The sequence below is a fragment of the Mirounga leonina genome, unplaced genomic scaffold (assembly GCF_011800145.1).
Source record: "Mirounga leonina isolate KUSES-001 unplaced genomic scaffold, KU_Mleo_1.0 Mir_204, whole genome shotgun sequence".
Classification (NCBI taxonomy): Eukaryota; Metazoa; Chordata; class Mammalia; order Carnivora; family Phocidae; genus Mirounga; species Mirounga leonina.
Window position 1 is genome coordinate 19,486,153 of NW_023270513.1, and position 144,179 is coordinate 19,630,331.

At 37.0% G+C, this 144,179-nt stretch overlaps 2 protein-coding genes and 1 long non-coding RNA gene across 3 annotated transcripts; 1 reads left to right on the top strand and 2 right to left on the bottom strand.

Moving 5' to 3' along the window:
* Positions 1–24,268: 24,268 nt before the first annotated feature.
* On the bottom strand, positions 24,269–31,831 carry LOC118026088. The gene is made up of 3 exons (XR_004683460.1): positions 31,542–31,831; positions 24,849–24,934; positions 24,269–24,305 (listed from the first exon to the last, which is right to left on the bottom strand). It is a non-coding gene; the product is annotated as an uncharacterized LOC118026088 (long non-coding RNA).
* NAP1L3 (nucleosome assembly protein 1 like 3) lies at positions 29,563–31,548 on the bottom strand. Its single transcript, XM_035028837.1, has one exon. The coding sequence runs from the start codon at positions 31,460–31,462 to the stop codon at positions 30,044–30,046; it is 1,419 nt and encodes a 472-aa protein (XP_034884728.1). The 5' UTR covers positions 31,463–31,548; the 3' UTR covers positions 29,563–30,043.
* Positions 31,832–31,961: 130 nt separating the features above from the next.
* Positions 31,962–80,488, top strand: FAM133A (family with sequence similarity 133 member A). Its single transcript, XM_035028671.1, has 3 exons — positions 31,962–32,039; positions 32,815–32,883; positions 77,582–80,488. The coding sequence occupies exon 3, from the start codon at positions 77,682–77,684 to the stop codon at positions 78,414–78,416; it is 735 nt and encodes a 244-aa protein (XP_034884562.1). The 5' UTR covers positions 31,962–32,039; positions 32,815–32,883; positions 77,582–77,681; the 3' UTR covers positions 78,417–80,488.
* The last annotated feature ends 63,691 nt before the right edge of the window (positions 80,489–144,179 follow it).

Here is a 144,179-nt window from a genome sequence, read left to right on the forward strand (position 1 = left end):
CAGGTCATGATCCCTGGGTCCTGGGATCAAGCCCCGCATCGGGCTCCCTGCTCAGTGGAGAGCCTGCTTCTCCCTCTTTCTCTGCCTGCCTCTCTGCCTACTTGTGCTTTCTCTCTCTGTGTCAAATAAATAAAATCATTAAAAAAAAAAAAGAAGAAACTGTATCTCAAAATTTTAAAGAGAGAACAACATTTTTTATGCCAAAAATAAGGGTAACTACTATGAAGGGATAGAATATGACTCTAAAAATGAAAAATAAAAATGTTTTTTCAAAAAAGGGATTGATAAGATGTTGGCTGAAAAAGGGTAAAAGAAAAATTCAAAAAAAAAAAAAAGACGGTTAAAAAAAATTAACTTTGAAAGACTAAAGAATCATGGTAAAAAAGCCATGAATTCTATGTGCAGTATTCCCCTAGCACTGGAGTTCTGCCATTCTCATTGATTGGCAAACTTGGTCTTGGCTGGCTGTTCTTGCTGATCTTCTGGGGAAGGGGCCTGTTGCCATGGTTCCCAAATGTCTTTGCCAGAGGCGGAATTGCTCCACCCTTGCCGGTCCGGGCTAAGTAATCTGCTCGGGTTTGCTCTCGGGAGCTTTTGTTCCCTGCAAGCTCTCCATACAGCTTTGGAGGACGAGAGTGAAAATGGCGGCCTCCCAATCTCTGCCCAGAGGAGCCGAGAACTGGGGTCCCCACTCCTCTGTGCACTCCCAGAGAAAAGCAGTCAATCACTCCTGTCTCCCCGGTCTCCGGCCACACTCTGTGCTCACCCGGCCTGTGACCGAGTGTTCCTATCTCTGGCACACGACCCCGTGTGGACTCTCCAAACCCAGCAGATCCCTGCGGTGTGCTCCTGCGCCGCTCCTCCCAAGGGAGGAAGGGGAATCTCTCCGGATCTGCCGCTTGTTGGGTCCCTGCTGGAAGAGCAGTGGCCTGACTGTGCCATGGATCACGGTTTATGGCAACCCCAAGCTGAGAGCCCACTCCTCTGCAACGTTTCTGCAGCCGGCTTCCCCACTCTGATACCTGGGAGCTCTGCCGCATCAGGCACCCCTGGTCTTTCTGTGACCCCGAGGGTTCTGAGACCACACTGTCCCGCAAGGGTTCCACCCCCCACTTAGCCACTGGAGCAACGTCCCTCAGCGGAGTCGACTTATAAACGTTCTGATTTTGTGCTTCGCTGCTCTATCACTTGCCAGAAGCGGTGGTTGGAAGCCCCCTCCCCTGCTGTCTATCCTCCCGAATATCACCTCAGATTCACTTCTCCACACATCCTACCTTCCAGAAAGTGGTCGCTTTTCTGTTCAGAGTTATTGCTATTCTTTTCTTCGATCTCCTGTTGAGTTCATAGCTGTTCAGGATGGTTTGTTCCCTATCCAGCTGAATTCCTGAGAGGAGACGAAATCCAGGTCTCCTACTCCTCTGCCATCTTGCTCCGCCTCCCCTCCGTTTTCAGTTTATAAGTAAATGTACATATAGCTGAAACAATCTTAAAAAAGAACAAACTAGAGGACTCATACTTCACAATTCCAAAACCTACTACAAAGCTAGAGTAACCAAGACATTGTGGTAGTAGCATAGCACAGATATATAGATCAATGAAATAGAGTCTAGAAATAAACCTATACGTCTATGATCAATTGATTTTCAATGCCAAAACAATTCAAAAAGGGAAAGAATAGTCTTTTTCACAAATGGTTCTTGGACAACTGAATATCTCATGCAAAAGAATGACTTTAGACCCCTATCTCATACCACACACAAAAATTAACTCAAAATGCCCCTTAAATCTACATGTACGAGGTAAAACTATAAAATTCCTAAAAGAAAACAAAAGAGTAAATCTTCATGACCTTGGGTTATGTAATGGTTTGGGTATAGAACACCACAAATTTTAAGTGACAAAAGAGAAATTAGAGGGGCACCTGGGTGGCTCAGTAGGTTAAGCATCTGACTTCAGTTCAGGTCATGAGCCTAGGGTCCTGGGATATAGTCCCACATTGGGCTCTCTGCTCAGTGGGAGCCTGTTTCTCTCTCTCCCTGCAACTCCCCCTGCTTGTACTCTTTCTCTCTGTCTAATAAGTAAATAAAATCTTAAAAAAAACCTTTAAAAAAAGAAAAATTAGATAAATTGGACTTCACCAAAACTAAAACCTTTTGTGCTTCAAAAGACATCATCAAGAATATGAAAAGACAACCAACAAAATGGGAGATAGTATTTCCAAATCATATTTCTAACAAGGGACTTTATTCAGAATATATAGAGAATTCTTACTACTCAACAATTAAAAGACAAATAACCCAAGTAAAAATGATCAAGATATCTGAATAGGCATGTCTCCAAAAAGACATAAAAATGGCCAATAAGTATGTGAAAAGATGCTCAACATCATTAGTCATCAGGGAATTTCAAATCAAAACTATACTGAGACACCACTTCATACCCTGTAGAATGGCTGAAATCAAGAAGACAGAAAAATAACAACTATTGGCAAAGATATGAAGAAATGGATCCTTAATATATTGCTAATGGGAATGTAAAATAGTACTCTCATTTTGGAAAAATGTTTGATACTTCCTCAAAATAACATCACTTACCATATGACCCAGCAATCTGTCTCCTAGGTATATACCCAAGAGAAGTGAAAACATATATGAACTCAAAAACTTGTACAAAAATGTTCATAGCAGCATTAATAATGGCCAAAATGTGGAAATAATACAAATGTCCATCAACCGATGAATGAATATATAAAAAGTGGTATATCCATACAAAGGACTATTATTCATCAGTAAGAAGAAATGAAGTACTGATACATGCTACAGCATGGATTAACTTTGAAAAGATGTTAAATGAAAGAAGCCAGTGACAAAGGATGGCATATGACAACATTTATATAAAATGCGCAGAGTAGGTAAATTCACAGAGGATGAGGGTTGGTAGGTGATGGTTAAGGAGTATGAAAATGTTCTAGGATTAAATTGTGGTGATGGTTGCAGTTCTGTGAATATACTAAAAGCCACTGAAATGCTCACTGTAGAAGGGGGAATTTTATGGTACGTTAAATACATCTCAAAGCTGTGAAAAAGAAAAGAATAAAAGTGTAAACATCTTAAAGTTTACTTCTCACTTTTGTTGGTCACTTAATCTTTAAATAAATGAGAACTGAGCTTAATTTTTTAAAAAAATCTCATATTATTCATCATATTTAATTGGCTTGTCTGTTATCACAATAAAGCATAGTATAAATATTAAGTGTCATGCTAATTTTTAGAGAAAAGAAAAACTGCATGGCAAGATCTCATTTTTTTTTATGGCTGAGTAAGAAACAAACAAACAAAAAACAGACTTTTAAATACAGAACAAACTGGTGGTTGCCAGAAGGGAGGTAGGTGGAGGGATGGGTGAAATTAAGAGGTACAATCTTCTAGTTATAAAATAATAAGTCACTGAGATGAAGAGTACAGTATAGGGAATACAGTCAATAATATTGTAATAACATTGGTGACAGATGGTGACTACACTTATTGTGGTGAGCACTGAATAATGTATAGAATTGTTGAATCAATATGCTGTACACCTGAAGCTAATAAGACATTTTATGTTAATTATGCTTCAATTAAAAAAAAAAAACTGCATGGTTACAAAGATGATAATGCTTTATAGATGGTAAAAAATTAAATGGGATGCAACTTCAACTGAAGGAAATGTATTTCAATTTATATAATTGACTGAAAATGAAAAATATTTGGAAGTTATCTTATATTGCAAAGAGTATATGTATACTCACTGGAAAGTACAGCCTTTAAAATTCTTAAAGCATTTTTTTTAGGAAGAGTTAATTATCTATAGCCACGTCACTCCACAACCTAGATTAAGATAATTTTAATATTGGAAGTCCTCCTCCTCTTCATCTTTCATTTCTTCCTCTTTTTTTGTATTCACAATAACTGCCATTTATCAAGTGCTTGCTTGATCTATAAAAACATATGACCTTATTCTACAACTTCCCATTATAGGTACTATTATTATCATCATTTTACTGAGGAGGTATAATTCACTTCATTGCCTAAATTCACACATCTAATAAGTTATGAAATATAGAGTAAATCCCAAGCTAACCGATTTCAAAAATGAATGTTTTTAGCCACCGCCTTTCCTGTATTAGGAAACAATGCATTTTAGCAAAGTAACTGGTTCTATTTTCATTATAAAGATGTGCTTTACACAGATCCAAAAAGCCTTCTTATTGTCTCTTGTATTTAACTCTTTTGCTTCTCTTCTACTGATTTTGACAAATATTTTCACATGAATGGAAAATCCCTCCTTCCCTGGCCCAGCAAACCACATCCTTTTTTCCCCCTCCATGCTGTATCTTAAAGAAACCTCCAAATCTCCGAGAAGATTTTGTTAAAATAGATCATTCCATTATGCCGGCACTACCCTAAACCCAAGCATTCACCCAGATTTTAAATTTATTAAATAATATAGTGGTGGTGAAGATGAGCTCTGGAGCTCAACCATCAGGATTTGAATCTTGATTCTCACAATCAAAACCCTTTGTAACCTTTGGTTGAGTTACTTAAAACTATCTGTTGATTCACTGTCTGTAAAATGAGTTTAACAGTAGCACCTACATCACTGGATTGGGTGTTGCAATTAAATGAGATATTCATGTAAAACATGGAACACAGTGCCTGGCATTTTGTAACAGCTCATTAAATTTTAGCTAATATTAACTTATTCAAAAGAGGTTCTTTGTCTTCCTACATTGTGGATCTTTCCATCCCCTGGGGCTTCTGTTCTTTAACCTTCTCATGAACCATGCAGTCCCATGTGAATGCAGTAGCAACTAAAGGAGAATGAAGGATCAGCTTTGCCTTCTGTGTTGAGGGAAATACACTAGGAACATTTATTCATACTTGATGAAAAGGACATGACCATAACCACAGAGATTTCCATTAAGCAACTATGTTGTCCTGCAACTGTTGCTTTCAAGATAAAGAATGGTGGATTCTTCAGTAAGTACAGGGCATTAACTAGATAATAAATAAAGTGATAGAGATGACTCCCCAACATTAAGACCATAAGACAATTGCTTCTCAAGTTTTTTCCTGACCCTTACAATTTTCCTGTGGTTGAGGTGATTGAACTTCACTAGAGTCATATATTTCAAAGTACCATCTTCTCTTCCACACCCAGAATGCATGATCTAGTGTACACTGATTATCCTTTCTGTACTTTTGATAAATTCTCAGCCTAAGTAATGTTAATGAAACATTAAGAGTCAACATTAATTAGAGTTCATAAAAAATTAAAACTCTCTTCTAATTACTATGCATGTCTGACATCTTGCCTAAACTGAAATATAATTAATTAATAAATTTAATGCTGCAATTTTATTTTACTAATGTCTTGAAATGGACTTAGCAAAGACTGTCAGCAAGTCCAAATCAAACATTCTCTTGAAGGCAGTTTTCAGCATGGAATTCTTATCTTGGAGGCATCCATTCCCACCTGAGTAATACCAACTGAGGGGTGGGGACACATGTATAATAGGATAGTTACAGCCTAGAAAGTCATTCTGTCTATATACTATAGAAAAGTCTTTCTATCTTCTGCATTAGTGTCATCTTTTCCTCCATTCCACTTACAAGCTATAAGATAGCAAACTGGACATATTATACAAAAATGTGGGCTTGTTGAAAAAAATTTTGTCTAAAGAACTCAAGATATTTTTTTTCTGAATGAAGCAGAAGAGTAAAAGAATTTTCTCTAGTTTTTTTCCTATTTTAAGCATAAAATAGAAAAAAACTTTATTTCTGTCATGATAATTAAGAGAATTACACTTTAATTCCACTGAAGATACTAAAATTAAGGTACCCACCAAAAGGTTAACAATCCCATTATGATATGTTTCTATTATAAAGAGAGTTATGAATACATTCAGTTAATAATCTCAAAAACAAATTACCTAAGTATAATCTAAACACATATTCCCTTTGGGCCAGTCCCCACTGGACATATATCATGCTTATTTAGGGGACAAAAAAAGCACACCTTAGCAACCAAGAAACAAGTATTTTAATTTCTTTATCTTAGTGGTTTTCAGCTTTGTATCTATTCTCTTCTTCTTGGGTATATACTAAATTAATTTGTGTTCACATCTTCAATTATTTTTTCTGACCTTTTGTTGTTGGTGTTGTTCAATTGCATTTATCCCTAATTTCTCCTAAATATGTTTATATTTTTATATTCTAATCTTCCCATTCTTTTTGAATAATTTCTTGTGTTAAATAAAAACAAATCCAGACTCGGGTAAGGATTTTTCTTTTTTCAAAAAGACTACTGCAAAAGGGAGAACACCTCAACCTCAAGATCCATAAGTGTCTCAAAATCAAAAAGAAGAAAGCTTTATTTTTAATAAGAAGGTGTAATAAGGTTAATGGGAAATTTTGAGGGGAAATTAGTCAAAGGAGTAAGACTGAACAGATGGCCAGTTCAGGGGAGTCTGACAGAAAATGTTTCTCACTGTAGTCAGCCCATTTCAATTCTATGGATGTTCTGTGCATCAGTCATGGCTCTCCAGAGAAACAAAACTAAAAGGGCATGTGTATAGGGAGAGACATTTATTTTATGGAATTGCCTCACATGATTGCAGAGGTTTGGTAAGTCTAAAATCTTCAAGGTGAGCCCAGCAGGATGGAGACCCAGGGATGAGTTGCAGTTCAAGTCCAAAGGCAGTTTTCTGGCAAAATTCCTTCTTGCCTTGGGGAGGTCAGTCTTTGTTCTATTATGGCTTCAACTGATTGGATGAGGCCCACCCACATTATGAAGGATATCTGCTTTATTCAGTCTACCAATTTAAATGTTACTCTCATCCAAAAAAACACTTTCACAGAAATACCCAGAATAATGTTTAACCAATTACTTGGGTATCACTGCCCAGCCAAGTTAATACATAGATTTATGCATCACATGTTTTAAAAGGGGGCATGTTTTATATTTTAGTGCTTATTCAGACCTGGGGGAAGCCATAGTCTAGGAGTCCATTGAGAGGAAAGAAGCCTGATTAAAATTTAGTCAAGATAAAGTGGAGGATAAGAAATGCACAACTGTGGGGGCGCCTGGGTGGCTCAGTCTGTTAAGCGGCTGCTTTCGGCTCAGGTCATGATCCTGGAGTCCCGGGATCGAGTCCCACATCAGGCTCCCTGCTCAGCGGAGAGCCCGTTTCTCCCTGTCACTGTGCCTACTTGTGCTCTCTCTCTGTCTCTCTCTCTGTGTCAAATAAATAAAATCTTTAAAAAAAAAAAAAAGAAATGCACAATTGTGAGCACTTGGTCACTTGTTTTCTTTCAAACTTTAGTTTCCTGTACATATTTGTCAGATCCAACACAAACTAAGTAAGTAATTGAAAATACCCCATGTTGGGGTGCCTAGGTGGCTCAGTTGGTTAAGCATCTGCTGGGATCCTGGGATCGAGTCCTGGGATCGAGTCCCGCATTGGGCTCCCTGCTCAGCAAGGAGACGAGACTGCTTCTCCCTTTCCCTCTGCCCTTGCCACCCCCCCACCCCGCCCACTGCTCATGCTCTCTCTTGTGCATGCTCTCTCAAATAAATAAAATCTTAAAAAAAAAGAAAAAGTGTCCTATGTTTACTATCAGAATTAACACTTTTAGCTTCATCCCCTGATATATTAAATAAGATAAGAGCATTGGAAGGGTTCATTGAGGAACTACTTTGAAAAGAAGATATTTCAGTAGGTTAGGTAAAGAAATTAAAAGAGTAGAAACTATTAAAAGTATTCAAAGTAGATATTTCAAAAATTCAATCAAAAGTAAAAGGCTTGGGGGGCGCCTGGGTGGCTCAGTCGGTTAAGTGTCTGCCTTCAGCTCAGGTCATGATCCCAGGGTCCTGGGATCCTGCCCCATATCGGGCTCCCTGCTCTGCGGGAAGCCTGCTTCTCCCTCTCCCACTCCCTCTGCTTGTGTTCCCTCTCTCGCTGTCTCTCTCTGTCAAATAAATAAATAAAATCTTAAAAAAAAAAAAAGTAAAAGGCTTGGGGCACCTGGGTGGCTCACTCAGTTAAGCATTGGACTCTTGGTTTTGGCTCAGGTCGTGATCTCAGGGTCTTGAGATGGAGCCCCACATGGGGCTCCATGCTCCCCCCCCCGAGTCTGCTTGACCCTCTCTGTCTCCCTTTGCCCCTCCCCCGACTCATGCTCTCTCTCTCTCTCTCTCTCTCTCTCTCTCTCAAATAAATATTTTTTTTAAAGTAAAATACTCAAAGGCTTTCAAAGATCCCATAAACTAGTAGTAACATCAGATGATCTATTTCATTAAGGATCAGGAATGCGTATACATTCTATAGTTATTGTGTGTTTAATATGGGCTGATACTCTGCAAAACAATAGCAATTCATATAAGGTTGAACAAAATGGATACTCTTCCCTGATATTATAGAGGTAACTGTAATAGCAGGGAGAGAGACATGAGTGTATCACACAACTCCACATCATTTGAGTGCCACAAAAAATTAAACAGCCTACCTTCATGTATATGTGTGTAAGTTTGTACATAGAGAGCTATATATAATATGCATGTAAAATGTATGCCCCCAAGTGTTTTACCTTGCAAGTCAGTCAAGGTATCAATATAAACTCTAGCCTTGCATTATAATACTGTTCATAAGATTGGAAGGGAAAAGAAACTTTCTTTTAATTATGTGATCTTTTGTATCTTTCACATAGAATATTCTCTTTGTCTAGAATACTTTTTTTTTTCCATTTATGTTCGCTGGGAAAAATTCTACTCATCTTTCAAGACACAATTCACATTCACAATGTCACATTCTCTGGAAAGACTTCTTTTATCCCTCTCAGGCAGTTAATTGATCCTTAATCTGTGTTCCCATAGCACTTTGCATACACAGGTTTTTATTTCTTTTCATGTTAGATTTAAGGACTTGTTTACTCATAAGTCTCCCCCACCAAACTATGAGCTGCTTGAGAATAGCAACAATGTCTTTTTGAACTTTGCAAATTAAAGTCCATCATAGAATCTGTTGATACATAAGTAGGGTATTGAATAAATAAATAATTGCATCAATAAACAAATTAGCATGTCCTGTAATTGAACAGCATGTTGCTTGGATGTTTGCAATGTTTATCAGTCAGAATCAACTGGGTTATGTTTTAGGAACATAGGTATAAAACAACAAAGGTTTATTTATATCGTACACTACACGATCTATCATGGATCCACAGAGAGGATCATTTCATCACAATCAGAGTTTACAGGCATCCATTGTCTTGAATTTTGCTAGTCACCAGGCCAAAAGGAAAAGAAACATTTAAAGGATCTTACACAGAAGTTAAATGTTGGGATCAGAAGGGAGTCTGGTTACATTTACTCACAATCCATTGGCGAAGCTAGTCTTCAGGTTACACCCAATTATGAAGGAGCCAAGAAAAAGCAATCCTACTACTTGCCTGTGAGAAAAGAGCCAGTAAGCAGCACTAATTTCTGCTACACTTTCTTTAATTAAGAAAGTCATCTTTTGTATCACTAGAAGACATATACTTAAAAGTCATAAGAGAATCTGTAGACCAAAAATTAACCATGGGACACTATATTTAAATTCAATATAAAAGCCCTGTTTTTACTATAGCACTATAAAGTAATATTTTAATATTCTCTAATTTTCATCATTACCTTTTTAAAAAGTCTCATGCTTTCTATTCCAGTTTATGTCAATTTTTTGGCCACTAATATTGCTAGAATTTTCAGCTGTAGCTAAATGGTGCAAAAATGTTGTAGTGGGAGTATCACAAAGTAAGGGCAAAACACTAATATTATAATTTGACACTGCTCTAACAAGTAGTTAAGCTAGACCCCTTTTCATCAGACACTCATTTTAATTGTTCTAAATTAATTGTTTGGGGGCTGATTTTCATAAAGCTGTGTTAGAGTCCTAATGTACTTATATAGGTTTTGTATATAAAACTGTTAACCTGGGTAAATAAAGATTAGTAGATAAGATCATAGAAAGCAAATCCCAAAGAGCATAATTTCTACATCTTCCTTGAACTAGTAGCATCATATCCAATAATGGAGAAAGGAGAGGGAAAACACTACTTTTTTTTTTAAGATTTTATTTATTTATTTGACAGAGACAGAGACAGTGAGAAAGGGAACACAAGCAGGGGGAGTGGGAGAGGGAGAAGCAGGCTTCCCGCTGAGCAGAGAGCCTGATGTGGGGCTCGATCCCAAGACCCCGGGATCATGACCTGAGCCAAAGGCAGATGCTTAACGACTGAGCCACCCAGGCGTCTCTGAGGGAAAACACTTCTTAAAAGTAATTTTACAAATATGATAAAGCAATATGTGGTGTGACACAGTGGGAAGAGCCCTATTGTTAGATCTAGAAGACCTGATTTTAGTCTCAGCACCTCTGATTATCAGCTGTATGATTCTGAAACTTCTTCAAACTTTCTTTTTTGTTGTTTTATTTTTTTAATTTTATTTTATTATGTTATGTTAATCACCGTACAATACATCAGTAGTTTTTGATGTGGTGATCCACGATTCATTGTTTTCATATAACACCCAGTGCTCCATGCAGTATGTGCCTTCCTTAATACCCATCACCGGGCTAACCCATCCCCCCACCCCACTCCCCTCTAAAACCCTCAGTTTGTTTCTCAGAGTCCATAGTCTCTCATGGTTCATCTCTCCCTCCAATTTCCCTCCCTTCATTTTTCCCTTCCTTCTCCTAATGGCCTCCATGCTATTCCTTCTGTTCCACAAATAAGTGAAACCATATGATAATTGACTTTCTCTGCTTGACTTATTTCACTTAGCATAATCTCCTCCAGTCCCATCCATGTTGATGTAAAAGTTGGGTATTCATCCTTTTGATGGCTGAGTCATATTCCATTGTATATATGGACCACATCTTCTTTATCCATTCATCTGTTGAAGGGCATCTCGGCTCTTTCCACAAACTTTCTTTCTTTTTAAAGATTTTATTTATTTATCTGTCAGAGAGAGAGAGCACAGGCAGGCAGAGGGAGAAGCAGGCTCCCTGCTGATCAAGGAGCCTGATGAGGGACTCCATCCCAGGACCCTGGGATCATGACCTGAGCCAAAGGCAGACACTTAACCAACTAAGCCACCCAGGTGTCCCAACTTTCTTGAAACTTCCAAGGCCTGTTTTCTCTTTTGTGAAATGGGGAAATTAATACTTGCCCTATCTTATTCCTAGGATTCTTTAAAGACTCATTTCAGACTATGTATGAAGGCTGTTTTGAAACTGTAAAATATAAACGTCATATTATTATTAGTTATATAAGAGTATCCCTCAAAAAACATTTGAGACACTAGGTATTAGATTCCATAATGATCCTCAATATTTTAAGAAATAATAATAATAATAAAGAGGTAAGAAGGGAAAGCAGCTTTGCGTGATACTTTTAAAATTGTTTAAATTCGATAAAAATTTATTAAAACCCTAAAAAAAAAAGAATGACACTAGTTTATAACTTATTTAAAATCAGAAACCAAAGAACGAAACTATTTTGTATGATATTGTAGTGGTAGATACATAACACTATGCATTTGTCAAAATCCATAGAAATTTGCAATACAAAGAGTGAATGTTAATGTATGCATATATTAAAATACCATTTAAAAAGTCATTGGAGAACATATCTCTTGTGAAATATTCATGCAAGTGTTTTGTTCAACGGGTATGTTACTTGCCTGAGGAAGATCTCTTATCACATTTCTGTATTTTCACATAAGTGGATAAAATCGTGGTTTGGGGCTGTTACAGTCAAACTTGATTTTTTTTTCCCAAATAACAATTGGAAACATGTTTGAACCCAAAAGTCTAGAGATAGGTGAGCTGCTAATTCCTAATTCTCTGGTCTTTTTGCTAAAGTGCAAATTCCCTGCCCTCTAACAAGTGGACCATAGTAGACTCAATTTAAAGATATGACTTATTTTACTCTATGTATATATGCACAATTTAACTGCAAACATGAATAAATAATATAAAGAATATGGACACACAGACGTGATCCATAACTCTATATAAACCCTCATTTTAGAAAAGTGATTCCCTTGCTCAAGATGACATAACTGATAACTGGAGAAGCAGTATTTGAATCCTTCTTCAGGTCTGGGTCACTTTAGAGTGAAGAATGTAAAAAAGGTATGAACTATGATCAACAGGGGCACGTGGGTGGCTCAGTCATTAAGCATCTGCCTTCAACTCAGGTCATGATCCCAGGGTCCTGGGATCTAGGCCCGCACTACATCTTGCTCCCTGCTCAGAGGGAAGCCTGCTTCTCCCTCTCCCGCTCCACCCCGCTCGTGCTCTCACTCTCTCTCTCTCAAATAAATAAATAAAAATAAATAAAATCTGAACTATGACCAACATCAAAATTTGTTCTATTTTGATTTCCATTCAATACTATGAACATATGTGTGTATGTATAGAAAAAAATGTAAAACTTATCTATGCACAAGTGTTGTTTTTTGTCAAAATGCAAGCAATGATCTACTTGAACAACTGGAATGTAACTTATTAATAACTTTCTCTTTTGTTTAGAAATTTTCAAGGATAGGGGTTGTTTTATGATAGGTAATAATACAGTTGTCAATTTGGGGAAAAATTCATTTGCAATTTCTTCATATTTTATCCAAATTTTCATGTAGAAAATCTTAGGCGTGCACTTCAAATATTGCTTCTTCTAGCACCATAAATAATTCTTCCTGTTTTTTAATGAGATTCATCACAGGTTCTAAGAGATTAACTTCGTTTACTGAAAACCTACTCCAAATCTTGTCAATCAGTGTATGTATTCTCTGTAGAGTGGGAAAAATGAGCTAGATTTTCCAGAGAATCATCTCATATATAGGACTAAAAATATATATCTTAGAGATAAAGAAACAAGCTAGAAAGAATAGGGATATAATTTCATTGATCTCCTTAGTCTATTGAATAATAATACTATTACTACTGATTATAGTTAGAATTTACTTATTATTTACCATGTGGCAGAGATCCTGTGCTAAGAGTTATACACAATATCTTATTTATTCAGTAAAAATTTATGAGGTAGATGCTATTACTATCCCCATTTACTGATGAATAAACTGACTTTGAAGAAATTAAACGGCCTCACATATCTTGGTCTTAAATTTAGTTCTGTTGAACTCCAAAACCAGTTTTCTCACATATATGTGTAGCAGAGGCACTGCCAGAGAAGAAACAGGGCAATGATGAAACTTGTGCTTTATGTATCCTTTTTCAGTGAGAAAAATTGCCAACTAAATCAGAGTTGACTTCCAGTTATGATGCCAGGAAATATAAAAGAGGGCCAATTATTGCTTTAACAATTGGAATTGCCTGGAAAATACAAAATAATTTGTGAGTGGAGGGCTACAACTTATGGAGTGGTAGAGAGACTAGAACTTAAAATATATATAAAGTAAAACCTTCCTTAGAAGGGTGGGGGATATTAGACCTCCACAACTCACTGAAATTAGCCTCTATCAGAAGGGTGGTTATAGATTGCATAAGAGTTATGAGAGGAAAAAGAAAGTTTTCCCAAGGTGGAGGTGGGGAGAGGAGTTACTGTAGAGAAAAATGAGTATAAAAATGAGTATACTGGCAGTAGTAGTCAGGGTTCTCCAGAGAAATAGAACCAATAGATTTTATATTTGTGTATGTATGTATATGTGTGTGTATGTATTATATACACTTACATATATACAAAGAAATTTATTATAAGGAATTATCTTACACAATTTAGAGGCTGACAAGTCCCAAGGTCTGCAGTCATCAGGCTGAAGACCCAGAAGAGCCAATGGCATTATTTCAGTCCAAGTCCAAAGGCCTGAGAACTGGGAGAACTGATGGTATAATTCCAGTCCAAAGGCCAGCAGGCTTAAGACCCAGGTAGAGCCGATATTTTGGTTTGAAGTCCAAAGGCAAAAGAAAAACGATTTCCTAGGTTCAAGGCAGTGAGACAGAAGGAGTTCCCTCTTGTGAGACAGTTGGCCTTTTTGTTCTATTCTCATTCTTTAACTTTTTGGGTGAGGCCCACCCACATTAGAGAGGGCATTCTACTTTGCTCAGTCTACCAATTCAAATGTGAATCTCATCCCAAAACACCCTCACTGGCACACCCAGAAGAATGTTTGACCAAATATCTGGGCACCCCATAACCCAGTAAAATTGACACATAAAATTAACCATCACACTGGTTATAAGTCATTAAAGTGGTAGTTGCTACAACCAATCCTCCTCACATAACACTCCTAGGGCAGGCAGGAAATGGTTATATGGAAAAATTGCAACAACTAATTGATAGAACAGTAATATAATGGGCTCATGGCTACAAGGCCATTAAAGCTCTGACATTGAATATTTCCCCATAAAGAATTGCTGAAGCAGAGCTCCTTATAGTAACCAACTGAGCAGTAGACCCAGTAGAGTTTTATGGGTAAATACTCCTTAAATATTGCTTCTAAGAATGAGTCTTGCCCTCACACTGTATATTAGAAAGATACTAACCAACAAAATAGTAGATCTCTGACCTCCCTCTCCTATAGCCCAGAACTACTTAAGTGACTGACAGGGGGAAAATCACCTAAAGTAGCATGGAAGTCAGGAATTTCTGTGATGGATCTAAATTAAAGGCCTATATGGAAATGGGAACTCCTCATTGAAAGTATTATCACTAACCACAGTGCAAGTGCTTAGCCCATTCTCCTCTCTACCACTCTCCAAGAGGAAGTAAGCATGCAACAAATAACTTTTAAGGGAGAAATACAGATCCTTACACAATACATAAAATAAACAAAGCCTATGGGATACTAGAAGGTAGATAGAGAAACAAAAGATAGATTTAGGGCGCCTGAGTGGCTCAGTCGTTAAGCGTCTGCCTTCGGCTCAGGTCATGATCCCAGGGTCCTGGGATCGAGTCCCACATCGGGCTCCTTGCTCGGCAGGAAGCCTGCTTCTCCCTCTCCCACTCCCCCTGCTTGTGTTCCTGCTCTCACTATCTCTCTCTCTGTCAAATAAATAAATAAAATCTTTAAAAAAAAAAAGATAGATTTAAATAGGGGACCTATACAAAAAGAGAAAAAAACAATTTCAAGAAAAATAAAAAGTGTTGATTACACTGTACTATAGAATTGAAATTTGCTAAGAGGGTAGAGAACCTAAATGTTTTCACCAAACAATAAGCAAATAACTATGTTAGGTGAACAGATATATTAATTACTAGAAAGTGGGAATCATTTCACAATATATACATATATCAAATTGCCACGATGTACACTACAAACATTTTAAAATTTTGTCAATTATACTTCAATAAAGCTAAAAAAATAATTAAAAGTGGAAAAGGAAGGCCGAGGAGTTGCTGGCTTTGAAGAAGGAAGGGGTTCATGAACCAAGACATGTGAGTAGCTCTAGAAGATGGGGCAAGCTGACAGCCAGCCAGCCAAGGAAATGGAGACATCATCCTACAAACATGAGTAATCGCATTCTGCCAACAACTTAAATGGGCAAGGAAACAATGTTCTCATAGCACTTCCAGAAGGGAACCCAGCTCTGCTGACACCTTGATTTTAGCCTAACAAGACCCATACTGGACTTCTGACCTACAGAAATGTAAGATAATAAATTTGTGTTATTTTAAGCTGCTAAACGTGTAGTGATTTGTTACAGCAGCAAGAAAAAACTAATGCACACTAGTGATGTGTAGAAAGTAGAGGAAGAAAGAGGAGGGACATGTTACTCAGCTCCCTTCTGTCTAAAGAGATTTCCAAGCAGAACATCCTTCAACTTAAGGAAAAAGTGCAAATGGTGCTGAGGCAAAGAAAGTAAATGTAATTTGACTTGTCCTGAGTGCAGACTGTCAGTTATGCCTAACTTTTAATTAGCCATGTAAACAGTAGTGAGGCAGTATTTTTAAAAGTGGGGAGGGTATTCAAACCATTTATATTTGGCTTTGTAATTGTAAGAAGATCTTTCTAGTCTTTCCTTTTCTTTACCCTGAAAAGCTAATCAATAATCAATAATCCTATGTCTTCTTTTGGATCTGGCACAATATCATTGAAAATCAAAATCAAGGGAATTCAAATCAAAACCATACTGAGGTATCTTTTCACACCCTCTAGAATGGCTAGAATCAGGAAGAGAGATAATAAGTACTGGGAAATATATAGAGAAATGGAGCCCTCCTATTTTGCTGGTGAGAATATAAAATTGTTCAGCCACTTTGGAAAACAAAAGGTTAAACACAGTTATCACATGACCCTGCAATTCTACTCCTGGGTATTTGCCCCAAAGAAATGAAAACATAGCCACATGAATGTTCATAGTAGCATTATTCATAATAGCCAAAAAGTGGAAACAACCTAAATATCATCAGTGGGCGAATATATAAACAAAATGGTATATCCATACAATGGAATATTATTTGACCATGTAAAGGAGTGAAGTATTGATACATACTACAATATGGATGAACATTGGAAATATTATGCTAAGTAAAATGAGTCAATCATAAAAGGCCACATTTTATATGATTCCATTTATATAAAACCTATAGAATAGGCAAATCTATAGAGATGGATAGTAGTAGATTAGTGGTTGCCTAGGACCGGAGGAAGGGGGAGCTGTGGGAAATAAGGAGTGATTGCTAGTGGGTATAGAATTTCTTTATGTAGTGATAAAAATGTTGATTGTAGTGGTAGTTGTACAACTCTAAATATACCAAAACCCATTGAATTGTATACCCTAAAAGTAAATTATAATGTTTGTGAATTGTATTTCAATAAACCTGCTATTTTCAAAAGAATAGAAAAGCAGATAATTTGTTTTGAGGGTTGGAGAAGGGAGAAATGAGAAATGTTCTTGATTTTTTTCTCTGTGATCTTGTAGAGGGGAATGAGGGACAGTAGACAGGAGAAATGCTGGGTTCCTTTTACTTCAGTATTACTTAAAATAGAATGTTATAGACTTGTTTGAAGGATTTAGCAACAACAGAAAACATATCTTGTCAATTACTAACAAGAGAACTTGAAATCTTAAAGTGAAGAATGTTAAAAAGGTAAAAACAATATTCAACATTAAAATTTACTCTATTCTGATGTCTATACTGGGGATGTTTGAAATTTTTCACGCATTGTCTTTCACTGTGGATGCTATTTTTTTTTTAGGATTTTATTTATTTATTTGGCAGAGAGACAGCAAGAGAGGGAGCACAAGCAAGGGGAATGGGAGAGGGAGAAGCAGGCTTCCCGCGGAGCAGGGAGCCCGATATGGGGCTTCATCCCAGGACCCCGGGATCATGACTTGAACTGAAGGCAGACGCTCAATGACCGAGCCACCCAGGCATCCTGAAGGTGCTGCTATCAATGTATTTTGTATCTTTATGAAAATAGTAATCTCTGTTGGATATCATTTTCTCAGCTGTGATTTTTAGAACTAGGTTAATTGGCAAATTTATCTTACCCAATTTAAAATTAAAAATAATCCTCCTGAGGGCGCCTGGGTGGCTCAGATGGTTAAGCGTCTGCCTTCGGCTCAGGTCATGATCCCAGGGTCCTGGGATCGAGTCCCGCATCGGGCTCCCTGCTCCTTGGGAGCCTGCTTCTCCCTCTGCCTCTCTCTCTCTCTCTCTGTCTCTCATGAATAAATAAATAAAATCTTTAAAAAAAAATAATAATAATCCTCCTGAGACTTCCAATTCATCTTTACAGATTACAGTACACTTAACTATGCAACAACAACAACAACAAAAAGTAATAGAAAAGAAGTAGCAAAGCCAAAATGGACTTAATCATCTGTCCAGGAAGTCAAAAGCAAGCAAATATGTGAAAAGAGAAGGGGGAGTCAAGTAGACACAGCTAGAGAGAAAGTAGAACACCAGAAAAAAGTCAAAGACAAGCTGAAGCAAAGAGAAAGAGAGGAGAGGCAGTTGAAAAGATGGTTCAGGACCTGCAGTTAAAAATTATTTTGTTGGTTCACAGAAGGAAATTCACATATTCTACACATATATGAATAATCTGGACTGAGAAATGTGCAATTCTAATTGTTTTATCCAGAACATAATGACTAGACCAGTTGTGGCAACTGTGGAATATCTCTTGAAGGAACTGAGTTTTTCAACTTTCTCATTGGGAAAATAACAGGCCTTTGACAAGAAGAGAGGTAGATACTCCTTTTTTTTTAATACCCCCCCCAAAAATAGGAACTCTAGTCACCTGTAAAGAAAGGGGTCAAGGGGACTCTCCACGTGGGAAATAAGTTGACACAACATATATGGCATCAGGAAGGACTGTCATTAAGGGATCCCTGTGCAGAGGCATAGATGATGGATCTCTGATAGCTAGTTTTAAAATTTCCTTTTTCTATCTGATAATTTTCTTCTCCTATTCCCAAGTCATCAGTAAAATTTTGTTAAGCATAAGAGTCAGATATTAGCTGTGTTTTAGGGGTTTACTTTTTGGTGTGATGTGTTAATTTTTAGTGTAATGTGTATTTGGGTAAGTAGCAGCAACATAGAGAAGTGGTTGTGAGACAGCACAGTATGACCAGTGGAAGAGTCTGAAGCATTGCCCTAAGAAAGCACTAATAAGTGACAAGCAGACACACTTTTGGAACATATAACCAAGCATTCTTTAGTTTTCTCAGAAATACTTGGAAAAGGAAACTAGGCAGAGTCTACTGAAGTTACTTGAGGGAATGAAGGCTGAGGTTAGGTTATTTGGGTATTAAAGGGAAAAGTAAACATTGAAGGTCAAAGAGGTTAGAATAACCTCGGTTTTATAGCAATTGTTAATTATCCAAAAAATTGAAAAGGAAAGCAGCACGGTTTTGTGAACTTTCCATTACTACCTGTTGTGTGACCTTGGATAGTACTTAGATACAATGAGCCCAAGATTTCTTATCTAAGAAATGAGAAAGTAGATCATCTTTAACATTCTGCTGGTGTCAACATTATTGGATTTCATGTTTGGTCTTAAGGAGACCACTGTGAAGGGTCATACACTGTGTGAATGATTTTAATACATTATTTGAAAAATTAGTCTCCAATACTGTGTAGCTCAAATATGTGCCTATATAGCACCTTCATAATTCTTTATGTTCCCTGACTCTACAGTTCCACATAATTGCCTATAATTCTAACATATTCCTGTTTCTCCCACTTTTTCTGATCACAACAGTTAAGTTCTGGTCATTATATAAAATTTAGAATCCCAAAAATCATGACTATAAATTACCTAAAACCCTATTACATATAGATAACTAGTATCAACATTTTTGTGTACTATATATAATTTACATATATATGCATACCTTTCCATATTTTTGAGACCATTTTCATTAAACAATTTATCTTAGATATCTTTCAAGATCAGTATAGATCTACATTATTACCTTAAATACCTTTATATTATTCAACTATAGGAATAAACAATAACTTATAAATTGAATCCCCTCTTTTTGGATATTTAACTTGTTTCTGACATTTCAGTATTATAAGCAACACTGAAATGAACATTGTTATACTTGGTTTTGCGATTATTTTCAAATTAAGATAAATTCCTTGAAGATTTGCTGGGTCAAGGAGTAGGCACATTTTTCAGGTTTTTATTAAGTACTGCCAAATAATATTCCAGAAAATTTGTACTAACCTTTTCGCTTGAGCATGCGACATGGGAATTTTCCTCACATTATGGAATAATGGTGGGAACTTTTAAATTTAAATTTTATCAACAAAACAGGTAAACAGCAGTATCTCCTTGTTATTTTAACTGTCATCTTTTTTATTAGTAGTGCACTGAGATTTTTCATATTCATTAGCCAAAAGGCTGATATATATATAAAAATATTTTCTGAATTGCCTATTTATCTTTTTTGTTTTTAAAGATTTTATTTATTTATTTGACAGAGAGAGAGAGGGAACACAAGCAGGGGGAGTGGGAGAGGGAGAAGCAGGCTCTCGGCTGAGCAGGGAGCCCGATGCATGGCTAGATCCCAGCGTCCTGGGATCATGACCTGAGCCAAAGGCAGATGCTTAACGACTGAGCCACCCAGGCGCCCCGCCTATTTCTCTCTTTTACAAGTTGTTTTCTCCTCAGTTTGTTCATTTATCTTATATATATTGTTTTATAAGTGGTGTTAGTATGGTTTTAAATTGAGAATATCAAGATAGATCCTAAAATTAGATGAGGAATGTCACCCAGTATTTTCTCTTCTACCTTTCCTTAGACACAAGGTGTCACAAAGCAGGTTGCTGGATAGAGAAGACAGGCCAACTAAAGGATCTTAAACATCAACAAACTCTGGTATTTTTTTAAAATATCACATAATACATTTTTGGTGGATGGAGATTTGTTAATCTACCCTGAGTAACAAAACTTTGACTCAACTGCACTTTACTATACACAAACACTTTTTATTTACTAAAAATATTAAGAAAATATAGAGGTTTAAGCCATATTTAATATCAAATAAGTTTCTGCATAACATAAAACAACTAAATATTCTCTTTTCACATATAAATATTACCATTTGTGATCTCTTGCTTCCTCATATCTTAAAATGAAAATCAAACTACTGAGATAATACTTCTTCGAACATGTAGTTTAAGACATAGCATTTGCTTTGTTGGGTCTTGTAAAGTTTTTTTTTCACTATTATACTTGTGAGAATATTTAATAACACAAGCTAAACAAATCTAAATACATTTGAAAAGACCTAACTTATTTCTAAAACCGTTGTCTAGAAAATCAACCATGGATTTTGCCACTTAGGGATTCTTGTTTTAATATAGATTCAATTGCAAAAAGTCAGGATTCATTTTCCTAAAGCCTCATCATCTATACAGATTTTTAAAAATAGCTAGGTTCTTTTTCTAACCCATCAGCCTAATTAAATACAGCTGCAGCCTTGGCATAAAAGAATTTCAAACAACTAATTGGCAACCTGCTGACATGGTAAATAGACTGTGAAAATCCAATTCTTCCAATATTTAAAAGTATATTACATTTGTTGAAATGTTTTCCTTGCACCCTGAACCCAACCGAAAATAACAACAAAAAAATTTAAGTGACTTATTTGTCCTGGTGCTTTTCCTTGTTTTGTTTTTCAATCCAAAAACTGAAGAACTCTATTAAAACTTTAATTCTACTTTAATAATTGTAAGTAATGCATCTTATTCCCATAATCCTTTTTTACAGGGATTTAAAGAGACTTTTTTCCTTAAAGCAAGACAGGCTGGTGTGAGTTAATATCAATTTCAGCGGATCTAACATCATGATATTTTACCTGAATTTGTAATTAGTGGTTATAATTAAAGGAAAATATTACATGAAATATTTTTACTTTCCTCAAATTTCATTTTTATGGGGTGTGGTGCAAATTTCTTAAGTAAATGCCATCCAATATACTGTTCACTGCCTTTCACTTCTCACCTCTTGTATTCTCTTAAACTTTTGCAAGCAATTCTTAAAAATAAACTTCCTGACCAAAGGAACATTTTTAGAAACCAAGGCAAAACTGGAAGAGGTTGTATAGAAAGGATTTCACCTGGAAATAGTTTGTAAATCCCTATTTTACATAGAAATGGGCAACTGGGATCTGGAAATGATCCAGTTGTATTCAACATTACTAAAGAAAGAGTTTATGTCATAGACTTGTGAGGAAACACATTGGGTAGAGTACTGGCTCTAAAGAAATGGATAAAAATTCCAAATAATCTTGAAAGACTGAAGATACAGTAATGATGCAGGCAGGTACATGTTTACCAGGAACTGACTTAGGGAGGAAAAAATCCAAGAAAGAACAGGAACAGTTACATGAAATCCATGAAAGATGATTTTTTTCCTTGAAGATGGACACACCTGGATGAGTGAATACCGATTGTAAAATATATATATATATATATATATATATATATATATATATATATATACACATATATATATGCATGTATATATATGCATGTATATATGCTTATTTTTTATTTATTTACCTGAGAGAGAGAGAGGGAGAGAGAGCAGGAACAGGGGGAGGGGCAGAGGGAGAAGCAGGCTCTGGCTGAGCAGAGAGTCTGATTGCAGGACTCAATCCCAGGACCCCGGGATCTTGACCTGAGCTGAAGGCAGACAAGACACTCAACAGACTGAGCCACCCAGGCATCCCCGATTGTAAAATATTTAATATCATGATATTTTACCTGGAATTCCAACTAAAACTCACTTATCCTAATTACAGCAATAACAATAATAATTATCATTTGAATGGTTACTGCATGCCAATCAGTATGCTAAGTATTTGATAAAGAATATCTCATGTAAGCCTTATAATAGTTCTATGAAGTAGGAAGATAAGAGTCCCATTTTATAGATATGAAAAACAAAGAGTAGAGGGGTTAAGCAACTCACATAAGGTCACAGAACCAATAAGTGACGGAAGTGGGAGTCAAAACCAGGCCTATTACTGACTTCAAATCCCTGCTTTCATCCTCTACAATGCCCAAATCCTATAAATGTCCCTTCAGGTTCTGCTCAAGGATGCTGAGGAATAAATCACTTTTCAGCTTCTTTTGCTTCTTACATCTACTGACTTAAAAGGCTCTTTATTGCTGCTGACTACAGGAAAACAGACAGGGAATAAGTATATAAGAAGTTGGAAAGGTAAAAGAAATCTTTAATAGTAATAAATCATCCTGCATTTATTAAAATATAAATTTACTAAGCCAGCTCTCATCATACCCCTGAATATGATGGATACTACCCAGGGCCTAAACCCCACCCAGTGGTCTAATTAAGCTATAAACCTTGGCAAAGTTACTAAGACATGAGCTATAAATGGATTCAGGGGGCACTACTGTTAGATAAGACAAAATTATTAGTTTTCTTCTATAGATGGACAACACCTTTGCCTCCAGGTTGTACTTATTTTTTTCTCTGCTGCTTCCCTTGAACCCTTGTCTAGTCCTGAGAATGGACAAGGAAGGTGCATTTCTAGGTGGTATAGCACGGTAGAGAGTGGTATAGTAGAGCAGTTAAGAACATGGACTCAAGCCTGACAGCCAAGTTGGAAGCTTGCCTTTGTCACTTACCATTTGTGTGAGCTTGGACAAGTTACTTAACCTTTCTGTACCTTAGTTTCTCCATTTGTTAAATAGAGATAATAATTATACTTATTTAAGACTATAGCAAGAGTTACATAAATAATAATTTATATATTTCTGGGGCATAGTAAGCATCACAAGCATTTTCTATTGATACTATTAAACTTTCAAATTTTATAAAGAAAGACCTTGTAATTCCTTCTTTTATCCCTATGGGAGGTTCTGGGCACTGGCAGTCCTGTTTGCTTTTCACCCGGTTTTATTCTCCTATAGCATAGTCACAGATCAGTTATTAACACACTGGAATACTATTCAGCAATAAAAAGAACAACCTATTGATACAGGTACAACTTGGATGGATGTTAAAGTTATTTTGCTTAGTGAAAACAGGTCAATCTCAAAAAGTTACATACTGTATAATTCCATTTACATAACCATCTGTATAATTTTTTCATTTCAATACTGAAAACAAATTATTGGTTGCCAGACATTAGGGACAAGAGGGAAGACATTAGTATGAGGGAGTTAATTTGTGATAATGGAACAGGTCTGAATCTTGATTGCAGTGGTAGTTCCATGAATCTGTATATGTGGTAAAACTACACAGAACCACACACACACACACACACGTGCACACACGCACGTGCATGTGCATGCACACACACACATCCATGCACACACATACAGGAATGCATGTAAAATGTGACAAAATCTGAATGAGGTCTGTAGATTGTACGTGTTAATTTGCTGATTTGGGTATTGTACTATAGATAGTCATGTAAGGTGTTACCATTTGGAACAGCTGGGTATAGGGTGCACAGGACCTTTCTGTACTATATTTGCATCTTTCTATGAGTTCTTTGTCTCAAAAAAATTTTTTTAACAGAATATTTTTTTTGAATGTCAAGGGATGTTTTTACCAATAAATGAAGAGGGGCTAATTTACATTTTTAGCCAAAGCCAAATTCACCAAACTGGTATTTCAGGAACACTAGTCAATTAGGAGAGTTAATAGCTTTGCTGTAGAAAAGGTTTTCTGAGGTCAATACATTTAGAGAACATTATATAACACTCCTCTTGGAGATTCTTCTCTACATTGTTCTGTGGTTCTCAATCCTGCATGTGCAACAGAATCATCTGAATAAAAAATAAAGGCAGAAATAATTTTCAAATAAAAAAAAAAAACAGCCACAATCACAAGTGACACACACTGGAAAGAATATCTTTCAGTTTCAATGAAATTTTAACCAAAAAAAAAAAAAAAGCAGGACTATGAGCCTTGCTTTCACAGGTCTCCGAAAATGTGCAGATTCCTTTAAGTGTTCAAGCCCTGAATTTAGGCCTGTGGCAGATAGTGAAAGCAGCAAAAAATGACCCTTTTTGGAAACAGCTCCATAACACAGAATAAACGGGGAGCTGAAGTAAAGAAGAAAAGTATACCAGAGTATCTTTATTTTCTGGAGATTGCTTCAATATAAGAAAGGCAAGCAACAAGTAACTACAGATGCCGGCCAGTCAGTTGAGCAGAAATTACTACATCACCACAGAACACCATTTCACTGAGTCATGCTGACCTACTGTTCATCTCAAAGCTGTCAATGGAGAGAACAACATAAATTGAGAGAAAAGGCCTCAGGCAGAAGATATAGCAATTTAGAGAGAGAATGATATGAGACAAACCTGAATTGAAGCTACTGAGATGCTCAAGCTCCTTTCTTCCTACCTCTTCACACATCACACTTTGGGACAGTTGCCCCCATTCAAAGCTGAAAGAAAGGGACAATACCAAAGCATAGGTGATTTAAAAATAAGAAGCAAAACAGCATCAGCAAAAGGCAGACTAAGGAAGAAGAAACTAAAGAACGGGTTCTGACTATTTTTGAAAAGCCTATTTTAACAGGTAAACTTTAAAATTCTACTGAAGGATATAAGAAAGACTTGATTAAATGGAAAGAATTGTCACTGGATAAAAAGACTGAATAATATGCAATTCTTGATTCTCTGTAAATTTATCTATAAATTCAAACAAACTCCAATCAAAATATCCATAGGCTTTGGGGAGGGAATCTGAAAAAAAAGCAACACTGCAGCTCATCTGGAAAAATAAATAGGTGAAAATATCCAAAAAAATCTTAAAAACAAGTTTTTTAAGGAACTTTTCTTAACAGCTAATAAAATGTATATAGAGATTTGTTTGAAAAGATTTATACTGGCACAAGAATAACTATTTTGAGCAGAACAGACCAGGAGTAGGCCCAAACACATGAGGTAATGGATTATATAATAAAGGTGGCAATTCATTACATTGGATAATTAATATTCAATAAATGGTACTGAAACAACTGGTGAATTGTGTTGAGAGAAAAAAAAGTGGTACAGCTACCTTAATCTTTAAATCAAAATTATTCCAGAAGGATTAGAGCATTAAATGAAATTATAAGAGTACTGTAAGAAACATGAGCAATTAAAAAAAATCATCTTGATGTGGGAAGGTCTTTCTAAGCCAAATACCCAAAATCTATAATGGGGGGGAAAGGATAAATGTGACTGTATTAACATTAAAACTCTTCTGCAGGGAAAACAATGAACAAAATCAAGAGAAAATGTTTTAACATATGCAACATCTTTCCTTAATTCAAAGACAGCGTTTACAATTACTAATCAATTAGAAAAAGATGCTCCTAACCTAAATGCCCTTGATAGGAAGCTGATGCAATAAATTATGGCATATTCATTTCATATATGTTAAAACAAAATATATTAAATGAAAAGTGATCGTGATAGTACTTATATTGATAAAGCTATAGACATTTTCATGTAAAGTGTGGTAATCTTATGAACCCAGGGTCCTGGGATCTAGCCCCACATCGGGCTCTCTGCTCCGCGGGAAGCCTGCATCTCCCTCTCCCACTCCCCTTGCTTGTGTTCCCTCTCTTGGTGTCTTTCTCTCTGTCAAATAAATAAATAAAATCTTTTTAAAAAGTGTGGTTATATTTGAAGGCAGAGTTGTTTAAAATAATTTTTATGCTTTTCAGTATATTTTCCAAAATTTCTTTAATGAACATTTTTCATAATCAGAAGATGTAATAAAACAGTGATAAAGTGACAACTTTCAGTGAAGCATAGTAGAAAGAAAATATACTCCATCACCTTAGCTTACATAACTCATGAGTACAGGTGAATAAAACAGTTGAAAACACTAACTTTTATCAGCACTACAACAGAAAAACAACTTCATTATGTTTATTTTTTTCTTTATAAATCTATGTGTCATACAAAAATTTAAAAAAAAAAGGTAATCCAGGAGACTTGATATTAATGTGTTCTTGAAAATTCTTAACTCTATGCTACTTTATTCAAGTGATAAAATTTTGCAAGGTACCATATCACAACAAATCACATTTTTACAGCACAATAATGAAGGCACACCTGGCGCAAAGTTGACTTAAACTCTTCTGAGCTGGAGGCAAACACACACTTGGATTGGCTCTCTAAGTATGTTTTTTTTTTTTTTTCCCTCCAAGTAAATATTAACTTCAGCGAAGAGTTCTAATAATTTTTCCACTCTCTAAAAGCTGTATCACAAAATAAAAATAAGGACTAAACTACATAGCAATGAGCAAAGATGCTCTAGAGAATTTGTTATGTTCTGCATATTCTGAAGAAAAGTATACTTCTAAATGCTATGCATTTAAATACTTAAATATTTCATTTTAATTTAAAAAAATGTACTCTGCAAAAACCACAAAACAACATTTGAAGTAATCCATAAGTGTGTTGAAATTATTACACTGCCCTAATTAATACATGTGCTGGTGGGTACAAACACCTACCTACCTCATCAAGTGAGTTTATACTTTTTTTTTCAAGGGCCTGCAATTCCTTTTTAAATTTGGCTTCTATCTTATCACATGGTCCTTGAAGTTTTTTGACGGCAGGAGCACCAGTTTCGCTAGATTCAGACATAATGGGTAATTTGCATTATTTGACTATCTGTACTGTCACTTTGTCCACTTGGATAGAGAGTTTCTTCCATTACCTCTTCGGCAGTCCCTACTGCAGCTTAGTCAGGAGGAGAAGGAGGGGAGGGGCGGGGGAGGAGGAGTCCTCCTTGGTCCGGTTGGGAGCAGGAAAGGAGGTAGCTTGCCTCAGCCTTGAATCACAGCAAAAGGAAAACAGCGCACCAAAAAGAAGTCGAAGACTGAATAAAAGCTCTTCTGCCTCTGCCCCCTGCTCATGAGTTTCAAGCCCAGTCAGCTCCTCCTTCTGGCATTAGTCATTGGCTGGGTAAGTATGATAGACAAACCTGCAGCCCAGCGAAGGTGCAAGCCCAAAGGTTTCTCTGCTCTAGCCACTTTCACTAGCCACTTTCTGTGTGGTAGAATCACCCACCACAGAGAGCTTGCATTTCCGGAATTCTAGCCTTACTGATGTAAAAATCTTTGGCACCTACCCTGCCCCTCCCTTTCCCCTACCCTCCCACCAGTGCCCTAAACAAAAAAGGTAAAAATACCAATAAGCTGCCTTTCCACTTCCCTTTACACCCACCCAGCTTGAATTAACCTTTAGATTTGAGCCAAGAAGTTGTGATAAAATCTAATCAAGAGACAGACTGGGAGGAAATACACCAATCTACCAACAGGATATCTTCCTGTAGCGTGCTTCTGAATGATTTTTATATTCTGCGTTTCTGCTTTTTTGCAAATATTCTGAGATGCATTCCTTTAATATTGGAAAATACAGAGTGGGAAGGGGCTAAATACTTCAGTAAGTGTTCTAAGACGCGATAAGGGTTTTGCATTCCATGTAGAAGTTTTAAGGGCTCTGCTGTGTTGTCTGGCAAGCACAGTATATGTCCAATTTGGGAACCTCTGCAGCAGTGATCCAGGTACACCATATTTATTATAGTCTTCATTTTGGCCCTGGTATATAAGTAAATCTGCTCCCATACCCTTTCTTGATGGATGCAAATATCTCAGAAATAAAACAAAGGCACTCTAAAAATTGCAGTGGTGTTGCTAAAAGCATAATTTGCTTCCTGATTTTGTATAAATCCTAACAACTTAAATATCTAAACATACATGATTGGTTAAATAGTGTCATGGATTGTAATATTTTTACATTTATAGATATGGGGCTGGGCTATTGTTAAACAGGGATAAAAGCAAGATATTAAACTATATGATGGGATTTGGAAAGATTATTAGGTAATTTTATGCCTAGAGACCCAGAAATCCCCAAATCCTCCTGCCACAGCTCTTTCCTTCAGGTTTTGAAGGAAAATATATGTGGATGGGGAAACGGCAAATGTGAAATAAAATACTACTTTATTATTTGTTGTGCTTGTGCCTTTGTGCCCTGCGCAAAACTCTCTGGGTAAGCTGAGTTTTAGGGGGCCTCCTCTTCACGCCAATTTCAACCCCAAAATCTCAGGATCTCATTACCCTGTAACTAGCTGCATAATGCTGAAGTGAAAGTTGTTGCCACCTATTAAAAAAAAAAAAAAAAGCCACATCTAGGAGTGTGATCTCCTCCCAAATCAGGTGGAGGGTGGGTCTGGGTCACTTACTCTTCCTAGGTCATTTACCCATCCTACTCTTGGAAGTGAAAGCAACAGCTTATATAGATGTCCTTTCTGGGTGAGGCACTCCTTCCCTCTACCCCCTTCTGCCCCATCCCCACTCCCTCCCATCCCTTCCACTCCCCACCCTTCTCCCTTTCCCTCCCTTCCCTATTCTCCTTTCCCTTCCCCGCTCCCTCCCACCCACTCTCCTTCCACCCTCCTTCTCACCCTCCTCTTCTCCCTCTTCCTTCTCCTTTTCCCTCCCTCTCTCTCCTCCCCTTCTCCTCTCCCTTAGCCTTGCTCCCCTGTTCCATTTCTCTCCAATCACTTGAATGTGTATCCTCCAAAGAGCTAAGATCTGGGAAACATATCAGAACGTTAATAATAGTTAAGTATTCTTTTTTTAAAATTTTCCTTTTCCTCAGTGTTTTCTACTTTTTCTAGAAGACCCACATTTTTTATAATTAGGAAAAATGTTAGATTTTTATAGCATGATACACTTTATTGGACATTTATTTTAGGATGCAATAGAACATGAAAAGAATATCAAGTGATAAAAAGTGATCATCTCAGTGAAAGACAAAATAGAACATATTACAAAGAAAATGTGGTTAGTAACTTTAGTTCACAATTACACAGTATAAGATGAGGAAACTTTTAAAAAATACTGTCATAGTAACACTTCAGTGGTAAACGATAACTCCATTTTTCTTATAGACCACTATGTCACATAAATAAGCTCAGTCATATCGTATATGGTCTTGATGGACATTCTTAAATTTATGCTAATCTTTTTTCAAGCAATCAAATTTCACTGTTTAGCTGTTCTAGTTAATGTAAGTACTGTATTTCTATAGCAAAGTAATGAAGGCACAGTTAGTGCAAGCAGATTTAAACGTTTAGTTTTCTGGGCTGGAAAAGAAAAACCACTTGCATTGGCATTTCAGGAACTCTTTTTTTCAAGCAAACATTTGTCTCAATTGACAATTATGCCAGTTTTCACAGCTACATTTTAATAGGAACATGACAAAGGACTTCACAAAAATCAAAACTCTGTAGCACCAAACGGGCATGCTTTAGATAACTGACAACATTTACATATTTTGAAGAATATTACACTACAACAGGCTACTTAGACACTGTAAGACAATTTTTTAGACTACCAAGAAAATATGAAAACACAAGACTAAGGAATGCTAGTGTTGAGGTTATAGAGCAGCTCCCCCCCCATCCCATCTGAGGCTATATAAACCTGCTTCACTCCTGCTTGAAGTTTTGAGATGCTTGAAAATTCCTTCAGGCAGCCTCTTTTTTATTTTCGATATTTCCTGTTTCCATAATCTTTACCATCATCATAGGTACCTTTGACTTCTCCTGTATAGTAATAGATTGATTTCAGGATGACATTATCATGTAAAATTTGACCAATTTCAAAGTCCTCATCCAGGATAGCATCTTCTCGTGGTTCCAGCTTTCCAATCTTAGGAATCTCAGGAGGGCTAAAGAAATTGAAGAATGATGCATTAGGAACCACTCTTGGCTGAATTTCAATTTCTCCCGTAGCAGTTGTGCGACTCTGGGTGGTTGTCAGAGTAACATCCTTTCCTCTTCTCCAATCTATCTTACAGCCTTTGCAATCTTGGATTTCCCATCCCCAAGAGAAGAAGGGATCATTGTGATCTGGTTTTGACTTTATTATATATGTCTTGGTCAGCATCTCATTTCTGAAGTATGGATTGGGTAGAAAATAAAATTCAAACGTGTAGCTTATAGGCTGACCAGGTTTTGAGAACTTTAGGCTAATATCTGACAAGAACTTCAAAATGGGGGCATCATACTTCTGAATCATGGGCCCGAGCTTGTCAACATTCTTTAAAACAGTCAGCCAGTAGTCAGGAATGCCTTTAGGATCTTCTTTTTTAGGCTTTCCCTTCCGAGCTCTTTTAAGATTCGCTCTTTCTTTAGGCCTGACCTCAGGAATTCTTTTAGGAGCCTCTATTACAGCAGCCTTTGCCTTAGGCTCTGCTGCTTTAGGCTGTTCTTTATCTTCTGCCTTTGCCTGGGGGACTACTTTAGGCTCTTCTTTCATTTCAGGCTTTACCCCCAGAAAAGCTTTAGACTCTGCGTTTTCTTCAGCCTTTGCCTCAGGAGTTTCTTTTCGAACCTCGTTTTCTTCAGCCTTTACCTCAGGTTTTTCTTTAGGGTCATCGTCTTCTCCCTCACCCTCTAAGGCAGGCATTTCACTAGGACTGTCTTCCTGCACCTCCTCATCACTACTGAACACCTCATCCTCTGAATTCCATTCATATTCTTCTTCTGCAGGTTCATATTCTGCATTGATTATTTGAAATCGCCGATCGTACAGAGGCTTATTGAGTTCGGCATATTTTCTTTCGAGATCGTGAATTGCCTTTAAAAACAGGATGTCTACCTTGTCACATTCATCTTGAATATTTCTAAGCGCCTGCACACGATTTCTAACTGCTTGAGGCAGCCGATCCACGAAACTTTTACCCAACGGAGCCCGCCGTGCTCTTCGCGAAGGCCCAGATACCCTCTTCTTTCTATATAAGCGGCTGCGGCTACTGCTGCTGCTGCTGCAACTAGTGCTGCTGCTAGAGCTACTGCTGTCAGAGTCTTCCCCAGAATCACTAGACGAGCTAGCCATCTTCTCTTCAGCAACCCCTTGGGCGGCAGGTTCCGAGACCATGTTAAGATCCGCTTCTGCCATTTTGCAACCCTGCAAACCTCTTAATGTGGTGACTACCACTGAGACCGCGCGCTCGGGAGATGGGCAGAAAATGACTCACGGATGCTTGGGTAGCGGCGGAGGCCCGGGCTGAGGAGGTTGCAGCAGCGGCGAAGGTAGCAGTAGCGTAGGGCGGGGCGGGGCTGGGCTGCCGTGACCGCGTAGAGGTGGAAGCCGCAATAGAGGCCTGGGCGAGAGCGGCGGTGGCAAGGCCTCTCACTGTAGCCGCGGCGGGCCGAGGCGTGCCGCAGCCTAATGGCGCAGTGTAAGACCCCAAGATCTCTTCACGGTTTAGATCGCAAGCCCCCACCCCTTGCAGTCAGAACCGCCGTTAATTTAGTTCCCAGTGTGCCCTTAGCTCGCGCCTCATTTGCTGGGCAAGCTTGATTGACAAGCTCTAAGCCTAATGAAATACCAAACGCACCCGCCGCCCTCCAGGCTCCGCCCACCTTCCCAGATGCTCCTTGGTAGCTGAGGCACACACCCATGGAAGACGTTTATTTCCCCTCAAAATTCTATCTTTATAGTTATATAACTCAAAAACAAGCTTAGATATGAGGTAAAAATACTAGCCGTGGTTCCTAACAAGGGAAGAGGGGTATCTTTCTCCCATCATCTCATCCTGAATTCCCGTTTGGTTTGTCAGGAGCCTCTTGACAAAAATCTGTTTTTAAAAAATTGGATGAAAATGCTCCAAATGGCATCATTGGGTAGTGTGATTATGGATGATTTTTTTTTTAATCTCTTTATCTAAATATCCTTGGGAGTGTATTTTTACACTGGAGGAAAAAGGGGAGTCGTTTATCGGCAAAGGGGGAAGGGGCTAGAAAGCAGGCATAATGCGTCCACGTATCAGTTTTAATAAGTACTATCTGTGGTGTTTGGCAAGCCTGGTTTATATCCATCTACAGGGTTGTGAACCCATGTTGCCGTGAGTCAGTTACACCATTTTTACTATATTTCTCTTTTTAAACTGGCATATAATATACCCCGACCTTGCTGCTGACTTGCCATTAGCTGTTCTCAATGCTTGCAACAATCTTGTAGATGAAATACAAGGGCATTCAAACGTTAGGTAGTATTATTTAAAAGCAGACGGTTTGCTCCATACTTTTGTGCAGCAGTTTTCAATTCCATGAACAGCAGGGGGGGGGGGGGATTTGTGCTGACGAAAAGTGCATCCTCGGTCAGGGTATACTTTACAATGTCATCTGCCACCAATTTCCTTCTAATATTCCAGCCACACTGAAGTATGATTTACAAATCCAGTAATATGTGAATAAACTTTTGTAAAATGAAGTTTTAAAACAGATATCTGTTATTTTTATTTACAGGATTCATTTCTGCTACAGAACACCTCCCTTGGTACAACCCAAAAGACCAGTGTTTACTTTTCATTAAAGGTAAGAAACATATTTAGCCCATTTTTATGAATGACAAGAATTACCTATCTGTATTTGTATAAAAATTCACAGGATATATTACAGTCTTTTAAAGACTTAGCTGGAAGATACCTTGATATTTCTGTGGAAGCAAAAAAACCCATAGAGGTGATTTGATATACTAATGTAGAAAATAACCTACTTAATCACATTCAGTGTCTAAACCTGCTCATGGAATACAAGTAGTAAATTAAAATATAAAACATGATGAATTATCACTTCAAATGAGGAGAAATATTAAAGTTAGATTAATCTTTGCATTACCTTTTTATTATAGATTTTATGCTTTGTCATTTAGTCATATTTTTTTAAAAAGTTAGGGAACACTTTTCTATTTTGTAAATAAATTTACTTTCATTGTTTATTTCTGAGTTTCAAGGTATATAAGCATTGTAAGGAAAAAGTATAGAAAATTCCAATGATGGTAAAAATACATAATCTTAACAACCAAATGATAACCACTGTTAGGATTTTGATGCATTTCCTTCCAGAAATTTCTTTGTACATCTACACACCTGCTTATTTATATAAACTGTTCTCAATGTAAAACATATTATATTTTGTAATCTGCTCATTTAACTTATCAGTTGTGGCTATATTTGCATGGTAAATGATCAACATCTTAATTTAAAATAGGTGCATATTCCATGGAAATATTTGACTTAACTTATTTAACCAGATTCCTGTTGTAGAGCAGCTCCTTTCCACACCATCTCTCCATGAACATACACTTTTTTTTCCTGTTATAAAAAAAAATTAGCCCTGGATACCTACTATATGGATTTGTGAAAATTAGTCATAAAATGAATTCCTAGAAATGGGAGTGCTGGAAAAAATTGTGTTTTCATTTTATTCTTTGACACACATTGCCAAACTTCTCCCCAGAAAAGTTATCATGATTTACAGTTCCACCAATAATGCATGAGTTCATTTATTTAATCATTCAACTAATATGTTTTTGTGCCTGCCATATGCCAGCCACATGTGGTAGAGGATGGTAATATAATGATGAATAAAACTTAACTGAGTGTATATTCTTTCATTTCATAATTTTAATCAAAACGTATACTATGGAAAAATAAATATTGTTCTGTAACTTATTATTTTCATTTGAAATAATAGATATCCTTTTTGAAATGAATGCTCTTATATTTTGATAGTACTGTAATGGTTTCATTTACATGTTAAATTTTGTACTATCAGGAATTAGTATTTTGAAGTAAGCAATGAGTTAGGGATTCAGATATTTTTTAAAATATATTTTTATTAGCTAGCTAATTTTTTTGTACTGTTTATTTGATAATCTCTCTCACACTTACTTGAAATACGACATTTACCATATTAACTAAACTGCTTGGTTCTGTTTCTGAATTCTGTTTTCTGATCCGTTGGCCTTAATTTTTCTGCAAACAACTAATGAGGTAGTGGCTGTTTTTTAATAACATTATATTTGGTGAAAATGATATGCATTGAACAAAGGTTGGATAATATATTGAAATCCAAACAAGAAAAGTAACTAAAAACAAACTGAGAGGTAATCACTATTCACATCTTTAATGAACATCCCCAAATTAATTTCTTATCATTATGTATTTGTATTTCTTAGGCTAGCAGTAAGATTGAATGTCTTTTCATATTTTTATTGTCCATTTGAGAATTGCCTATTTATACCCTTTGCTTCTTTTCCACTGAATTAAGAAAGAAATTAATTGGTGGTGAAATCCTACAGGTAAAATAATTTTGGCCTTGATTTAAGACAACTGTGACTCCTTTAGAAAATACATCTGTTCTGACTTATAACATTGGACAAATGCATCTTAACTACAGCTTTCATTTTAAATTACCTAATTTCAATTTAATTGTCATCTAAACAATGCTTTTCAAGGATTAGTACTTAATCACACTGAAACAAAAAAGTTGGAATGAAACAAGGAGAATAAAAAGAGAAAGACTTGTAAAAAAAAAAAAAAAACTCATACAGAGCTATTAATGAACTATTTTGATTTTTTTGTTCTTCCTTTTTCCCAAGCCAAAGACTATATAGGTGACTTCTAACTACAGTGCTCTACTTTTGATGCATATATACTACCTTAGGTATCTTGTAACGTATTTTCATTTTTGAGGCTTTTCTTGATCTATTAGTTAACTTAATTTTATTATTGCAGTTTCCTGAAAGAAAATAAGTATTTTCTTTATATAATGCACTTAATTTATGCATTATATCATATATTTTCTACTGTGAATATTTTTGTAAGTATTAGTTCTAGCATATGATATGCTTATTTTTCTTCATAAGGCCATCTTTAAATTACTTGCATAGTGATATGTTCTCTGTTTCATTATTTTATGATATTCTTTTTTGGGGTCAAATGTTCATACTTCTACATGAGATGATGCTTAACACAGAATCTATTGTTATATTTAGGCTGAACATGGCTCTTTGACATCCGTTTATACCTTCTCTGTTTTGAACATATACACAATCCCGACTACCACCCCTTTCACAAAAACACATATACGTAATATGCAGTAAGTGCTAATAGCATTATCTTTGTTGTAGATATTTAAGAAGCAAAGCATTGCAATTTCATTTATTTGTGGACTTATGTTTTTCTTTTTTTGTTGTTGTTATTCATTTAGACAGGTTTTATCTGAGTACACAAGTTAATTCTTTTTAAAAACAATTTTATTAAAGTACAATAATACAACTGTACATAAAGTACACACTGTGATATTTTAATAAATCTTTATACCTGTGAAGTCATCACCCACAGTCAAGATAATGAAAGTTTTTTATCATCCCCAAAAGCCTCTCCTTGTGCCTGCCTAGGCAACTACTGATCTGCTCTCTGTTTCTATAGACTAGTTTGCGTTTTCTGGAATGTTATATAAATAAACTGATGAGTCACATGCTATGTGTATGTTTAACTTTTTAAGAATTAACTGTTTTCCAAAGTGGTTGTACAATTTTGCATTCCTACTAGGAGCACCAACACTTGGTATGGTCATTCTTTTTAAATTATCCATTTTGGTAGGTATGCAGTAGTATCTCATTGTGGCTTTACTTTGCATTTCCCTAATGACTAAGGATGTTAAACATCTTTTTTTTTTGTAGTGATTTACCATCCACATATCTTCTTTGGTGAACTGTCTATTCATATTTTGCCCATTTTCCTATTGGGTTCTGGTCTTACTATTGAGTTTTAAGAATTTGTTATATACTGTGGATACAAGTCCTTAGCAGATATAGGTTCTGCAAGTATTTTCTCCCAATCCATGGATTTTCGTTTTATCCTCTTAACAGTGCCTTTCATAGTTTTTCAGAGAACAGAAGTTTGTAATTTTGATTCAGTCCAATTTATCATCTTTGTTTCTTTTATGAACCACGTTTTTGGTGTCATCTCCAAGAAATCTTTGCCTAGCCCAAGATCATGAAGATATTCTTCTATGCTTTTTTAGAAGTTTTATACTCTGAGATTTCACATTTAGATCTGACCTATTTTTGTATGTGGTACAAAATATAGATTGAAATTAGGTATCTAATTGTCCCAGCATCATTTGTTGAAAAATTTTCCTTTCTCTACTGAATTACCTTGGACTTTCATCAAAAATTAGTTGTCCATATATGTGTTGGCCTCTCTATTCTGTTCCATTGTGTACTTATTTTACTTGCCTAATTTGTAAACATTTCTTAGGTATTTTTGGGAGGGAATGAGAAACAAATTGTGGGATAACAGAATTTAATTATAGTGGAGACAGTTACAGTAGCTGGATCTTCATCCTTGGCCTTTCATTTCTGCTCTCAAATATCTGAGAGAAAAGGAAAATAACAGCACTGGTAACCTAGAAAATAAATCAAAATAAGAAACACAAATGCTTTTCTATTTTTGTGGAGTTGCCAGTGTATGGCTGTCTACAGCCCAGCCACAGGAATGGTAGCTAGCATTATTCAGGAACACAAATAACACCTGTTTTTCTCACCTTTGATAAGAGAGACCAGTTTGCTAAAATGTAAATAGAAAGTATTTTCAAGTTGTTAATAAATTATGATTAAAAGACAGAATTGTTATAAATAATTGGTTGTTATTTCATACTATGGATTTCAAAGCAACATTATCTCATTCCATACTCATTCCTAAAATAAGGGTACACATAATAGAATATGGTATGTAGCTATAACATTTAATTTTTTTTATAACATTTAATTTTTAAAGGAAATATTTGTGATTTACACTTATGGCATTATAGCCTTTACTTCATGGTATTTAAAAGGGAAGTTATAATTAATGCAATGGCAGAGAAGGAAAATCAGTTACTTATTTGGATATTTGTTCTAATGCTAGTTTTCAACTTAAAAATAGCATACATGTTCAAAAATGTAAATCCACATTGCAGAGGAACACATTTACAAGGGCATTCAAAAATATTTTGCCCATGGTACTCATTTGAAGAATTCTTACATTAAAACTCAAATAAAGTAAACATTTTTTATTGCAAGTGTGGAAGCATTTTATTTAACTCTTCTAAAAGGGGAGGAAAATTGTGAAGGACTTAAAATGGTGATCAGTGTCCATGCATGTGTATATGACTACAATAACTATTTCTAAATTTTACATTACATTTGGACAATGTAGAAAAAGCCCAAATGGACATTCTCTGCCAAATTTTATCCAGAATGCCAATATATATTTAACTAATTTGATTTAGTGCATCCTCTGGGGGAAAACAAATCTTATGGTACTGCAAATATTCTTCCTGGTGGGAACAAATGCATGTTCCACAGCTCTTCAGAGGTGATGGCCATTTTTATATCAAACAATATACATACAATTCACAAAACCCTTTCTTAGAGTATAAAAGAGGAGAATCCCAATAATTATCAAGTCTTAGCATTTGATTTCCTTACTGAGACATTATGACCTGATTTTTAGTATAGGTTCTAGAGTCAGAATTGCTGGGCTTGAATCCTGTTTTTTTTTTTTTTTTTTTTTTTTCTTTTGCTAGTTGCATTAGATATTGGGCAAGCTGCCTCACTTTTCTTACTTCTGTTCTCCCTTTCTAAAATGGGGCTAAGAATGGCACATAGAACTAAAATTCAATATTGTTTGCTACTTTTCATATTACTAATAGTACTAGATCTTGATAGTTCTAAGGTCAAATAGCCACTTATCCTGGTTGGCATTATCTGCCTACAGAATGTCTCCTGTTATTTCAAAGGAAAAAAAAATCAGCACAACACAAATAAAACTCCAAACCAAGTATTGTTTTAATTTTTACACCACACACAGCCTCCTTTCTTTCTTGAGAGCTTTTAAACTTCCTGACAGTCCTAAATTATATAATCTTCTTTATCTCAACCTCAAATTTATATCTCATGTTTATTTTTGATGCCATTTATTTTTTATTCTATTATAAAGGTTAAGAGTGTAAAATTTGCATACAATTAACTACATATATTTAAAAATATAATAAAATAATTCCCAATGTATTAAATAGTGACTTCTGTTCTTGATATTAATAACTTTTTTTTTAACTTTTAATGTGTTGGTTAAATTTAGAGTACTGTGCATTGTAACTTAATTTTAAATACCCACCAAATGCCTTAGATTTTCCTTTTTTTCCCTTTTGCTTAGAGTAGTGGTCTCAAGCCTACCTAATAGCTGTGTGAAAGTATTGTCCTTGTTGGAGGTGGAAGGGATTTTAGAGATCCTTTAGTCCAATATCCTTATACAGACTGGGAAACTGAGGCCTTCTCTATTGGATGGACATTCTGTGTGTTTTCAAGTATTTGTCACTACAAGCAACACTTTTACAAACATTATTATGTATTCAAAAAGTCATTTTCACCAATGTTAATGATTTTGGTTTAGGGGCAGATTAAGTAGTAAAGAAAGGTCCTCTAATGATAATTACCCTAAGCATTAAGTAGTATGTACTTATAGTTGTCACTGAATAATAACTTTATCATTTTCAATGTATCAGACAATGAACCAAGTACTATACTTTTACTGTTTCATTTTAATGAGCCCATTGAGGGGTTCATTATCATCCTCATACTATCCTCATATAATATTACCTTCATATCATCCTTAGTGTCCTCAGTGAGAACACGAAGACTTTAAGTGAATAACTTGCCCAAGGTCACATAGTTTATAATCAGAAGAGCCCAGATGTAAAACCAGATGGTTTGATTCCAGGTGTTAAATTCTTACTCTACCATCTCTAGTGAACACAAATGAATCAACTCTTGAACTGAGGTGCTCGATCTGGATTTATTTAAGTGACAGCTATGGCCACTCTTCCATTCCTCTGGTTGTAGTTATGTTTTTATGATGTGAGTACCTTTGGGAGCACTAGTCCTCAAGTTCCTCTGATTTATACATGAGTGTTGGCTTGAACTGACGAAGTATACTAGAACAAGCTGATTTAACAAACAAGATGTTTTTCAGTAATTCTAACATGCCTAACAGCTTTATTTGGTTAACAACCAAACACTGGGAAGTCAGAGCTTAAAATAAATGCCAATGTGTCCAATCCATAATTAAATGAAAAACACCCTAGGAATTTTTCCATTTAAGTATTCCTTATGGCAGAGGAACCTGTACTTTGAGGAGCCTGAAGGTATGACCTCAAGCTACCCTTTGAAAGCAGGAAACTCTCTTGAAATCTATACATTTTAACTATAAATTTATTTTCAATATTTAATGTGTATTCTATGAATTATTGACATTAGTTTTTATGTAAGACAAGATTTCCTGTCCTTGAGTAAAACTGACACCCAGGAAGATGTGCTATGATGATCCAATCCACTTTCCTGTGAGTTTCAGGCAACACCACAGGCTCTGGGGCCTGACTGTCTGGGTTTAAATTCTTTCACTTACTGACTGTATGACTCTGGACAAGTCACACATCTCTAATTCTCAGTTTCTTTATCTATACAAAGAGGATAATGTTAGGAACTGCCCCATTTGTTGTTATATAAGAATTAAGGGGATTATCTATATAAATTGTTTAGCAGATGCATAAAGGCTCAGTAAGTTTTATCTATTATTATTACACAATTCACAGAGCCATGTAGGGATTTCCATCCCAGTTAAATAAGTATGATCCACAGGCAAGGCTAATGAATTTAATCAGCTTAAATTGGTGTGTTTTATATGTACACCATTCCCTTCAACTTAGAAAATAAGTTGAATTTGCCTTGTGACCCAAAGTTACATTTTATTGTCAAGGTGAGAACTAATATCCTTGGTTTAGTTATTTTCCACTGTGGCAGGGTTTTCAATTAAAGTCTATGATGAGCATGTAGTAAAGCCTAATGTTTCACTTTCAAGGCAGTGATAACTAACACTTCACTGTTCTTTAACTCAGCAATGAAAGAGAAGCAAGAAAATTGCATTTTTGACTAACTACAAAGGAATAAATAAACAGGGTATCTAATGAAATCATTGTTGCTTTTAGTAATCCTCAAAAAATCTGCTTAATACAGAGAAAGGAGCAAGAAATGGAGCCATAAATTCTCCAGATTCATTACTTTGTTTTAGTGACTCTTTTAAACCAGATGCAACCAATAATTCAAAATCATAATATTGAGCAGGTTTGTCTGTTTTCTTCTATAACCACTGTTTATCTATCTAAAAAACTAAGCATTCTCTGTTTAGAGGTAGCCAAATGTTCTAATACAATTTCCTTATCTGACATCATTAAAATTTGTCTAGCCTTCTCTGGAAGAAAGGTTAGAGATGACATAAAGACAGAATTATATAAATTATTAGACTACATGCTCAGTCTACTTACAGCAACCTCCAAGCTGTTCCCAGCTTCTAATATAGGGTATACATAATTCTTTGAAAAATCTTCCTGAAAACACTTATCATATCCATTCTATAATCCAAATTTTAGTAATACTCCAGTATTTGGAATCAGACCTGTGTATATAATTATAAGCTGTATCTTTTACCTTCTGGTGACCTTGGACAAATTTCTCAACTCCCTTTGCCTGAGGTTCCTCATCTGTAAAATAAAGATAATAGTACCTACCTCCTAGAGCCATGGTGAGGTTTAAATAACATAATACAGCTTAGACCATGGTGAGTCTCAGCAAATTCTAACTTTCTTACTAAACTTATCTTCTCCAGGAGCACGTACACAATGGAATATAGTTCTTTAACTCTTCATTTCCTTTAGGGCTACTCAGCCTACCTTACATTTTGTATGTTTTTTGAACTAATGAACTGGCTTCCTGATAGTAGAACTGTTCTCACTTGCTGCTGAAGTAGAAATAATTTTTAACCTTTAATTACATTCTACTTTTATATAACAATTGTCCCCTAAATGTGCCTAATATACTGATACAACTGCCATGTAGCAAATCACATTAGTTTGACTAAATTTTCAGGATTTAAAGAATTAGTGTTTTTGTAATCAACTTCTAAATAGGAGTATGTCACATACTTTATTAATAGCTAGGAGACCATGCAGAATCTTCAGAAGAAAAATTCTAGAAGCTAATGAAGATCTATATTTAATATTAAAGTGTTTATTTAACCCCTTCTTTAATTAGCATTTTATTTCATAAGACAAGATTTCTAGAAAATAATTATCTGAAAATTGCTTTACAAATAATAGGCATTTGAAGGTAAATATATATCAAAGTATCAGGGCATTGCCTTTCAATAAATTGTATAGTGAATATCATAAAAATGGCTACTCAGAAATTTCAGTTAAGTAAGATGAATAAGCTCTAAGGATCCATTGTACATTGTACCTATAGTCAACAATAATGTATTGTACACTTAAAATTTAAGAGGCTAGATCTCATGTTGAGTTTTTACCACAGTAAAATAGGGTATTATAGGCAACTGATGAATTATTGAACAATACATCTGAAACTAATGATGTACTATATGTTGGCTAATTGAATTTAAATAAAAAAAATAAAAAGGCTACTGAGAGAACCAGATTAATTTTTGTTTTGTTATCAGAGCCTTGTTATCTGAATTGAGCATCATCTACATGTCACATTGAATTTTCCTTTCTTCTAGTATATTAAAAAAACCAAATTCCTTAATTTATTTATTATTTGAAGGATACTTTTCCTTGGGAAGTACAGTTTTGTATTTATTTTGTTTTATTTTGGGTTTCTTTTTATTTTGTTTTTTGTTTGTTTTATTTGTTTGTTTTAAAAGCAGTTATTGAGGCATTTAAGTGGTTGGAAAAGTGCCAGAAACCAGAGCTTGAGAACAGATCTGCCAAAAGAGCTGGTTCTCAGTATGTACAAAAGATGTCCACAGTAGAGTGAGAAATAAAAAAGACAAACTGCAAAACAGTATCTTCAGTAGGATCTCATGTATATAAAAAAGTACATATAAAAGATGTATATATGGGGTGTACATGTCTATGATTTCATATTCATAGAAAGATGTGTGAAAATATATGCAACAAATTAATGCAATTAGGTGGAAGGGAAAGTTAACTTTTTATTTTCTATTCTTAACCACTTTTTGAATTTTTAAACAATGGGAATATATTATTTTTGTAACTAAAAATGGAAAAATTTAAAGCAACAAGGCTTAACATATTTTTAAAAAATTATTTATTTTAGAGGAGTGGAAGGACAGAGGGGGAGGGAGAGAGAATTTCAAGCAGACTCCCTGCTGAGCACAGAGCCCGACCTGGGGCTCGATCTCATGACCCGGAAATCATGACTTGAGCTGAAATCAAGAGTCAGACACGTAACTGACTGAGCCACCCAGGCACCCCAAGGCTTAACATATTTTGAACAAAATTTGGGTTGTTATTTACTCAAGTGAGGTTTATGTAGAGAGCTAGAGTACTGTCTTAATAACCACTTTTGCAAAGTAGGAACTATCTCTTGCTTGAGCAGCACTTGCACTTGTACAGCCTGATCTGAGATATTGTCATAAATGGGTACCTTACAAAATGCACTATTTTTCAGCTAGTTCATGCTTCATTCTGATTGGCATTTGAGCCCTTAGACATAATTGTTTTTTTTTTTTCCCCAAACGTTATTTTGTTAGGACAACTATAACGATATCAGGCAGCATTGCCGTCCTCTCCATTATGCTCACAATCTAAATATTTTATTTTATTTTACTGTATTTTATTTTATTTTTATTTGAGTATGGTTGACACACAGTATTACATTAGTTTTAGGTGTGTAACAGTGATTCAACAAGTTTATATATTTTATGCTCACCACAAGTATAGCTACCATTAGTCACCATAAAATGCTATTACAATATCATTGACTATATTCCTTACAATATGCCTTTTATTGCCATGACTAATTCATTACATAACTAGAATGGAATCTGGAACTAGAATGGAATGGAACTGGAAGAAAGGTTAGAAATTACATTAAAAAAATGTATGTATCTCCCACTTCCTTTCATCCATTCTGCCCATGCTCCCACGCCCCTCTATTCTGGCAAACATCAGTTCTCTGATTCTGCATTTTGTTTATTTGTTTGTTTCTTTAGATTTCACAAATGAGTAAATCATATGCTATTTGTCTTTCTCAGTCTTACAAATTTTACTTAGCATACTACCCTCTAGGTCTGTCCATGTTGTCACAGATGGCAGGATTTTGTACTTTTATGACTGTGTAATATTCCTTTGTGTATGTGTATATACATATAACATCTTCCTTATCCATGTGTCTATTGCTGGACATATAGGTTGCTTCTATATCTTGGCTATTATAAATAATGCTGCGGGGCGCCTCGGTGGCTCAGTTGGTTGAGCGACTGCCTTCAGCTCAGGTCATGATCCTGGAGTCGCAGGATCGAGTCCCGCATCAGGCTCCCTGCTCGGCGGGGAGTCTGCTTCTCCCTCTGATCCTCCCCCTCTCATGCTCTCTGTCTCCCATTCTCTCTCAGATAAATAAATAAAATCTTTAAAAAAATGCTGCAATAAACATAGGGGTGTGTATATCTTTTCAATTTAGTGTTTTTGTTTCCTTTGGGTAAATACCCAGTAGTGGAATTACTGGATCGTATGGTATTTCTCTTTTTAGTTTTTTGAGAAACCTCCATACTGTTTTCTACAACGACTGTACCAATTTTCATTCCTGCCAAGAGTGTATGTGGATTCCTTTTGCTCCACAGCCTCGTCAACACTTGTTATTTCTTGTCTTTCTTATTTTAGCCATTCTGACAGGTGTGAGGTGATCTCTCATTTAGGCTTTGATTTTCATTTCCCTGATAATTAGTTAGGTTGAGCATCTTTTCATGTGTCTGTTGGCCATCCGTATGTCTTCTTTGGAAAAAATGTCTATTCAGGTTTTCGGCCCATTGTTTTAATGGAATTGTTCAATATTTTTGGTTTTAAGTTGTGTAAGTTCTTTATATATTTTGGATATCACATATATTATTTGAAAATATGTTCTCCCATTCAGTAGATACTTTTTGTTTTGTTGATGATTTCCTTTGCTGTGCAAAAGCATTTTTTAAATTTTTTATTATTTTATTTGAGAGAGAAAGTGTGTATGAGAGAGAGCATGAGCCGTGGGAGGGGCAGAGGGAGAGGGAGAAGCAGACTCCCCACTGAGCAGAGAGCCCAACATGGGGCTCAATCCCAGGACCCCGAGATCATGACCTAAGCCAAAGGCAGATGCTTAACCGCCTAAGCCACCCAGGCACCCCTGTGCAAAAGCATTTACTTTTGCTTTTGTTTCCCTTGCTTGAGGAAACATATCCATAAATATGTTGCTAAGGCTGACATCCAAGAGATTACTGTCAATATTTTCTCTTCAGAGTTTTATGGTTTCAGGTCTCACATTTAGGTCTTTAATCCCTTTTGAGTTTATTTTTGTGTATGGTGTAAGAAAGTGATCCAGTTTTGTTCTTTTACATGTAACTGTCCAGTTTTCCCAACACAATTTATTGAAGAGACTGTCTTTTCTTCATTGTATATTCTTGCCTCCTTTGTCAAGCATTAATTGGCCATATAAGTGTGGGTTTATTTCTGGGCTCTCTATCCTGTTCCATTGCTCTATGTGTCTAGTTTTGTACTGATGCCATATTGTTTTGATTATTACAACTTTGTAGTTTAACTTGAAATCTGAAATTGCGATGCCTCCAACTTTGTTTTTCTTTCTCAAGATTGCTTTGGCAATTTAGGGTCCTTTGTGGTTTCATACAAATTTAATATTATTGTTTTGTGAAAGATGCTGTTGGTATTTCGATAGGGATTGCATTGAGACAATAGGTTTCTTTTGGTAGTAGGGACATTTTAACAATATTAATGCTTCCAAACCATGAGCATGGAATATCTTTCCACTTGTTTGTATTGTCCTTAATTTCTTTCATTGGTGCTTTATATTTTTCAGAGTACAGGTCTTTTACCTCCTTTATTCCTAGGGATTTTGTTTTTGATGCAATTGAAAATGGAGTTGTTTCCTTAATTTCTCTTTCTGCTACTTCATTATTAGTGTATAAAAACCTACTGATTTCTGGGCATTAACTTTGTATCCTACAACTTTACTGAATTCATTTATCACTTTTAGTAGTTTTTTGGTGGAGTCTGTAGGATGTTCTATGTATAGTATCATGTCATGCACAAATAGTGACACTTCATCTTCTTTTTTTTCCCGATATGAATGTCTCTAATTTCTTTTTCTTGTATGATTGCTGTGACTAAGATTTCTGATACTAAGATGAATAAAGTGGCAAAAGTGGACATCCTTGTTTAGTTCCTGATCTTAAAGGAAAAGCTCTCAGTTTCACCAGTGATATTAGTGGTGAGTTTTTTATATACAGCTTTATTATGTTGAGGTATGTTCCCTCTGAACACACTTTGATAAGAGTTTTTATCATGAATGGGTGGGGTATTTTGTCCAATGCTTTTTCTGCATCTACTTAGCTGAGCATATGATTTTATCCTTTGTTTTGTTGATGTTTGTGATTGATTTGTGAATATTGAACCATCCTTGCATACCCAGAATAAATCTCCCTTGATCATGGTGAATAATCCTTTTAATGTATTGTTGGATTTGATTTGCCAATATTTTTTTGAGGATTTTGGCATGTATGTTTATCAGGCATATTGGCCTTAATTTTCTTTTTTTGTGGTATATGCCTGGTTTTGATATCAAGGTAATGCTGGCCTCATAGAATGTATTTGGAAGCTTTCCTTCCTCTTCCATTTTTTGGAATAGTTTAAGGAGGATAGGTATTAACTCTTCTTCTTTAAATGTTTGGTAGAATTCCCCTGTGAAGCCATCTGGCCCTGGACTTTTGATTGTTGGGAGATTTTTGATTACTGATTCAATTTCTTTGCTGGTTATCAGTCTGTTCAAGTTTTCTATTCCTGTTTCAGTTTTAGTAATTTATATGTTACAAAGAATTTATCCATTTCTTCCAGGTTGTCCAATTTGTTGGCATACTAGTACTCTCTTATAATCCTTTGTACTTTTGTGATGTCAGTTGTTACTTCTTTATCTTGATAGGGATTGCATTGAATGTGTAGATTGCCTTGGGCAACATAGACATTTTAACAATATTTGTTCTTCCAATCCAATGAGCATAGAACATTTTTCCATTTCTTTGATTCCTCAGTTTCTTTCATGAATGTTCTACCGTTTTCAGAGTACAGATCTTTTACCTCTTTGGTTATGTTTATTCTTAGGTATCTTATGGTTTTCAGTGCAATTATAAATGGGATTGATTCCTTGATTTTTCTTTCTGCTGCTTCACTATTGGTGTATATAAATGTAATAGATTTCTTTTCTTTTTTTTTTAAGATTTTATTTATTTATTTGAGAGAGAGAATGAGAGAGAGAGAGAGAGAGCATGGGGGGGGTCAGAGGGAGAAGCAGACTCCCTGCTGAGCAGGGAGCCCGATGCGGGACTCGATCCTGGGACTCCAGGATCATGACCTGAGCTGAAGGCAGTCACTTAACCAACTGAGCCACCCAGGCACCCCAAATGTAATAGATTTCTGTAAATTGATTTTATATCTTACAACTCTTTTGTCCTGCTGCTTTTAAGATTTTTTCTTTATCATTGTATTTTGCCAATTTAACTAAAATATGTCTTGGCATTGGCCTCTTTTTGTTGATTTTGATGGGAGTTCTCTGTGCCTCCTGGATTTGGATATCTGTTTCCTTCCCCAGATTAGGGAAGTTTTTAGCTAGTATATCCTCAAAAAACCTTCTGCCCCCTTTTCTCTCTCTTCTTCTGGGACTCCTATGATAGAAATGTTACGTTTGATGGAGTCACTGAGTTCCCTACATCTATTATCATGTTGCCTAATTCTTCTTTCTCTCTTTTGTTCAGCATCAATATTTTTCATTATTCTAGCTTCTGTATCACTAATTTGTTCCTCTGTTCCTCCCATCCTTGTGGTCACTCTGCTGCTGTGTTTTGGCTACTCTGTTTCCTCAAGTCATTTGTCTGCAGCATTTCTCCTTGCCTGCAGTGTGCAGTGTTTGGATCTTGGCCAGAGTATGGCCAGTTTTTTTGGTTTTTGTTTTGTTTTGTTTTGTTTTGTTTTGTTTTAAAGATTTTATTTATTTATTCATGAGAGATAGAGAGAGAGAGGCAGAGGCAGAGGGAGAAGCAGGCTCCCCGCGGAGTGGGGAGCCCGATGCGGGACTCGATCCCAGGACCCTGGGATCATAACCTAAGCTGAAGGCAGACGCTTAACTGACACTGAGCCACCCAGGCGTCCCCAGAGTATGGCCAGTTTTAACCAGGTGTATTCTGATCTGTTTGTTAAGTGAGACCTGATGCTACTTCCACTAGAACTGATGTCCTGCAGAGCTCTCTGTCTGGGAGACATGGTGCATCCTATGGTTTCTGCTGTTCTTCTGGTGAAGGGGCCCACTGGGACTTAGGCACACTTGCCTGAAAAAAGCAATACCAGCAAAGTGCAGGGGGGCCAGACTTGGTGTAAGCAGATTAGGCAGCCAGTGTTAAGTTCTGTGCCACTTACTGAACCTGGTTTATGCTGAGGGGTGGGGGGTGGAAATGGTGCCATCCAGCTCCTTTGTCCCCAGAGACTGGTGTCTGTGGCTACTGCTCTCAGGTAAGCACTCCCAGAGGAGCGAATAATCTCCCCTTATATGACTCAAGCATTTTTCAGATCTCTGTTTTTAAGCTGTCTGTCTCCAGGTTGCTTGCCTGCCTGGAGCAGTGCGGTGCACTTTGGCCTCTATCCCAGCCAAGCCTGCTGCCTTTTAAAACTCCAAGCCTGCTGCCTTTTAAAACTCCAAACCTTAGGGACGTCCTGTGGCAGAGGCCTGCACTGGTCTTCTAGGGGAGGGTCTTGCTGCACTGGGACACTTGCAGGTTTGACAGAGATAGGCAGTTGTGCCAGAATGCAGGGGTGTGGGATTTGAAGCAAGCAGGCTAAACAGCCAGTGTCAGTGTGAGAAGCCCTCAGCAGGTGTCTCTGTTGCTTAAGCTGAGTGGCAGGGAGCAAAATGGCTTCCCCTGGCTCTTTTGTCCCTGGAGAAGCATCCCTGTGAATACCACCTTTCACACAAGTGCTCCAAGAAGAGGGAACAGTCTTTCCCCAGTGCACCATATGATCCTCCTATCCCGCTGTGTGCCACGGGGTTGTTTGCCTGCCTTCTCTTCAGTTCTCTATCCCAGCCAAGTCCACAGACCTTTAAAACTCCAGTCTTTGAGCCCTGCTGGTTGCAAAAACTCACAAAAATCAGACCCTCTCATTTTCCCAACCAATGGCTTTAGTGAAGTGTTCTCCTTCTGTGTTTCCCTGTGTGCTTCTCTCTCTCTTGCCTTTCTCTGCAACAAGGGCTCCCTCCCCTCCACAGCACCTGCAATCCCGTTTCTCCTCCAAACCATGTCACTGCACTTCCTACCTTCCTTGATGCAGCCTCCTCTCTCCCTCTAGTTGTGGAGTTTGTTCTGTCAGTCCTCAGGTTGATTTCTTAGGTATTCAGATGATTTGATAGTTATCTAGTTGTGTTCGAGGTCCAGATCAGCCTAGGGTCCTCCTACTATTGCTACCATCTTAGTTAGCTCTTTTGTATATGTTTAATCCCACAGGAAATAATAGATGAATAAATAATTATTGCTACCCTACTGAAATTCTCCATGAGTATCAGAGTCTAAACTAATTGAAGTATAAAGTAGACAGTGAAATGTGCATCTCTTTTGAGCCCCAGGTGCATATAATCAACTGTCTATTCAAAATCTCTACTTGGATATTTAGCAGGCATCTCAAAATTAACATGTACAAAAGCGAATTTGCTCACCCACCCTTTGCCACTTATTTTCTTTAGTGAGCCCCATCTCAATAAATGGTACCTCTCTCTACCAAGTTCTAGATATTTGGTAGTCATCTTTGATTCCTTTTTCTCCCTTACCTCATATCTAAGCAGTCCCCGAGTCCTCTTAGTTCTACCTCCAAAATAGTATCTCTTAACTTCCCATTTGTCTCCTACTCTAGTTCCAACATCCTAGTCCAGACCATCATCATCTACTACCACTACTGCATTCTAAACTATCATACCTGGACTACTGCCTAACTCATTACCCTGCATTCCTTCTTAGCCCACTAATATTTCTTTACACAATGGGCAAAATGATCTTTTAAAGATGAAAGTATAATCATATCACTTTCCTATTTAAAATTTTCAGTGGCAGGATGCCTGGGTGGCTCAGTGGTTAAGCGTCTGCCTTTGGCTCAGGTCGTGATCCCAGGATGGGGCTCCTTGCTCATCAGGGAGCCTACTCTCCCTCTGCCTGATGCTCCCCCTGCTTGTGCACTTGCTCTCTGTCTCTCTCTCTCTGACAAATAAAATCTAAAAGAAAAAAAGAAAATTTTCAGTAACTCCCCACTTGGCATACAATATGCTCAATTAAGGGTATAATTTAAGAGCCATGACATTCTAGCCCCAACCTAGCCCAAGTAAACATCTTTCTTACCTAGGTTAACACTTCTTTTGCATCCAATCTTACTTTCCTCCTATCTATTATTCATATGATAGAATGATTTTTCTAAAAGACAAATTTGAATATGTCTCTCTTTCTCTTTTATTCTAAACTCTTCCCATGATCTTTTAGAAAAAGTTCAATCTTTAATATTACCCACAAGGTCCTTTATGATTATGTTCCTGCCCATTTCTCCAGCATCATCCCATGCCACCATAATCATTGATCATTACCTTCCTGTCATATTGTCCTGATGTTTCTTGAAGGAGCCAAGCTAATTCCTATTTCAGTACCTTCATATATGTTTTTCTTTCTACATTGGACAGAACCCTATCCACTCTACCTGGCTAAAGACTGTTCATCTTTCAGGTCTTATTATTTATTTATTTATTTATTTTACAGATTTTATTTATTTATTTGACAGAGAGAGACACAGCAAGAGAGCGAGAGAGGGAACACAAGCAGGGGGAGTGGGAGAGGGAGAAGCAGGCTTCCTGCGGAGCAGGGAGAACAATGCGGGGCTTGATCGTAGGACCCTGGGCTCATGACCTGAGCCGAAGGCAGACCCTTAACGACTGAGCCACCCAGGTGCCCCTCAGGTCTTCTTTTAAATCCTACTTTCAAAGAGAGATCTTCCCTGTTCCTGTAGACTAAGTATTAATTATGTGCCTCAAACTCTATACATTTTCTTTATAGAACTATTACAGTTTTAATTATGTAGTTATTTGTGGATTATTTATTTACTATGAGCATTTCTAAAATCTATGAGTTTAGGGACCATAATTGTATTACAATGTCACCAGCACTTCCTAGCATGGTGCTGGGCACATAGTAAGCACTCAATAAATATAAGATGAATGAATGAATGAACATGCAATAAGAATATAAGGGACAAGGAAATTATTTCCTTCTAAAGGATCTGGAAAGTCAGGAATTAAAGGAAAAGTACCCTAGGAAAAGGAAACATATTTGTTCAAAGTCAAAGACTTAGGAAAGTTCTTGGAATATTTGAAGAATAGTAAGCTACCTTTTGTGACTAAAGCATAAGGATCTCAGTGATATATGGAGGAAGAGGACAGAATAAGAGGAAGGGGGTTAAGGTAAGATGAGGTTAGAGAAGTAGATCAAGGCCAGGATCTTTTTGCCAACCTAGGGAATTCAAATGTAATTAAATAAATATTAGGGAGTGACTGAATTTTTTTTTTTTTTCAGGGAAGGTAACTAGAATTGGTAGTGTGGAAGATAGACTGGACAGAGAAAATAGTAAAGAGTAATATGTATGCAAGTAGGGCATACTTGGTGCACAGCATTTGCAAAGCAAACTGTATTATTTATAGGACCCTCCTAAAAGCTTGTGACTGTGTGTGTGTAGCGTCACTCAGATATATATTATTTAATTTCAAAATTTTCTTTGAAATTTTTGTTAAATATGGACATAGGTCCTCCCATTATGCCCTCATGATATCATGATAATTCTTAATACCAGCAGTTCTAACAATATGAAATTACATCAGCCTGACACATTTACCTTTTTGAAGTATGTTCACATATAGTACCTTATTTGATTTTCACCAAAACTCTTAAAATAGAGACAGCTTTTCTCATTTTATTGAAGTGAAAGCTGGACTCACAGAGGCTAAAAGACCATCCTGTTTATATAATTAATATATGTGAGATGTAGCATTAGAACTTTTTTCTAAGTCCAAAGCCCTGTTCAATTCAGCACATATCCATGAATTGTAGCACCAATTTTACTGTCATTACTTTTTATAACTAATGCTTTTTATAAAGGTTTCATAACAAGTTCTTATAACTTTGAAGTAACAACAATCTATAAGGCCTGAACAAAGACAGAACAAATAATTACATAGATAAATGGATTATAAATTTAATCTTCATTTAAATTCAATGTTGGTTATTTATTAAAAATAACACCTATATTTTAGACCTTTTAAAAAATCTAGGGGTTATTTTGAAGGGAAATAATGAGTGTCCATGTAAAATAATTGCATTGGGTTGGCAGAACAGGGATTATCTCATTATCTTTAGAAGGTGAAGAAAGGATGGAAAGAAACTGGAGTAGATATGCCAAAAGATGGAAATGCCAATATGGTTAAACATCTTTTGAGAAAGATGATACAGCATGTTTATTATTTATAGTAATTTTGTTTGGAATGTCTTTTTAAGACTAATTTTTTAGAGCAATTTTAGCTTTACAACAAAATTGAGAGGGAGGTACAGAGATTTCACATATACCCTCTACCCTCCACACCTGCATAGCCTCCCCCATTATCTACATCACTCACCAGATTTTTTTTTTAACCAAGGATGAACCTATACTGACACATCATAATTATCCAAAGTCTATAGTTTACCTTAGGGTTTTCTCTTAATGTTTATGGGTTTGGACAAATGTATAATGACATGTATCCACTGCCACTGTATTTTCATTGCCCAAAAAATCCTCTCTGCTCTGCCTTTTCATCTCCCCACCACTGGAAACCACTGATATTTTTACTATCTCCATAGTTTTTCCTTTTACAGAATGCCATATAGTTAGGATTATACAGCATATAGCCTCTTTAGATTGGTTTATTTCCCTTAGTAATATGAGTTTACATTTCCTTCATGTCTTTTCATGCCTTGATAGTTTATTTCTTTTTAGTGCTGAGTAGTAGTCCAATATCTGGATGTACCACACTTTATTTACCCATTCACATACTGAAGAATATCTTTGTTGCTTCCAAGTTTTGCCAGTTATAAATAAAGCTGCTATAAATGTCTGTGTGCAGGTATCTCTGCAGACATAAATTATCAACTTTTTCAAGATATATACCAAGGAGCACAGTTGCTAAATCATGTGGTAAGAGTATATTTAGTTTTTTTATTATGTTATGTTAATCACCATACAGTACATCATTAGTTTTTTATGTAGTGTTCCATGATTCATTGTTTGTGTATAACACCCAGTGCTCCATTCAGTATGTACCCTCTTTAATACCCATCACCAGGCTAACCCATCCCCCACTACCCCTGTCTAGAACCCTCAGTTTGTTTCCCAGAGTCCATAGTCTCTCATGGTTCATCTCCCCCTCTGATTTCCCCCACTTCATTTCTCCCTTCCTACTCTCTTCTTTTTTTTCTTTTTTTAACATATAATGTATTATTTATTTCAGAGGTACAGGTGTGTGATTCAACAGTCTTACTCAATTCACAGCACTCACCATAGCACATACCCTCCCCAATGTCTATCACCTAGTGACCCCATTCATCCCACCCCCTACGACTCCAGCAACCCTCAGTTTGTTTCCTGAGATTAAGAATTACTCATATCAGTGAGATCATATCATACATGTCTTTCTCTGATTGACTTATTTCACTCAGCATAATACTGTCCAGTTCCATCCACATCATTGCAAATGGCACAATTTCATTCCTTTTGATGGCTGCATAATATTCCATGGTATATATATACCACTTCTTCTTTATCCAATCATTAGTCATTGGACATCTTGACTCTTTCAATAGTTTGGCTATTGTGGACATTGATGCTATAAACATCAGGGTGCACGTACCCCTACAGATCCCTCCATTTGTATCTTTGGGGTAAATACCCAGTAGTGCAATTGCTGGGTCATAGGGCAGCTCTATTTTCAACTCTTTGAGGAACCTCCATACTGTTTTCCAGAGTGGCTGCACCAGCATGCATTCCCACCAACAGTGTAGGAGGGTTCCCCTTTCTCCGCGTCCCCGCCAACATCTGTCGTTCCCTGACTTGTTAATTTAAGCCATTAAATGAGATACCAACCCACAGCAAATATCTCATTGAGGTGGTATTTCATTGAGGTTTTGATTTGGATTTCCCTGATGCTGAGTGATGTGGAGCACTTTTTCATGTGTCTGTTGGCCATTTGGATGTCTTCTTTGGGAAAATATCTGTTCATGTCTTCTGCCCATTTTTTGATTGGATCATTTGTTCTTTGGGTGTTGAGTTTGATAAGTTCTTTATAGATTTTGGATACTAGCCCTTTATCTGATATGTCATATGCAAATATCTTCTCCCATTCTGTCGGTTGTCTTTTGGTTTTGTTGACTGTTTCTTTTGCTGTGCAAAAGCTTTTTATCCTGATGAAGTCCCAATAGTTCATTTCTGCCCTTGCTTCCCTTGCCTTTGGTGATGTTTCTAGGAAGAAGTTGCTGCGGCTGAGGTCAAAGAGGTTGCTGCCTGTGTTCTTCTTTAGGATTTGGATGGACTCCTGTCTCACATTGAGGTCTTTCAACCATTTTGAGTCTATTTTTGCGTGTGGTGTAAGGAAATGGTCCAGTTTCATTCTTCTGCATGTGGCTATCCAATTTCCCCAGCACCATTTATTGAAGAGACTGTCTTTTCTCCATTGCATACTTTTTCCTGCTTTGTCGAAGTTTATTTGACCATAGAATTGAGGGTCTATATCTGGACTCTCTATTCTGTTCCATTGGTCTATGTCTGTTTTTGTACCAGTACCATGCTGTCTTGGTGGTCACTGCTTTGTAATATAGCTTGAAATCGGGCAACATGATGCCCCCAGCTTTGTTTTTCCTTTTCAACTTTCTTTGGTGATTCAGGGTCTTTTCTGATTCCATACCAATTTTAGGATTGTTTGTTCCAGCACTTTGAAAAACGTCATTGGAATTGTGATCAGGATGGCATTGAAGGTATAGATTGCTCTGGGTAGCATAGACAATATTACATTGTTTATTCTTCTGATCCATGAGCATGGAATGTTTTTCCATCTTTTGTGTCTTCTTCAATTTCTTCCATGAGTGCTTTGTAGTTCCTAGAGTATAGATCCTTTACCTCTTTGGTTAGGGTTATTCTGAGGAATCTTATGGTTTTTGGTCCTATTGTAAATGGAGTCGTTTCTCTAATTTCTCTTTCTACAGTTGCATTGTTAGCGTGTAAGAAAGTAACTGATTTCTGTGCATTGATTTTGTATCCTGCCACATTACTGAATCGCTGTATGAGTTCTAGCAGTTTTGGGGTGGAGTCTTTTGGGTTTTCCACATAAAGTATCATGTCGTCTGCTAAAAGAGAGAGTTTGACTTCTTCTTTGCCAATTTGAATACCTTTTATTTCTTTTTGTTGTCTGAATGCTGTTGCTAGGACTTCTAGTGCTATGTTGAACAAGAGTGGCAAGAGTGGGCATCCTTGATGTGTTCCTGATCTTAAGGGAAAGGCTCTCATCTTTTCCCCATTGAGGATGATATTTGCTGTGAGTTTTTCATAGATGGATTTTTATAAACTTGAAGAATGTTCCCTCTATCCCTATACTCTGAAGAGTTTTAATCAGGAAAGGATGCTGTATTTTGTCAAATGCTTTTTCTGCATCAATTGAGAGGACCATATGGTTCTTCTCCCTCCTCTTATTGATGTGTTCTATCACACTGATTGATTTGCGAATGTTGAACCACCCTTACATCCCGGGGATAAATCCCACTTGGTCGTGGTGAATGATCCTTTTAATGTATTGTTGGATCCTATTAGCTAGAATTTTGTTAAGGATTTTCAAATCCATATTCATCAGGGATATCAGTCTGAAATTCTCCTTTTTGATGGGGTCTTTTCCTGGTTTGTGGATTAAGGTAATGCTGGCCTCATAGAATGAGTCTGGAAGCTTTCCTTCTATTTCTATTTTTTTAAGCAGCTTCAGAAGAATAGGTATAATTTCTTCTTTGAATGTTTGGTAGAATTCCCCAGGGAATCCATCAGGCCTTGGACTCTTTTTTTTGGGGGGGGGGGGATGTTTTTGATCACTGTTTCAATCTCGTTACTGGTTATTGCCTATTCAGGTTGTCAATTTCTTCCTGTTTCAGTCTTGGCAGCTTATAGGTTTTCCAGGAAGGCCTCCATTTCATCCAGATTGTTCAGTTTATTGGCATATAGTTGTTGATAATAATTTCTAATAATTGTTTCTATTTCCTTGGTGTTAGTCATGATCTCTCCCCTTTCATTCATAATTTTATTAATTTGTGTCCTTACTCTTTTGGGTAAGTCTGGCGAATGGTTTATTGATCTTATTAATTCTTTCAAAGAACCAGGTTCTAGTTTCATTGATCTGATCTACTGTGTTTCTGGTTTCTAATTCACTGATCTCTACTCTAATCTTAATTATTTCTCTTCTAATGCATGGCTTAGGCATCATTTTTTTGATTTTTCTCTAGTTCTTTAAGCTGTAGAGTTAGTTGGTGAATTCGGGATTTTTCTATTTTTTTGAGTGAGGCTTGGATGGCTGGGTATTTCCCCCTTTGGACCACCTTTGCAGTATCCCATAGGTTTTGGACCAATGTGTTTTCATTCTCATTGGTTTCCATGAATTGTTTAAGTTCTTCTTTGATTTCCTGGTTGACCCAAACATTCTTGAGCAGAGTGGTCTTTAGCTTCCAAGTAATTTCTGCCAAATTTTTTCTTGTGATGGAGTTCCAGTTTTAAAGCATTGTGGTCTGAGAATATGCAGGGAGTAATCTCAATCTTTTGGTATCAGTTGAGACCTGATTTGTGACCCAGTATGTGGTCTATTCTGGAGAAAGTTCCACGTGTGCCTGAGAAGAATGAGTATTCTGTTGTTTTAGGGTGGAATGTTCTGTGTATATCCATGAGGTCCATCTGGTCCAGTGTGTCATTCAAAGCTCTTGTTTCTTTGTTGATTTTCTGCTTAGATGATCTGTCCATTGCTGAGAGTGGAGTGTTGAGGTCTCCTACAGTTAACATATTGTTATCAATATGACTCTTTATTTTGGTTAACAGTTGGCTTGTGTAGATGGCTGCTTCCATGTTGGGGGCATAAATGTTTACAATTGTAAGATCTTCTTGTTGGATAGACCCTTTAAGAATGATATAGTGTCGGGGCGCCTGGGTGGCTCAGTCGTTAAGCGTCTGCCTTCGGCTCAGGTCATGATCCCAGGGTCCTGGGATCGAGTCCCGCATCGGGCTCCCTGCTCTGCGGGGAGCCTGCTTCTCCCTCTCCCACTCCCCCTGCTTGTGTTCCCTCTCTCGCTGTGTCTCTGTCAAATAAATAAATAAAATATTTAAAAAAAAAAAAAAAGAATGATATAGTGTCCTTCTTTTTCTCTAACTACAGTCTTAATTTAAAATCTAACTTGTCTGATATAAGAATTGCTACCCCAGCATTCTTTTGAGGTCCTCTGGCATGGAAGATGGATCTCCATCCCTTCACTTTCAGTCTGGATGTATCTTTAGGTTCAAAATGAGTCTCTTGTAGACAGCGTATGGACGGGTCCTGTCTTTTTATCCAATCTGCAACCCTGTGCCGTTTTATGGGAGCATTTATGCTGTTCACATTGAGAGTGATTATTGAAAGATATGAATTTATTGTCATCATATTGCCTGTGAAGACTTTGTTTTTATAGTTTGTCCCTGTAAATTTCTGTTGTATACCTTGGGGTCTTTCTCCTTTTATAGAGCTCCCCTTAATATTTCTTGCAGGGCCAGCTTAGTGGTCACATATTCTTTTAGTTTCTGCCAGTCTTGGAAGCTCTGCATCTCTCCATCCATTCTAAATGACAGTCTTGCTGGATAAAGTATTCTTGGCTGCATGTTCTTCACATTTAGTACACTGAATATGTCTTGCCAGCCCTTTCTGGCTTGCCAGGTCTCTGTGGATAGGTCTGATGTTATTCTGATATTACTCCCTCTGTATGTAAGGAATCTCTTCCCCCTAACTGCCCTTAAGATGGTTTCCTTTGTTTTAAGATTTGCACGTTTTACTATTTCATGCCGGGGTGTTGGCCTGTTTTCCTTGATCTTGGGAGGGGTCCTGTCTGCCTCTAGGATGTGAATGCTTGTTTCATTCCCCAGATTAGGGAAGTTCTCAGCTATGAGTTGCTCAAATATATCTTCTAGTCCTCTCTCTCTCTCCACCCCCTCTGGGATTCCAATAATTTTGACATTGGAATGTTTCATGGGGTCACTTATTTCTCTGATTCTATTTTCATGGATTCTGAGTTGTTTTTCTCTGGCCTCCTATATTTGCTATCTTTAAATAACCCTGTGTTACTTAAAGCATTGTTTACTGTTGGGCACAATTTAATTGATTTTTGTTAGGTTTCTCTTAATTGGTTAAATCACTAACATCATAACCAGTTCCAGGCCTCTGATTGGTCAGAACTGTGTGTGCAAATCACAGCAAACATTGAGGAAGTAGGAGATCACAGCTTTATGAGTATAACTGATTTGGGGTGGAGCTAAGTTAACTGACTTGGGGCGAGGCTAAGGAAAGACAAAATGTCCACCCACTTCACTGTGCCATATGCTCCAAGGTGAAGAACAGAAAATAAAATCCTTTGAGGAGGCCTTTCCTGTTCAGGACCAGATGCAAATAAGTAAGTGGTTTTGCTAATGAGTAGCCTAGGGGATATTTTCTCTCTACTAGATCTCTCCCTTAGTCACCCCAAAGAAAACAACCTATGCAAAAGCAGTGTGCTTCCTGTGGAAGTGCAACTTTAAGCCCCTATCTTTCTCTAAGATCCAGATGATTCCTGCTTCTAAACTCCTGTTACATAGAAATTTTTGAGCTTTCTCTGGAAATGAGGAACTATTTAATTGAGGATGTGCAGTGGGAAGAGGATTTAGGAGATGGAGGGAGGGGAAAGTAAGTTTAGGTAATCAGTGAAGAGTGATACATGCTAGGATTATAACAAGGAAGCAGCACAACTAGGGTTGGAATCCATTAGGCTCCAAAGTCAATATACATTTTTATTAGAATTTTCTAGTATTAGTATGCATTAGAATCACCTGAGGGCTATGTTAAAAATGTAAGTTCATGACCCCTGGATTTCTGAAGTCCAGAAATCTATATTTTTAACAAGTATCTTAGGTGGCTATGATACAAACAATCAGTGCACATACTCTGAGAAACATTTTGTCATAGCAATGGTTCTTGAAGTTTTTTGTTTCAGGATTGCTTTACTTCATTACATATTACTGAGGACCCCAAAGAGCATTTGTTTAAGTGGTAAATAGTATCTGATAAATAATAGCTATTGATCCTTAAGGTATTAAAAGTAAAAACTGAGAATACCCAACGTTTACATCAACATAGATGGGACTGGAGGAGATTATGCTAAGTGAAATAAGTCAAGCAGAGAAAGTCAATTATCATATGGTTTCACTTATTTGTGGAACATGAGGAATAGCATGGAGGACATTAGGAGAAGGAAGGGAAAAATGAGGGGGGGGATTGGAGGGAGAGATGAACCATGAGAGACAATGGACTCTCAGAGACAAACAGGGTTTTAGAGGGGAGGGAGTAGGGGGGATTGGTTAGCCCGGTGATGGGTATTAAGGAGGGCATGTACTGCATGGAGCACTGGGTGTTATACAAAAACAATGGATCGTGGATCACCACATCAAAAACTAATGATGTATTGTATGGTGACTATCATAACATAATAAAATTAAAAAAAAAAAGAAATGTTTAAAATGTTTATTAACTCATTTGAAAATACCAATTAATAAGGCCATTGCATTTTAACCTGATAACATTTTATGAGAAGTAATTATATCTTCCAAATTAAAAGTAGTTAGTGAACAGGATGTATTATTTTACAGTTCTAAATCTCTTTAATGCTGGCTTAATAATTCTCATATATATTTCTACATTTAATCTGTTGTGATATGATGTTTTGGTTGAAGTATATGAAGAAAATAAGGCCTCATATAAATAACATAGTTGGAAAAATGAGAACCTTGCAGACCCCCTGGGAGTATCTTGGAGAACCCCATGGGTCCTGGTATCCCATTTTGAGTTATAGTCTTAGAGTCGTATCTGTTTGTTGCTATCAGAAAGGTTTATATTAGTCAGTTCATTTTGGTCATAAATATTTAGAGATATCAAGGAAGGTAAAAAATTAATTTATTCCATAGATTGTTTTAGATTATTAAATTATTTCATAAAATTTACTCTAATACTTCTTTTATTAATTTACTCTGTAAATTTGACAGCACTATAGAAATATAAAATTAGGAGTCCAGATGTTGGAACAGAATTTGTTTCAGGAAATTGGGTTTCAGAACAATGATTCCATTGAGGGTAGAGGAATTTCAGCAATGGGGAAGAATACATTCGATGACCGATTGTAGGTAGGAAAAGTGTGATAACAGGGATCAATTTGTAGTTACTTACAGTAGTTATTTACAATTGATTAAATAATTATAATGGTGAGAAAGTGCTAATCATAACCTTTTAAGGAGGATTATTACTTTGCCTGAATAAAAGAACCTTTTGTTCTGGTCAGCATACCTTTTTATTACATTTTTTTGTTACTTTAAGTTTTAGTTTGGTAACCTAAACCTTACCACCAGTTTAGTGCAAAAACTTTAACAAATATTATTTTATATTTATTTTTGGTCAATGTGAAAGAACCTGAAAAGGAAACTGGAAAGGAGAAGCTAAAAATGTGAGAGGAAAACCAAGTAGTACAGTATGGAAAAGGAGGGTAATCTTACAGTGGAGAAATAAGACAAACACTACCTCAGGTGATCAACACATCTATCCTTGGTAGGATGTGATAAGAATGGTTCCTTACCTGTGTTCTTTCTTCCAAGAATTTTTTTTTAAAGATTTTATTTATTTATTTGAGAGAGAGAGAATGAGAGAGAGCACATGAGAGGGGGGAGGTCCAAAGGGAGAAGCAGACTCCCTGCCGAGCAGGGAGCCCGATGCGGGACTCAATCCAGGGACTCCAGGATCATGACCTGAGCCGAAGGCAGTCGCTTAACCAGCTGAGCCACCCAGGCGCCCATCTTTCTTCCAAGAATTTAAACCTAATTCCAACCATGAGAAAAACATCAGAGAAGCCCAAATTGAAGAGGATTCTAATAAATGTCTGATCGGTACTCCTCAAAAACAGTCAAGGTCATCAAAACCAAGGAAATTCTGAGAAACTTCCATAATCATGAGGAGCCTGGGAGACCTGGTGACTAAATGTAATGTGGTACCCTGGATGGATTCCTGGGATAAAAAAATGGCATTAGCTAAAAACTAAGGGAATTAGAATAAATAATGGACTTTAGTTGATATGACTATGTCAGTATTGGCTCATCAGTTGTGGCAAGTGTTTCATATTAAATAACAGAAACTGGGTACAGAGGATACAAGAATTGCAACTTTTCTGTAAATCTAAAAATATTCTAAAATTTAAAAATGTTTTAATAAAGCATTTCACTCAAAATGGATTAAAGACCTAAATGTAAGACCTGAAAATATAAAACTCCTAAAGAAAAACATGAGCAGTAATCTCTTGGACATTGGCCTTAGGAATATTTCTCTGAATGTCTCCTCAGGCAAGGGAAACAAAAGCAAAAATAAACTATTGGGACTATATCAAAATAAAAAGGATTTTTCGAAGTGAAGAAAACCATCATCAAAATGAAAAGTCAACCTACAAAATGGGAGGATATATTTGCAAATGATATATCCAATGAGCGGTTTATCTGCAAAATATCTAAAGACTTTATACAACTCAACTCACACACACAAAAACAAAAACAAATAATCTGATTTAAAAATGGGCAGAGGACCTGAATAGACATATTTTCCAAAGAAGACATACAGATGGCCAAATGACACATGAAAAGATGCACAACATCACTAATCATCAGGGAAATGCAAATCAAAGCCACAATAAGATATCACTTCCTGCAAGTCAGAATGGCTACTATTAAAAAAATAATAATAAATAGCAAGTGTTGGCAAGGATGTGGAGAAAAAGGAACCCTTGTGCACTGTGCACTGTTGGTGAGAATGTAAATTACTGCAGCCACTATGGAAAACAGTATGGAGGTTCCACAAAATATTAAAAATAAAAAAGCCATGTGATCCTGTAAGTCCACTGTTGGGTATTTCACCCAGAGAAGAAAACAAAAACACTAATTTGAAAAGATATATGCACCCCTGTTTATTGTAGCATTATTTACAAAAGACAACATATGTAAGCAACATAAGTGTCCACTGATAGACTAATGGATAAAAAAGCTGTGTGTGTGTGTATGTATAATGAAATATTAGCCATAAAAAAGAATGAAATTGTGTCATTTGTGACAACATAGATGGACTTAGAGGATATTATGTTAAGTGAAATAAGTCAGACAGAGAAAGACAAATACTGTATGATTTCACTTACATGTGGAATCTAAAAAACAAATCAAATGAGCAAAAAAAACAAACAGACTCATAAATACAGAGAACAAACTGATGGTTGCCAGAATAGAGAGTGTAGGGGGATGGGCAAAAGGGGGATTAAGAGGTACAAACTTCCAACTGTAAAATAAATTAGTCATGGAGATGAAAAGTACAGCATAGGGAAATAGTCAATAATATTGTAATAAATTTGTATAATGACAAATAGTATCTGCACTTATCATGGTGAGCACTGTATAATGTATAGAATTGTCAAATCACTGTTATGTACCTGAAACTAATATAATATTGTATGTCAACTATACTTCAATAAAAAATTCCTTTCCTATCCAGAATTCATAATATATATAATTACATTATGGTATGTTAAATTACATTGAAATTTTTTAATAAAAATAGTAAAAAGCATTTTACTTCATTAGAATAAAAGCTAAACAATAATGATGATTTGTTTTTCTGAATACAAAATACAAAATGTTACTATATTACAATAAATAAGAGGATGAAATACTCGTTTCTTTAAACAACTAAAATTTATACTTAGAAATTCTACTGGGGTGCCTGGGTGGCTCAGTTGGTTAAGCAACTGCCTTCGGCTCAGGTCATGATCCTGGAGTCCCGGGATCAAGTCCCGCATCGGGCTCCCTGCTCCGCAGGGAGCCTGCTTCTCCCTCTGACCCTCCCCCCTCTCATGTGCTCTCTGTCTCAGATAAATAAATAAAATGTTTAAAAAAAAAAAAAAAGAAAAGAAATTCTACTGTTGGTGAGGTTGCAGAGAAAGGGGAACCCTCCTACACTGTTGGTAGGAATGCAAGCTGGTGCAGCCACTCTGGAAAACAGTATGGAGGTTCCTCAAAAAGTTGAAAATAGAGCTACCCTACAACCCAGCAATTGCACTACTGGGTATTTACCCCAAAGATACAAATGTAGTGATCCAAAGGGGCACATGCACCCCAATGTTTATAGCAGCAATGTCCACAATAGTAGTCAAACTATGGAACGAGCCTAGATGTCCCTCAACAGATGAACAGATAAAGAAGATGTGGTATATATACAATGGAATATTATGCAGCCATCAAAAAAATGAAATCTTGCCATTTGCAACAACATGGAAGGAACTAGAGGGTATTGTGCCAAGCGAAATAAGTTAATCAGAGAAAGACAAGTATCATATGATCTCACTGATATGAGGAATTTGAGAAGCAAGACAGATGATCATAGGGGAAGGGAGGGAAAAATGAAACAAGATGAAACCAGAGAGGGAGACAAACCATAAGAGACTCTTAATCTCAGGAAACAAACTGAGATTTGCTGGAGTGGAGGGGGGTGGGAGGGATGGGGTGGCTGAGTGATGGACATTGGGGAGAGTATGTACTATGGTGAGCACTGTGAATTGTGTAAGAGTGATGAATCACAAACCTGTACCCCTGAAACAAATAATACATTATATGTTAATAAAAAAATTTAAAAAAAAAGAAATTATACCCTCTCAAAAACATTCCCTTCTATTTTATCTCTTGGATCTGCAATATTTTGATGCTGCTGTAAGCTTTTTGGTATCATTCTTAACATGGTAGAGACTGATCTTTTATTATTTGGCAGTTCTATAAAGGAAAGAAAGAGGAAGCATTATTTCAAATTCTGCACCTTTTCTTTAGAATAGCAACTGTTGTTCCATGACACGACTATGCTAGAGGGAATTCACACGAGGAGAATGGTTTCAACACAGTATATAGTTTTCTATCAGGTTGTTCCCAGTTAAACTAAGGGCAGTAATTCCTCTCTCAAAGTAGTCATGTTAACAATTAAAATAGAATGCACTCGTGCTTGAGTTTTATTGAGAAGAACGGATATCATGTCACGTACACTTGATAGAGTTAGATATTTTCAAGAAATTGTGAAGCAACATTAAATTTCTTCATTAACTCTATCTGACTCCTATTTGGCCTATGGATTAGATTGTTCTGTGGCTGTTCTCTATCTCATTCTGTGTGGAATGGCAAAACATACTGTGATAATTTAAGGTATTGTTAGCATATATGTGTAGACAATTATTTTATAATTTAGTAAATTCATTACTATCTTAAATCCTTTCAGTAACTTTATAAGAGGCATTTATTTCAGTAGCATGTTATTTCAATTTAGTTTAACTAGTGTGAACAAAGAACAGTAAGCTTCTTTTTTTTAAAGATTTTATTTATTTATTAGAGAGTGAGAGAGGAGAGGCAGTGAGAGAGTACAAGTGGGGAGGAGAGGGAGAAGCGGGCTCCCTGCAGAGCAAGGAGCCTGATGCGGGGCTCAATCCTAGGACCCCAGGATCATGACCTGAACCGGAGGCAGACGCTTAACTGACTGAGCCACCCAGGTGCCCCACAGTAAGCTTATTTTTATAGGAACCTCATCCAAATGTCCAGACCTTTGCAAAAGAGTTGGGTGCTTCAGATTAAGTCTCAGAGTGATTACCAACTAATTTGAAAAGGTTTTTCAACTAAAATGCATGTGTCTGTGAGAATTTGTCCACAGACATATCACTGAAAGTTCAATGAAATTATTTTTAAAATAGAGTAAGTCTCTAAAGCAACTAGCTTTGGCGATATTTACAATAAAAATTTCATTGTGAAACATTAAAATATGCCTTTAATTAACTAAAATTCATAGACTTTTACCAGAACATGTTCATTGAAAAATAGTACAGATACAATCACTTTCAAGAAGGAGAAAATTATATGATGACTGATTTTCAAGAGTGTAATAATGTCAATATTTTGCATTGTATTTGGCTTTTTCTTTTCACCTCAAGACCTTAACATCTGTTATTCCTTCTGCTTGGAACATTCAGTCAACTTTGGCTTTTTTACTACTCGCATCCTGTTCAACTCCTTCATCTGGCTAGCTCTGATTTACCCATCAGGTCTCAGATTATGTTAGGGTCTGAGAACCGACCTTCCATTCTGAATTAGGTCCCTCATTATAGCTTTCACTAGCATCCTGTACTTTTCCTTCATCATTCTAATCATGGTTATAACTACATACTCATTTTGTTAATATTTGTGTAATGGCTACTACTTTACTAGACCGTAGTCTCCACGGCATATAACATAAGTGTGTGGTACATAATAGAAGATCAAAAGGGAATTGTTTATGTTGCAAAATAATTTCTTGATGGTTATTTTTTATTTCATTATTTTTATTTTTTATTTTTTTATTTCAAGTTTTTATTTAAATTCTAGATAGTTAACATATATAGTGAAATTGGATTCAGGTGTAGAATTTAGTGATTCATCCCTTACATTTAACATCCACTGTTCATCACAAGTACCCCTTAATACCCATCACCCATTTAACCTATCCCCCACCCACCTTCCTCCACCAAACCTCAGTTTGTTCTGTATAGTTGAGTCTCTTATGGTTTGCTTCCCTCTTTTTTTTCCCTTCCCTATGTTTATCTGTTTGTTTCATAAATTCCACATATGAGTGAAATCATATGGTATTTAATGTGGAATACCATATTGCACAAATTGCAAAAAAAATTGCAAATGGCAAAATTTCATTTTTTGATGGCTAATATTCCATTGTATGTGTGTATACACACACACACACACACACACCTCACAACTCCTTTATCCATTTCTCAGTTGATGGACTTTTGGGCTCTTTCCATTATTTGGCTATTGTTGATAATGGCTGCTATAAACATCTAGATGCATGTGCTCCTTCTAATCAGCATGTTTGTATCCTTTGGGTAAATACCTAGTAGTGCAATTGCTGGATTGTAGGGTAGTTCTATTTTTAACTTTTTGAGGAACCTTCATACTGTTTTCCAGAGTGACTGCACTAGTTTACATTCCCACCAACAGGTAGGAGGATTCCCTTTTCTCTGCATCCTTGCCAACATCTGTGGTTTCCTGAGTTGTTAATTTTAGCCATTCTGGTAGGTGTGAAGTGATAACTCATTGTAGTTTTGATTTGTACTTCCCTGATGATCAGTGATGTTGAGCATCTTTTCTTGTGTCTGTTAGCCATCTGGATGTCTTCTTTGGAAAAATGTCTACTCATGTCTTCTGCCCATTTCCTAACTGGATTATTAGTTTTTTGAGTATTGGGTTTGATAAGTTCTTTATAGATTTTGGATACTAACCCTTTATCAGTTATGTCATTTGCAAATCTCTTCTCACGTTCTGAAGGTTGCCTTTTAGTTTTGTTGTTTGTTATCTTTGCTGTGCAGAAGCTTTTTATCTTGATGAAGTCTAAGTAGTTCATTTTTGCTTTTGTTTCCCTTGTCTCTGGAGATGTAACTAGTAAGAAGTTGCTATGGCTGATGTCAAAAATGTTGCTGCCTGCATTCTCCTCTAGGATTTTGATGATTTCCTGCCTCATATTTAGGTCTTAAATCCATTTTGAATTTATTTTTGTGTATGGTGTAAGAAAGTGGTTCAGTTTCATTCTTTTTCATGTTGCTGTCTAGTTTTCCCAACACCTTTGTTGAAGAGACTTTTTCCCATTGGATATTCTTTCCTGCTTTGTCGAAGATTAGTTTACCATATAGTTGTGGATCCATTTCTGGGTTCTCTATTCTGTTCCATTGATCTATGTGTCTGTTTTTATGCCAGTACCATACTATCATGATGACTGTAGCTTTGTAATATAGCTTGAAATCCGGATTCATGATGCCTCCAGCTTTGCTTTTCTTTTTTAAAATTGATTTGGCTATTTGGAGCCTGTTGTGGTTCCATACAAATTTTTAGGATTGTTTGTTTTAGCTCTATGAAAAATGCTGGTGGTATTTTGATAGGGATTGCCTTAAATGTGTAGATTGCTTTGGGTAGTATAGTCATTTTAATAATGTGTGTTCTTCTAATCCATGAGCATGGAATATTTTTCCATTTCTTTGTGTCTTTTTCAATTTCTTTCATAAGTGTTCTATAGTTTTCAGAGTACAGATCTTTTACCTCCTTGGTTAGGTTTATGCTTAGTGATCTTATGGGTTTTGGTGCAATTGGAAATTGGATCGATTTCTTGAGTTCTATTTCTGCTGCTTCATTATTGGTGTATAGAAATGCAACAGATTTCTGTACATTAATTTTGTATCCTGTGACTTTGCTGAATTGGTATATGAGTTCTAGCAATTTTTTGGAGGAATCTTTCAGATTTTCTACATAGAGTATCATGTCATCTATAAATAGTGAATGTTCGACTTCTCCCTTACTGATTTGGATGCATTTTATTTCTTTTTGTTGTCTGATTGCTGAGACTATGACTTCCAGTACTGTGTTAAATAACAGTGGTGAGAATGGACATCCCTGTGTTGTTCCTGACCATAGAGGAAAAGCTCTGTTTTACCTCATTGAGGATTATATTTGTTGTAGGTCTTTCTTTATGGCCTTTATGATGTTGAGGTATGTTCCCTCTGTCCCTACTTTGTTGAGGGCTTTTATCAAAATGGATGCTCTGTTTTGTCAGATGTTTTCTCTGCAACTATTGAGAGTATCACATGGTTCTTATCCTTTCTTATATTAATGTGGTGTATCATGTCGATTGATTTGTGAATATTGAATCAACCCTGCAGCCCAGGAGTAAATACCACTTGATCATGGTGAATAATTTTTTTAATGTAGGGTTGAATTCGATTTGCTAGTATCTCGTTGAAGCTTTTTGCACCCATGTTCATCAGGGATATTGGCCTGTAATTCTCCTTTTTAGTGGGGTCTTTGTCTGGTTTTGGGATCAAGGTAATGCTGGCCTCATAGAATGAGTTTGGAAGTTTTCCTTCCATATCTATTTTTTGGAACAGTTTCAGAAGAATAGGTGTTAATTCTTCTTTAAATGTTTGGTAGAATTCCCCTGGAAAGCCATTTGGCCCTGGACTTTTATTTATTGGGAGATTTTTGATTACCGATTCACATTTTTGTGGGTTATGGTTCTTTTAAAATTTTGTAATTCTTCGTCTTTCAGTTTTGGTAGTTTATATGTTTCTAAGAATTTATCCATTTCTTCCACATTGCCCAATTTGTTGACATATAATTTTTTATAATATTATCTTACAACTGTTTGTTTTTCTGTGGTTTTGGTTGTGATCTCTCTTCTTTTGTTCATGATTTTATTTATTTGTGTCCTTTCTCTTTTCTTTTTGATAAGTCTGGCTAGTGATTTATCAATTTTTTTAATTCTTTCAAAGAACCAGCTCTAGTTTCATTGATCTGTTCTACCAGGGTTGTTCTGTTTCTATATTATTTATTTCTACTCTAATCTTTATTATTTCCCTTATTCTGCTTGCTTTAGGCTTAATTTGTTCTTTCTTTTCTGGCTCCTTTAGATGTGTAAGATTAAGTTGTACATTTGAGACTTTTCTTGATACTTGAGGTAGGCCTGTATTGCAATATACTTCCCTCTGAGGACCACTGTTGCTGCATCCCAAAGGTTTTTGACTGTTGTCTTTTCATTTTTGTTTGCTTCCCTATATTTTTTTATTTATTCTTTAATTTCCTGGTTAACCCATTCATTCTTTAGTAGGATGTTCTGTAACCTCCATGTATTTGTGGTCTTTCCAATTTTTTTCTTGTTAAATTTAAGTTTCATAGTGTTGTGGTCCAAAAATATGCGTGGTATGTTCTCAATCTTTTTGTACTTGTTTAGGCCTGATTTGTGACCCAGCATGTGATCTATTCTATAGAATGTTCCATGTGATGTGCAGTCCAAAAGAATGTATATTCTGCTTCTTTAGGATAAGATGTTCTGAATATGTCCATTAAGTCCCTCTGGTCCAGTTTGTTATTCAAAGCCATTGTTTCTTTGTTGATTTTCTGCTTAGATGATCTGTCCATTTCTATAAAAGTCCCCTACTATTATTGTATTGTTATCGGTTAGTTTCTTCATGTTTGTCATTAATGATTTATATATTTAGGTGCTCCCAAGTTGTGGGCATAAATATTTACAATTATTGGATCTTCTTGTCAGATAGACACCTTTATTTTGATATAGTGCCCTTCACCATGTCTTGTTACAGTCTTTGTTTTAAAATCAACTTTGATGTAAAGATAGCTACTCCAGCTTTCTGTTGATCTCCATTAGCATGATAAATGGTCTCTATTCCCTCACTTCCTATCAGCAGGTGGCTGTTGGTCTGAACTGAATCGCTTGTAGGTAGAAGATGGATGGGTCTTGTTTTTTCTTTTTGTTTTTGTTTTGTTTTGTTGCTGTTGGTGTTTTATCCATACTAATGCCCTATGTCATTTGTTTGGAACATTTAATCCATTTACATTCAGAGTGATAATTGATAGATATGAGTTTAGTGCCGTTGTATTACCTGTAAAGTCATTGTTTCTGGAGATTTTCTCTCTTCCTTTCAAGTCTTTGTTGCTTTTGGCCTTTCTTTTGTACTCAAAGAGTTCCCTTTAATATTTCTTGCAGGGCTGGTTTAATGTCACAACCTCCTTTAGTTTTTGTTTGTCTGGGAAACTCTCTCTCTTTCTTTTCTGAATCACAGTCTTGCAGGAGAAAATATTCTTGGCTGTATATTTTTCCCAATCAACACATTGAATATATCATGCCACTCTCTTCTGGCCTACACAGTTTCTGTACACACATCTGCTGCTAAATTTATTTTTCTTTTCTTGTAGAGTAGGGATTTCTTTTCCCTTGTGCTTTTGGGATTCTTTTCTGATCTCTATATCTTACAAATTTTATTATGATATATCTTGGTGTTGGCCTACTTTTGTTGATTTTGATGGGAGATCTCCTCCTTCCCCATATTAGGGACATTTTCAGCTATATTTGCTCAAATAAACCTTGTGCCCCTTTTTCCCTTTCTTCTTTTTCTGGGACTCCTATGATACAAATATTACTATGTTTCATGTAGTTGCTGAGTCCCCTAAGTCTACATTCATGATCCAATATTTTTCTTTCCCTCTTCTTTTCATCTTCATTTTTTCCATAATTTTATCTTCTATCTGACTTATTCATTTCTCTGCTTCTTCTATCCTTGTGGTCATTACATCCAGTCTGTTTTGCATCTCAGTTATAGTATTTTTTTGTTTCAGCCTGACTAATTTTTACATCTTTTATCTCTGTGGTAATGTACTCCCTGGTATTTTTTATGCTTTTCTCAAGCCTGGCTAGTATCCTCATGATTGTTGTTTTAAATTCTGGTTCAGACATATTATTTATTTCTGTTTTGATTAGATCTCTGGCCATAACCTCTTGTTTTTTCTTCTGGGATGAATTCCTCCATCTTGGCATTTTATGTAAGTCTGTCTTCCGTGTGTTAGGAAAGCCTGATATTTGTACTGCTCCTGAGAGTAATGCTATATTAAGAAGGGGTCATATACTGTCTAGGGCCTGAAGCTTCAGGAAGTGTTTCTGGTGTATGTGGTGTACACTCTGCTCTTATGTTTTGGCTACTGTCTCCGTCATGTCTGTCCTCTGCAGAGTTTCTCCTTGCCTGCAGTTTGGAGTGTTTGAACCTTATCCACCATGTGGCAAGTTTTAACTAGGTGTGTTTTGGTCTGCTTGTTGAAAGAGGCTAGATCATATTTTCCCTAAAGCTGAACTTTTTGCAGCACTCTATGGTCTTGATGGGTGCGGCGTCTTGTGCTGTTCTTCTGGGGGAGGGGCCTGCTGCTACTCCGACTCTTAGGCACACTTGCCCTAGTGAAAAAGCACCTGCAGAATGCAGGGAGGTGGAGCTTGATGTAAGTGGCTCAAGTCTCCACTATGGGCACTATGCTGCTAACTGAAGTCCTTTGTGCTGATGGGCAGGGGTAAAAATGATAGCAGCCACGTCTCTCATCCCCAGACAGGGGAATTCATGCCTGCCACTGTTCAGGAAGCCCTTGCAGAAGAGTGAAAAAATCACCCCTCATGTGTCCCAAATATCCCTCAGATCCCTGTCTTCTCCTTATTTGTGTCCAAGCCATCTGCTCACAGAGCGCCTCAGTGCTCCTATATTTTATGTGAGGCATGCTAGCTGTGTTTCAAAACTCCAAACTTTAGGGACCTGGCGTCTCACAGACCAGTGGTGATCCTCTGGGGGAGAGTCTTGCTGCACTGTGGCTGTTGTTGATTTGTCCCAAAAGGGCAGTTGCACGAACATATAGGGCCTTGGAGTTTATGATAAAGTGCAGGAAAGAGCTGGTGTCTAGATTAGCTGCCCTCAGCAGCTGCCTCTGCTCCTATGCTAATGAATGGGGCAGCTCAGTGGTGCCCATCAGCTCTCTTGTTCCCAGAGAGGCAGTGCCACCTCCAGGAAGAGAAACTCTCTCTCTCCCAGTGCATCCCAGGGGATCCTCAGACCATGTTCTCCATTCCTAGGCCTCTGCCCTCCTCCACTGGAGCACATCTACATCTGCCAGGCTCCACCCTGGCAATTGCATGGACTTTTAAAACTTCAGACTTTGAGCTCTGCTGCTTGTAAAAACTTGTGATTATCAGCCCCTCTCGTTTTCCCCATCAGTGGTTTTGGGGAAGTGTTTTTCTTGTGCTGTGCCTTGTATCCACCCCCCTTCTCTCTCTCCTTTCTCCCTGATCAGGACTCCCTCCCCTCTAAGGCACCAGCAATTCTTTTCTCCCCCAAATCCCATCTCCATACCACCTACCTTCCACAGTGTGGCCTTTTTCCTCCCTCTAGTTGTGCATTTTGTTCTCTTACCTCAGATCGATTCCCTGGTGTTTCAGAATGATTTGATATTTATCTAGCTGTGTTCCAGGGATGAAGCAAGCATAAAGTCCTCCTACTACTCTGCCATTTTAACTCCTATCCAGATCAAAAGGGAATTATTTTGACAATGAATGAACACTGAATTATTATAATACTCAAATTATCAGCAGGACTGTCAAAATTTGTATCTAATCTCTATACAAAATTAACATACTTCATACAAATAAATAGGGATATAGAGAATCAAGTTTCTCTTCTGGAATAGAAAAAAAGAATTTTAAATTCTAAAGCAAAGATTATTTGAGCAAGAGAACTTTGGTGGTGTTACTTTTTCTTTTTTCTCAGTGTGTTTAATCTTCTGAGAAAAGACCACACACATTCTGCAGTTTTGAAGGCCTCCCACACTTACCTGCAGCATCCTCTCAGGAATTTTAGTTATTGGTCTCAAAACTTACCTTGACCTGCCTTAATTTTAGTAGATGACCTTGGCACCTACCACTGAGTGAAAATGAAGGCCATTATGTGAGAAATACTTCATCTTTTTCCCTTTCATTTCTCCCTCCACAAAAAAAAAAAAAAAAAAAAAAAAAAAAAGCCCTGCACCTATACCATCTCTTTATTCTTTGCATCTGTTCTTGCAAGAAGAAGCATTTCCTTCCTGTGACTTTGAGTCCTCTCTGCTTTCTCTACAGTTTTGCCACATTAGTTATTCCCTCTCTTTTCTATCTCCTTTTTTATTTTCTTAAAACTCTCTCATTATACACCATTCTTCTTTTTTTTTAAGATTTTATTTATTTATTTGACAGAGAGAGACACAGCAAGAGAGGGAACACAAGCAGGGGGAGTGAGAGAGGGAGAAGCAGGCTTACCGCTGAGCAGGGAGCCAGATGAGGGGCTCGATCCCAGGACCCTCACCCACCCAGGTACCCCTATAACTCCATTCGTCTTGTCACCCTGTGAATCTGTTCAAGTTTCTTCAGTGACAAAAACAAATACAAAAAAAAATCATTTTCTTTAATTCTGCATCCTTCATGATAGTTACCATCTTATCTCTTTATTTTTTTTCTCAAATGTATCTTTATACCCTATATCTCTACCTTCTCAACTCCCATTTAGTCTTTAAAGTCTTTAACCTGTGGTCTTCTGGCTTCTGCCCTCACTGTTTAATTGAAATTGTACTAGCAAAGGTTACTAATGATTTCTTCATAGCTAAATTTAATGGATATTTTCAGATTTTATCTTACTTGATCCATCTGCTGTATTTAATATTGTCCATGATATCTTTTCTTCTCTGGATTTTTAAAGGTAAAGATGACACCTGCTCATTGTAGAAAATGTAAACATTATAGAAAAACATACAAAAGGAAATTATGCCTCCCCAATATGCAGAGATAACTGATATTTACATTTGACGAACTGTTCACTCAACAATATGTTGTGGATATTGTATTCCATTGTATATATACACTATAATTCACATAAGCTGTTTTATATTTTTTAAATTTTTAATGATTTTATTTATTTATTTATTTATGTATTTATGTATGTATGTATGTATGTATGTATGTATGTATATATGTATTTATGTATTTAGAGAGTGTGTGTGAGCAGAGAGAGGGGCAGAGGAAGAGGGAGAGAGAACCTCAAGCAAACTACACATTTAACACAGCCTGACGTAGGGCTCAATCCCTTGACCCTGAGATTATGACCTGAGCCAAAATCAAGAGTCAGACACTTAAATGACTGAGCCACCCAGGAACCCCAAACCTGTTTGTTATTGATGGACATTTAGTTTTTTTCCAAAATGTTTGATATTTAAAAATTGCTCAAATTAAATTCATGAACACACATCTTTGAGGATTGTTGTCCTCACCTTGAAACTTTATTCTCCTTCCCTGTGTTTCTGTAACTCTTACTTTTTTTTCTGATAGCAATCTAGCTCTTAACATTCTAGCTAATTTTCTGAAGTCTTATTTATAGGCTTTACTCTCTCTGGCAACCTCTTGCATCTTGTTAAATTGGATCCAATGCTCAAGTCTTTCTTCATCTGAAATCTCCCCAAGGTAATTTAATTTTTCTCTCATGTATTTAGCCTTCACTCAGTGACTGCCAATCCTACATCTCTAATTCAGGTCACATTCCAGCATGCCAACACCCATACATCTGATTTTCTACATGCAGCTCCATTCAGATGTCTCATAGGCACCTCAAACTTTATGAATCCAATATTGAATGTAGACCTTTCCTTAAAGTCTGCCATTTCCTATATTACCCAGTCATTGGCATTGCCTTATATCTATGCTCACAAGCCAGAATCTTGTCCTTTCTCACTCTCACCCTTTGTATACAATTAGTCATTAATTTTAGTGTAATCATCTCAACATTTCTCAGGTATCTTCCTCTCTCTATTCAAAATGCTGCTGATTTTATTTTAGACCCTTTCATTTCTTGTCTGAATGAATACTTAAGTGATCTCATTGCCTTCATTCTTACTTGCATCCAATCCAACTTCCATGCTATAAAAAATTGTTTTGTAAACACTCAAACATGGTCATATCATTCTCCTGTTTAAAATAGTCATTATCTCCCAATTAACTTCACTTTAAATGCGGTAAACTATCACCAAGGGTCGCTGTAACATCTGTGACATTGAGCTTATGATGAGTAGGTATGTTTGGTTGATTTACAGGGTCAGAGTCAGGATGGAGATTGACAGGAAAATCTATGATATATCTGATCATCTTTTGCTTCTCTTTAAAGGACTTTGTTGGCTTCCTAACAACTATATATTTTAGAGGGGTTCTGTGATCAGGCTATTTCCTGTCTATGAGTCCTCACTTCTAGCCACTGCTTTCTTGAAATTTAGGCTGCATCAACACTAAACACATGGTGCTCTTTCATATCCCTGTGTTTTTGTGTTTTGTTTTGTTTTTTTTTTTATTTGAGAGAGAGAGAGAGAGAGAGAGCATGAGAGGGGGAGGGTCAGAGGGAGAAGCAGACTCCCTGCCGAGCAGGGAGCCCGATGTGGGACTCGATCCCGGGACTCCAGGATCATGACCTGAGCTAAAGGCAGTCGCTTAACCAACTGAGCCACCCAGGCGCCCCTGTTTTTGTGGGTTTTTTTTCACATTTTGTTTTCTCTGCCTGGAATGTCCTTCATGTCTTAATTTCCAGGATAAACTTTTATTCTTTAAAATCCTGTACAGACATCACCAATTCTAGGAAGTTTCTCTAAATACCCCTTTCTCCCGGAGCCATACACCCATCTATCCATTCATTTGTTTATTACTGAACCAATATTTATTGAGTACTTAATGTGAGCCACATGGCATGTTAGATACTAGAAACACCATGGTGAATAAGAAAGATTAAACATACCCTTTACTCTTCTTGGCCTTATATTTAGTGGTGGACACATACACACACACACACACACACACATCCAAATAACCAGACAAATAAAATAATCACCAGTTTGCTAAATGTTGTGCATAAAAGATGCAAAGATCTGTGATACAAAATAATTTGTATGAGGGGCAGATGCAAAGGCAGCATGCTTTAATATAAAGTTGATGCATATGAAGTTGCTGGTATTTGTTTCTGTCCCATCTAATTGGCAGTTTTATGTAGTTCAACCTAATAATTTCCTTACGGAGGAATTGACATTTAAACTGAGCCCTGGGCACCTGGGTGGCTCAGTTGGTTAAGCATCCAACTTTTTTTTTTAAAGCATTCTCCCTATTTATTTATTTATTTATTTATTTATTTATATTATGTTCAGTTAGCCAACATATAGTACATCATTAGTTTTTGATGTAGTGTTCAACAATTCATCAGTTGCGTATACCACCCAATACTCATCACATCCTGTGCCCTCCTCAATGCACATCACCCAGTTGCCCCATCCCCTCAACCACCTCCCCTCTAACAACTTTCAGTTTGTTTCCTGGAGTCCAGAGTCTCTCAGGGTTTGTCTCCCTCTCTGATTTTTTCCCATTCAGTTTTCCTTCCCTTCTACTGTGGTCCTCTGTGCTATTCCTTATGTTCCACGTATGAGTGAAACCATATGATAATTATCTTTCTCTGCTTGACTTATTTCACTTAGCATAATACCATCCAGATCCATCCATGTCAATGTAAATGGTAGGTATTCATCCTTTCTGATGGCTGAGTAATATTCCATTGTATATATGAACCACATCTTCTTTATCCATTCATCTGTTGAAGGACATCTCAGCTCCTCCCACAGTTTGGCTATTGTGGACATTGCTGCTATAAACATTGGGGTGCATGTGCCCCTTCTTTTCTCTACATCTGTATCTTTGGGGTAAATACCCAGTAGTGCAATTGTTGGGTCATGCAGGCTGGTGCTGCCACTCTGGAAAGCATCCAACTCTTGATTTCAGCTCAGGTTGTGATCTCAGAGTCATGAGATCAAGCCCCGCATTGGACTCTGCTCTGGGCATGGAGCCTGCTTAAGATTCTCTCTCTCCCTCTGGCCCTCCCCCCTCTCTAAAAATAAATAAAACAAAATGAATACATACATACATACAAATAAATAACCTGAGACCTGAAGAATGTAGTAGCATGGGTCATGATGGCTAAGCTTGGAGCTTATCATGTCCCAGAAACCAAGAGAAGATAAGAAAAGATAGAATTGAGAAAAGGGGTGATGAAAGTGAGAGAGAGGGGTGCCTAGGTGTCTCAGTCAGTTAAGTGTCTGCCTTCGGCTCAGGTCATGATCCCAGGGTCCTGGGATTGAGACCCACCATCAGGCTCTCTGCTCAGCGGGGTGTCTGCTTCTCCCTCTTCCTCTGCCTACTGCTCTAGCTTCTGCTCTGCCTACTTGTGCTCTCTCTCTGTCAAATAAATAATAAAATCTTAAAAAAAGAAAAAAAAAAAGTAAGAGAAGCAGGGCAGATCATATAGGACCTTTATAGGAGTCTGGATTTGATTCTCATTAAAATATAAAGCCACTGTAGTATTTTAAGACCTGCTGGTTGTAGTGTGGGGCTGGAATGGAAGAGAGTAAGGGTAGAAATAAGGATATCAATTAAGAGGTTGATGTAAAGAGGCAATATAGTGTTATGTCAGGTGTTCAGGGTTTGGAGTCAGGTTGCCTTGGTTTAAATCCTAGTTTGGACATTTATTAGCTGTTACTTTATGCAAGTTACTCAAATTCTCTAAGACTCAGTTTATTCATCTGTGAAATAGGGATAATAATAGAATCATCCTCATAGAATTAGTCTAGAGATTGAATGAGATAATCTGTTACAAATCACTAAGCAGTCCCAGGCAGATAACACTTAATTGATACTAGAGATTAATAGTCCAAGTGAGAGGTGATAGTGCCTGTACTAAATTGGTGACAATATATCTGGAAAAAGTGAATGGATATGAGACCTATTGTCAAGGCTTAAACAGCAGAATATAGTAATGGATTAGATGTGAGACTTGAGGGAGAGGATTTTTCAGGTATGCCTTCTAGGTTTCTGTCCGAGTGGAGTGGATTGTGCTGCCCTCTCTTAAGTTGGAGGAGATCTGCCTCATATAGAATTTAGCTATAGAAATTTCTCTTTTTATACTAAATAAGTCCAAATGAAAAAAAGGAAAACAGTATCATATAATATAAAAGGAAATATTTATTTAAAAAATCAGGTAAGTCAGAATTGTACATAAGTTATATAAAATACTTTATTTTAGATCCATACCACAATATCTTGAGTATGCAAAAGTCTTAAATGTGTATATTCTTTATTCCCAAGGTCTAAGATTTTGAAAATTTCTACTGTACTATATGATAGATAGTGAACAATTAAGCTCATGTGTTTATTTTGTCTTATATTAAAGGCATTTTGTAACCATTCCTTTTGCTTCTCTAACAGAATGGAGCCTGCTTGATATACCAGCAGGTGAAGAACCAAAGGAGGGTTTATCTTTATTCTTCTTAGCATTGAGAGTCTGCTCTTGGAACCATCAGGCACCATGGGGAAGCGGGATAATCGAGTGGCCTATATGAATCCTATAGCAATGGCCAGATGGAGGGGCTCAACTCAATCTACAGGCCCAACAATACAAGATTATCTGAATCGACCAAGGCCCACCTGGGAAGAAGTGAAGAAACAATTAGAAAATAAAAAGAAAGGCTCCAAGGCATTAGCTGAATTTGAAGAAAAAATGAATGAGAATTGGAAAAAAGAATTAGAAAAAAGTAGAGAGAAATTATTGAGTGGAAATGAGAGCTCTTCTAAAAAAAAAGAAAAAAAGAAAAAGAAAAAGAAGAAATCTTGTCAGTCTTCATCTTCTTCTTCATCAAGCTCTGATTCTTCAAGCAGTTCAGATTCTGAGGATGAGGAAAAGAAACAAGGAAAAAAGAGAAAGAAAAAGAAGAACCATTCATACAAATCATCAGAAAGCTCTACATATGAATCTGAATCAGAGAGCAAGGAATCTGTGAAAAAGAAAAAGAAGTCGACAGATGAAACAGAGAAAGAAAAGTATATTAGAAGTCTCAGCAAAAAAAGAAAGAAGACTTATCCTGAAGATAAACCCTCATCATCAGAGTACTCATCAGAATCAAATTATGAAGAGGAAGTGCAAGCAAAAAAGAAGAGAAGACATGAAGAGCGAGAAAAAGCAAAGAAGAAGAAGAAGAAACAGCACAAGAAACATAGTAAGAAGAAGAAAAAGAAGTCAGGTTCAAGTCACAAGTCAGGATAACAAGAAAAAAATTAAGATTTTCCTATTTAAAAAACCAAGGATTTAAGGAAATTTCAACTGTGAATGTTAGGGCATATTTACCAAAATGCATGAATTTCCTTGTGTTTGTAGAATATTCCTGGACTGAGTGCCAGTCATATGCCACTGTGCCAGAAAGGGCCATAATCATTGCCTGCAGCATAAATATATAATTTTGTTGTATGTTTTCCCTTCCAGGGTTAATTCTTCTGAGAGCTAAAACCCTGTTGTTCATACTAGTGGTTAAAACATTTGGATTTTGAATTAAAATGTTTTAGATAATAATTTTGACCCCCCAAATGTATCTAATTTAAAAGTATCTAATTTGGATATATCTTTAAAATATAATCAGAAATATCTAGACAACTATAGTTGACGTTTTTGAAGCATGGACTTAATGATGTCTCAGAATCCTTACTTTTGAAAATTATTTAACTTCTTAATAAACTTTAGTTTACATGGGGAAAGGGCTTGTGGGGGAAAAAAGAGTTTGCTATCACTTTGGCTAGCTGAATAGTGTGCCTTTGATCTTTACACATCCTATTTTTGCCAGTGCAACGGCCATTCTTTTCTTATTTAGTGAAATTCTGGGATGTTGTATGCTGCTTCAAGTGAACAAGAAGACAGAAAGTATAAGCCCCCAGTTCTGTGAAATTTACCTCCACTTTAGCAGTACTGAATAATGTTTAGCATTAGAGTGTTACATTATTTGAATTAACTTTGATACCCTTTGGAGGGGAATCATTTTAAATAAACCCTGGTATTTTTTGATTAATAAAGATTCTGAAATATTTTGCATGTTTTATACTATTAATTTTTGATTATCCAGGGATGTTCTATACAAGCAGTAATCCTTTTTATATGATTTATGCTTAGGATACAAGTTTGTAATTTCTTAATCTTACTATATTTCGTTACTAGGTTTAATTGCACACTTGACAAAATATTTAGCATGTAAAAAGAAGGTTTTTAAAAAAATATTTAATGCCTTCATATTGAAGCTTGTTTACTCTAAGCAAGTTAAGTGCCAGACCTCTAGTACGCTATGTGTCTTGTTACATAAAACTACTGCCAAAATCTTAGTAAGTATGCTGTTTAAAAGTTCAGTGTGTTAAGCATTAGTATTGAATTAAAATAGGAATTCAGTTTAGGACATAATGACATCATTGATCTTTCTGTGTCATATTTTACTAAGATTTGGTGACTTGTGTTTGTTTACCATTAATGCTGGAATGAGTTGAGAATTATTTTTATTTTACGTATTGATATATCAGAGTAATATGAATCATCAATTGATGTCTCAAAAAAGAACCACCTGTTACAGAGGATGTGCTAATTGTAATGTCATATTTACAAAGTATTTTGGCATGATGAGAGAATCAATAGCTATTTTTTAATAACTGATTTCATATCAGTTCCCTTGAATCACAGGTAAAGTTATTATAAAGATAGAAAACATCAAGCAAATAAATATTGACTCCCCAAATTTTTGCAGTTGAAATACCAGAATCTCTCAGAAAGGCTCTTGGAACATTATAAATGTGATGTCATGTTAGATCACCTTAAAGCTTCATAACTTTAGTTGTTTGCTAAAAAACAAACAGACAAAAAAAAAAACCCAAAACAAAAAACTATATATGCTGATAAAATATATATTTAAGGGGTATTTTATAACCACATAGAGTTTTCCAAAATTGTTTTTCATTAAAATATGAGAAAAGCTTATATTATTTGTAGAATATGGCAAAAACATTAACAGCTTACCAAATATCTGTGTGCTCCCATTCACTTCCTAGCCCCTTGTAGATAGGCAATGCCATTTGACTACTTCTAGCAGAGGGATTGCAAAAATTGTAAACAGAAATGAGGTGTCATTTCAATACTGGAGCAGAAAAATGTCCTGTATGACCTTCCAGCTCTCTCAATGTACTCCAAATGGTGTACCTACAAGATAGAGGCAGCCTGTATCTCTAAGTTACTGTTTATAAGGGACCTGCCCTGGAGAGCTGATGGACTTGCAGGGAACCTTTTGGGAGTAAGAAATAAACTGTTATATGTTAAGCCACTGAGATTTTGGGTCTTTTTTATTACCACAGCATCACCTAACCTAATTTAATAGCATTCTAGAATGTCTATTTTGTTATTTACATCAAATAATTTATGTATCTTCTATCACATCTTTCTTTAGATTGTTTCAGAGGTGATCGTTTATGCCATAGTAGAAGGAAATGTTATTTTGTTTGCATTGGTTTTTATGTAATGACTGAGGAGGAGGGTGGTCTAGAATAACATTTTATGCTTACCAGCAGTGCTGACTGTCTGGAAAGTAAAACTATTTCATTATTTCTCTGATTATAGCCAAAATAATATTCCAGTAAAGGGTTCAGGAAGGAACTTTTAAAAGCACTCTTGGGAACTTGATAAGGAAGAGGAATGATTTTTTTTAGATATAAGTATAGATGGTATGGTAAAGTGATATGGAAATATGTAGAGGACAATAGATTAAATAGATTTAGGTGAACATGTAATACGTAGCCTCCAGATTGAAAACAAAATAATTTATCCCTTATGTGAAAAGCATTGAAGTTGTTATTAGTGGCTTGCTTATATGATTCATAAAAAGTTAAAAATAGAACTACCCAATGATCCAGCAATCGCTCTACTACATATTTACCCAAAGGATACAAAAATACTAATTCAAAGGAACATATGCACTCAAATGTTTATAGCAGCATTATCTGTAGTAACTAAATTATGGAAATAGCCCAAGTGTCCATCAATTGATGAATGGGTAAAGAAGATGTGGTGTGTGTGTGTGTATACATATTATATATAATTATTCCATTATATTCCATATATATATGTGTGTATATATATATATATATATATATATATATATATATATATATATATAAATTACCCTCCAACTGAGAAAGAGCCCTTACCTTAAGGTCACACTCCCTTCTCAGATGTAGGTCACATCCAGTGACTGGTAAATGAAGGGTTATAGAGAACCAAGGTCCTTGTCTCAAGACAGTACAACTTTCAAGGTTATCTCAGCTCTAGAATACTCAGAGGGACTGTCTGAGGTCTTTCTTGACACTTTACCTCAGTTCTGCACCCAAACTTACTGTCGTCTCTCTCATTCTGAGAACCCCCACCTGCTAAATAATCTGGCATGCATAGTAGCACCTCAGTGTCTTGAAGGACATAGTCTAAAACCCTTAATATTTTAATTGCTTGTCTTTGCTTTCTACCTCAATAAATTATAAATCCCAAGAAAGCAAGATATGTTTCTACTCCTCTTCACTATCTTTGGAATACATAGGACAAATAATACTCATTGAATAAATAAATGCATGGATTAAAGAAAAAAGATATGCTTCAAATTTATACCTGTTGTACTCAAAAGTCCGAGCTCTTTCCACTATGGAGTATTACACTGCCCTCTTAGGGAAACTACACACAAATGGAGGGAAAAGATACAGTTCTGTCAAGATTATTCAACCTCATATTGTCTCAATCCAGAAATATTAAAGAGAAAAAAATAAACCTTTTAGAAAACATAGAATATTTCATTGTTTAAGCAAAGCCCATCTGTGTGAATGTAAAATATATAATTCCCTACATAATTTTCTTAACCTCACAATGCAGTCTTACTCAATTCCATGATTGAATATGAATTAAATTTACCATGAATAATTGAAATAAAATATTAATTATTAAAAGAGAAGTTAAGTCTTACTTTATTGTGAATATGATTTGTATAATATGCCCTTGCTACTCTTAGGAACAAATGGAATTCACACTATTATCAGCCTGAATTAAACACAGGAACAAGTCTCAGATTTGGCCTTTAGTTCCTATAAATAAAGACCAAATAATGCATTGAGGTATAGTTACATGAACCAAAAGTTCAGAAATGAGTAAGGAAGACAGGAATTTTGAATTGACATATTGAATTATTCAATCTATATTAGAATATGATCATCCATAATTTATAATAAGAAAACGTTATTGTATATTGTAGTAATAGCCAGAAACAAGGTAACAATAAAAATGATCATTTGCATTGTCAATAATCTTCAGGCTTATTACTCATTACACCAAACTGAATCATAAATTAATTCCACATGTAAATCAGTCACACTGTCATGATTATCAGAGAATATTTAAGTATTTCCTTCTTCTTGGAAAGTGCTGATGAAAGAGTATACATTGGTAAACATATCCCCAAGTTCGAAGTGGCTCAAACTTTTTAAAAAATATTTTATTTATTAATTTGAGACAGAGAGAGAGAGAAAGATCACAAGTCGGGGGAGGAGCAGAGGGAAAGGGACAAGCAGAGCACAGACCCCGACGTAGGGCTTGATCCCACGACCCTGAGATCATGACCTGAGCCAAAATCAAGTGTTGGCTGCTTAACTGACTGTTCCACCCAGGGGCTTCAAAGTGGCTTAAACTTTTGAACCTAAAGACAATAATGAGAAACTCACCAAAAAAAATTTGCAACTGACCTAAGAAGCTGCCCACATCATTTGCAACTCAGATAAAAGGCCAAAAACAGGTGTCAAGAAAAAGAATCAGACTAAAATGATATTTCAGATTTCAACAGTTAGTTTCTCAAATTTATTTTAAGTTAATACACTAGAGGTTTCAAAAAAGAGCGAACTACCTCAAAGTTCATTTTCCCTATAAAAATCTCATTGTTATATCCGGCACTGTTTTCTCAGAGTAGGGTATGCAAGAACTACCATTCCAGAATATTAGCTTTAAATTATGGGCCCAAAAAACAAAAACCCTCAAGTGACCAAAGTTCAATTTACCTCCCTGCCTGTTAATTTCTAAGAACAAAATTGGATTGGCAGATCTGGAACATGTCAAAAAATTAGTCAATTAAGGCAAGAATCTCTGGATGAAGCAATTCAAAAATAAACTTTTGTTTATGCATGAATTCACTAATTACTTCATTTATATACATTTAATCAAGACATTTGGGTGTGTTTAATGTTCCCATTTTACCAATCTCTCCACTCTACAAGAAAATTTTAAAGAAAGTATAAAAACTAGAACTCATGCCAAGAGGAGCTGGGGAAGATGGCAGAGTAGGAGGATTTTGAGCTCACCCTCTCCCACATTTACAACTAGATATCATCCACCTCCAAGTAAATAAATCCAAGATCAATCCAAACAGGGGCAGAATAAACTCCACAACTAAATATAGAGAAGAAGATGAATATGAAAGTTTAGAATAGTCAGAAGGGCAGAGGGAGACTGCGCAAAGAGAAGGAGCTATGTACCCAGAGGGTGCAGAGAAATGAACTCTTGCACCAAGGAAGGCACATGGGGAAGACTAATCCCCATAACATTTAGCTTTGAAAACCAGAGGGGCTAAATTCTGTGAGTTTTTTATTACCAGTGGGACTTGGAGCCTGGAGCTTTAAAAGTCAGCTGACTCAGCACTGGGCTAGCCAGAAGGGTGAGTGATAGCTGGGCTGCCACCCTTAAAGAGACAGCAGACTGCATGGAGAGGCAACATAAAAACAGTAGTTTACACAATACTGGGGACAACAGGAGACAGATATGTTCACAGTGATTTCAGAGCATGTTGGGGGAATTCTCCAAAAAACAAGGGAGCTGGCATGTGCCATTTTTCTCCCCCAACCCCAGCATAAACACAGAGCCATCTGTGGGAGGAGAGGCTACACAGACACTTCCTACCTAACCTGTTACCAGTGCCCCACAACCACAACTCCTCCTGAGGACTCTCCCACTCCAAGCCTGCTAGACTTGGACCTGTGTTCAGGTCAAATTTTGTTAAAGCAATGTGTGCATCCTACACAGGCACCAGGTACACAGCTGCCACCTTGCAGTACCAAGCCTCTGTGTTGCATCCTGCCATGCACCCCTAGCCACCATCTTGCACCAGGTTCAGCTACACCCAGAATCACCACAAAATGTGCCCAGGCCCCAGCCACCACACTTTGGGAGATTAGGCATAGGGCTAGTGGCTCCAAGCAAATTTTGCTAACACCTCAACTCCATTCCCTAGTTCTCCGGCAGACATGCCTCCTCAGAGGTGGCCTATCTGAGTTCCATTAACACCATAGAGAGCAAGTACAGTCCACAACGGGCAGAGAGGCTGTGCAGACTACTGCACTGAAAGGAAAAGTAACTCAGACACAAAAGCAGGGCATAAGCAACACACATAGGATACTCTCTTCAAATGCTATGTTCTGATGAATGGGGACACTGACTTGAAGGACATCCAAGGACTTCTTCATAAAGTTACTACTTTCAAGAGCAGAAGACAGAGCTGACTTTCTTACTGCACAGAAACAGACTGAAAGAGACAGACAAAATGAGACAGAGAAATTTATTCTGAAAGAGATCTCAACAAAACAGATATGAGTAATATGCCTGATAGAGAAAGAAATGATCCTAAGGATACTCACTGGACTTGAGAAGAGTGAAAGATATGAGTGAGGCCCTTAACACAGAGATAAAGAATAACATAATAGAGATAAAGGGCTCAATAAATGAAATGAGAAATATGCTTAGTGGAGGGAACACCTGATGAAAGAAGCATAGGAACTAATTAGTGTTCTAGAAGACAGAGCAATGGAAAGTAATCAAGCTGAACAGAAGAGAGAAAAAAGAATTATGCAAAATGAGATTATATGTAGGAAAGTCAGTGGCTCCATCAAATGTAACAACATTTGTTTTATAGGAATCCCAGAAGCAGAAGAGAGAAAGGAAGAGGGGCAGAGAATTTATTTGGAGAAATAAGAACTGAAAACTTCCCTAATTTAGGGAAGAAAATAGATATCCAGATCAAGAAGGCATAGATAACTCCCATCAAACTCAAAAAAGCAGACCCACATGAAGATATAATTAAATTAGAAAAATATAGTGATAAAGAAAAAAATAATTAAAGTAGCAAGACAAATGAATACAGTAATGTACAAGGGAAAAACCATAAGGATAGCAGGAGATTTTTCAAGAAAAATTTAGCAAGTCAGAAGGGTGTGGCATGATATATTCAACATGCTTAATGGGAAAAAAATCTGCAGCAAACAATACTATCTATCCAGCAGTACTATCATTAAGAAGAGAGGGAAAGATACTTTTCCAGACAAATAAAAACTAAAGGACTTCATGATGACTAAACAAGCCCTGCAAGAAATATTATAGGGGACTCAGAGTGGAAAGAAGACACCAAAAGTGGCAGTGTAAAGGTAGGAAACACAACAGCAGTAAAAATGAATATTCCTGTAAAAAAATCAGTCAAGGAGGGGCGCCTGAGTGGCTCAGTCAGTGAAATGTCCGACTTTTGATTGTGGCCCACGTCATGATCTTGGGGGTGTGAGATGGAGCCCCATGTCAAGCTCCACTCTCAGCATGGGGTCTGCTTAAGATTCTGTCTCTCCTTTTCCTTCTGTCCCAACCCCTGCTAGTGCTCTCTCTTTAAATAAATAAATAAATAAATAAATAAATAAATAAATAAATAAATAAATAAATAAATAAAATACTTTAAAAATTCAGTCAAGGAAATCACAAAATAAAAAGATATAAAATATAACACCACATACCTAAAACATGGGAAGGAAAGGAATAAATAATGGGTTCAAAATTAAATGACATTTAACTTAATACAGCCTTCTATATGCAGAAGAGATTATATACAAACCTAATAGTGACCATATATCACAAACCACTAATATGCAAAGTATAAAGAGAAAGGAATCCTAATATATCACTAAAGAAAATCAGAAAACCATGAGAGAAAAACAAAAAAGGATTAGAGAAAATCTTCAGAAACAACCCCAGATCTAGTAATAAAATGACAATAAATACATATCTATCAATAATTACTTTGAATTTGAATGCACCAAATTCCTGATTCAAAAGACATAGGGTGACAGACTAGATTAAAAAACAAAACAAAACAAAACCAGGAGTCATCTATGTCCTGCCTACAAGAGACTCATTATAGATCTAAAGACAGAAAAAATGAGGGCATGGAGAAATGTCTATCATGCAAATGGACGCCAACAGAAAGCCAGAGTATCAATACTTAAATTGGACAAAACAGATTTTACAAAAAAATTCTAATGAGACAAAGAAAGACGCTATATAATTATACATATGACAATCCAACAAGATCAAACAATTGTAAATATTTATGCACCCAAATGGTAGTCCACAAATAAATAAAACAGTTAACAACAAACATAAGAGAACTAATCGGTAGTAATACAATAATAGTAAGAGACTTTAACATCCCTTTTACATCAATGGACACATCATCTAATCAGAAAATCAACAAGGAAACAATGGCTTTGAATGACACACTGGACCAGATGGATTTAGCATTCATATTCAGAACATTCCATTCTAAAACAGCAGAATAAACATTCTTTTTAAGTACACATAGACCATTCTCCAGAATAGATCACATATTAGGCCACAAAACAAACCTCAATAAATTCAAGAAGACTAAGGTCTTCCCATCTTTAATGGGAAAAAAAACTGAAAGTTTTTTTCTCTACAGTCAGGAAGAAGACAAAGGATGTCCAGTCTCACCATTTTCATTCCACATAGTACTGGAAGTCCTAGCCACAGCAATCAGAAAACAAAAAGAAATAAAGATATACAAATTGGTAAGAAAGAAGTAAAATTTTCACTATTTGCAGAGGACAATATTCTTTTTTAAAAAGATTTTATTTATTTATTTGATAGAGAGACAGAGATAGTGAGAATGAGAGCATGAGTGGGGAGGAGAGGGAGAAGCAAGCTTCCTGCTGAGCAGGAAGCCCGAAGTAGGGCTTGATCCCAGGACCCCAGGATCATGACCTGAGCCAAAGGCAGATGCCTAACCAACTGAGCCACCCAGGCACCCCCAGAGGACAATATTCTTTATATAAAAATCCCAAAAGACTCCATCAAAAAATTGCTAGAACTGATACATGAATTCAGTAAAATCTCAGGATATAAAATCAATGTAAAGAAATCTGTTGTATTTCTATACACCGATCATGAACCTGTTGAAAAAGAATAGGAAAACAATCCCATTTATAATTTCACCAAAAATAATGATACCTAGGGAATAAACCTAACCAAAGAGGTAAAAGACCTGTACTCTGAAAACTATAAAACACTGATGAAAGAAATTGAAGAGGACACAAAAAATGGAAAGACATTCCATGCTCATGAATTAGAAGAACAAATATTGTTAAGAAGTCTATACTACCCAAGGCAATCTACACATTTAATTCAATCCCAATCAAAATACTAACATCATTTTTTACAGAACTAGAACAAACTTAAAATTTGTATAAAACCCCAAGAGACCCCAAATATCCAAAGCGAACTTGAAAAAAAAACCAAAGCTGGAGGCATCACAATACCAGACTTCAAGTTATATTACAAAGCTGAAGTGATCAAAACAGTATGGTACTGACACAAAAATAGAAACATTAGAGCAATGGGAAACAGTAGAAAACACAGAAATAAACCCACAACTATATGGTCAGTTAATCTTTGACAAAGTGGAAAAAATATTCAGTGGGAAAATGACAGTCTCTTCCACACATGGGGTTGGGAAAAGTGGTCAACAACATGCAAAAGATTGAAACTGATCAACTTTCTCACACCATACACATAAATTCAAAATGAATTAAGGAGCTAAATATGAGACCTGAAACCATAAACATCCTAGAGGAGAACACAGGCAGTAACTCTTTGACATTGGCCATAGCAACTTGTTTCTAGATATGTCTCCTGAGGGAAAGGGAAACAAAAGCAAAAAATAAACATCTACCAAAATAGAAAACTACACCAAAACAGAAAACTTCTGCACAAGCAAGGAAACAATCAACAAAATTAAAAGGAAATCTACAGAATGGGAGAAGATGTTTGCAAATGACATATCTGATAAGGGTTAGTATCAAAAAAATATAAAAACTGATACAACTCAACACCCCAAAAATCATTAATCCAATTTAAGTGGGCAGAAGACATGAATAGACATTTTTCCAAAGTAGACATAAAGATGGCCAACAGACACATGAAAACGTGCTCAACATCACTTACCATCAGAGAAATGCAAATCAAAACTAAAAAATATATCACCTGAAGGGGCGGAGCAAGAGGGTGGAGGAGTTAGGAGACCTGGATTTCATCTCCTCTCAGGAATTCAGCTGGATAGGGATCAAACCATTCTGAACACCTACAAACTCAACAGGAGATTGAAGAAAAGAATAGCAACAACTCTCTGAACAGAAAAGCGACCACTTTCTGGAAGGTAGGACGTGCGGAGAAGTGAATCTGAGGCGATATTCGGGAGGATAGACGGTGGGGGAGGGGCCTCCGTAGGCCGCTTCTGGCAAGTGATAGAGCCGCGGAGCAAAAAATCGGAACTTTTAAAAGTCTGCTCCGCTGAGGGACGTCACTCCGGTGGCTAAGTGGGGGGTGGAACCCTTGCGGGACAGTGTGGTCTCAGGACCCTCAGGGGCACAGAAAGATCAGGGGTGCCTGAGTGCGGCAGAGCTCTCAGGTAATGGAGCAGGGAAGCCGGCTGCAGAGGTGGAGCCCAGGCGAGGGCTCTCAGCTTGAGGTTGCCATAAACCATGATCCACAGCACAGTCGGGACACTGCTCCTCCAGTAGGGACCCAACAAGCGGCAGATCCGGGGAAACTCACCTTCCTCCCCTGGGAGGAGCAGCGCAGGAGTGCACTGCAGGGATCTACTGGGTTTGGAGACTCCACCCGGGGTCGGGTGCCAGAGATAGAAACGCGCGGTCACAGGTCGGGTGAGCACGGAGTGTGACTGGAGACTGGGGAGCTGGGAGTGACTGACTGTTTTTCTCTGGGGGCTCACTGAAGAGCAGGGCCCCGAGGTCTCAGCTCCTCCAGGGTGGAGATTGGGAGGCCACCATTTTCACTCTCCGCCTCCAAAGCTGTACGGAAAGCTTGCAGGGAACAAAAGCCCCAGAGAGCAACCCGAGCAGATTACTTAGCCCGGACCGGGCAAGGGCGGGGCAATTCCGCCTCCGGCAAAGACTTTTGGAAACCACGGCAACAGGCCCCTCCCCCAGAAGATCAGCGAGAACAGCCAGCCAAGACCAAGTTTACTGATCAATGAGAACGGCAGAATTCCAGCGCTAGGGGAATACTGCACATAGAATTCATGGCTTTTTTACCATGATTCTTTAGTCTTTCAAAGTTAATTTTTTTTATTAACTGTCTTTTTTTCTTTTCTTTTTTTTTTTTAATTTTTCTTTTTCCCTTTTTCAACCAACAACTTATCAATCCCTTTTTTAAAAAACATTTTTATTTTTCATTTTTAGAGTCATATTCTATCCCTTCATAGTAGTTACCCGTATTTTTGGCATATATATATAAGCTGTTCTCTCTTTAAAATTTTGAGATAGGTTCTTCTAACAGATCAAAATATACCCTAAATCTCTAGTATATGTTTTTTTTCTACTCCCCTGCCTGATCATATTCTCTCCCTTTTTTTTCTTTTTTCTTTTTTTAAATCCTCTTTCTTTTTTCAAACAACTTCTTATCAATTCCTTTTATAAATTTTTTTATAATTTCCATCCTTACAGTCATATTCCATCCCTTCATCATGTCAACCCTTGTTTTTGTACATATATAAGTTTTTCTTTCTTTAAAATTTTGGGAGGCACTTTCTTCTAACAGACCAAAATACACCCAAAATCTAGTGTGTGGAACTGTTCTATATACCAGCCTCATCATATTTGATCACATTCTGGTTTTTTGTTGTTGTTTTGTTTTGTTCTGTTTTTGTTTGTTTTTATCTTCATCTTTTTCTTTTTCTTTTTTTCTTTTTCTTTTTTTTCTCTTTCCCTTTCTTTTCCCACTGCTTCAGGTCTTTTCTGATTTGTTTAGAGTATATTTTCTGGGGATGTTGTTACTCTGCTAGCATTTTGTTCTCTCATTAATCTATTCTCCTCTGGGCAAAATGACAAGACGGAAAAAATCACCTCAACGAAAAGAACAAGAGGTAATACTGACTGCCAGGGACCTACTCAATACGGACATTAGTACGATGTCAGATCTAGAGTTCAGAATCATCACTTTAAAGATACTAGCTGGGCTTGAAAAAAATATGGAAGTTATTAGAGACACCCTTTCTGGAGAAGTAAAAGAACTAAAATCTAACCAAGTTGAAATCAAAAAGGCTATTAATGAGATGCAATCAAATATGGGGCCGCTAACTGCTAGGATAAATGAGGCAGAAGAGAGAATCAGTGATATAGAAGACCAAATGATGGAAAATAAAGATAGGAAAAGAGAGATAAACAACTACTGGATCACAAGGGCAGAATTAGAGAGATAAGCGATACCATAAGACGAAACAACATTAGAATAATTGGGATCCAGGAAGAAGAAGAAAGAGAGAGAGGGGCAGAAGATATAATGGAGCAAATTATAGCAGAGAACTTCCCTAATTTGGGGAAGGAAACAGACATCAACATCCAGGAAGCACAGAGAACCCCTCTCAAAATCAATAAAAATAGGTCAACACCCCAACATCTAATAGTAAAACTTATGAGTCTCAGAGACAGGGAAAATCCTGTAAGCAGCTCGGGAGAAGAGATCTGTAACCTACAATGGTAGAAACATTAGATTGGCAACAGACCTACCCACGGAGACCTGGCAAGCCAGAAAGGACTGGCAGGATATATTCAGAGCACTAAATGAGAAAAACATGCAGCCAAGAATACTATATCCAGCTAGGCTCTCATTGAAAATTGAAGGAGAGATAAAAAGCTTCCGGGACAAACAAAAACTAAAGGAATTTGCAAACACAAAACCAACCCTACAAAAAATCTTGAAAGGGGTCCTCTAAACAAAGAGAGACCCTAAAAGCAACATAGACCAGAAACGAACACAGACACTATACAGTAAGAGCCACCTTACAGGCAATACAATGGCACTAAATTCATATCTTTCAATAGTTACCCTGAATGTAAATGGGCTAAATGCCCCAATCAAAAGACACAGGCTATGAGACTGGATTAAAAAACAAGACCCATCCATATGCTGTCTGCAAGAGACTCATTTTAGAACCAAAGACACCGCCAGATTGAAAGTGAGGGGCTGGAAACTATTTGCCATGCTAATGGACACCAAAAGAAAGCTGGGGTGGCAATCCTTATATCAGACAAATTAGATTTTAAACCAAAGACTGTAATAAGAGATGAGGAAGGACACTATATCCTACTTAAAGGGTCTATCCAACAAGAAGATCTAACAATTGTAAATATCTATGCCCCTAACATGGGAGCAGCCAATTATATAAGCCAATTAGTAACAAAAGCAAAGAAACACATCAACAACAATACAATAAAAGTGGGGGACTTTGGGTGCCTGGGTGGCTCAGATGGTTAAGCATCTGCCTTCGGCTCAGGTCATGATCCCAGGGTCCTGGGATCGAGTCCCACATCAGGCTCCCTGCTCCTTGGGAGCGTGTTTCTCCCTCTGCTTCTCTCTCTCTCTCTGTCTCTCTGTCTTTCATGAATAAATAAATAAAATCTTTAAGAAAAAAAATAAACACCCCCCTCACTGAAATGGACAGATCATCTAAGCAAAAGATCAACAAGGAAATAAAGACTTTAAATGACACACTGGACCAAATGGACTTCACAGACTTATTCAGAACATTCCACCCCAAAGCAACGGAATACACATTCTTCTCTAGTGCCCATGGAACATTCTCCAGAATTGATTACATCCTAGGTCATAAATCAGGTCTCAACTGGTACCAAAAGATTGGGATCATTCCCTGCCTATTTTCAGAGCACAATGCTTTGAAACTAGAACTCAATCACAAGAGGAAAGTCGGAAAGAACTCAAATACATGGAGGCTAAAGAGGATCCTACTGAAGAATGAATGAGTCAACCAGGAAATTAAAGAAGAATTAAAAAAATTCATGGAAACCAATGAAAATGAAAATACAACTCTTCAAAATCTTTGGGATGCAGCAAAGGCAGTCCTAAGAGGAAAGTATATAGCAATACAAGCCTTTCTCAAGAAACAAGAAAGGTCTCAAGTACACAACCTAACCGTACACCTAAAGGAGCTAGAGAAAGAACAGCAAATAAAGCGTAAACCCAGCAGGAGAAGAGAAATAATAAAGATCAGAGCAGAAATCAATGAAATGGAAACCAAAAGAACAGTAGAACAGATCAACAAAACTAGCTTCTGGTTCTTTGAAAGAATTAACAAGATTGATAAACCCCTGGCCAGACTTATCAGAAAGAAAAGAGACATGACCCAAATCTACAAAATCATGAATGAAAGAGGAGAAATCACAACCAACACCAAAGAAATACAAACAATTATAAGAACATATTATGAACAACAACAACAAAAAAGAACATATTATGAGCAACTCTATGCCAGCAAATTAGATAACCTGGAAGAAATGGATGCATTCCTAGAGATGTATCAACTACCAAAACTGAACCAGGAAGAAATAGAAAACCTGAACAGACATATAACCACTAAGGAAATTGAAGAAGTAATCAAAAATCTCCCAAAAAACAAAAGCCCAGGGCCAGATGGCTTCCCAGGGGAATTTTACCAAACATTGAAAGAAGAATTAATAACTATTCTTCTGAAACTTTTCCAAAAAATAGAAATGGAAGGAAAACTTCCAAACTCATTTTATGAGGCCAGCATTACCTTGATCCCCAAACCAGACAAAGACCCCATCAAAAAGGAGAATTACAGACCAATATCCCTGATGAACATGGATGCTAAAATTCTCACCAAAATACTAGCCAATAGGATCCAACAGTACATTAAAAGGAATATTCACCACGACCTAGTGGGATTTATCCCTGGGCTGCAAGGTTAGTTCAACATCTGCAAATCAATCAATGCAATACAATACATTAACAAAAGAAAGAACAAGAATCATATGATCCTCTGAATAGATGCAGAAAAAGCATTTGACAACATAGAGCATCCTTTCTTGATCAAAACACTTCAGAGTATAGGCATAGAAGGTACATACCTCAATATCATAAAAGCCATCTATGAAAAACCTACAGCGAATATCATTCTCAATGGGGAAAAATGGAGAACTTTCCCCCTAAGGTCAGGAACGCGGCAGGGATGTCCACTATCACCACTGCTATTCAACATAGTATTGGAAGTCCTAGCCACAGCAATCAGACAACAAAAAGAAATCAAAGGCATCCAAATCAGCAAAGAAGAAGTCAAACTCTCACTCTTTGCAGATGATATGATACTTTATGTGGAAAACCCCAAAGTCCACCCCAAAACTGCTAGAACTCATACAGGAATTCAGTAAAGTGGCAGGATATAAAATCAATGCACAGAAGTCAGTGGCATTCCTATACACCAACAACAAGACAGAAGAAAGAGAAATTAAGGAGTCGATCCCATTTGCAATTGCACCCAAAACCATAAGATACTTAGGAATAAATCTATCTAAAGAGGCAAAGGATCTGTACTCAGAAAACTATAAAATACTCCTGAAAGAAATTGAGGAAGACACAAAAAAATGGAAAAACGTTCCATGCTCATGGATTGGAAGAACAAATATTGTGAAGATGTCGATGCTACCTAGAGCAATCTACACATTCAATGCAATCCCCATCAAAATACCATCCTCTTTTTTCAAAGAAATGGAACAAATAATCCTAAAATGTGTATGGAACCAGAAAAGACCCCGAATAGCCAGAGGAATGTTGAAAAAGAAAAGCAAAGCTGGCGGCATCACAATTCCGGACTTCCAGCTCTATTACAAAGCTGTCATCATCAAGACAGTATGGTACTGGCACAAAAACAGACACATAGATCAAAGGAACAGAATAGAGAGCCCAGAAATGGACCCTCAACTCTATGGTCAACTAATCTTTGACTAAGCAGGAAAGAATGTTCCATGGAAAAAAGACAGTCTCTTCAACAAATGGTGTTGGGAAAATTGGATAGCCACATGCAGAAGAATGAAACTGGACCATTTCCTTACACCACACACAAAAATAGACTCCAAATGGTTGAAAGACCTCAATGTGAGACAGGAGTCCATCAAAATCCTAAAGGAGAACACAGGCAGCAACCTCTTCGACCTCAGCCTCAGCAACTTCTTCCTAGAAACATCGCCAAAGGCAAAGGAAGCAAGGGCAAAAATGAACTATTGGGACTTCATCAAGATAAAAAACTTTTGCAAAGCAAAGGAAACAGTCAACAAAACAAAAAGAAAACCAACAGAATGGGAGAAGATATTTGCAAGTGACATATCAGATAAAGGCCTAGTATCCAAAATCTATAAAGAACTCTTCAAACTCAACACCCAATGAACAAAGAATCCAATCAAGAAATGGGCAGAAGACATGAACAGACATTTTTCCAAAGAAGACATCCAAATGGCCAACAGACACATGAAAAAGTGCTCAATATTGCTCGGCATCAGGGAAATCCAAATCCAAACCTCAATGAGATACCACCTCGTCAGAATGGCTAAAATTAACAAGTCAGGAAACGACAGATGTTGGTGGGGATGCGGAAAAAGGGGAACCCTCCTACACTGTTGGTGGGAATGCATGCTGGTGCAGCCACTCTGGAAAACAGTATGGAGGTTCCTCAAAAAGTTGAAAATAGAGCTACCATACGATCCAGCAATTGCACTACTGGGTATTTACCCCAAAGATACAAAAGTAGGGATCCAAAAGGGTACATGCACCGTGATGTTTATAGCAGCAATGTCCACAATAGCCAAACTGTGGAAAGAACCAAGATATCCATCGACAGTTGAATGGATAAAGAAGATGTGGTATATATATACCATGGAATATTATGCAGCCATCAAAAGGAATGAGACCTTGCCATTTGCAACAACGTGGGTGGAACTGGAGGGTATTATGTTGAGCGAAATAAGTCCGTCAGAGAAAGACATGTATCATATGACTTCACTGATATGAGGAATTCTTAATCGGAGGAAACAAACTGAGGGTTGCTGGAGTGGGGCGTGGGGTGGGAGGGATGGGGTGACTGGGTGATAGACACTGGGGAGGGTATGTGCTCTGGTAAGCGCTGTGAATTGTGCAAGACTGTTGAATCTCAGATCTGTACCTCTGAAACAAGTAATGCAATATATGTTAAGAAAAAAAAAAAAAAGAAGAAGAAGAAGGTAGCAGGAGGGGAAGAATGAAGGGGGGGAAATCGGAGGGGTAGACGAACCATGAGAGATGATGGACTCTGAAAAACAAACTGAGGGTTCTAGAGGGGAGGGGGGTGGGAGGATGGGTTAGCCTGGTGATGGGTATTGAGGAGGGCATATTCTGCATGGAGCACTGGGTGTTATGCACAATGAATCATGGAACACTACATCTAAAACTAATGATGTAATGTATGGGGATTAACATAAGAATAAAAATAAATAAATAAATAAAACAATAGATCAAAAGCTAAAAAAAAAAGATATCACCTCACACCTGCCAGAATGGCTAAAATAAAAATCACAAGAAATGTGAGGTGTTGGCACGGAAGCGAAGAAAAAGGAGAACTGTGCACTATTGGAGAGAATAAACTGGGGCAGCCACTGTACAAACGTGAGGAAGTTCCTCAAAAAATTAAAAATAGAACTACCCTAAAATCCAGTAATAACACTACTGGGTATTTACCCAAATAATACAAAAATACTAATTCAAAGAGATATATGCCCCTTATGTTTATAGCAGCATTATCTACAATAGCCAATTTATGGAAACAGTCCAAATGTCCATTGATAGATAAATTAATAAAGAAGTGATATATTCACTCACACGTAATTCTAAATAGAGCTGTATGGTCAGTCATTTGCAAAGGACTCTAAAGTTGGAATTTTGAATTGCGGAAAAAAAAAAAAGGAAAAGAAAGATACTATAAAAGCTGTCTTCAAAGTACCTCACTGATGGGGCACCTGGGTGGCTCAGTCGGTTAAGCATCTGCCTTCAACTCAGGTCATGATCCAGAGGTCTTGGGATGGAGCCCCATGTTGGGCTCCCTGCTCAGCAAGGAACCTGCTTCTCCCTCTCTCTCTGCTGCTCTCCCTGCTTGTGCTCTCTTTCTCAAATAAATAAATAAAATATTTTTTTAAAAGTACCTCACAGAACTTCAAAAATCTCTTGTGGGGTTATTTAGCACATACAAATGTTTATCTAAGTATTCACTAATGGCTACTTGACTAGTGTATTTAGGTTAATTCTAATTAGGATTAAAACCTGAGTACCTGTGTTACAGTCTACACCAAAGGTTTTCAAACACTTTAGTATTGGGACCCTTTTACACTCTTAAAGTTACTGAGGACCTCAAAGCCCTTTTATTTACATAGCATATACATATTGATATACACAGTATTAGAAATTAAAACAGAATTTATATATATATAAATATATATGTTATATATATATATATTATATATATATATAAATTCTGTTTTAATTTCTAATATATATATATATTCAATTCACTTAAAATAATAAATCCATGAACCACTATATAAAGAACACAATTTTTTATTATATGAGTATAGTTGACACACAGTATTGTTAGTTTGAGGTGTACAACTTAGTGATTTGACAAGTTTATACATTATGATATGTTCACTACACGTATAGTTACCATATGTCCCATTACATCATTATTACAATATTATTGACTGTCTTTCTTATGCTCTGCTTTTTATTCCTGTGACTTACTCATTCCATAACTGGAGGCCTGTATCTCCCTCTCTCCTTCACCCATTTTGCCCAATACCCCACCCCTCCTCTCTAGCAACCATCAGTTTATTTTCTGTATTTATAGTTCTGATTCTGCCTTTTGTTTGATCATTTTTTAGATTCTATCCATGAGTGGAATCATATGGTATTTGTCTTTCTCTGATGACTTATTTCATTTAGCATAATACCCTCTAGGTACATCCATGTTGCCACAAATGGAAAAAATATATATTTTTTCTATGTCTGAGTAATATTCCATTGTGTATACAGTCCACATCTTCTTTATTCATCTATCAGTGGACAGTTGGGCTGTTTCCATAGTTTGGCTATTGTAAATAATGCTGCAGTAAACATAAGGTGCATATATTTTTTCACATTAGTGTTTTCTTTTTCTTTTGGTGAATACCTGGTAGTGGAATTACTGGATCATATGGTATTTCTATTTGTAATATTTTGAGGGACCTCAATACTGTTTTGAACAGTATTGGAACATTACATTTCCCATAACAGTACTCTTTTTCTCTACATCCTTGCCAACACTTGCTATTTCTTGTCTTTCTTATCTTACCCATTTTGACAGGTTTAAAATGATACCTTATTGTGGTTTTGATTCACATTTCCCTGATGATTTGAGATGTTGAATGTCTTTTCTTGTGTCTGTAGGCCATCAGTATGTCTTCTTTGGAAAAATGTCTATTCAGGCCTTCTGCCCATTTCACAAACCAGATTGTTTGTGGTTTTTCTATTGTTGAGTTGTATGTGTTCTTTATATATTTTGGATATTAGCCCCTTATCAGATATATAATTTGCAAATAACTTCCCTGATACAGTAGGTTGCTCTTTCATTTTGTTTGTTTCCTTTTCTGTGCAAAAGCTTTTAAGTTCAATGCAGCCCCACTAGTTTATTTTTGCTTTTGTTTTCCTTGTCTGGGTAGACATATCAGAAAAATATTGCTAAGGTTGATGCCCAAGAGATTATTACCTATGTTTTCTTTTAACATTTTTTATGATTTCAGAGCTTAAATTTAAGTCTTTCATCTATTTTGAGTTTATTTTTATGTATGGTGTAAGATAATGATCCAGTTTTATTTTTTGATATGTGGCTGTCCAGTTTTCCCAACACCATTTATTGAAGAGACTGTCTTTTCCCCGTTTATTTTTGCCTCCTTCATCATAGATTAATTGACCATATTATCATTGGTTTATTTCTGGGATTCCAATTCCATTCCATTGATATGTGTGTCTGTTTTTATGTGATTGAACCATACTGGTTTGAACCTTCCAGTATAATTTTTGAGATCCACCATCATTTTCTCATTTTTCAGTCACTCTCTATCTTTCAGTCCAATCTGGCAGTGTTCCTATGATGTGAAATTCTCAAGAATTTTGTGCATCTCCCATGTATGTCACAGAAATTCGCTCCATTAAACCAAAGGTTCTTCAACAAATATTTCTGAGAAAGCTCCTTTTCTATATTTGGTTTTCGCTGAGATGACTAAATGACAGCACACTTCAGCTTCCTATAGCTCCTCTAGTTCTCTGAGAAGATCTGTGAAACATATCATTAATCTCTTCAAAGAACTATTTCTATGACTGAATACTCTGATGTTTTGATATTTTGGAGATCTTATCAAAAGCTTGTAGAGTCACCCTCAATTTCTTCTCTAGGGCATAATTTTCTGACAGTAAAATTATTAATCTTTGCTATATGGTTAGGCTTAGAAGTTCCCAAATCATCAAGACCTGGTTCCTTTTTGTTTAACAAGTTTTGCCTCAATTCATCTTTCTCATTTTCCATTTTACTATAAGCAGCAAGAATAAACAAGGACACACATTAAGCACTTTGCTTAGAAATGTTAACTAAATGACCAAATCCATCAGTTACAAATTCTGTTTTTCACATAACTTCAGGAAACAATTTTACTCAGGTCTTTGTGCATGAAGACATTCTTCATGTTTCCAACTACATTCTCCTCACTTTCTCCCGAGCCATCGCTGGTGGTGTCCTCCAATCTATATTTATATTAATAGTATGTTCAAGGCAATCTAAAGTTTTTATACCATGCTTCACAAGACTTGTTTAGCCTCTGCTCACTGCCCAATTCCACAGCCATTTCCACATTTTTATGCATTTGTTAGAGCAGCACCACACTTCTGGTACCAAAATATTTCTCAGGATTCAACAAGAAAGTCAGAGCAAGTAAAATATTGGTATCTTTATCTATCTAGCTAGCTAGCTAGCTATCATCTATGTATTTATATCTATATCTTATCTATCTATCATCTATCTATCTACCTATCGATCTATCTATCAATCTATCTACCTACCTACCTAGTAAAAGATTTATCACAAGGGATTAACATAGAATTATATGGTCTTAGAGCCCATATTCCACAGAAAAAGCCATGAAGAAAGAAGATCATGGGAAAGCTAGAACTCATGGGCACAATCCAAAATTATTTTTCCACAGCCAAAATTGTATCTCTTTTGAGGGGCAGAGAATTCTCAGCCTTGCTTTTAAGCCCCTTCAAATGATTGATTCAAGGTACCCATAATATACAGGTTTAATCTTCCTTAGTTAATGTCAACCGATTAAGGGCTCTACCTACATCTGCAAAACACTTTTACAGCAACATTTACATTAATTTGACTAAATACCTGCCAAATGTAGCCTAAACAAGTTGAGACATCAAAAATCCATCAGGAAGAGCATTCAAAAAATAATTGTGGTTGTCTGCCCATGTTTTTTTTTTTTTTTTTTTTTTTTTTTGATTGTACAGCATGAATAGACATTTTTCCAAAGAAGACATACAGATGGCCAACAAACACATGGAAAGATACTCAACATCACTGATCATCAGGGAGGTGCAAATAAAAACTACAATGAAATATCACCTCACACTTGTCAGAATGGCTAAAGTCAGCAACACAAGAAATAACAGGTGCTTGCGAGGATATGGAGAAAGGGGAACCTTCTTGCACTTTTGGTGGGAATGAAAACTGATGCAGCCACTCTGGAAAACAGTATGGAAGTTCCTCAAAAAGTTAAAAATAGAACAGACTCTTAACTATAGAGAACAAAATGATGGTTACCAGAGGAGAAGTATGTGAGGGGGGTGGTTAAATTGTTGATGGGGATTAAGGAGTGTACTTGTGATGAGGACTGGGTGTTGTATGGAAGTGTTGAATCACTATATTGTAAAAATGGAACTAATATTACACCGTATGTTAATTAAGTTGAATTTAAATTAAAACTTAAAAAACCCTAAAAATTAAAAAAAATATAACTGTGGTAAGATAATGCTGAACTAGCTTATCCTAAATTTTGACAGAAAATTCACCCGCTCTGCCAATGGCACAGTAAGGACTTTTCATAAAATGAAAATGATATTTGTCAAAACCACAATGAGTTTGACAACCTCACACCAGTCAGAATGGCTAAAATTAACAAGTCAGGCAGGAAACAACAGATGTTGACAAGGATGCAAAGAAAGGGGAACCCTCTTACACTGTTGGTGGGAATGCAAGCTGGTGCAGCCACTCTGGAAAACAGTATGGAGGCTCCTCAAGAAGTTGAAAATAAAGCTACCCTATGACCCAGCAATTGTGCTATTTATCCCAAAGATACAAATGTAGTGATCCAAAGGGGCACCTGTACCCCAGTGTTTATAGTAGTAATGTCCACAATAGCCAAACTATGGGAAGAGCCCATATGTCCATTGACAGATGAATGGATAAAGAAGATGTGGTATATATACACAATGGAATACTACTCAGCTATCAAAAAATGAAATCTTACCATTTACTGTGATGGGGATGGAACTAGGGGGTATTATGCTAAGCAAAATAAGTCAATCAGTGAAAGACAATTATCATATGATCTCACTTGTATGTGGAATTTAAGAAACAAAAGAGGATCATAGGGGAAGAGAAGAAAAAATAAAACAAGATGAAATCAGGGAGGGAGACAAACCATAAGAGACTCTTAATCATAGGAAACAAACTGAGGGTTTCTGGAGGGGAGAGGGGTGGGGGCATGGGGTAACTGGGTGATGGACTTTAAGGAAAGCACATGATGTAATGAGCACTGGGTATTATATAAGACTGATAAATCACTGACTTCTACCTCTGAACCAATAATACATTATATGTTAAGTAATTGAATTTAAATAAAATGTTTTTAAAAAAGAAAATGATATTTGTAACATGTTTAAATGCATATATGCTTCTTCTTCTTTTTATTCTTTTTTTTAGTAGGCTCCACGCCAATATGGGACCTAACACTCCACACCAATATGGAGTTCAAACTCATAACGAGGAGATCAAGACCTGGGCTGAGATCAAGAGTCAGATGCTCAACCAACTGAACCACCCATTTGCTCCTAAATGTCGATATGCTTCTCAGTCAGGTTTTAAGGCCACATATATTGATTGACCTATTGACTTTTTACAGGGGTTATATTGTTGAATTAAATGCACAAAAACTGCATGTGTGAACTCAAAATGTTATCTGAGGTGAATGATATTGAAGTATAATTTTTATATATCTTGTGTTAAGGAATTTTTCCCAAAGTTATACATTTCTGAAATTGTAACAAAAACAAGAAAATAAAAATAATGTAAGTTAGACAATTGCATGTGACTTTTCAAAAATGAATTTAATGGATAACGTAAAATTGGATATTCATTACACATGTGTAGAATATGTTTAATTACAATGAAGTCATCAGGGAAAACTGTGTTGTACTCATTGAGTAATGCACTTCATGAGATAAAAAAAAAAAAAAAAAAGATTATCACAAATTTCTCAAGAGTGGCATCAGGGAGAACACTGAAGCTGAAACACCTGGCAAAAAAATATCAGAAATCAATCCTATCAGAACTCAGGAAAGATAGTCAAAAATTTACAGCAACTAAATGAACACTTAATTGGGAGAAAGTCCACTGAAACACGGTACAATTTCTTTTTGTGGTTTAACTTATCCTTGTTCAGAATCCCTGTACAGTATGATGATGGTCTTGGAGAAAGCAGCCTACATGCTTACTGTAGGTACCTGTTTTCAAAGGAAGCAGAATAGACCTTATTCCCAAAGAACTGTGCTTGTCTGCTTTGAACCTGTCTGAGAGTTTCTTGAAATACTGGCATGAGGGGCATGCTTTCTTTTGTTAAACTCAGAATTAGAATATGGTGGAGAAACAACTGTGAATGGGACATTTATCTAAAACTGTGAATGGTAAATGAAAAAGCCACTTCCACCTGGAGAAAAAATAAGGTTGAGACAAAAAAAAAAAAAAAAAAGACATACTAGAAAGCCTGAGTGAAATGAAGAGTAAAATACTTATAGAATAAGAATTTTAAAGTTTTCACATATACCGAGTTTTAAACAGCCTGGATAAGAATCAAAAAAGTGCCAAAACCAAGAGCCAATCTGCAAACATCTAGATGGTATGTATTTTATTTCTTTTAATTTGTTGTTTCCAGGTGTTTAAGGAAATCTTTGTTAAACCACTACCATATCACTAAACTAAAGGAACAAACAACAACAAAATAATGGTCTTTAGAAGTAATGGTTTAGAAAGGTCACTAAACAAACAACTACCAATGCAAAACAAGTAAACAAATAAACAAAAAATCCTGGGGAGTGGGGAGAATGTGATTTATAGAATAGCAAAACTATAGTATTCAAAATGAACAGTTTTAAACAAAAATTAAGCCTGCAAAGAACAAGAAAATATGGCCTATTAAAAGAAAAGAAAAACACAAAAAAAAATTAACAGAAACTGCCCCAGAGAAGACACAGACTTGGACTTATTAGTTGTCTTCAAACCAACTGTGTTAAGTGGGGTGAGGAACCTACTCCTCCAACCTTTCCAGGTATGGCAGAAAGGTCTACCTTTGGGTTCACCCCACCCAGATAGGTAAAGCTGAGACATAGATATGGCTAATAACAAAGAGGAAAAGCAGGAGCTATGCAGAGCAGCCAGGCAGCAGTAGCAATGCCAGTTCACAGAGACCCACTCTGCAGACAAATTCAGCAAATTTTGGCACTGATGAAATCAACTGCTGACACAGATTCTATGGAAACCCTATGGATTTCACCAGTTCTTACCCCACAGGTATTTGTCTTTGTGAATGTCAGCCACCTGAATCCTTACAACTCCTTCCCTCCTCCTTAACAAGAGCCCTAATCCACACAGCAGCCAGCTTAGGTCTCTAAAGCTATGCAAGTGCAAGACAAGAGCCACCTGAGTACTTTCCTACTCCAAGACCCCCCCCACAAGAGCCCCAAAACTGTACCAGCAACCATATCAGGCCTCTGCAGCTACACAAGTACAATAACTAATCTAGACCACCCAGATGTCCCCACCATTGTGCTCATGCTCAGGGCTAGCCACTCCAGCTGTGCACTTGTATGCCATCAACCTGACACCCAGAATCAGCACTGAGGAGTATATACCCAGAGGGAGAATGAGCACTTATAGGAGAGCACACAGACATTCATGCCTCCCACAGCTGCCAATGAGAATGTAGTTGGCCCTGCCCAAACTGTCTACATTGGTCCACACCACAAAATGTGTGTCTGCAACCACCCCCTGCCACTAATACACACTTGCAACAGGCCCCCATAGATGAGTGTGCACACCACTGCCTGCCATGGTCCCTAGCTATCAGCCTGAAGGCACTGATGAACACCACAACAGCCCTTGCATATACTGTAGACTGCACATACTGAACACTGCAGTGTTCACCAAGGACCACATAGTTGTCAATGCTGTGGACTTCAGCAGCCTGAGCAGAAGACACATCATACCTACCCAAACCCAGTACTACCACATGACTCCACACTTGGCACTCTATATCACATGATCCAGAGTCACAGCACATTCAAACATGCTCCTACCCACAAGTCAGTTAATAAAGTCTGAAAAAGGTAACAGCTTCTCCAAATGCATAGACATCTAAACAAAACTACAGTGATCACAAACAACCAGGGAAATATGACTCCACCAAAGCAATACAGTAAGCCTCCAGTAAATAACCCCACAGAAATGAAGATCTAGGAAGTTCGTGAAAAAATAATTCAAAACAATTGTTTTAAAGATGCCCAGAGAGCTACAGATACACAGATAAATAATTCAACCATATCAGTAAAACAATATAAGAACAAAATGAGAAGATCTACAAAGAGATAGAAAACATTAAAAAAGAACCAAACAGAAATTTTAGAGCTGAAAAATATAATGATGGAAACAAAGAATTTAATAGAGAACTTCAGCAGCCGACTGGGCCAAACAGAACAATCACTAAACCACAAAACAGATTATTATTTTTTTAATTTTATTATGTTATGTTAATCACCATACATGACATCATTAGTTTTTGATGTAGTGTTCCATGATTCATTGTTTGCATATAATACCCAGTGCTCTATTCAGTACATGCCCTCTTCAATACCCATCACCAGGCTAACCCATCCCCCTACCCCCCTCCCCTCTAGAACCCTCAGTTTGTTTCTCAGAGTCCATTGTCCCTCATGGTTCATCTCTCCCTCCAATTCCCCCCCCCCCTTCATTTTTCCCTTCCTGCTATCTTCTTCTTTTTTTTAAACATATAATGTATTAGTTGTTTCAGAGATGCAGGTCTGTAATTCAACAGTCTTACACAATTCACAGCACTCACCATAGCACATACCCTCCCCAATGTCTAATATAAATTATTTTATCAGAGTCTTTTGCAGATAGTCTTTATTTGCAAACAGTGTAATTATTTGCATAACAGTTCCCAAGAATTTTTTTTATTTAATTAATTTTTTAAAAAGATTTTATTTATTTATTTGACACAGAGAGAGAGACCACAAGTAGGCAGAGGCAGAGGGAGAAGCAGGCTTCCCGCAGAGCAGGGAGCCTGAATTGGGGCTTGATCCCAGGACCCTGGGATCATGACCTGAGCCGAAGGCAGCTGCTTAACTGACTGAGCCACCCAGGCACCCCAAGAATTTTTTTTTTTAAAGCCACTATACCTTTGTAGGAAAAACCCATCTACCTCCAGTATCGCTTTCTAATACCATTCTCAAATAAAAGGATTCAAGGCTCCTAATTATTAGGATGGAAGTGATTTAACCTTGCAATTTATTTTTGCATTGTAAGTAGAAATGGTCCTCTTTTATTTTATATTTTATTTTATTTTATTTTATTTTATTCTATTTTTGTTTTTCTTAAGTGCTTTTTATGTATTTTTCATAGGCATTCTTGAAAATACATAAATATTGATAGATTAATATAGATAAATGTCTTTATATAAGTCTATATCTATCTATATCTAAATTTGTCCCATTCTGTCACTTGCCTTTTCATTTTATTATTGGGCTTGTTCAAAGATCAAATATTTTTAGTATCAGTAAAGTCCAGTTTATCAACTATTTCCTCTTGTCTCCTATATAAGAAATATTTTCCGACCAAACATTTCAAAAATTCATCTATGTTTTGTTTTGTTTTGTTTTTAAAGATTTTATTTGACAGAGAGAGACACAGCAAGAGAGGGAACACAAGCAGGGGGAGTGGGAGAGGGAGAAGCAGGCTTCCCATGGAGCAGGGAGCCCAATGTGGGGCTCTATCCCAGGACCCTGGGAACATGACCTGAGCCGAAGGCAGACACTTAATGACTGAGCCACCCAGGCGCCCTCATCTATGTTTTCTTATAAAGGTGTTACTCTTCCAGAATTTAAATAGAAGTCTAAGATCCATTTCCAGTTAGAATAATTGGATAATCTTTAATATCATAAATTGCAAGCCTTGTAGAGATCTGAGTTTGCAAGCCAACCAGGTGAACTGAATTCTAAAGGTTGAAGTGTGTCTGGGGAGAGATGGGACATATGAATGCTTTTATTTTTGGCAGAACATGGGAAGACTGTTCATAGATGTGGGTAATAAGGAAAAATAATTATTAAAGACAGAGCACAGCCAAGCATGGTAATTTAGAGTGACACGGAGCATCAGCTCATGATCATCAAAGAAAACTTTATTTTGCCTGCATAATCCCATCACCCAGGTCAACACTGTTGGTGCACCAAGAGGGAACTTCTCAGCTAGAGAGAGTTCCTTTCAACAAGAATGAGCAATGGAAAACTAGTTTCTCCAGCCCCTTGGGGCACTGCATGAAGGTGTTGCTTTGGTTTTACCCCACGAAGACTAGCAAAGCTGAGACATATAAAACCAGCTACAAAAAAAGAAAAAAAAAAGCAGAAGCCGTTATTAGCAGAAATGGAGCAGGAGGATCACAATTCACAGAGAACTACACTGCAGATAAACTCAGCAGATTTTACCACTGATAAAGCCAATATCTAGCACAAGCACCACAAACCCCTGCAGATATCACCAGCTTTTGCCCAAAGGTATTCATGCTTGCTAACAACAGGCTCCTGATCCCTCTCCATTCCCTTCCCTCCCCTCCCCTCTAGAGTCCAGGAACCACTTTGGCAGCCATTTAAGGTTTTTGAAGCTATGCAAGTGTAAGACATTAGCTACCTGAGCCCCTCCCTATCCCCACCAAAACCTGAGAGGCGTGACTGCAACCAACTCAGGTCCTTGCAGTCATACCTTCACAGAGGCTAGCCTAGACCTCAAGCTAATCACCATTGCCATGCTCACATTCAGGGATAACCCAGCAGCTGTGCATCTGCATGCCACTAGCCTGATCTGTATCATCATGTATAGCAGCATGTAGGCCTGGGAAAAGTATGCAGCCAAGGGTAAGCATGCCAACATCCAGGAAACCTGGAGCTGCTTATGGGCCCAGATCAGACCCTGTCTTCTCTCATTGGCTGGGACCCTTGTTCCCACCTATTGCCAACCCCTCCAGCTGTGCAAATGCATGCCCCACTATGAAACCCATCACAGGCCTCCAGTGCACAGTGCATGCTGGGAGCAGAGTGTGTAGTCACAGGAGAGGATGCCCAAATCCAGAGCTTGTGCAGCTGCCAATGAGCCTATAGTTTGCACAGCATTTGCTACCTGTTCTGGTGTCCATCACTATGTATGTGTGTGTAACCAGGCCCTGCCACTATATAGACACATGCAGCCAACTCCTGAAGCTGAGTGTGTGCACACAACACCAGCTCCACTCACCAGTGCTTCCTGCTCTGTCCCTAGTGGCCAGACATGGAGACACTACTTAACACCCCCAAACCTTACAGCCACTGTGGACCTCACACAGTGCTCAATGAGGACAACAAAGTTGTTGATGCCATGGACCTCAGCACCCTGAGATAAAAAGACATGACCCCCACCAGATGTGATACTGCTATATGCTCCTGAAATTGGCATACAACACCACTAGACACAGAGACACAACATACGCCAACATGCCCCCACCCATAGGTAAGAGTTGTCCTTACTAAAGTCAGATAATAAAGTCTGGAAGAGGTGAAAGAGTCTTCAAATTCACAGACATCTTCATAATTCTAAGGGGGTGAATCAGAAAAAAAAAAAAAAAAAAAAACAGGAATCCAACAAAGCAATAGAGTAAACCTTCAGTAACTGCCCAAATAAATAAATATCCAGGAATTTCACACCGAGAATTCAAAATAATTGTTCTAAAGATGCTCAGAGAAATAAAAGAAAACCCAAGTAAATAATTTAATGACACAAGGAGAACAATACAAATAAAAAATGAGAAGCTTAACAGAGATTTAAAAAAAAAAACATAAAGGAAACTAAATGGAATTTTTAAGCTTAAGAATACTGTGAGTAAACTGAAATTTAATAGCAGACTTGAAGAAGCACAAGAAATCAGTGAGCTAGAAGACATATCAATTTAAAGGATCCAATCATAGAGGCAAAAACAAACAAAAGAACTAAAAGTAATGGTAGAGAGGAAGATAGCAGCAGTGTAGCACTCTGAGCTTGCCTCATGCTACAAACATGACTAGATAAGTATAAAATCATCCTTAAGACCCAAGAAATTTACCTGAAGACTGACAGAACAAACTCTACAACTAAAGGGAGAGAAGAGGTTATATCAAGGAAGGAGCAGGAGGCATAAATGACTTCTCTAACACAGAGAAGAAGACGGAGACTTAGATAAAATGCAAAATGCAAAGACAGAGGAATTTATCCCAAATGAAAGAAAAATATAAGGTCATAGCTAGAGGTCTAAGTGAAGCAAATATAAATAACATGCCTGATGGAGAATTTAAAGCAACAATCATAAGGATACTCACCAGGCTTGTGAAAAGAACAGAAAACATCAGTGAGACCATTATCACAGAGATAAAAGAGTTAAAAAAGTCAATCAGAGATGAACAGTGCAATCAATGAGATTTGAAACAGGCTTAATGAAATGAACAGTAGGCTAGAAGAGGCAGAGGAATGAATTAATGATATAGAAGATAAAGTTATGGAAAGCAATGAAGTTAAAATAAAGCAGGAAAGAATTATGCAAAAGAAGACTACAGTTAAGGAACATAGTGACTCCATCAACCGTAATGACACTTGTGTTATAGGAGTACTAGGAGAAGAAGAGAGAAAAAAAGGGGCAGAAAAATTTATTTGAAGAAATAATAGCTGAAAACTTCCCTAATCTAGGGAAGAAAACAGGCATCCAGATCCAGAAGGCATAAAGAACTCCCATCAAAATCAACAAAAGTAGGCTGACAACAAGACATATGGTAAGTACATCTGCAAATTATACTGATAAAGAAAAGTAATCCGTAAAAATCAGCAAGACAAAAGAAGTCCTTAATGTACAAGAGAAAATCCATTAAGGTTAGCTGGAGATTTTGCAGCAGAAACTTGGCAAGCTAGAAGAAAGTGGAATGATATATTCAAAGTGCAGAATGGGAAAAACCTACAGCCAAGAAGATTCTATCCAGCAAGACTATCATTCAGAATTGAAGGAAAGGTAGAGTTTCCAAGACAAAGAAAAGCTAAAGGAGTTTGCGATCTCTAAAATAGCCCTGCAAGAAATATTAAAGGGGACAATTTGAGTGGAAAGAAGAGACCAAAGGTGACAAAGACAAGAAAGAACCAGAGAATATCTACAGAAACAATGATGAAACAAGTACTACTATGGCAATGAATACACATTTATCAATAATTATGTTGACTGCAAATGGACTAAAGACTAATCAAAAGACATGGGGAGGAGTGCCTGGGTGGCTCAGTCTGTTAGGCATCCAACTCTTGGTTTTGGTGCAGGTCATGATATTAAGGGTCATGGGGTTGGGCCCCATGAAGGGCTGTGTGCTCAGCAGGGAGTCTGGTTGAGATTCTCTCCCTCTGCTCCTCCCATAACTCTTGCAGGCATGCTTTTTCCCTCTCTCTCTAAAATAAAACAACAATAATAATAACAATAATCTTAAAAAAATGACATAGGGAGTTAAAATGGATTTTAAACAAGACCCATTTAATGCTGCCTAGAAGAGACTTCATTTTAGACCTAAAGACACCTGCAGATTGAAAGTGAGGGGATGGAGGAAAATTTATCCCCTGAATGGACGTTAAAAGACAGCTGGAATACCAAACCTTATATCAGACAAACTAGACTTTAAAAAAAAATGTAGCAAGAGATTAAGACACTATATAATCATAAAGGGGACAATCAAGCAAGAAGATATAACAATTATAAATATTTATGTACCCAACATGGGAGGACCCAAATATACAAAACTTTTAATAACAAACATAAAGGAACTAATTGTAATAATATAATAATACTAAGGGACTTTAACACCCCATTTACATCATGGACAGATCATCTAAACAGAAAATCAACAAGGAAACAATGGCTCTGAATGGCACTGGACCAGGTGGACTTAATGGATATATTTAGAACATTCCACCATAAAACAACAGAATACACATTATTCATTCTTTTCAAGTGCATGTGGAAAATTCTCCAGAATAGATCACATATTAGGTTACAAAACAAGCTTCAACAAACACAAAAAGATTGAAATCATACCATGCAGGTTTTCTGACCACAACACTATGAGACTAGAAGTCAACTACAAGAAAAACAAAACAGAACAAAACTGGAAAGACCACAAATACATGGAGGTTAAACAACATGTTACTAAACAATGAATGGGTCAAAACAAAGAAATCAAAGAAGGAATGTAAAAAAAAAAAAAAAAATCATAGAAACAAATGAATATGAAAACACAATGGTCCAAAACCTTTGGGATGCAGCAAAAGTGGTCCTAAGAGGAAAGAATATAGCAATATAGCCCTAACTTAAGAAGCAAGAAAACTCTGAAATAGACAACATAATTTTACACCTAAAGGAGCTAGAAAAAAAAACACACAATAAATGAAACTAAAGGCAATAGAAGGACAGAAATAATAAAGATTAGAGCAGAAATAAATAATATAGAAACTAAAAAGAAATGGAACAGATCAATGAAACCAGGATCTGATTCTTTGAAAAATTAATAAAAATGATAAAACCCTAGCCACACTCATCAAAAAGAAAAGAGAAAGGACCCAAAGAAAAAAAGCAGGAATGAGAAAGGAGAAATAACAACCAACTCCACAGAAATAAAAACACTGCAAGAGAATATTATGAAATATTATATGCCAACAGATTGGACAACCTGGAAGAAATGGATAAATACTAAGAAACATATAAACTATGAAAAACAAAACAGGAAGAAATAGAAAATTTCAACAGACCTATAACTAAGAAAGAAATTGAATCAGTAATCAAAAAACTTCCAACAAACAAAAGTCCAACAGCAGATGACTTTCAAATTCTACCAAACACTTATAAGAGTTAACACCTATTATTTTCAAACTATTACTAAAAATATATAAAAGGAAGGAAAACTTCCGAATTTACTCTATGAGACCAGCGTTAGCCTTATAGCAAAATGAGATAAAGATAACACTAAAAATGAGAAATATAGGCCAATATTCATGATAGTCATGGGAGGAAAAGATTCTCAAAAATATACTATCAAACTGAGTACATTACATTAAAGAAATCATTCTCCATGATCAAGTGGGATTTATTCCAGTGTTGCAAGGGTGGTTCAATATTCACAAATCAATGTGTAACACACTGATAAAAGAAAGGATGAGAACCAGATTATTATTTCAATAGATGCAGAAGAAGGATTTGAGAAAGTACAACATAAATTCATGATAAAAACCCTCAACAAAGTAGGTGTAGAGGGAACATATCATACCTCAACATAATAAAGGCCATATATGAAAAACCCACAACTAATATCAACCTCAATTGGGAAAAATGAGAGATTTTCCTCCACAGTCAGGAAGAAGACAGTGAAGTCCACTCTCACCACTGTTATTCAAAAGAGTACTGAGTCTTAGCCACAACATTCAGAAAACAAAATAAAAGAAAAAATATGCAAATTGGTAAGGAAGGAGTAAAATTTTCACTATCTGCAGATGACATGATATTATATATAGGAAAACTGAAAGATTCTATCCAAAACCTGCTAGAATTGATAAAGGAATTAAGTGAAGTCACAGGATACAAAATCAACATACAGAAATCTGCTGTATTTTCTATACACCAATAATGAAGCAGCTGAAAGAGAAATTAATTAATCAATCCCATTTGCAGTTTCACCAAAACAACTAAGATACCTAGGAATAAACCTAACCAAAGATGTGAAAGACCTATACACTGGAAACTATAAAACACTGATGAAAGAAACTGAAGAGAACAAAAAGAAATGGAAAGGAGTTCCATGCTCATGTTTTATAAGGAAAAATATTGTTAAAATATCTATACTATCTAAAGTGAGGTACACATTTAATGCAATTCCTATCAAGGTACCAACATTTCTCACAGAGCAGGAACAAACAAATATAAAATTTGTATGGAACCACAAAGGATCCCAAGCAGACAAAGCAACCTTGAAAAAGCAAAGCAAAGGGGCGCCTGGGTGGCTCAGTCATTAAGCGTCTGCCTTCAGCTCAGGTCCTGATCCCAGGGTCCTGGGATCGAGCCCCACATTGGGCTCCCTGCTCTGCGGGAAGCCTGCTTCTCCCTCTCCCATTCCACCTGCTTGTATTCCCTCTCTCGCTGTGTCTCTCTCTGTCAAATAAATAAATAAAATCTTTAAAAAAAAAAAGAAAAGAAAAAAAGAAAAAGCAAAGCTGGAGGCATCACATTCTGGACTTCAGCTTATATTAAAAACCTGAAGTAATAATAATAATAAAATAATAATAATAATAAAACCTGTAGAAGAGGCACAAAAATACACACATGGATCAATGGAAAAGAATAGAAAATCCAAAAATGAACGAGGAACTATATGGTAAAATAATATTTGACAAAGCAAGAAAGAATGTCCAATGGGAAAAAGACCTTCTCTTTAAAAAATGGTGTTGAAAAATCTGGACAGGGGACTCCTGGGTGGCTCAGTGGGTTAAGCAGCTGCCTGTGGCTCAGGTCATGATCCGGGGGTCCTGGGATCGAGTCCCACATTGGGCTCCCTGCTCAGCAGGGAGTCTGCTTCTCCCTCTGCCTGCCGCTCCCCCTGCTTGTGCTCTCTCTCTCTCTGTCTCTCTCTCTGACAAATAAATAAAATATTTAAAAGAAAAGAAAAGAAAAGAAAAGAAAAGAAAAGAAAAGAAAAGAAAAAAGAAAAATCTGGACAGCAATATGCAAAAGAATGAAACTGGACCACTTTCTTACACCATACACAAAAATAAATTAAAAATATATTAAAGGCCTAAATGTGAGGTATGAAAAGATAAAAGTCTTAGAAGAGAACACAGGCAGTAAGTTCTTTGACAGTGGCTGGGGAAAATTCTTTCCTGAGATGCATCTCCTGAGGAAAGGGAAACAAAAGCAAAAATAAACTACTTGGATTTCATCAAAATAAAAAGCTACACAGTGAGGGAAACAATCAACAAAACTGGTTTTGGAATCAAGGTAATGCTGGCCTTCTAGAATGAGTTTGAAAATTTTCTTTCCATTTATATTTTTTGGAAGAGTTTGGAAAGAATGGGTATTAAATCTTCTTTAATTATTTTAATTTTTATTTAAATTCAATTTAATTAACATATAGTGTATTATTAGTTTCAGGGGTAGTATTTAGTGATTCATCTGTTGCATATAACACCCAGTGCTCATTACATTATGTGCCCTCCTTAATGCCTATCACCCAATTATCCCAACGTCCACCCACCTCCCCTCCAGCAAACCTTGTTTCTTCCCTATAGTTAAGAGTCTCTTATGATTTCTCTCCCTCTGTTTTTAACTTATTTTATTTTCTCTTCTTTCCCCTATGTTCATCTGTTTTGTTTCTGAAATTCCACATATGAGTGAAATCATATGGTATTTGATTTCTCTGACTTATTCTTTTAAAAGATTGTATTTATTTATTTGAGAGAGAGAGAGCACAAGAGCAGGGGGGGAAGGGCAGACGAAGAGGGAGAAGCAGAATCCCAGCTGAACAGGAAAAACACACGGGGCTTGATCCCAGGACCCTGAGATCGTGATCTGAGCCAAAGACAGAAGCTTAACCCACTGAGCCACCCAGGCACCCCTGACTTATTTTGCTTAGCATAATACCTCTAGTTCCATCCATGTTGTTTTGAGACAGTTTTGAGGTGGTATCTCATTGTTGGTTTGCTTTGTATTACCCTGGTGCCAAGTGATGTCGAGCAATTTTTCATGTGTCTGTTAGCCATGTATATGTCTTCTTTGGAGAAATGTCTGTTGATGTCTTCTGCCCATTTCCTGACTGGATTTTTGTTTTTAGAGGTTGAGTTTGTAAGTTCTTCATAGATTTTTTATACTAGCCCTTTATCAGATATGTCATTTGCAAATACCTTCTCCCATTACATAGCTTGTGTTTTATTTACTTGATTGTTTCCATTGCTGTGGAAAAGCTTTTTATCCTGATGAAGTCCCAGTAGTTCATTTTTGCTTTTATTTCTCTTGCCTTTGTAGACGTGTCTAGGAAGAAGTTGCTGCAGCCAAGGTCAAAGAGGTTGCTGCCTGTGTTCTCCTCTAGGATTTTGATGGATTCCTGTCTCACCTTTAGGTCTTTCATCCATTTTGAGTTTATTTTTGTGTGTCTTATAAGAAAGTGGTCCAGATTTATTCTTCTGCATGTGGCTGTCCAATTCTCCCAATGCCATTTGTTGAGGATGCTTTTTTTTTCACTGGATATTCTTTCCTGCTTTGTTGAAGATTAGTTGACCATAGAGTTTAGGGTCCATTTCTGGGTTCTCTATTCTGTTGCACTGGCCTATGGGTCTGTTTTTGTGCCAGTACCATATGGTCTTGGTGATTACAGCTTTGTAATACAACTTGAAGTCTGGAATTGTGATGCCTCCCACTTTGGTTTTCTTTTTCAACATTGCTTTAGCTACTAGGGGTCTTTTCTAGTTCTATACAAATTTTAAAATTGTTTGTTCCAGCTCTGTGAAAAATGCTGATGGTATTTTCATTGGAATTGCATTTAATATGTAGATTGTTTTGGGTAACATAGACATTTTAACAATATTTGTTCTTCCAATCCATGAGCATGGAATGTTTCTCCATTTCTTTGTGTTTTCCTCAATTTCTTTCATAAGTGTCCTATAGTTTTCAGAGTACAATTATTTAACCTCTTTGGTTAGGTGTATTCCTAGGTATATTATGTTTTTTGGTACAATTGTAAATGGGATTGATTCCTTGATTTCACTTTGTGCTGCTTCATGGTTACTGTATAGAAATGCAACAGACTTCTATGCATTGATTTTATATCCTGCAACTCTGCTGAATTCCTATATCAATTCTAGCAATTTGTTGGTGGAATCTTTTGAGTTTTTACACAGAGTATCATGTTGTCTGTGAAGAGTGAAAGTTTGAATTCTTTTTTGCTGATTTGGATGCCTTTTATTTCTTTTTTGTTGTCTGATTGCTGAGACTAGGACTTTCAGTACTATTTTGAACAACAGTGGTGAGATGGATATCCCTCTCATGTTCCTGACCAAAGAAGGAAAGCTCTCAGTTTTTCCCCATTGAGGATAAAATTTCCTGTGGGTCTTTTGTATATGACCTTTATGATACTGAGGTATGTTCCCTCTTTCCATACATGGCAGAGGGTTTTTATCAAGGAAAGATGCTGTATTTTGTCAAATTCGTTTTCTGCATCTATTGAAAGGACTATATGATTCTTATCCTTTCTTATATTAATGAAGTGTATTACATTGATCGATTTGTGGATGTTGAATCACCCCTGCAGTCCAGGAATAAATCTCACTTGGTAGTGATGAATAATCCTTTTAATGTACTATTGGATAATATTAGCTTGTTGAGAAATTTTGCCTCTGTATTCATCAAGGATATTGGTCTGTAATTCTCCTTTTTTTTTTTTTTTAAGTTTTTTTTTTTTTTATTTGAGACAGAGAGAACGAGAGAGAGAGAGCACATGAGAGGGGGGAGGGTCAGAGGCAGAAGCAGGCTCCCTGCCGAGCAGGGAGCCCGATGCGGGACTCGATCCCGGGACTCCGGGATCATGACCTGAGCCGAAGGCAGTCGCTTAACCAACTGAGCCACCCAGGTGCCCCTGTAATTCTCCTTTTTGATGGGGTCTTTGTCTGGTATTGGTAACAAGGTAATGTTGGCCTCATAGAATGAGTTTGGAAGTTTTCCTTCCGTTCTATTTTTTGGGAACAGTTTCAGAAGAATAGGTATTAATTCTTCTTTAAATGTTTGGTAGAATTCCCCTGGGAAGCCATCCAGCCTTGGACTCTTGGTTGTTGGGAGAGTTTTGATTCCTGATTCAATTTCGTTGCTAGTTATGGATCTGTTTAGGTTTTCTATTCCTGTTTCAGTTTTGGTAGTTCAATGTTTCTAGGAATTTATCCATTTCTTCCAGATTTCCTAATTATTGGTTTATAATTGCTCATAATATTCTCGTAATTGTTTGTATTTCTTCAGTGTTAGTTGTGATCTCTCCTCTTTCATTCCTGATTTTATTTATTTGGGTGCTTTTTCTCTTTTTTTTGGATAAGTCTGGCTAGGGGTTTATCAATCTTAATTCTTTCAAAAAAACAGCTCCTAGTTTTGTTGATCTGTTATACTGTTTTGTTTTGTTTTGTTTTTAATTTCTATGTTATTAATTCTGCTCTAGTCTATTATTTCTCTTCTCCTGCTGGATTTAGGCTTTATTTGCTGTTCTTTTTCCAGCTCCTTTAGGTGTAGGATTAGTGCCTGTATTTGAGACATGTCTTGCCTCTTGAGGATGGCCTGTATTGGTATATATTTCTTTCATAAAAAACCTTTACTGCATCCCAAATATTTTGAAATGTGCTTTCATTTTCATTTACTTCCATATATATTTTTTGAATTATTCTTTAATTTTCTGATTGATCCATTCATTCCTTAGTAGGATGTTTTTAACCTCCATGTATTTGTGATCCTTCCAAATTTTTTCTTGTGGTCGACTTCAAATTTCATAGTGTTCCAGTCTGGAAATACACATGGTTTGATCTCAATCTTTTTGTACTTGTTGAGTCCTGATTTGTGACCCAGTATGTGTTCTGATCTGTAGAATGTTCCATGTGTACTCAAAAAGAATGTGTATTCTGCTGCTTTAGGATGAAATGCTATATATATATATATAAAGTCCATCTGGTCAGTGTGTCATTCAAAGCCCTTGTTTCCTTATTGATCTTCAGCCTAGATGATCTGTCTACCCTCAAAAGTGGTGGGTTTAAGTCCCTTACTATTACTGTATTATTATCAATGATTTTCTTTAATTTTGTTATTAATAGATTTATTTATCTCCTACCAATTTAGGGGCATAATTATTTACAATTGTTAAATCTTCTTGTTGGATACACCCCTTTATTATGATATAGTGTCTTTCTTCATCTTTGTTTTAAAATCTAGTTTGTCTAATTTAAGTATGGATACTCTAGCTTTCTTTTGGTGTCCATTAGCATGATATATGGTTCTACACCCCCTCAATTTCTTTTTGTTCACTGCATCACTTTCAATCTGGAGGTGTCTTTGGGTCTAAAATGAGTCTCTCGTAAAGCAGCATATTAATGTGTGTTGTTTTTTTTTTTTTCCATTCTGTTACCCTATGTCTTTTGATTGGAACATTTAGTCCATTTACATTCAGTGTAATTATTGAAAGATATGAATGTAGTGCCATTGTATTACCTGTTAATTGTCTCTGTTCTTTTCTGGTCTTTGTCAAAGGGTCCCCTTTAATATTTCTTGCAGAACTAGTTTAGTATTCACAAATTCTTTTAGTTTTTTGTTTTTCTTGGAAACTCTTTATCTCTCTTTCTATTCTGAATGACAGCTTTGCTGGATAGAGTATTCTTGGTTCCATAATTTTCCCATTTAGCACCTTGAATATATCATGCCTGTTTTTTCTGGCCTGCCAGGTCTCTGTTGACAGGTCTGCTGACACCTTATGTGTGTACCCTTGTAGGTTAAGGACCTCTTGTCCCAAACTGCTGTTAGGATTTTCTCTTTACCTTTGTAATTTGCAAGTTTCACTATAATATATCGAAGTGTTGACCTATTTTTATTGAGTTTGAGCGGAGTTCTCTGTGTCTCTTGATTTGAATGCTTGTTTCCTTCTCCAGATTTGGGAAGTTCTCAGCTATAATTTGTTCAAGTAAACTGTCTGCCCCCTTTTCCTGCTCTTCCTCTTCTGGGACTCCTATAATAAGGATAATATATCACCTTAAGTAACTGCTGAGTTCCCTAAGTCTACCTTTGTGAGCTAATAGTTTTCTTTCCCTCTTCTTTTCAGCTTCATTATTTACCATAATATTATCTTCCATATCACTGATTTGCTCTTCTGATTCCTTCAATCTTGCTTTTATGTCCTCCACTTGGGACAGCATATCATTTGTAGCACTTTTATTTTCAGCCTGACTAGATTTTAGTTCTTTTATCTCCACAGTAAGGGATTATTTAGTGTCTTCTAAGCTTTTTTCAAGTATAGTTAGTATCTTTATAATCATTGTTTTAAATTCTAGTTCAGACATCTTACCTATATCTGTATTGATTAAATTCCTGGCTGTGAGTACTACCTCCTGTTCTTTCTTTTGCAGTGAATTTCTCTGTCTTGTCATTTTGTCTGGAAAGGAAAATAAGAAAGAAAAAGAAAAAAAAAAAAGAACAATAACAACAATAACAAAAACTTCAGGAAGTGTTCCTGGTGTATTCTGTGTACACTCTATTGTTTTGTTTTGGCTGTTTTTTCCCCATGGCCTGTCCTCTAAAGAGTTCCTCCTTGCTTGTAGTGAGGAGTCTTTGGACCTTTAATGAGGTGTACTTTGATTTGGTTGTTAAGATTATCCTGGAAAAAAAAAGGCCTGATCCAAGATACGAGAAAAGGAAAAGGAACAAAAATGCAAACAAACAGACAAACAAAAAATTATAAGCTTGATTCCAAAGAATAAGAAATAACGAATGAAAAAAAAAAGAGTAAGGAAGGAAGAAAAGCAAGAAAAAAAAAGAAGCTTGATCTAAAAAATAAGAGGACAAAAATATTTTTGTCATATATATATATATATATATACCTGATAGCAAAAAAAGAGAAAACAAAAGGTATATATACATATATATGACAAAAAATAAAAAAAAATAGACATAAAAAATTAGAAATTTAAAAAATTAAGAAAAAAAAAAATAAAGGCGGCAAGCCTGGTCCTATTTTCACCAGAAGCTGACATTTCAGAGCACTCTTTAATCAGTAGACTTGGTACATGCAGGGGGCCTGTGTTGGTCTTCAGAGGGAGAGATCTGTTGGGCTAGCTCAGAAGTTGACTTTCCCTTGTAAAGATGCCCCTGCCAGGAACAGGGGGGTGGAGTTTAGTGTAGGAGACTCCAGCCTCCACTAGAGATGCTGTGTTTCTCTCTGAAGTCTAACTGTATTGGTGGGTGGGGAAAGGGAGGAGTGGTGGAGGAGGAATATGGTGTCACCTCTCACTCTTGTCCACTGGAAGGGGGAGGAGAACTCCTGATCACAGCTCTTCAGGAGGCCCTTTTAGAAAAGCAAACAGTCTTCTGTGTCCTGAGCTCTCATCCATTTCCTGCCATTAACCTATCTGGTCCTGGGCCCTCTGTGAGCCTGGTGCCATGGATCTCCTGTGTTTTATCTCTGGCTGGTGGCTGGGATTCAAAACTCTAAGTCTTAAAGGGGCTAGCAAGGTGTGGACCCACTACCTTCCCCTGGAGAAGAGCCTTGCAATGTGTCCAGCACCATCCGGTCCCAGATAAGCAGTTGTGCAGTGCGTGCACAGAGGCTGGAGTTTGTTGTGATGCACAGGGAAAAGCTACCACCAGGTTATCTGCCATCTGCACCCTACTCAGTCCCCTACTCTGTTCTGTCCCAGGAAAGCATTTGTGCAGAGGCTTGAATCTATTGTGGCAGACAGTGAAAAGCAGTGGCCAGCTTATCTGCAGTCTGCTCTCTGTTAAATTCTGTCCCAGGAAAGCAGCTGCTCAGTGTGAACATTTAGGTCTAGTGTGGCTCACAGTGAAAAGCTGCTATAAGGTTACCTGCCCTCTTTGCACACCTCCATCCCTGTTGTTGAGCACTGCGCAATGGTTCCAGCTGGTCTTTTGTCCTTAGAAAGGCAAAATATGCTCTTCCAAATGTACTCCAGGAAGGAGAGCAATATCTCCCTGTGCAACCCCAGGGGATCTCCTCACCATGGTTTATTGTGTGATCCCTGCCCAGTGCACTTTCTCTGGCCTCTCCCTCTCCCTGACTTTGCTCCACAAAAGGGTTCCCTCCCCTTCATGGCCCCGTGTTTCTCTCCCCCAATTCACAGCTCAGAACCTCACATCTGCCATGTTCTCTCCCTCCAACTGTACAGATTGTTTTCTTAATCCTCAGATCATATTCCTAGTTGTTCAAAATAGTTGGATGCTGATCTGTGTTTGAGGAATGAGGCAAACTCAGGTTCCCCTTACTACTCCACCATCTTAACTCCTTCCCCCATATTAACTCTTCTTTAAGTGTCTGGTAGAAATCCCCTGGGAACCAACTGGCCCTGGACTTTTCTTTGTTTGGAGATTTTTGATTACTGATCCAATTTCCTTGCTGGTTATGGGTCTGTTCAAATTTTCTATTTCTTCATGCTCAGTGTCGGTAGTTTCTATAGTTCTAGGAATTTATCCATTTCTTCCTGATGGCCCAATTTGTTGGCATACAATTTTTCATAATATTCTCTTATAATTGTATTTCTGTGTTGTTGGTTGTGATCTGTCCTCCTTCATTCATGTTTCTATTTGTGTTCTTTCTCCCTTCCTTTTGATAAGTCTATCTAGGGGTTTATCAATTTTCTTAATTCTTTCAAAGAACCAGGTCTTAGTTTCGTTGATCTGTTTTACTGTTCTTTTTGTTTCTATATCATTTATTTCTTCTCTAATATTAATTATTTCCTTTTTTTCTTCTGGGTTTAGGCTTTATTTGCTGTTCCTTTTCTAGCTCCTTTAGGTGTCAGTTTAGGTTGTGTATTTGAGACTTTTCTTCCTTCTTGAGTTAGGTCTGTATTGCTATGTACTTCCCTCTTAAGAGCACTTTTGCTGCATCCCTAAAGTTTCTGACCACTGTGTTTGCATTTTCATTTGTTTCCATGTATTTTTTAAAATTTCTTCTTTGATTTCCTGGTTGATCCATTCATTCTTTAGCAGGATGTTCTTTAACCTCCATGTATTTGTGGTCTTTCTGAATTTTTTCTTATGGTTGACTTCAAGTTTCATAGTGTTCTGATCTGGAAATATGCATGGTATGATCTCAATCATTTTGTACTTGTTGAATCCTGATTTGTGACACTGTATGTGGTCTATTCTGGAGAAAGTTCTATGTGCACTCTATGTGCACTCAAAAAGAATATGTTCTGAATACATCTATTAAGTCCATACATCTATTAAGTCCATCTGGTCCAGTGTCTTTCAAAACCATTATTTCTTTGTTGCTTTTTTTTTTTTAAGATTTTTTTATTTATTTGACAGAGAGAGACACAGCGAGAGGGGAACACAAGCAGGGGGAGTGGAGAGGGAGAAGCAGGCTCTCGGCCGAGCAGGGAGCCTGATGCAGGGCTCGATCCCAGGATCCCGGAACCATGACCTGAGCCGAAGGCAGACGCTTAACGACTGAGCCACCCAGGCGCCCCTCTTTGTTGCTTTTCTGTTTAGGTGATCTGTCCATTGATGTAAGTGGAGTGTTAAAGCCCCCTACTCTGATTGTATTATTATCATGAGTTTCTTTATGTTTATTATTAATAGAGTTATATATTTGTGTTCTCCCAAGTTGGGAACAAAGATATTTACAGTTGCTAGATCTTGTTGTGTAGACCCCTTAATTATGATATAGTGTCCTTCTTCATCTCTTGTTACAATCTTTGGTTTAAAATTTAGTTTCTCTGATATAAGTATGGCTACTTTGGTTGTCTTTTGATGTCTGTTAGCATGATAGATAATTATCCATCTCTTTATTTTCTCTGGAGGTGTCTTTAGGTATAAAATGAGTCTTTTGTAGGCTGCATATCAATGAGTCTTTTTTTTTTCATTCTGATACCTTTTTTCTTTTGATTAGATTATTTAATTCATTTACCTTCAGAGTAATTATTGACAAATAAGGTTAGTGCCATTGTATTACCTGTAAAGTCATTGTTTCTGGAGATTTTCTCTTTTCTTTTCTAGTCATTGTCTTTTGGTCTTTCTTTCCTAATCAAAGGGTCCTCTTTAATATCTCTTGCAGGGTCAGTTTAGTGGTCCCAAACTCCTTTATTTTTCATTTGGGAAACTCTTTGTGTCTCCTATTCTCAATGAGAGCTTTTCTGGATAAAGTATTCTTGGCTGCATGTGTTTCCTCTTCAGCACATTGAATATATCATGGCACTGCCTTCTGGCCTGCCATGTTTCTGTGGTGGGATCTGCTGCTAACCTTGTCTTCCTTTATAGATTAGGGATTTCTTTTCCCTCCCATCTTTCAGTATTCTTTCCTGTCTCTGTATTTTGCTATTTTTACTACAATATGTCTTGGTGATGGCTGGCTTTTTTTTTTTTTTTAATTGATGTGAGTTCTCTATGTCTCCTGGATTTGGATAATTGTTTCCTTCCCCAGATCAGGGACGTTTGCAGCTATAATTTGCTCAATAAACCTTCTGCACCCTTTTCCCTCTCTTCTTCTGGGACTCCTATGATAAGAATGTTATTATGCTTTATGGAGTCTGAGTTTCCTAAGTCTACATTCGTGATCCAATACTTTTCTTTCCCTCTTTTTTCAGCCTCATTATTTTCTATAATTTTATCTTCTGTATCACTGATTTGTTCCTCTGTTTTGTCCATCCTCCTTGTCATTGCCTCCAGTCAGTTTTGCACCTTGGTTATAGCATTTTTTTTTTCAGCCTGACTAGTTTTTAGTTCTTTTATATCCTGAGAAACAGTTCTCTAGCATTCTGTGCTTTTTTCAAGCCCCGATTGTATCCTTATGATTGTTGTTTTCAATTTGGTTCATGCATCTTTCTTATATCTGTTTTGATTAAACCCCTGGCTATGACCTTTTCCTGTTCTTTGTTTTGGGGTGAATTCCTCCATCTTGTCATTTTGTCTAGGTCACCATTATTTTGTGTGTGTATTAGGAATGCCTGTTATATTTCTGCTCCTGAGAGTAATGGCTACATTAAGAAGAGGTCCTATACTGTCTTGGGCCTGGTGCATCAGGAAGTGTTTCAGAATGTGCACTCTGCTGTTTTGTTTTGGCTGACCTTTCCCTTTTCTCTGCAGAGTTTCTCCTTGCTTGCAGTGGGGAGTGTTTGGATCTTGTCCACTCTGTGACAAGTTTTGCCTGGGTGTATTTTGGTCTGCTTGTTAAAAGAGGTTAGATCCTTGGGGTGCCTGGGTGGCTCAGTTGTTAAGCGTCTGCCTTCAGTTCAGGTCATGATCGAGCCCCACATCAGGCTTCCTGCTCCATGGGAAGCCTGCTTCTCCCTCTCTCACTCCCCCTGCTTGTGTTCCCTCTCTCGCTGTGTCTTTCTTTGTCAAATAAATAAAATCTTAAAAAAAAAAGAGAGAGAGGCTAGATCCTATTTCTCCTAGAGCTGAAAATTTGCAGCACTTTATGGTCAGTAGACTTGGTGTGTATGAGGGGTTTGTGCTGGTCTTCTGGTTCTCAGGCAGATATGCCTAGGAAGGAAACACCTGAGGGTGCAAGGGGGTAAGGATGGTGTAAGAGGCTCTAGCCTCCACTGGGGTCTCTGTGTTACTTACCAAAGTCAGTCAGTACTGATGCACAGAGGAAAAATCTTAGAACCCTGGAGCCAGAATTTTGTGCCCACCACTCTCAAAGAAGCCATTACATAAGGGCGAACAATCCCCCCTCTTGTGTCCCCAGCTTCCATCAGATCCCTGCCTTCACCCTGTCTGTGTCTGATCTATCTGCCTGCCTGGCAGCTCAGTACTCTTGTATTTTATCTCAGGCATGAAACTAGGTTTCAAAACTCCAAATTTTAGGCACCCAGCCCAGTGCAGGCTGGTACTGATCCTCTGGGGGAGGGTCTTGCCACACTGTGGCTGGTGCAGGTTTATTCCAGAAAAGTAGTGACATTACCATTCAATGGTTTAGAGATTATGGTAAAGCACAGCAGAAAGCTGGCACCAAGGTTTGCTGTCATCAGCAGGTGTCTCTGTTCCTATCCTAAGGAACAGGGCAGCATGTTAGAACTCGCCATCTCTTTTGTCCCTGGAGAGGCCATGTCACCTCTCCCAAATGCACTCCAAGAATGGGAACTGTCCCTATGTGTGTGACCTAGGGGATCCTCAGAGCATGATGTTGGCTCCTGGGTCTCTGCTCTCCTTTCCCACAGAAGCAGCACTATACCCACCAGGGTCCACCTGGCAGTGGCATGGTCTTCGAAAACTTCAGACTTTCAGCTCCCCTGCTTGTAAAACCTTATGATAATCAATGATAATCAGCACCCTAGTTTCCCTAGTCAATGGTTTTAGGGAAATGTTTTTTTCTTATGAAATCCCCTCCAGTCTCTCTCTCTCTCTGAGATCAGGGCTCCCTCCTCTCCACAGCATCCCTGATGCTTTTCTTCCTGGAGTCACACCTCTGCACCTCCTACCTTCCATGATGTGATTTCTTTTCTTCCTCTAGATCTCTAGTTTGTTCTCTAAGCATTCAGATGGATTTCTTGGGAGTTCAGAATGATTTTATATTTATCGTGGCTGTGTTCAAGGAACAAGGCAAGCCTAGGGTCCCCCTAATGTCCCAAAATCTTAAATCCTCCCTGGATTATTTGTTTTTTGGTGTTGAATTTAATAAGTTCTTTATAGATTTTGGATACAAACCCTTTATCAGATATATCATTTGCAAATATCTTCTCCCATTTCATGGTTGACTTTTAGTTTTGTTTACTGTTCCCTTCACTGTGCAGCTTTTTATCATCATGAAGTCCCAATAGTTCATTTTTCCTTTTGTTTCCCTTGCCTCTGGAGATGTGTATAGTAAGTAGTTGTTCCAAGCAATGTCAAAGAGGTCGTTTCCTGTGTTCTCTAGGATGGTTTCCTGTCTCACATGTAGGTCTTTAATCCATTATGAATTTATATTTGTGTATGGTGTAAGAAAGTGGTCTACTTTCATTCTTCTAAATGTTGCTGTCCAGTTTTCCCAACACCAGTTGTTGAAGAGACTGTCTTTTTTCTCCATGGGATATTCTTTCCTGCTTTGTTGAAGATATGTTGACAATATAGCTATGGGTTAATTTCTGGATTGTCTATTCTGTCCCATTGATCTGTGTGCCTGTTTTTGTGTCAGTAACATATTGTCTTGATCACTACAGCTTTGTAATATTCTTTGAAGTCTGGAATTGTGATGCTTCCAGCTTTGTTTTTTCCTTCCTTCTTTCTTTTTCTTCTTTCTTTTCTTTCTTCTCTCCTTCTTTCTTTCTTTTTTTTCTTTCTTTCTTCTTTCTTTCTCTCGAGATCATGAGTGTAGGGGACAGGGAAAGAGGGAGATGGAAAGAGAGAATCTTAAGCAGGTTCCATGCCCAGCATGGAGCCCAACATGGGGCTTGATCTCATGACCTGTGATCATGAAACAAGCTGAAATCAAGACTTGGATGCTTAACCAAATGAGTCATCCAGGTGCCCCAGCTTTGCTTTTCTTTTTCAAGATTGCTTTGGTTATTCAGGATCTTTTGTGGTTCCATACAAATTTTAGGATAGTTTTTTCTAGCTCTGTGAAAAATGCTGGTGGTATTTTGATAGGAATTGTATTACATTAAATGAATAGCTTAATTTGTGTAGTATAGACATTTTAACAATATTGGTTCTTCCAATACATGAGCAAGGATTTTTTTTTTTCAATTTCCTTTTGTCATCTTCATATCTTTCCTAAGTGTTTTAAAGTTACTAGAGTATAGATCTTTTACATCTTTGGTTAGGTTTATTATTAGGTATTTTATGGCTTTTTGTGTAATTGTAAATGGGATCGATCTCTTAATTTCTTTTTCTACTGCATCATTACTGATGTATAGAAATGTAACAGACTTCTATGCATTAATTTTGTATCCTGTGACTGCTGAATTCATGTGTTGTTCTAACAAGTTTTTGGTGGTCTTTAGGTTTTTCTACGGAGTATGTCGTCTGTGAATAGTCAATATTTGACTTCTTCTTTGCCTATCTGGATGCCTTTTATTTCTTTTTGTTGTCTGATTGCTGAGGCTAGGACTCCAGTACTCTGTTAAATAACAGTGGTTAGGGTGGGCATCCCAGTCTTATTCCTTACCATAGAGGCAAAGGTCTAAGTTTTCCCCCATTGAAGATTTTATTATCTATGGGTCTTTGGTATATGGTCTTTATGATGTTGAAAAATGTTCTCTCTATTCCTACTTTGTTGAGGGTTTTTACCAAGAATGGATGCTGTATTTTGTCGAATGTTTTTTCTCTATCTATTGAGAGGATCATATGTTTCTTGTTCTTTGTTTTATTAATGTGGTGTATCACATTGATTGATTTGTGAATATTGAACCACCCCTGAAGCCCAGGAATAAATACCAGTTGACTGTGGTGAATAATCCTTTCAATGTACTGTTGGTTTTGAATTGCTAGTATCTTGTTGAGAATTTCGGCATCCACATTCATCAGGGATATTGGCCTGGAATTCTCCATTTCAGTGGTGTCCTCAGTTTTGGAATCAAGGTAATGCTGGCCTCACAGAATGAGTTTCGAAATTTTCCTCCCATTTCGTTCGTTCTTTCTTTCTTTCTTTTTTGGAACAGTTGGAGAAGAATAAGTATTAACTCTTCTTTAAATGTCTGGTAGAAATCCCCTGGGAAGTCATCTGGCTCTGGACTTTTGTTTCTTGGGAGATTTTTGATTACTAATTCAATTTCCTTGCTGGTGGTCTGTTCAAATTTTCTACTTCTTCATGCTCAGTGTTGGTAGTTTGTATAGTTCTAGGAATTTATCCATTTCTTCCCAATTGCCCAATTTGTTGGCATACATTTTTTTTCATAATATTCCCCTGGCAAGTAGATTAATTATGTTTATTTTAGTAAAATACACTGTTTAAATTAAAAAATACATATTCCTTTATAATTGTTTGTATTTCTGTAGTGTTGGTTGTGATCTCTCCTCTTTCATTCATGTTTTTATTTACTTGGAGTCTTTCTCTTCCTTTTGATATGTTTAGTTAGGGGTCTATCAATTTCATTTATTCTTTCAAAGAATCAGCTCCTGGTTTCATTCATCTGTTCTACTGTTTTATTGTTTGTTTGTTTCTATATCATTTACTTCTGCTCTAATCTTTATTATTTCCTTTTTTCTGCTGGATTTAAGCTTTTTTGCTGTTCCTTTTCTAGCTCCTTTAAGTCTAAGGTTAGGTTGTGTATTTGAGACTTTTCTTCCTTCTTGAGGTAAGCCTGTATTGCTATGCACTTCCTTCCTATGAACGTTTTTTGCTGCATCCCAGAGTTTCTGGACTTTTGTTTTCATTTTCATGTGCTTCCATGTATCTTTTGATTTCTTCTTTAATTTCCTGGTTAACCCATTCATTCTTCAGTAGGATGTTCTTTAACCTCCATATATTTTTGGTCTTTCCAAATTTTCCTTATGGTTGACTTCAAGTTTCATAGAATTCTGGTCTGGATATATGCATGGTATGATCTCAATCTTTTTGTAATTTTTGAGACCTGATTTGTGACCCAGTGTGTAGTCTATTCTGGAGAATATTTCATGTGCATTCAAAAAGAATGTGTATTTTGCTGCTCTACATCGAAATGTTCTGAATATGTCTGTGACATCCATCTGGTTCAATATGTGATTCAAGCCATTGTTTCCTTGTTGATTTTCTGCTTAGATGATTTGTCCATTACTCTAAGTGTGGTGGTAAAATCCCCTATTATTACTATATTGTTATCAGTGTGTTTTGTTATATTTGTTATTGTTTTATATATTTGGGTGCTCCCATGTTGGTGGCATAAATATTTACAATTCTTAGAACTTCTTATTGCATAGACCCCTTTTTATAATGTTGTACCCTTCTTCACCTGTTGTTACAGTCTTTAGTTTAAAATCTACTTTGCTGTTGTAAGTATGGCTACTCTGGCTTTCTTTTGATATCCATTAGCATAATAGATGAATCTCCATCTGCTCACTGTCAATCTGCAAGTGTCTTTAGGTCTAAAATTAATTTCTTTTAGGCTGCATAAAAATGGGTCTTGCCTTTTATCCATTCTGATACCCAATGTCTTTTGATTGGAGTATTTAGTCCATTTATGTTTACAATGATTATTGATAGGTATGACTTTAGAGCCATTGTATTAACTGTAAAGTTGGCGTTTCTGGAGATTTTCTCTGTTCTTTTCTATTTTTTTTTTAATTGCCTTTGGTCTTTTTTTCCCACTCAGAGAGTCCCATTTAATATTTCTTGTAGGGCTGGTTTTATACTCACAACCTCCTTTAATTTTTGTTTTTCTGGGAAATTCTTTATGTCTCCTTCTATTCTCAATGACAGCCTTGCTGGATAAAGTATTCTTGGCTGAACATTTTTCCCCTTGAACACATTGAATATATCATGACACTCTTCTGGCCTACCATGTTTCTTTTGGGAGATCTGCTTCTAACCTTATTTGTCTTCCCTTATAGGTTAGAGATTTCTTTTCCCTTGCTGCTTTCAGGATTCTTTCTTTACCTCTGTATTTTGCAAACCTTCCTATGATATTTCTTGGTGTTGGCAGGCTTTTGTTGATTTTGATGGGAGTTTTCTGTACTTTCTGAGTTAGGATATATTTTTTCTTCCCCAGATTAGGGAAGTTTTCAGTTATAATTGCTCAAATATACCTTCAGCCCCTTTAACCCTCTTTTCTTCTGGGACTCCTATGATACAAATGTTATTATGATTTATGAAATCACTGAGTTCCTGAAGTCTACATTCATGATCCTATGTTCTTCTTTCCCTGTTCTTTTCAGCTTCATATTTTCCATAATTTTATCTGCTATGTCACTTATTTGTTCCTCCCCTTCTTCCATCCTTATAGTCATTACATCCATATTGGTTTTGCATCTCAGTTATAGAATTTTTCATTTCAGCTTGACTAGTTTTTTGGTCTTTTATGTCTGGTAAGGGACTCCCTGGTATCTTCAGTGCTTTTCTCAAGCCCAGATAATATCTTTATGATTGTTGTTTTAACTAAGTGTGCTTTGGTCTGCTTGTTAAAAGATGCTTTATCCTATTTCCCCTAGAGCCAAAACTCTGCAGCACTTTATGTTCAGTAGAGTTGGTGGTAGGGAAGGTTGTACTGGTCTTCTGAAGGAGGGGCCAACTGTTGCTCTGACTCTCAAGCACATTTGTCTTAGTTCAGAAGCACCTCTACAGTACAATAGGGCAAGGCTTGGTGTATGTGGCTGAAACCTCCACTGTGGGCACTGTGCTGCTCATTGAAGTCCATCTGTGTTGTTGGGTGGGGGCAAAAATTGTGTCAGCAGGGAGGGGGAAAGATGGCAGAGGAGTAGGGGACACTATTTCAACTGGTCCCCGGAATTGAGCTGGATATCTATGAGACCACTCTGAGCACCCACGAAACCAGCCTGAGATGTAAGAAGATCTGGATCTCTACAAACAGAATATCGCAGGCGGTTGGTTTTGAGGTACGAAGCGGAGAGCCATGATTCTGCGGGCAGATATCGGAGGATAAATGGCAGCGGGAGGGTGCCTGGACGTGGGGATCCTACACCGCCAGTGAGTGACAGCCTCACGTGCTGCGGACGGGCACAGATTTGGAGACCTGTAGCGTCGGGAAAGGACTTTAGGGCAGCCCCCAGGGTGGAAAACCAGACTGGCAGGGTCGCGTGCACGCGAACCACAGCCCCCGGGACAGAAACTGGAGCAACGGTCGCGCGCACATGAACTGCAGCCTCCGAGACGGAAACCCGGTGCACCGGGGTCTTGCCGGTGAACTGCAACCCCCGGGGTGGAAAACCCAAGCGGAAGGGTCACGCCCACGAACTGGGAGTGGCTGGCAGTTTTAGAAGCACAAAGGGCAGAGACGTGCCCCACCCTGGGGGTAGGACTGGGAGCGCTGCAGAGGGGCACACAACCCAGGACGCTGCAGTTTATAGCAGCATGGACAGAAACGGAGACAGTGTGGCCTGGAGAGCTCACTGAAGAACAGACTGAGGTCTCTCTGCTCTGAGGCAGAGGGTTGGAAACGGTCTCTTCTGCTCTGACTCGCAGAAGAGATGCGGAAAGCTGCCAGGGAAAGGCGCCAGAGAACAAAAGCCCCAAAAACTGATTCCCACTGAGCCCATCCCCTGCCACAGGGGCGCAGGGCAACTCCGCCCAAACAGGGTTGCCTGAGTAACAGCGCGGCAGGCCCCTCCTCCAGAAGACAGGCTGGGAAAACAAGAGACCAGCAACCCTAAGGTCCCAAGAAAACAGGTGCATCTTGCTTGGCTTCTGGTCAATAATTTGGACTCTATACATTCCCTCAAACACCCATCAACAGAATGACTAGGAGGAGGAGCCCCCAAAACAGAAAAGACTCAGAGATTATGACTTGAGCTGCAGATTTACAAATGGATGCAGATATAACCAAGATGTCAGAGATGGAATTCAGGCTACCAATTGTGAAGACAATGGCTAGAATGGAGAAATCAATTAATGGCAACATAGAGTCTCTAAGGGCAGAAATAAAAGGGGAATTAGCAGAACTTAAAAATGTTATCAATGAGATCCAATCCAATCTAGATAATCTAACAGCTAGGGTAACTGAGACAGAAGAGAGAATAAGCGATCTGGAAGACAGTATAATAGATAAAAAGGGAAAAGAGGAGGCCAGGGAAAAACAACTCAGAATCCATGAAAATAGAATCAGAGAAATAAGTGACACCATGAGACGTTCCAATGTCAGAATAATTGGAATCCCGGAGGGAGTGGAGAGAGAGGGCTAGAAGATGTATTGAGCAAATCGTAACTGAGAACTTCCCTAATCTGGGGAATGAAAAAAACATTCGAGTCCGAGAGGCAGAGAGGACCCCTCCTAAGATCAAAGAAAACAGGCCAACACCCCGGCATGTAATAGTAAAACTTGCAAATCTTAGAACCAAGGAAACCATCTTAAGGGCAGTCAGAGGGAAGAGATTCCTTATGTACAGAGGGAGGAACATCAGAATAACATCAGACCTATCCACAGAGACCTGGAAAGCCAGAAAGGCCTGACAAGACATATTCAGGGTACTAAATGAGAAGAACATGCAGCCAAGAATACTTTATCTGGCAAGGCTTTCATTTAGAATGGATGGAGAGAAGCAGAGCTTCCACGACCAGCAGAAGTTGAAAGAATATGTGACCACAAGCCAGCCCTGCAAGAAATATTAAGGGGGGTTCTATAAAAGGAGAAAGACCCCAAGAGTGATCTACAACAGAAATTTACAGGGACAGTCTATAAAAACAACGTCTTCACAGGCAACATGATGACAATTAATTCATATCTTTCAATAATCACTCTCAACGTGAATGGCCTAAACGCTCCCATAAAATGGCACAGGGTTGCAGATTGGATAAAAAGACAGGACCCATCCATATGCTGTCTACAAGAGACTCATTTGGAACCTAAAGATACATCCAGACTGAAAGTGAAGGGATGGAGATCTATCTTCCATGCCAGAGGACCTCAAAAGAAAGCTGGGGTAGCAATTCTTATATCAGACAAATTAGATTTTAAACTAAAATCTGTAATAAGAGACACAGAAAGACACTACATCATTCTTAAAGGGTCTATCCAACAAGAAGATCTAACAATTGTAAATATCTATGCCCCCAACATGGGAGCAGCCATCTCCATAAGCCAACTGTTAACCAAAATAAAGAGTCATATTGATAACAATACGTTAATTGTAGGAGACCTCAATACTCCACTCTCAGCAATGGACAGATCATCTAAGCAGAAAATCAACAAAGAAACAAGAGCTTTGAATGATACATTGGACCCTCATAGATATTTACAGAACATTGCACCCTAAAACAACAGAATACTCATTCTTCTCAAGAACACATGGAACTTTCTCCAGAATAGACCATATACTGGGTCACAAATCAGGTCTCAACCGATACCAAAAGATTGAGATTACTCCCTGCATATTCTCAGACCAAAATGCTCTAAAACTGGAACTCAATCACAAGAAAAAAATTGGCAGAAATTCAAACACTTGGAAGCTGAAGACCACTCTGCTCAAGAATGTTTGGGTCAACCAAGAAATCAAAGAAGAACTTAAACCATTCATGGAAATCAATGAGAATGAAAACACATCGGTCCAAAACCTATGGGATACTGCAAAGACAGTCCTAAGGGGGAAATACATAGCCATCCAAGCCTCACTCAAAGAAAGAGAAAAATCCCGAATTCACCAACTAACTCTACACCTTAAAGAACTAGAGAAAAAGCAACAAACGACGCCTAAGCCACGCATTAGAAGAGAAATAATTAAAATTAGAGCAGAAATCAATGAATTAGAAACCAGAAACACAGTAGATCAGATCAATGAAACTAGAAGTTGGTTCTTTGAAAGAATTAATAAGATTGATAAACCACTGGCCAGACTTATCCAAAAGAAAAGAGAAAGGACCCAAATTAATAAAATGATGAGTGAAAGGGGAGAGATCACGACTAACACCAAGGAAATAGAAACACTTATTAGAAATTATTATCAACAACTATATGCTAATAAACTGAACAATCTGGATGAAATGGAGGCCTTCCTGGAAACCTATAAGCTGCCAAGACTGATACAGGAAGAAATTGACAACCTGAATAGGCCAATAACCAGTAACGAGATTGAAGCAGTGATCGAAAACCTCCCAAAAAACAAGAGTCCAGGGCCTGATGGATTCCCTGGGGAATTCTACCAAACATTCAAAGAAGAAATAATACCTATTCTACTGAAGCTGTTTCCAAAAATAGAAACAGAAGGAAAACTTCCAAACTCATTCTATGAGGCCAGCATTACCTTAATCCCCAAACCAGGCAAAGACCCCATCAAAAAGGAGAATTTTAGACCGATATCCCTGATGAATATGGATTCCAAAATCCTCAACAAAATCCTAAGTAATAGGATCCAACAATACATTAAAAGGATCATCCACCACGACCAAGTGGGATTTATCCCCGGGATGCAAGGGTGGTTCAACATTCGCAAATCAATCAATGTGATAGAACACATTAATAAGAGGAGGGAGAAGAACCATATGGTCCTCTCAATTGATGCAGAAAAAAACATTTGACAAAATTCAACATCCTTTCCTGATTAAAACTCTCCAGAGTATAGGGATAGAGGGAACATTCCTCAAGTTCATAAAATCCATCTATGAAAAACCCACAGCAAATATCATCCTCAATGGGGAAAAGCTGAGAGCCTTTCCCTTAAGATCAGGAATACGTCAAGGGTGTCCACTCTCACCACTGTTGTTCAACATAGTACTAGAAGTCCTAGCAACAGCAATCAGACAACAAAAAGAAATAAAAGGTATTCAAATTGGCAAAGAAGTCAAACTCTCTCTTTTCACAGATGACATGATACTTTATGTGGAAAACCCAAAAGACTCCACCCCCAAATTACTAGAACTCATCCAGCAATTCAGTAATGTGGCAGGATACAAGATCAATGCACAGAAGTTGCTTTCTTATACACTAACAACGCAACTGTAGAAAGAGAAATTAAAGAAACGATTCCATTTACAATAGGACCAAAAACCATAAAATTCCTCAGAATAACCCTAACCAAAGAGGTAAAGGATCTATACTCTAGGAACTACAAAGCACTCATGAAAGGAATTGAAGAAGACACAAAAAGATGGAAAAATATTCCATTCTCATGGATCTGAAGAATAAACATTGTTAAAATGTCTATGCTACCCAGATCAATCTATACCTTCAATGCCATCCTGATCAAAATTCCCATGACATTTTTCAAAGTGCTGGAACAAACAATCCTAAAATTTGTATGGAATCAGAAAAACCCCAAATCACCAAGGAAATGTTGAAAAAGAAAAACAAAGCTGGGGGCATCACGTTGCCCGATTTCAAACTGTACTACAAAGCAGTGATCACCAAGACAGCATTGTACTGGCACAAAAACAGACATATAGACCAATGGAACAGAATAGAGAACGCAGATATGGACCCTCAACTCTATGGTCAAATAATCTTTGACAAAGCAGGAAAAAACACACAATGGAAAAAAGACAGTCTCTTCAATAAATGGTGCTGGGAAAATTGGACAGCCACCTGCAGAAGAATGAAACTCGGCCATTCTCTAACACCATTCACAAAGATAAACTCAAAGTGGATGAAAGACCTCAATGTGAGACAGGAATCCATCAAAATCCTAGAGGAGAACATAGGCAGTAACCTCTTTGACATCGGCCACAGCAACTTCTTTCAAGATACATCTCCAAAAGCTCGTGAAACAAAAGCAAAAATGAACTTTTGGGACTTCATCAAGATAAAAAGCTTCTGCACAGCAAAGGAAACAGTCAACCAAACAAAGAGGCAACCCACAGAATGGGAGAAGACCCTGAATGACACTACAGATAAGGGGTGGTATCCAAAATCTATAAAGAACTTCTCAAACTCAACACCCAAAAAACAAATAATCAAGTCAAAAAGTGGGCAGAAGATATGAAAAGACACTTCTCTGAAGAAGACATACAAATGGCTAACAGACACCTGAAAAAATGTTCATCATCATTAGCCATCAGGGAAATCCAAATCAAAACCACACTGAGATACCACCTTACACCAGCTAGAATGGGAAAAATGGACAGGGCAAGAAACAACAAATGTTGGAGAGGTTGTGGAGAAAGGAGAACCCTCTTACACTGTTGGTGGGAATGCAAGTTGGTACAGCCACTTTGGAAAACATTGTGGAGGTTCCTCAAAAATTTAAAAATAGAGCTACCCTATGACCCAGCAATTACACTACTGGGTATTTACCCCAAAGACACAGATGTAGTGAAAAGAAGGGCCATATGCACCCCAGTGTTCATAGCAGCAATGTCCACAATAGCCAAACTGTGGAAAGAGCCGAGATGCCCTTCAACAGATGAATGGATAAAGAAGATGTGGTCCATATATACAATGGAATATTACTCAGCCATTAGAAAAGATGAATACCCAACTTTTACATCAACATGGATGGGACTGGAGGAGATTATGCTATGTGAAATAAGTCAGGCAGAGAAAGTCAATTATCATATGGTTTCACTTATTTGTGGAACATAAGGAATAACATGGAGGACATTAGGAGAAGGAAGGGAAAAATGGGCAGGGGGAATCGGAGGGAGAGATGAACCATGAGAGACTATGGACCTGAGAAACAAACAGGGTTTAGAGGGGAGGGTGGAGGGGGGATTGGTTAGCCCAGTGATGGGTATTAAGGAGGGCACGTACTGCATGGAGCACTGGGTGTTATGTGAAAACAATGGATCATGGATCACTACATCAAAAACTAATGATGTATTGTGTGGTTACTAACATAACATAATAAAATAAAAACTACAAAAAAGAATTGTGTCAGCAGGCCTTCTTGCCCCTAAAGCGGGGAATTAGTACCTTCTGTTGTTCAGGAAACCCTCATAGAAGAGCAATCTCCTCTCATGTGTCCCAGGCATCCATCAGATCCCTGCCTTCACCTTGTCTGTATCTGAGTCATCTGCCCACCTGATGGCACAATGCTTCTGTGTTTTATCTCAGGCATGTTGGCTGGGTTCCAAAACTCCAAATTTTAGGGACCCAGCAAGGCACAGACCTTTGCTGATCCATTGGGGGTGTGTCTTGCCATGCTGGGGCTGGCACTAGTTCGTCCCAGAAGGGCAGTCTCATGAACATGCAGGGACTTGGAGTTTATGGTAAAAAGTAACAAAAGCCAGCATTCAGGTTAGCTGTCCTCAGTAGATATCTCTGCCTGTATGTTAGTGTACTGGGCAGCTCAATGGTGCTCGCTGGCTCTTTTGTCCCCAGACAGGCAGTGTCCCCTCTCCCAAATTCACTCCAAGAAGGGGAACTGTCTCTCCCATTGCAACTGAGGGGATCTTCAGACCACGCTGTCCATTCCTGGGCCTCTGCCCTCCTTCTCCACTAGAGTACTTCTGTGCCTATCCAGCGTCACTCCAGTGATGGCGTGGACTTCTAAAACTTCAGACTTTGAGCTCCGCTGCTTGTAAAAACTTGCAATAATCAGCCCTTGTCATTTTCCCCATCAATGGTTTTGGGAAAGTGGTTTTCTTGTGCAATGTTACTCACTCTGTTCTCTCTCTCTCTCTCTCTCTCTCTCTCAATCTCTCTCTCCTTTCTTTCCTCTCTTCCCGATCAGGGCTCCCTCCCCTCCACAGCACCCACGATTCTCCCCCTGCCAATCATGTCTCTGCACCTTCTACCTTCCATGATGTTGCCTTTTTTCTCCCTCTAGGGTGTTCAGAATGATTTGAGGGGCACCTGGGTGGCTCAGTTGGTTAAGTGGCCACCTTCAGATTGAGAAATGATCTCAGGGTCCTGGGATTGAACCCTGCATTGGGCTCTCTGCTCAGTGGGGAGTCTGCTTTTCCCTCTCCCTCTGTCCCTACCACCTGCTCGTGCTCTCTCTCTTAAATAAACAAATTAATTCTTTAAAAAAGAATGATTTGATATTTATCTAGCTATGTTCAAGGGATGAGGCAAGCATAGGGTCTTCCTACTACTCTGCCATTTTAACTCCTCTCTAATTATAGTTTTGATTTGCATTCCCCTAATGATTAGTGACATTGAGCATCTTTTCATGTGTCTATTGGCCATCTGTATGTTTTCTCTGGAAAAAAGTCTATTTAGGTCTTCAGTCCATTTGAATCAGATTATTTATCTTTTTGCTGTTGAGTTGTATATTTTGGATAATAACCCCTTTTCAATATATCATTTGCAAATATCTTTTCTTGTTCAGTAGCTTGTCTTATTTTCTTGTTGGTTTCCTTTGCTGTGCAAGTTTTTGTTTGTTTGTTTCTTGGTATAGTTCCAGTACTTTATTTTTATAATTATGTCCCTTGCTTTGGAGACACATCTAGAAAAAAATGTTGCTATAGTTGATGTCAGAGAAATTACTGCTTGTACTCTCTTCTTTGGTTTTTATCATTTCAGGTCTCACATTTAGGTCTTTAGTGCATTTTGAGTTTATTTTTGTGTATGGTGTTAAAAGATGGTGCAGTGTTGGTTTATTTCTGGGCTGCCTATGCTGTTCCATTGTTCTTATGTGCCTATTTTTGTGTAAGTACCATATTGTTTTGATTACTATAGTTTTGTAGTATATCCTGAAATTTGAATTGTCATCCCTCCAGCTTTGTTCTTTTTCAAGATTGCTTTTGCTATCTTGTGTCCTTTGTGGTTCCATACAAATTTTAAGATTATTTGTCTTAGTTCTGTGAAAAATGCTATCAGAATTTTGATAGGAATTGCACTAAATCTATAAATTGTTTTGGCTAATATGGACGTTTTAATAATATTGTTTTTCCCAACCCATGAACATGTGATATTTTTCCATTTGTTTGTATAATCTTCAATTTATTTCATCAGTGTTTTATAGTTTTCAGAGTACAGGTTTTTCACCTCTTTGGTTAAGTTTATTCCAATTTTATTCTTTTCATGCAATTGTATGTGATGTTGTTATCTGTATTTCTCTTTCTGCTACTTCGTTATTGGTGTATAGAAACACTACTGATATCTGGGCATTAATTTTGTATCCTTCAACTTAACTGAATTAACTTATTACTTCTAGTAGTTTTTTGGTGTAGTCTTTAGCGTTTTCTATTTATAGTATCATGTTATCTGCAAATAATGACAGTTTAACTTCTTTACCAACATGGACATTCCTCATTTCTTTTTCTTATCTAGTTGCTGTCACTAGGACTTCCACTACTGTGTTGAATAAATGTGGCAAAAGTGGACATCTTTTTCTTATTTCTGATCTCAGAGTAAAAGCTCTCAGTTTTTCACCACTGAGTATGATTTTAACTGTGGGACTTTCATATATGACCTTTATTATGTTGAGGTTTGTTCCCTCTAATCCCACTTTATTGAATTTTTATTATGAATGGATGTTCCATTGTATCAGTTGCTTTTTCTGCATCTATTAAGATGATTACATGATTTTTATCTTTCATTTTGTTGATATGGTGTAATCCATTGATTGATTTGCAAATATTGACCCATCCTTGCATCCCAGGAATAAATCTCACTGGATTTTGGTGAATGATATTTTTTAACGTATTTTAGGTGGTTTGCTATTATTTTGTTAGTGATTTTTGCATCTATGCCCACCAGGAATATTGTGCTATATTGTGTGCATGTTTTTGGTGTCTTTGTTGGTATTGGTATCAAGATAATGCTGGTCTTAAATAATGAATTTGGAAGTGTTTATTCCTTTTCTATGTTTTAGAATAGCTTGAGAAGAATAGATGTTAATTTTTCTTAACATTAGTTAAAATTCAGCTGCATCTGGTCTTCAACTTTTGTTTGTTGGGAGGTTTTTTTTTTTCTGATTCAATTTCAACACTAGTAATCATCTATTTCTTCTGATTCAGTTTTGGAAAATATATGTTTCTAAGAATATATTAATTTCTTCTAGGTTGTCTAATTTGTTGTCATATGATTTTTCATAGTATTCTATAATCCTTTGCATTTTTGTGGTGTCTATTGTTATCTTTCTTTCATTTCCTTTTTTTCCTTCTTCATTTCTGATTTTATTTATATGAATCCTTTCTGGTTTGTTTGTTTTGTTTTACTTAATGATTCTTGCCAAAGCCTTATTCATTTTGAAAGGAAAAAAAAAAAAGACATTGATTTTGGTGATTTTTACAAAGAACCAGTTCCTGCTTTCCTTGATTTTTTTGTTTTGTTTTATTTTGTTTGTCTTTATTTCATTTATTTCTTCTTCAATCTTTATTATTTCTTTTCTCCTACTGGCTTTTACTTTTTTTTTTTTCTTATTTTTCAAGCTCCTGTAGGTTTAAGGTTATGTTTTTTATTTAAGATTTCCTTTGTTTCGGGCGCCTGGGTAGCTCAGTCGTTAAGCGTCTGCCTTCTGCTCAGGTCATGATCCCGGGGTCCTGGGATTGAGTCCCACATTGGGCTCCCTGCTCTGTGGTAAGCCTGCTTCTCCCTCTCCCACTCCCCCTGCTTGTGTTCCTGCTCTTGCTATGTCTGTCTCTGTCAAAAAAATAAATAAAAATCTTAAAAAAAAAAAAAAGATTTCCTTTGTTTCTTTTTTTCTTTTTTTTTAAAGATTTTATTTATTTATTTGACAGAGAGAGAGACAGCGAGAGAGGGAACACAAGCAGGGGGAGTGGGAGAGGGAGAAACAGTCTTCCCACTGAGCAGAGAGCCCAATGTGGGACTTGGTCCCAGGACCCTGGGATCATGACCCAAGCTGAAGGCAGACGCTTAATGACTGAGCCATCCAGGTGCCCAAGATTCCCCTTGTTTCTTGAGGTAGGTCTGTATTGCTATAATCTCCCTCTTAGAATATCTTTTACTGTATCCCAAAGATTCTGGATTATTATGTTTTCATTTTCATTTGTTTCCATGTATTTTTTGATTTCCTCTTTGATTTCTTGGTTGACCCATTCTTTGTTTAGTAACATGTTATTTAGATGCTATATATATTTTTTGATTTAGAATTTTATTCCCTGTAATTTGATTTCCAATTTCATACTGTTGCAGTTAGAAAGTTGCACGATATGATTTCAATCTTTTTGAATTTATTGAGACTTTGTGGCCTAACGTGATCTATTCTGGTGAAAGTTCCATGTGCACTTGAAGAGAATGTGCATTCCACTGTTTGGGGGTGGAATGTTCTGAATATATCTGTTAGATCCATGTGACCCCATGTATTATTCAAAGCTAAGGTTTTCTTGTTGATTTTCTGTCTGGATGATCTATCCATTGATGTAAATGGCATATTAAAGTCCCCTACTATTATTGTATTACCATCAATTTCTCTGTTTACATCTGTTAATATCTGTTTTATGTACTTAGGTGTTCCAGTGTTTGGTACATAGATATTTATAATTAGTATATCTTCTTGTTGGCTTGATCCCTTTATCATTATGTAAAGCCCTTCTTTGTCTCTTGTTAGTCTTCATTTTAAAGTTTATATTGTCCAATATAAATATTGCTTCCCTGGATTACTTTTTTATTCCATTTGTATAGTAAATGTTTTCCCATCCTTCCACTTTCAGTCTGTATGTATCTTTAGGTCAGAAGTGGGTCTCTTGTAGGCAGCATATTGATGCATTTTGTTTTTAAATCCATTCTGCTACTCTATATCTTTTGACTGGAGCATTTAAGACATTTAAATTTAAAGTAATAACTTTTTAAAATTTAAATTCAATTAGTCAACGTATAGTGCATCATTCATTTCAGAAGTAGAGTTCAGTAATTCAAAAATTCCATTTAACACCCAGTGCTCATCACATCACATGTCCTCCTTATTGATAGGTATGTACTTACTTCCATTTTGTTGTTTGTTTTATGCCTGTTTTTGTAGTACTTTTATGTTTTTCTTCTTTTCTCTTTCTTTATAGTTGATGAGTTTCTATAGTGTTATGTTTGGCTTTCTTTCTCTTTATTTTTTGTTTATATGCCATAGGTATTTGGTTTGTGGTTATCATGAGATTCAAAAAATAACATACTAATTAAATAGCAGTCTGTATTAATTTGATGATAATTTAAGTTCAAACTCATTCTTACAAAAACAGAAAAAACTTCTTTTCCTTTTTCCTTTTCTCATTCTTTTCTTTTTACTCCACTTTTTATGTATATGTTGTCTTATTTTATATCTTTATAGTCATAATTTTCTCATGTCTTATTATGGACATTTCTTTTCCACTTATAAAACTCCCTTTAGGGGCACCTGGCTGGCTGAGTCATTAAGCATCTGCCTTCAGCTCGGGTAATGATCCCGTGGCCCTGCATAGGGCTCCCTGTTCAGCAGGAAGCCTGCTTCTCCCTCTCCCACTCCCCCTGCTTGTGTTCCCTCTCTCACTGTGTGTCTCTCTCTGTCAAATAAATAAATAAAATCTTAAAAAAAATTCCCTTTAATACTTCTTGTAACGCTGGTTTAATGGTGGTAAACTCCTTTATCTTTTGTCTGTTTCTGGAAACCATTTATCTCTTGTTCAAATCTGAATGATAATCTTTCTGGGTAGAATTTTGGTTGTTGTTATAGGTTTTTTTTTTTTTTTTTTACAAATCATGCTACTTCTTTCTGGCCCACAGTTTCTGCTTAAAAAATCAGCTGATAGCCTTATAAGACTTTCCTTGTAGGTGCCTTTTTGTTACTCTCTTTCTGCTTTTAAAAGATTCTCTCTTATCTTTCACATCTGACATTTTAATTATTATGTGTCATGGTATGGACCTCCTTGGGTTCATCTTATTTGGAACTCTCTGTGATTCTTGGACCTAGATGTCTATTTTCTTCTCTATGTAAGGATGTTTTCAGTGATTATTTCCTTAAAGTTTTTTTTTTAACCCCTTTCTCTCTCTTCTTTTTCTGGGACCCCTATAATAGAAATTTTTGTTCTCTTGATGTTGGCCAAGAGATCCCTTAGCTATGTTTATTTATTTATTTATTTTTCTCTTTTTGATCTCAGTTTGGGTGCTTTTTTTTTTCTGTCTTTCAGATCCTTGATACATTCTTCTGTATCTACTAATCCACTGTTAAGTCTCTCTAGTGTGTTTTTTTTTAATTTCAGTTTTAGTATTCTTCAATTTAGATTTGTTCTTTTTTGCATTCTCTATTTCTTTAATGTTGGTCTCACTGAGTTCATCCAGTATTCTCTCCAGCCAAGTGAATATCTTTATAATCATTACTTTAAATTTTTTGTTAGTCCTATTGCTTATTTCTGTTTCATTTAGTTCTTTTTCTGCTCTTCTTTCTTATTCTTTCAATGTGGAGGAGGAGTGTAAACCATGTCAATTAGTCTCTCTCACCTGGAGAGTGTTCCAGCAGCTCTTCCCATCATTTAGCAGAGCTCTAAGGCTTAATCTTTTATATGCTAGTTGTTCTTTTAAGTGACGGCTTTTAAAGAAAAAAATAAATATACAAATGATTTTTCAAAAGATAAAAAAAATAAAAAAAGAAGAAAGAAAAAAAGAAAACCAAAAAGAACAAAAATTAAAAAAAAAACCCACAGCTAATTTTCTGTGCCCCGGCATAACCAGGGCTAGTGTGGGCTTGCAAACCTTGAGCTCATGGAGGCAGGAAGCTCACTCTGTCAACTGGACCAGGCAGTTATGGTGGCTGGACCTTGCTCCTGTCTGGCCTATTTAGGTGGAGTGGGAATATAAACTGTATCATTCACCAGTCCCTCTGACCTGGAGAGTGTTCCTACAACTCCTCCACTGTTTGGCAGTGTTCTAGCACTGTCTCTTTTATGTGCTAGTTGCTCTGTTAAACCATGGCTTTTTGTGTGTGCCCAAGGACAGAGGAATCTCTTCCTGGTCCTTCAGCACTATCCATCCCCACTGCTGTTCAGGGATGAGGGTTCCATTTGTTTCCATGTCTCTGTTTCTCTTGCTGTTGTCTTTTGCCATTCTATGGTTGTGTAGAAGCTGTTCAGTTGGTCCTCATTTTTTCTTCAGAAGGACTTGTTCTATAAATAGGTGTTAATTTGGTGTGTTCTGTGAAAGTCATGAGTTCAGGGTCTCCTTATGTTGCCATCTTGGGCCCCATATGAATAAATTAAAAAAAACAAAAACAGGATAATCTCAATAGGCATGGAGAAATCACTTTACAAAATCTAATATGTATATATCATAAGAAATCTCAAAAGTAGAAGGAAATTCCTCAACTTATTAAAGGGCATTTATCTATAGCTATCATCAATTTTAATGGTGAAAGACTGATTACTTTCCCTTTAAGACCACTCTCAGTACTCCTATTTGACACTGTACTGAAAAATCTTACCCAGTTCAATCTTGTAAGAAAAAAAATAAGTAAAAGGCATTTAGATTGGAAAGGATAAAATAAAGATGTTTTTATTTGCAGAAAATATCATCTATTAGAAAATTTGATATAACTTACACACAAAAAAAAGAGATTGGAACTAGTAAGTGAGTTTAACACAGGTTGCAAGATGGTAGAGCAGTATACAAATTCAATAATTCAGTTATATTTATAGTAGCAACAAATAATAAAAAATCAAAATAAAACATTACCATTAAAATAGCACAAAACATGAAATATTTAAGCTAAATCAGAAAAACTGCAAAACAATTGTACACTGAAAATTCAAAATATCAAAGAGATTTTTTTAAAAGCATAAGTAAATAGAGAGATATACCTTGTTCTTAGGTCAAAAGACTCAATATTGTTATGATGTCTATTTCTTGTATTGATCTACAGATTCAACTACTATACTGGAGAAAAAAATTAATGAATAACACTGTATATATCAATAAGAATGACTCTTTTGAAATAAAATTCAGAGAGTGACAAAATTAACAAAATGGCAGACTAGGAGGCTCCAAGCCTTCATTCTCCCATCAAAAACAAACAAACAAGTAAACAAACAAACAAAACAAAAAACCCATAAACTGACTGAAAAATATTTTACAAAGTGTCTGGAACATATTTAATGTTATACAGGAAATAAACGAAGGTCCAATCAAGAAAAAAAAAAACATATTCAATCAGTAGGAAATTTCATGACATATTTATTCACCTTTGTCCCACACTCTTCCTGGTGTGTGGAATGGTCTTGATCTGGAGGGGTTAGTCTCCCAGTTCCTGAATCTTCAATCCAGAGAGACAGAGCTTATTTGCGACATTCTAATCTGTTTTGTGGGGGCTGCCTGAAGTACTGGTCTCTGTCTTATCTTGGATATCAGGTAGGAAAGGGGGCCTCATTGTTTGGGAAAGCTTCAGGGAGACTACAGACCTATAGATGCCTAGGACAAGACATTATGGGTGGAGACATACAATAGAACATCTAAGACAAGAGAAAGCTGGGGTAAGATTCTGGGAAATTAACACTTTTACAAGCACTTATGTATACCCACTAGAATGGCTGTTAAAAAGGAAAATAACAAGTGTTGGCAAGTTTGTGGAGAAACTGTTACCTTCATGTACTGCTGTTGGGAGTTTAAAATGACAAAACTGCTTTGAAAAACAGTATGATAACATCTCAGAGAAGTAAACAGAACTACCGTATGATCCAGCAATTCCATTTCTAGGTATATACCCACGAGAATTGAAAGCAGACTTGAACAAATATTTGTACATCAGTGTTTATGGCAGCATTATTCATAATAGACAAAAGGTGGAAACAATCTAAATATCCATGGATGGATTAATGGATAAAAAAGATATGATCTATACATAGAATATTATTCAATCTTTAAAAAGAACAAAATTATGATACATGTTACAACAAGGATAAACTTTGAAGACATTATGCTAAGTAAAACAAGGCAAGCACAAAAGGACAAATGTAGTATGA

Bases quoted from the DNA above. Each gene is read 5' to 3' on its own strand.
- FAM133A (XM_035028671.1), top strand. From the start codon at position 77,682: ATGGGGAAGCGGGATAATCGAGTGGCCTATATGAATCCTATAGCAATG.
- NAP1L3 (XM_035028837.1), bottom strand. From the start codon at position 31,462: ATGGCAGAAGCGGATCTTAACATGGTCTCGGAACCTGCCGCCCAAGGG.